This window comes from Stegodyphus dumicola, chromosome 7, assembly GCF_044657685.1.
Source record: "Stegodyphus dumicola isolate Sdum_Otavi_A_Nest chromosome 7, ASM4465768v1".
Taxonomy (NCBI): domain Eukaryota; kingdom Metazoa; phylum Arthropoda; class Arachnida; order Araneae; family Eresidae; genus Stegodyphus; species Stegodyphus dumicola.
The window spans coordinates 49,097,444-49,200,158 of record NC_140774.1 but is presented as its reverse complement, the minus strand read 5'-3'; the positions used below and the strand labels follow the sequence as shown (position 1 = coordinate 49,200,158).

Below are 102,715 nucleotides of genomic sequence, written 5' to 3'. Positions count from 1 at the left end.
TTTAAAGACTACTTTTTTCTCACTTAACACCACTTAGAATTTAGCAGTAAAATCGCAGAAATTTTAAAAGCAGCATACCTTCAGATCTCCCAATGGAACGTTAAATATTGCCATGCATTTTTCTATTTTTTTTCAGTCTTTCCTCAGTTCAACATATCAGCGCTGACTTAACAAGATGACATCTTAACAAGATGACTTAAACAACTTTTCTTTCCGTCTTTTTAATTTTATTACTAAACATCACTTTCTTCACACTTCTCACACATAAACACTTAAAAAATTCCACAGCAAAATCCCAAATATTTTCATAGCAGCGTTTATTTAGGATTCCTGATACAGTATTGTGTACATTAATTTTTTGGAGAGTCTTTTCTCAGTTCATCATATTAATGTTCAGTTTTCTTTGACTTATTATTTCTGCCTTTTTATTAATAACTTTTGCCTTTTTAACTTTATTTATTAAACATCTCTTTCTGCTCTCTTATGTCACATAAAATTTCAAAGCAGGATCACAAAATACTTAAAAGCAGAGTATCTTTAGAATTCCCGATAGTGTTAAGTGTGCCATATAGTTCCTTATATATTTTTTCTTTAAATATTGTTATGAGCGTAAGGGTTCTTAATGAATTGAATGCATACATAACTGACTACGATAAAAAAAAAATTTCCCGAGAGAAACAATTTACAGTTCTGGAACTTTGCACAAAAATACTGAAATACTGGTACAGCTCTTCTCAGTTTGAGAGCACAATCAGTAGTTACCATTTCAAACTACTAAGAACATTAAACACAAAAACAATATAAACCGCCTTTAGTGCGTAAGCTTGCACATTGATTTTTCAGTACTCTGAATACTCTGAGCTCAACTCTGAACTAAGAACTGATAATTTCTCCGGTTTTAAACAGTTTTTCTCGGTCCACCGTAAAAGTTCCAGTTCCTTCATTTTCTCTAAATTACTGGAAGGCATATACAGATATAGTTACATAGGGCCAGATATCATTAGAGTTTCATAGTGATAGGACCAATTACAGTTACAAAAGGGGCCGACCAAAATATCGCCAAATAGTCCCCAAGTGTGGCGACATCTGGTGTTTTCTCGCCAAACTTGGCTACAAATTTAGTCGCCTAGACTATCGCCAACTTGGCTCATTTCCCCAATTTGCCTCAATTCTAATTTTTCCCTGTAATCTTACTTTTTCAGAGAAGCTTCATTCTTTTGATTCGTTTCGTGTTACATTAAACAAGAGACAGTAGAATTTTAGATATGATTTTACCAAAATTATTTGCATATATAAAAAAATTCATAACAATATAATACATGGCGATAACATTTGGTTACATTTTTTTTACGTATTAACTGCGTTATTTCTTTTAAAAATAATACATGGCGATAATATTTGGTGACAGCATCCTTTTATCTGAAAAGTGACACGGACAAAAAGTGTGAATCAAGACTGACAGCACCTGTGGTGGTAATACATTACAGTTTATTGAGGTTTAAAAGAAAAAAAAAAAAAAAAGAGAGAGAGAGAGAGAGAAAGAAGGGGGCCAATTAATACAGATAAAATTTAAATTTAAATATGAAGAAAATAAAAATTACTGTAATAATTCATAATTACATGCTTAAATGTAAAGCTGCTTCTAAAATTTCGGTATATTTGAAATCGAAACATGATTTAATGCAACTGAAAGTAATAAACTAAAATTATGCAAAATTTAAATCGGGCTTTCATTCTGGAAATATTTTTGAAGTTACAAAGTGGGAAATTATCAAAGCAAATGTTCCAGTGTTAAATTTCATTTTCCAGGGGTAAGACGAAAAACTGACCGGGTACTGGGCTGTAAAACTATAAAAGTGGCAATAGCTTTTTATGTCTCAAAGGCTGGATGATCAGCGAAGGCCCCTCCGTTTATCAGTTAAAAACGGAAAAAGTTAAAAAAAGTTAAAAACATTTTCCTGGGAAATGTAGGAATTGTTATTTATTTACTTCATGTACTAATATTTCCATTTCGTATTCAGCTATTACCAAGGGGAAGGCCGTTAGGTTTTATGTTAATCACGCTCATATACCCGACATTGTCCGGGCTTTACGCAAAGTGAAAACACTTCATTTAGCGGGATGGAGGTACTTTTTTCGAAATCTCATTAATGAAGTATTCGCGAAAAACTGACAGAGAGAGCGTTTAAATTCTGCTCTAGAGAGATAATTAGTACGACGCTATCTAATGGTTTTTGTAAGAACTAATATTTCTTTTGGTTATGTCTTTTTTCGGAAAATCACCACCCACTTTATCCGATTTTCTTCACCGTTTTCGAAATATTCGTGAAACACTGATAGAAAGAGCATTTAATTTCTGCTTTAAATTTTTTTTCATTTATGGAAAGATCTACCCAAGAGTAACGACATGGCGCCGTCTGAAGATTTTAGTAGTAAGAAGTTATAGTGGGAACGCAACAACAGTGACGTGAACCTAAGATGCATAATATGTATGATGCGTGAAGATGGTCATCCTGAATGCACCGCACTAATATAAACTTCCTGCGCTTGAATACCGTGAGGTGGCTTTTCGAAATCGTATGTCAGTGACCTTCCCTCTTCTTTTGAAGGTCATGTGTGCTAGATTTCATCAAGAACTATAGATTTGTATGAAAGACAAACACACGGACACTACTCTTTATTTATACAGATGCTAGCTAATCAGTCGGATTTACAGTAAAAAGCGAAATCAGTGGACCAAAATTTAAGAAGTGTTTGGACTTAAACCTCTTACCGTTCAACGAGATAGTTGTTTGTAACTTTGACTGCGGTATCAAAAGTCCCAGGTTCGAATCCCGTAAAAGGCATGAATGTTGTAAATGTATAATGTATTTGCGGCACGGGGGCAAACTAAATAAACGTGATTCAGTTCATTTATAGGTGGCTCTTTCACTCATTAGCTTGGCGGATAAAGAATGGTATTGTGATCTAACTTCACGCATCCGAAAAGAGTTGTTAAGCTTTTTTAAGAAAGACTGTTGATTTTATTCAAGAAGGTATAAATCGTCACATTATTACTGAAGCAAAAATAATTTTGAAAACGGATCATTTAGTCATGTACGGAATTTTACTTGAAAAATCGAATTTAGAAATTTTAGCTTCATGTTTAAAGACAAGTTCTATAGCTCTCTCTTAGCTCTCTCTCCGCATGAAATCGAAGGATATTTTGCTGTTGAGAAATGTGAACTAAAATTTAAAAAAAAAAAAAAAAAAAAAAAAAAAAAAAAAAAATCTTGCTTATGTAAAGAAGGAGCTGCTGGTTATTGTAAGCAATGTGTCACTGTTTTATTGTATTGCAACGGATAGTTGATTTTAATGTTTACTTTTACTGATTGTAAACAAATGATTTCCTGTATGTTTTATGTGTTTAACCTCGGATTTCAAGCAAAGCCGTGTAGTCAGGTCTTTTTTGTAAAAATTATGTTGGATTGATGTATATTAAAAATCATTGAATTAATTTGTATTGCATAAATTACTGTATTAAATTCAGAAAAGCATTTTTCATTTTCAAGCAAAATATAAGCATTTAAAAACAAACCATCAACTTTAAGAATAACTGAAACTGTCTTTTAACCAGTTTTGCTTCTCTAATGCAGTTTTTATTAATAACTTTATATATGAGCCCAAAATTCAAGAATAAATTGTAATAACTAACATTAATTTTAATTATATGAATTAATTACATTATATGAATTTCAACATCCTTGAATAATTGAGGTTAAAATAACACGCCGAACATTTAAGTAAAACAGCAAAAATCAGCGTTATATTTGCAAATTTTCACAGGACTAGTTTCGATGGTTTTCCCGAACCATCATCCTCAACTGCCAAAGCGCAAATCAAAATCCTCAGCTTTGGCTTCTGAAAATGATGGTTCGGGAAAACCATCGAAACTAATCCTGTGAAAATTTGTAAATATAAAGCTGATTTTAGTTGTTTGATTATTTCTAAATTAATCTTTGAATAACTCAAAATGAAAACACTGTGCCCATTCTAACCCAACACAAGAATAAATTATACTAATTGAAATTCACAATGCAAGCATTTCCATATCGCAGTGTTTTGTGTAATCAAATACATATATTTGCATGTCTACATACATATGTCTGTGCACGCTGTTTCATTTCTTCCAAAGTTGCATACTCCTATGCAATCATATTTTGAATAATGACCGAGAAATAAAATGCAGTAAGTTACGTAAAATTTCCCCCCTTTAAATATTTATCATTGAACAGGTAATTTAGGTGTTTTACATTATAGGACAAAACGTGCCAAAAAAGGTTCTCGAAAAGATACATGGGCTAATATGGTACTTCCAGCGAGAAAAATTTATTTTCACCATCAGCTAATTTTCTCAGTGGAGAAATTTTTCGAAGTATAGAAAATGAATTTTTTAGGCTGATTTCAACAAATAATGAATACAATAGAATAAATTGTAAAAACAATTATTTTACTAATATTTACTTCAAAAAGATGAACAGTGCTATAAGAGATAAGAAAAAGTATTTAATTTAACTGTGCCCAACAGGTAACAGTGCTATTATATCTTTCCATAGGAAATCATTTGGTGCATACTGTTCTTTAATAGAAAAGAAAAGATACTTGTAATAATGTTTATGCTATTATTCATAACAGATAATCTTAGCTGTTTTCTGAACTTAAAATATGTTTATGCAAAATATCCTCAACCAATGTAAATTATTCTAAATAGTTAAAGAAGAACTGAGATACACAAATTACAAATCGAGATGACTTCAAAATCAAAAAAGAGTGATAAAAATACAGAAGTTTAAACGTAATAAGAATTAAACAAAATGTTTCTTACCAAGAAAAATACAGTTTTCCGAAATATTTACAGCACACTTTCATATAATGTCCAACTTCCTTTCCAATTCTCATTCCATTCCTTTCTTTGCTTTACAATACTTTCTTTGGTCTTGCCTTGTTTCATGACTTTTCAAACCAGCAATGCGATGGAAACGTAACCTAGGTTCCTTGCAAGGTCATGAATTACACCGTGGTGCACAATAAAATGTGTGGTCTGCACTTCTGTTTAAGTTATGCATAATGCCCCGAACAATCAACAGTAAATGTTTAATTTTCTTAAAAACAACACAGTATTGACAAACAGAATACTATTCTTTATGTTTCTACATTTCAGCCTCTAGATGGCGCTAACGGGACACGGATGGTGGACCCTCGGATCCGTCCCGCGGGATGCTCATGTCAAATGCCAAGCTCAAAATTTGCACTTAATATATTCATGGGTTTGTTCTAAATATGTCAGACAAATTAGATACAATAACAAAAATCTCTTTCATAGTTTTTATCCATAATAAATCTTCAAAATTCCTAAGCATTGTCCAAGAGGCCTATAAATTGTTTTATTTTGAACTTAATTTAGAGACTTGTGTGTGTTTGGCGGAGGGGGGGGGTGGCTCTCAGGTCTGCAGGGTACCTCCTTGGCTTTGCGCAGGACTTAAAAGAGATTACCCCTGAGATTATCCCTATTTATCCCTGGGCTTTGCGTCTGTTTGTACCATTAAATAGTGATTAGTAGTAGCTGAAGTCACAGAGAGTAAGTAGTACCGACATTTTTTTCTCAATTGGAGGCGCTCAAAATTAAAAATGTGAATTTCTAGACAAATTCTGAATATTTTTGGGCACAATATCGGAATGAAGTTTTACACGAGTTACTATGAACTTTTTTCGTTAATGTTAAAAAAAAATTGTTTAAGTTTAAAATTAAATTTAAAGTGATAGTGCATTCTACGTCGCGCTTTTAAACAATCGTGTGAAAACACACTTGCTTCACGTTTCCAATTTATAACCTTCGTGCTCAGCGCAGATTTGGACTTGAAAAATAAACGAACGCTTGACCTTGCCACTTTATATCGTTGTCATAGTTACTCAGCACCGCCTTCATTATGTTTGCTGCACGTGAAATTGCACACTTCCGGAATTCGATCATGCCGATCGAATTAAATTGCAATGTCGAAACCGACAGTTTTATTTTTTGACCATTCTCCACCGTCTTGAGTCGAAGTGACAGATATTAAGGAATGAATAAAAAACGAAATTGTGTCATAATCACTTTCTTTTTTAATGTCATTTTTATTTTCATTCTCGCAAATTTTGAATTTCGATAACAAAGACTAAATTGCCGGCTATGCATTTATCTTCCACGCAATTAGGCAGAATGCATTCATCGCGAAAAGACTGAAGGACTCGAATTCATTTTCCACGCTTCCTTGTAAATCAATCCCCAGAAAGTTTTCATTTGATACGACCAAAGATCTTTAATTTATATTTCAAACAGAAATGCATTTTTGAAACCTGAACGACTACTGTGTTGCCATTCGTTATGATATAAAATCTTAGTTTTTCTAATTATATCTGTATTGTTTAATTAACTGAGTAGTTTAAAGGCAATAAATGTACTTTTTATTAACTAAAACCATTATCTTATTTCTTAACTAGCCGCTTGTGCTCTTAAAATAGTTGTTAGAAAAAAGAAAAATTATGCAATTATTTTGATGAATACAGATAGTGTAATTTCACGAATCCATCTATTAGTTAATAGTGACAAAAATAACGATTTGCATTCATTGCTTTAAATCGCTCAATTTTTTAATCAATATTAGACAGATTAAACTTGGAAAAAATTAGATATCTTTATCAAAGGGCAACACATTTGATACACGTGGGAGATAAAAATATTTTATTTCGGGCAGGACAACACATTTCTTTTAAATCGTTGAGTTTGTTGTTTAAATTTGAAAGGCAATTGTATTACGTTTTGCTTAGTGGCAAGACATTTATATATGTATATGTAAGATAAAAAATATATTAATCAAAATATTAATGTAAACTAGCAATAGCCTCTCAATTCCCCCTTTCTATTTTAAAAATAGTAGCGCCTTTTTCTGGATTGTGTCATTTCTAGATCAATCTATATCATATGACTTGCGTAACACTTGTGACTTTTACATAAATAAATGCATTGAGAACCAAAACTAACTCAGTCTGAATTAAGATTTCATCCTGAACACATAGCACTTGCGGTCTACGCATCGTCCTAGCTGGAGTGTCGCTTGCTTTCTTCTAACTGCAAAGCTATGAAAAATGTAAACGTTTCGAAATAGGCACAAATAGTGTGCCAAGTTATTTGTGGTCGCAGCATGTTTACTGAAATAAAAATGAAGATTTAATCTGCATCAACTGCCAAGGTTGCTGTTCATTACGGATTCAACATTCTGTATTCTACGCCATCAATATTGCAAAGTCTATTTCATTACACATATCTATCTCTGAGTTTTCTGATTAGATGTGAAACATGAATATTTTACTCTTTGCAGAATGGCAACATTAAAATGGCTGAGTTTTTAATCAAAAGTTCATTAAATTGGCACAAAATATGAAATAAAAAAAGCAAATTCGAAATTCATAATTATCGCCTCGGGGTGTTTAGATGTTCGTGGTGTTTACATGTTCGTTTCGAGGTGTTACATGTTCTACGTGTGTTCAAAATTCGGTGGTACCGCCGTAATAGATCTGGTATAATTTAAGGTACACAAAAACTTTATGATCTGTTCAAATGATAATGCCCATAGTTTTAGGCAGCATTTTACACTTATAAATATTCCTAGCGCCATATATTACGGATTTGGATACATAATCGCTTGGTTTCCCTCTTAAAAAAAAAAAAAAAATTAAAGTGATTGATAAAGAAATATCATATACTACGTATTTCTTTAGAAATTTTTTGATTAATTTAAATTAATATTTAGAATACGTAAGTTGACTAATATTGCTCAAAGATTATATTAATTTATCATCCAGAGTCAATAAATTTCAACAAATATAACATTGTATAAATATCAATGGAGAAATTAAGAACTATCGTGTATAGCCATTGTTTGGTAATGATGTCGTACACGATTTAAATTAGTTATTTAATTTTTGGATGTAAGCAATAGAATTATTTGTTGCTTAAATGAATATATTTTATTGTGAGTTCGACAATGTAAGCTACTAAATTTTTTTCATGAAGCTATTATTGAATTATGAAACAATTTTAATTAAAATTATTTAACTAGTTCAACGGTTTATTAAATTAATGGAAACATTTTCATTTATGTACTCTTAATTCTTTACGTTTATTGTCATATTTAAAAATAGCTTCTTAATGTCGTCATCTAAAAAACAAATACTAACGAAAAGCGGTAGTTTACATACTACATGATTAACCATTGTTTATTTATCCTAAGCCGTTGCTGGACAGCAGCATGTTTTGAAATGTTCCTGTTAAGAAAATTGAATATACAAGCATGAAGGTCTTATAATCATCCCCTGTATTGATAAGTAATTTTTTCTTATTATTTACAGGTTTTACTGAAATAAAAATAGTTTCTTTATTTTATTTTATGAATGATAGTTTCTTGTTTGTCTAGATACGTTCTACTTCACAGAGAACTAAAAGTGATTGATCGCATACTACATCATTATCCATTGTTTATTTACTTTTAGTTGTTGCTGGACAGCGTCATACTTTGGAATGTTCCTGTTGAGAAAATTGGACAAACATGTGGGAAGATGCTATAACCATTCCCTGTACTGATAAGTAAATTTTTTCTTATAATTTACAGGTTTTATTCTAATAAAAAATATTTTTTAATTTTATTTTATGAATGACAGTTCCTTCTTTGTATAGACACGTTCTTTTTCACAGTGAGGAAAAAGAAATACGTCTATGAGATGTTAATAATAATAATAATAAAGAAGAAAATCTGAAAGCTTTCAGATTTTAAATAACGTCCAAAGGGGCGTTTTTTTAAAATTTTGTCTGTTACCTTTATTTATTAAATATCTCATTCTTCGCACTTAAACCACAAAATTCAGTTCAATAGCAATATCGCAAAATAGCATATCTTTAGAATTTCCGATATAGAGACTCACGCGCTGGAGATAAAAATGTTTTTCTGCACAACGTTGCCATCGCTCGCTTTGAATCTTGAATTTGTTAATAAAAAATTCGTTAAAGTTTTGCAAAATAGGAAATCGATAATAAAATAAATTCCAAATTTGGTCTTCTACATGCCCATATTCGTAGGAGGATTACGTCATTCAAAATTCGATGGCTCTATGTACCGTTGCTTTATCACAATGCGAAAAATATGCATACATTTATACAGATTTTTCATTATTTAATTTCTTCAAATATAATGCAGGACTCTCAACATTTGGTAGCAACAGTTTGAAAATTGAAACGGACATTTATAGTGAACCAATGCAAAATCGCAAAACAATACTCCTTCAGGGACAAAGCCCTTTTGGACTAATAATAATAATGAATGCTAATGATAATAGTCCCTTGCCGTTGATTTAAGTTATTAGGCGTCTGCTGTTGTATCATAAGATAACTCTAATTTTATGGGGAACACGTTTGGTAACGTTTCATAATATTTGAAGAAAATTTTAATCAGTAGTTTCCTGCGATTGTTTGGAGTGTAATTATTATATTAAGCGAAATTTCAAGGAGAAAGATATTGTTTGCGTCCCATGAAATTTTCCCTGCTTGTTGTAATAGTATTTGCTTGTTGTAATAGTATTTGCTTCTGGTATGCAAATGATCATATCATTTAAAAGATGCCTACGATTCATTAATCGTTTTTCGCATCTATCATACTGAAATTTCACTTTTTCCCGAAACATTCTGGACTTGACAATAGGAACTCATTGAAGAAAATGTATTGTATTGACAGAAGGAAATACAATTTCAACTTGAGTTCGTAATGTTCCATTCCGAAAAGAATCACATATCTCCAATGAAATGTGCTGTTTTCATTTAAAATATTAAATCACATTTTGGGAAAACAAAATCCATAAACATCATCAAACTTTGGAAATTGATGATTGAAGAACGGAAAGAACCGAGAAGCAGCATTAATTATCGATGCTGTTGGTAAGTGTTGCCACTCTATGCGAAATATAAAATCTTTCACCTATTTTCCATGCTCCCTGGCCCATAGCCTATTCTTATAGCGTTCTGCAAAGCATAAGGTCTATTACTGATTAACAAACTATGCGATTCAAGAGTAATAAACGTAGTCCATAATATTTAAAATTTTCATTTTCCTTTTTTTAACGGAGTATCACTTTGGTATAAATTAAAATGCATTTAATTTATTATGTATTGTAAATTTTACGCCATTTGTGGATTTGTTACAATTAAAGATTTATGTTTTAACTCTCATATATCACTGGTACAGAATTCCTTACGTTAATACAGTAGTTGGGTATGGAAGAATTTTTTAAAATTTCATAATACTTTACATTTTTTTATTTTTTAAAATACCTTGTTTGAAATTTTTTATGATGAACTTTTTCTTTGATTCTTTGACGTGTTAGACTACAATCTAAAGTCACTAGATCTATTTTTAAACACTTTTTTACATTTTTTTTACTTAATCGAGTAAGGAGTAAGATAAATGATTCTTGGCTACTTGGCTATAAAGCATTATCATACGCGCAGCAAAAATTTGCTTTTGCACGACATAAAATTTGTCTGTCCTCTGCAGTAACATAATTTCAGAGGACAAAAATCGAAATCATTGCCTTGCTTGACAATTGCCGAGAAGCTAGTAGGATTACGTTATTCAAAATTGGATGGCTCTAGATTGTTGTTTTATCACAATGCGAGAAATATACATACATTTATGCAGATTTACCATTACTTAATTTCTTCAAATATATAATGCATGACTCTAACATTTTGTGACAACAGTTTGAAAAGTGAACCGACATTTATAGGAGTCCGACGCAAAATGCTAAAACGAAAGTAACAGTCCTTCGGGACTCAAATCCCTTTAGAGTAAAAAAAAAAAAAAAAAAAAAAAAAAAAATCCAACTTATCATCGTGGAAACTAGTTCTTGGGCTTAGGTATTTGTAATCCAAAACTGAATCATGATCACAGTTTGCTAAGGGGCTAATTTCTCACTAAGAAGAACCAGCTCATTTTTCAAAGAAGTTGTGCGAATTTGTAGTTAATTTGAATTCAACAGAATTAACTTTAAATCATAACGTGCTTATGCATTAATTATATACCACAGCGCATTAAGGAAACATCTGAGAATAGTTCTGAAAAACTCGAATCTTCCCGCGATTAGCAACTGCGATAGCCCATGTCACGGAAGCATAAGGGTTGGAGTAGGGAGAGTCATTGTTTGATGAATTTGTCTATTAATTTCAATTGGCAATTTAGATTTCTTTTCAAAGAAGATATAAAAGCTGGTAATGCACCCATTGCCTTACGAGTGACCGATATCGCTTCTAAATGTTAATTCGTTCCCACAAATTACATCTAAATATTTAGCTTTTGTTGGGAATTTATCGTGAGTTCGATTATTAATTTTTGAATTGCACTTGTATCTTCTATAAATAACAATGCTACATTTAGATCTATTGATTTTTATTTTCCACACTCTACACTTTTTAAGTACAGTGTCAGTTATAAGTCGAAATTTATCTGTTACTTACTGTGCATTAAAGAGACTTAGTCACATCTATGTTGTATGTATATTTAAGTTTTATTAATGATCGGGCTCAATAGTTCGTTAACAAACATATCGAAGAGCAGTGGCTCTAAAACAGAGATGTGCAGAGTTCCTGCATTTGTTAATTTCGAATCAGAAAAAGTACATTCAATACGAATCTAGAATGGCCTGCTTGTGCAAATTTGAAGTATTTTAATGAAAATGCCTGGGGATTCTATCATATTCACTTTACTGAATATTGTTTTACGATACACTTTATCCAAAGCTTAAAATCTATATAGCATATACCAACAGTTTTTTTTTTTTTTTTTTTGTTAATTACTTCACTATATATTTTACAAGGTAAAGAATCTGGTACTCTTTTGAGTGACTCTTTCTAAAGTTGAGAAACTGAAACTCTGTTGTTATACTGAGAGTGGACACGGTAATGCGACACTTCTGTACATGATAGTTTCACACAAGTGAAGTTTCCGCACAACACAAGTGGGAATGCATAAATTTTTCTAAGAATCATAAACGAACCAGAGATAAAAAATGACATTTCCGCAAACTCAGACTAAATAATCAGCCTGTGGTCACTCGGATAAATTTTTCTAATAATGAAGATACTCTTACTTTGACAGCTGCTCTCCGCGGTGCTAAAAAATACGCAAAATGAATTTCACTCCTATTACAACATCTAAAAGCCAATGTGCAGTCCACAACCACACCATAACGTCAGTTTCGTGTTAATGATAATTCTAAAGTAGTACTAGAGATGTAATAAAAACGAAACTGTAAGATGCAAAGGATGGATAAGGCAAAACAAAACAGTTTTGACAATTAGAATACCTGTGTAAGTCTAATGACAGAAGTTAAAATCAGTTGGTGAATATATGGGAACGGATTACAGAAGACGATGACTCGATACAAAAATTTTTTAATGATGATATCAATGAATCGTTTTACAAGGATTATGACTCCTCATCAGCTCAAAATTGTAAGTCATCTCTTTCATAGAATACGATGCAAAACTCCAGATACCACGTCCAACGTCCACCAACTGGAGGCAAACGTCACTGATGACTTAATCATTCCTACGAATTTTATTAGCTTTCTATTATACGATAGCAAAAATATAAGCAGAGTTCTCATCTTCAATGCTGAAAAAGAAAGATGTGTTTGGGAATAAAACAGGGATTATTTCATGAATGGAACATGCAAATGTAACTGCAAGCAGCTTTCTCAGTTGTATTTACTGCATTCAGATTTGCCTAACTTAGTGAACGAACTTGAAATAGTGACTGCAGCTGATATCCACTAGGAAGACAAGGCTTTATGGCAAACTCTTTTCAAGCCTTAAGAGAAAAAGTTACTTAAAATCCGAGACACGTTATAATGAATTTTAAACAAGGAGTAATTAGTACCATTTCGAATGCTTATGTCGCAATATAAACATCGTAGCATATAATTACCATTTAAAAAATTTATTTTGATGATGCAATTAAGGCATGTGTATATCAAATCAGTTCTAAAAAATAATAAAAATCTGACAAGTGTCAGCATGTGCGTAACATTAGTTCATTTTCTTCTACAATTCGTCAGCGAAGATTGATTAATAATAGAAGGTCAGTGAGCAGAGTACACTAAGTTAAGAATATTTGTTGATGCTTTGTCAGAATACAGCTGGGTAAGGATAATATTATTGTAGAAATGTAAAATTGAATAACAGAAGCATAGAGGAAACAATGTGGTAGAGTCCTCGTCCGAAGTTTCTGAAGCTCATTAAACACTCAAAGAAGAATCAGAATACGACAGCTATGAAATCGATTATGTAAATACGAAATTTCTGGAAAGAAGTGGAAAAAAAATAACATTCAAGCTGTCAAGAAGATCGAAAGTATCTTATTGCGATAAAGCGATATAAAAAGTGTCAAAAAATTTTATTATTCTCCACTAAATTGGAATGTAACTAAGAATATACAATTAAAAATTGAAGATTACAATGAGTTATTTCTGCTGTGATTACAAGACACTAATCGTCTCATAAATTAAAAAAAACTGACGTGTTCACTAAATGACTTCCTTGTACGGAGTATTAAATATATGCATTTCATTTAAACTTATTACCTCGAATTTCATTAGAGATATATTTTTCATGCAATTAATTCAGTTCTCACTTCGCGGTAAGGCAAAAATATATAAAAACAAAAAATATCTTCATTAAATATTGAAAGATACAGAAAAACACAAAACACCAAACACAGTTAAAACAATTAAAATTACAGATTATACGCAAAAACAAGAAATTCGGCCAGCAGGCAAGAAGGCAGATTTTTTCGGCGCACAAAACTAAAAGTTTCCTTTTGGTTCCACTTTGCAAAAAGACACTAAAGGTGCAGAAACATTTAATTCACTATTCTGCTAAGTTTCAAATGTAAACAAATATGGCTCCTATGATAAAAATAATTAATTAAGTAAAAAGAATAGCCTCTCTTAAACAACTTTTAAATTGTTTATATTTTTACAACTATTGCGTGCAGATTAACTAAAGGCATAAAAACTTTAACCGGAAGATAGCAACAACATCATTCAATCATTTTTAAAACAAAAACAAAAAAAAAAAAAAAAAAAAGCACAATTTACCAACATATAAGAATAATAATTAAAAAAAAAAAAAAAAAAAAACTGAGCTCACTGAGCCGAGTAACAGAGTGGGTACATTATATATGTGTATATACTATATATATATTTATATACTTTTGGTGCGGCCGATTGCAACCAAAATAGGAGGTGCACAAATAAATGTTATTGCAATTTCTATGTACAAAATTTCAACGTTCTGAGGGTACTGGGTTTTCAGTTATGCAAGATACATACGTACGTACGTACACACGCAGTGAAAAAAAATCTCTTCTGAATCTATATTAAATCAGTTTTATAATTCGTTTGAGGATAAAGGAGTCCTTTATTCTGTTCTTACGTACTAATGTCACGCAAAAACATCGTTAAATTGCATTCGATCGCGGTCAAAACGGATATTTTCGTTGAAATATGATACCTGGAATTTTTCGTGATATCAGTACTTCCTTTATTTCGTACATGGAAGTAGTAAATTTATAAATATATTTTTGTTTTAACGGCGTGAAGAAAATCCATTGATAAATTTTATATGACCAGGATTTTGCTGCTAATCCGGGTCTGGAGAAAGGGTGAAGAGAATTTATAAATGCTTGCAAGATAGTTTTATGGTATTTATCATTCTTTTCAGAATTACCATTTAAAAAATTTATTATTTTAAAATAGCACATGTTATAAAACCTATGTTTATATATTCCAATAGCCTAAAATTTTGCTGGTAAAATAAAATTAAATAAACGTCTACAACTCAAAACTACTAAATATAGCGCTAGCGAAACTGTGAACGAAAGCGAAAGAGAAAAAGAGAACTGCTCTAGTAAAAAACCAAACAGCTAACTGATAAAATTACCGTTGACCTTCAGAAAATCACCCCAACAATTTGTTAGTTAATAACCAAAAGTCCCCTCCCCCCCCCCAAAAAAAAAAAAAAAAGAGAGAGAGAGAGGGAGAGAAAAACAGGAAATGAAATACAGATGTGGACCCACCTTTCTGCTGCCAATGAACTGACCGATGAGATGCGGAGAAACAAAGAATACAATCTCTCAGTGGTCCTAGAGTTTTGGTGTGCTCTATCTGGGCACACCTCGGGTTCGCCGTTCGATTTGAGGCAAGATTTCAAGGTAAAAAATTAAACTAATATAGAATAAGGAGATTAGCAGACAGCCAAAAAAGTAACATAGAAATTTCTTTTCAAACAATTCCTTTTATACCCTCAAAAAATCTGGAAGATTTCTTTGAAAAATGAGGATCTTAAAAAACTAAACATGGCTAAAATATATGGACTGATTTGTGTTGAGCTGCCATCTACTACAAATAAGGAAGGTTCAGAGTAACCTATAGTAACCTAAAAATCCTTTTTCATTCAATTTTTCTGTGCGTACAGAAGGAAATTTTTAGGTGTGCCCAGACCGGGCACACCGTGCCGCAAAGGGTTAAAAATACATGGCTGCTGTTTGAACAGCGAATTCTTCCGTGATTGTTTCACTTCTTGAAACAGCGAATTCTTCCATGATTATTTCGTTACTTGAAAGAAAGAAACATGAGAAGGTAGTGTTCTTGTTGCTTTTGGCGAAGACATTTACAGATTTCAGTTCTGCCTTCTACATAGGAAATTAGATATGGAGCATTCCTCATTTCGCGAGACTTAACCGCAATATGAGTCCCCTCACCTCTTAGAACCAGGCACAGAGCGTAGGCTTCTTAAGTAGAAGCGTACGATCCTACTTAAATTTTTTCTGTAAAGAGAAATGTTTTGTAATCAGAGAAATCTGCTGTGTATTTCTGTAAAGAGAAATGTTTTGCACGACACTTAATGTTTCTATCTTTTTTTATGTTAAAAAAATTTAAGCTGCGTTTTCCTAGACTTTACGTTGTATTTAGCAACCAGACAATTCTGCAAATACTACTGTGGAACTTAAAAATCTAATGATTTACTCATCGCATGGGCTGGAGCCCACGAGCGGCCGCGCGGTAAAGTCGCTGAACTCTGCTAGTTGGGTCCGGGGTTCGAATCCTGGCGAACTGGTTAGCTGCATAAGAGGTTTTGTAGTTCTCTGCTTGCGTAACGTAGATAGAGGCCAGTTCCTTTAAAAAGTCCTCCACGAAGGCATTGCTCCCCACATGCAGATAACCATTGCAGTGCTTTGCCTTAATCAGTTAATCTAACACAACCTAACCTAACCTCAAGCAGACTGGAGAATACCCTGTTACCAGTACATTTGCATACGGCATGTCATAAGAATTTATATTTACTTTTCAAACTATAACTCCTTAACATACAGGGGGATTTAAAACCAATTTCCACTATTTAACACTTTCAAGAGAGTACTTTAAAGCAGTTTATTCTTTCGGGTTTGCTACAAATTACGTTCGCTATTGGCAATGGATAATGCTTAAAAACTTTCGTACACTTCTATAGCAACTAATAATAAGAATGTTTTACTCGGCACACCAGCAATCATTTAAAAAGTTATTTTATTTGGATTTCTAAACAATATTTTACAACAAGCTCTATTTTATACTATGTATTCGGTAAATAAACTAGTTGCTAAAACTCTGTATTTGGTTCAATGTACAATTTCTACGCTGCTGTCTGAAAACAGAATAAAATTTAATGATCTGATTAAATTTTGTAGTATCTTATATGTATATTTCTGTTTTTAATTGTGTTGAAACGGTAATATATATTATACTATTTTGATAATTTTCTGCTTATGCCATTTTATATTCAAATTTTCAATTCAATAATTCAATAATTTACAGTGTACTGAAATGATAATTAGGAACATTGGTAGAATTGCTATTTTTAATGAAAGGCCACATATTATATACGTACCTCAATAAAGAATCGTTCTGAGTATTCAATCGTATGAAGCCTATACTTGAGTTACTCTTGGAATATCATGAACAAATTGGCTGTAGCAATAACTTCCTTGCTCCATTCTTTCGTTAAATTTTTCGCAGACCAGCAAACAATGGAGAGGTTGTGCGCGTGCTGATCGAGACAAGGTCACAGCGATTTACACTGCCTAACTTATCTTATTGTCATCAGACAGATGTGGCTATTTTAACTAAGGTCTCCAAACCGTTAACTGTTTTTAAAGAAATTGACATTGATGTTCTGTAAAATAAATGGAATAATATCGCGAAAATATGTTTCGGTTAAATACGGCTTTCTTTTTGAATTTTATTCGAATTATAGCCGTAAAATAGATATCTTTTGATCACAGAATTGCCTTCAGCGGAGTCTCTCCAAATGTTTAGGTCTATCAGGTTACGATGCATTTACCCATTTTCTGAAGTGCTGCTGTTAGACGTAAGAGGTAAATACAATATCTTGCAAAAGGAATCGCGCATTTTTAGTTTCCGAAAAAAACTTCAAGGGCATTAAAGTGAAATTATGAAACATGTCTTTCTTTGGAAATAAACATTTATCTAGGCTTTTTTTAACCCCAAATATATCTACTTCGTTTTCATCCCATTGAGAACACTGCAAAAATAGTTCATCATCAGCTTCAAATTCATAGATGAGCTCCGATCATGCAATGATAGTTGTGGAGCTACTGTATTCCGAGACTGATGGACCCTCAAGAAGAGAAGTTTCTTTTCTTTTCTGGAAACCTCATCCAAACCTTAGAAAAATGTATCTTTAATTAAGAATTAAATTAGATAAATATGTAATAGGTACTTTATATGAAGAGAATTATTTTATGAAGAGAATTATTATTTTTCATTAAAAAAATTAAATTGAAAATTAATGTGATTTGCTGATTAATAGTATTAATTTGTGCTCCAGGTGTCACCTACCCCTGCGTTACATTTAGTTACAGGAGTTATCTTGCATTTTTTACTCAAATTGTCAAACTTTTGTTCTATTGATATTGTTAGAAATTCTGTATGTATCTAATAACGTTTAATGAAATTATATGTAAATTTTAGTATACTTTGCACAATGTAACATGAAAGGGCTCAAGAGAATGAAGATTCGTGGCAAAAATAAGGTTACAGGGGCAAATCCATTTAACATTGAGGTAAAGGTTATCTCGACAACGCGCCGATATAGAGATGGTGTTGGCAACTAATTTTTGTCACCAAATTTGGCGAGAAATTGACAAATGTCCCTAACATAACGACCATTCGGACACATTTTGGTCCGACCCCTGTGTAACGATAACTGGTCATATCACTATGTAACTGTAACCATATCCGGCCCTATGTAACTGTAATATATGCCTTCCAGCAATTGCGAGAAATCGAAATCTCTCTGAATCTGGAAATTTCTCGGCGGCCGCAGGAAAACTATACAAGACCGGAGAGAGCATCGGCTCTCAGTTTTTATTCCAGAGGTTGAGTTCGTAGTATTCAGAGGTCTTCGTGAGAACATCGCTGTTTAGATGCGCTTTGTATTACGTTGCGTTTAACATTCTTACTGTAGTTAGAAGTGGTAACTATTGATTGTGCTCTGCGCTACTGAGAAGAGTACTTACTACGCTACGAGTACTTTTGTGAATAATTCCAGAACTATTAAGTGTTTCTTTTGGGAAAATAAACTTTATCAATATCTCACTGCATTCTGTACATTTAATATATTACGAACCCATACGCATGAAATAGTACTGTCTACAGTCGCATTTCATATTCTGTATTTAATTTTGTTTCTGTATTTTGTTCATGTTGCCATATACATAAAAAAAGATTTTTCACTTTTAAATACATCTGTTCAAATAGTATTAAAATGTTTGCATCCGTGTAAGAAACATTTTTTGCGTATACATCGACTGAACAATCGAAAAAGCGGAAGTACTCTCGCATATCCGTCCCTGTTGATGTCGTGTTACTGACCTCGGTAGCCTACAAGCTAAGCTTCTGATTAATTTTCAAAGATAATATATCTTTATAGTTAATAAACTCTGGTAAACTAGTGTGAGTGCTTTATAATTTTCTTCTGGAATTTTTATTTTGGCTGGCGGAACTCTGGGATTCCACGGAACACAGTTTGAAGGCCATTGTGTAAGGTTATGACGGCACCACCATCTTTTCGATGTGTTCCCGATATTCCTATGCATCCCAGAAGCGTCTAACACCTACGAATTTTCGACTTCTTGTCTAGCAGCTTATATAATTCAATTTCGTGTGCTTAAAAGTTTGGACAATTTCAGACAGTTTCATTCTTGGAATTAAAGGCATCTGATCACTTTTGTGAGACACTGTAAATATTTAAGTGATTATTGAATCATTAATTCGATTTTTCAACCGATATTATGAAACAGGAATTTCATTTAGAAAAAATTTGTTTTAGAGAAGATAATGCATGGTCATTTTTTGCGATCCTGTCAACATCATTAGTTCTGCGCCATCCCTCAAAAAAACAGAAATACTTTGCGACTTCGATTATTCTTACTTCAAAATTTTGGATAAGACTATATGAAAGTTTCTTCTTGACAAAATCGATCAAATTCATGATATCTCTCGATAAGCTGAGTTTCTTGAATTCGGTTAATTAAAATTTCGATCGGTCGCACTGAAGTGCACCCCATAAAATTGTTTAAAATTAATAAATTGTCATATAAGGAACTGTTTTAGTGGCAGATTTAAGAAGCAAGGAATTCATCTGTTCAGAATTTTGGAGGCTTCTTGGAACGTGGAGTCCTTAACGATTACTACATGCATCCCAAGTAGCACACGACGTTGCAAAGACGTTGCAAACTGGTCCGAGAGGTTGCAAAGTGGTCGGGGTAACTTTTACGACGTCTTTACAACGTTGCGACGACGCAAAATATTTGCCGTTGCATCTTGGCAATTTGACGACGTCGCTGAAATGTCATTGCTATGACCGCTTTTAGACGTGGTCGTTTATGCAATTTTCTCATAATTCATCTGCGACAGCATTCAAATTACATGGCCACAGTCGGACCTCAAATACAAGATTAAACAGCTGACACTAGAAAAATGGCAGGACCAATGGCGAGACGGTCCGCAAGGACGAAGAACGTATAGCTTCCTTCAAAAAGTAGACACCATCACTCCCTACTTTCTGACCCGTTACATCACAGGACACGGCTCCTTCCCCACATACTTCTACGAGAGAAATCTGTCAACAACGGACATGTGTGTCTGTGGTGAAAGGGGTGATGCAGATCATTACCTGTTTCATTGTCCGCTGACTTACAGCCATCATATCAAGCATCCTACCAACATCGAAATAGAATTTAAAAGATTCCTAATTAAGCACCACAACTTCCACAGCAATATTAAGGCAATTATCGATAAGCTCCATCAGTACGGACTTGACTTATGCCAGCCATAAAAGTGAAACTACTGTCTTCAAGACTACAGAGACATCGCCAGCTAAGTAAAAGGAATGAAGTCATTCATCCAAGGGAGTGCCTTCAGTTTCTGCAATACACATCTAAAATACGAATGAACCGAATGTGAATCCATAAATCAAACCACAAAACAAAAGTGTACATGTCCCAACGAACTAGACATGATCTTGACCTTTGAACTACTAGTGCACACAATTCAATGAACTGAACTTTGAACCCTAGACTACATATGCATAAACATGTACAATACCAAAGCACCAATCTCCATAAATATGTAATTCTCTCAATGCACACTGCTTTTTGTATTTTGTACTTTGTATTTTTGTATTCTGATATTGTATTTCGTACTCTGTTAGCATTTCAAATTATGGATTTAATTTAATAATATGCTTATTTACATAACCAATTCCCAGTACCCTGTCAAATTATATTTCTGTGCACAAGTATCATGAGCTCGCAAATGAAATGTAACCTTATCTAACTATTGTCTTATTATGAAAAATGCAGCCTTTTAATAGTATCCAACAAAGACCCAAAACTTGGCAGTGATGTGCCCATGGGGGTGCAGTCCTCTAGTTAGTTAGTATATACGGGCTGAACGAGGAAATACTAGACGATAGATACTGGACGAGGAAAATAATTCGGATCATAAGTTCATTCACTTTAAGATTGATCTCACATTTTCTAGTACCAGCACGAAGCGTTTTCACATAATTGAGTCTGGCATCAAGAAATTTAAAAACCTCCTTGCTAAAGAATAAACTTCCATTTTGAATGGCATAAACTACTGCAGGGATCACAACCAATTAAATGAAATCTCCAGTAACTTTTTATCAATCATACAAAGAATATCCCAACAGAGCTTTAAAATTAGAGCTCCAAGAAATAAATTCACTGCATATTGGTGGACAAAAGAGTTGAGGGCAGAGAGGAACAAAACTAAAGTCTTAAGGAGGAAAATAAAGTCTACACTGGACGACAATTCTAGGAAGGCTGCATGCGTGAGATACAACGAGCAAAGAAGGATTTACAAAAAGAAAATTATGGAAGCTAAATTAACCTCGTGGAAAAAATTTTGTTCTCAAAATAAAGATACGTATGGCATTCTCCATAAATTGGCAACTAAGAAATTCTTCGTTCCCACAAAAATTACGCTTCTTAACAAAGACCACGCAAGCAACAGCAATCGTATTCCTGATTCCCAGATTCTATCGCAAGAAGCAGCAACCAAAATCCTTGACTCTATCTTCATGGATGACAATTCAGAAAATGACACACCCGAGCAGAGAGAGATTAGACTTTCCAATTTCTCACAGAATGGCTCAGAAGAGTTCGCCTTCACTCTGCAAGAAATTAATAATATTATCAAGCACCTCAACAATAAGAAAGCTCCTGGCTCCGATTCTATAAACAACAAAATTCTAAACATTATGTACAATTATGACTCAAGAATCCTTCTTAATTTCTTCAATAAATGCTTAGAATTGTCGACCTTTCCCGATAACATGAAGAAAGGACAAATTATACTTTTCTAGAAGAAGGATAGGAGCCCCGAAGATCTTTCTGCATTTCGACCAATAAATTTGCTGCCCGCCATAGGAAAAGTTCTAGAAAGACTTATTGCCGAACGGTTGAGATATCACTTATAACCCCATAATTCCCATAATTCTTAATAATAATTAATAATTTGACACCTAAAGACTTAAACATGCAGGCTTAGTAACAATGTTTGGCTGAAACCTTTCCCTATAGATGATGTTGTTCAGTTAATATCGTGAAAATATGTGCAATTCTTTATTAGAGGTATAGGCAAACTGTGGCCTGCCGGCCAGCTGCGGTCTGACATATATTTTAAAAATGCATTATATAATTACGATATTGATATAAATACTTAATATAGTATAGAGCTCGTGTCAAAATAGAAAGGGAGGCCAAATCATCAGCCCTTGAAAACGCAGAGTTCTGTTATCTCTTTTTACATTTCGTTCGGCGTGTTATCTCTTTTTATTGACATATGTACACAGCACGTTTTAAGCACCTAAATTATCAAGCAATGAGGCTGTATTTGCAAGTTGAATTAACTGAGTTACAATCTAGCAGTCGTCTCAAGCAGTTGTTTCTCAGTGTTCCAAAATTAGAGTTTTACAAATCGTTATCGAATGTAAGTTTCCCAAACTTAATACCTCACGCCCAGAAATTAGTGCTATGTTTGGTTCATCGTATAAAGTAACAAGTGTTTTCTAGCATGAACTTTAGGAAGAATTCTGTTAGAAATAGACTACAAATGAGCATTTAGCATCACTTCTCAGAATTAATGTATTACAATTTCAATCTGAATTTAAGGAACCTTTAAAGCTACAGTTTCATTCATCACATTAATATCTGTATTGCAATATTTGAATATTCTTTTTAAAGTTTTAGAAACTATATTGGCTCTCTATTTATTTATTTATTTATTTATTTATTTTTTGGTGTTTGGACCGTTCCTTAAGAAGTTCGCCCATCACTGCTTTAAAAGAAGATATGTGAATAAAAGTTTATGATGGATTGGTTGTGTTTTTAGTAATATTGAAATATGAAAAGAATAAATGTTGCATAATTCAAATTTTCCTAACTTCGCTTTTATAAGGTGATACGAACAGTGCCATCTACTCATGAAAGTTTGAACTGATATTTATTCTTATATCGAAGAAAAAAGAATTCGCTTCTGTTGTAAATCTTTAAATGCAATTTTTGAGCCGTTCTTAGTCACTTTAATCTGTAGATTTTACTAAGATTTAAATAATAATAATAATAATAATAATAACAAATTAATGAGGTAATTTGTATCTTCAAAGAAAGCTGAAATTATTTTCTTTCTCGATAAGCTGAAATCTGATATGATACCCAAACTACTGATATCATGATCTAAATCATTATTCTAGATGTATTAAATACAAAGTTATTTGTACTGTTTCGATTTTACAGCTCATTTAGTTATCCTTACAAGTAACTGAACGCTTGCTATTGTCTTAAACACGTATTTAAGTAAAACTGTGATTTGTTTTACGTATGCATTCTGCAATTTTGCTTCTAATTGAAGCAAAACAGTTGTTTCATAATTTATAACTTTATTCTAGGTGCACCAGGGGATTTCCGCAACACCTTTCCTCAAAGTTCTAACTGACGATTAGTCTCTGAACAAAACAGGACGTTCTTCTCATTAAGGACCTGTATGTCAGAGGTGTGCATATGTTATAATACCTCCTCAGAGGACTTTCTACAGAAAATCGTCTCATACTCATCATACAAACGAATAACCACGAAAACGTACTGCAGCTACCCCTTCCTTCAGGACTTAAACCCAGCGCGAATTCTGTTGTTGAACAGTCTTATTCATAGAGCCATTGATTAAAAAAAAAAAAAAAAAAAAATCTGTAATCTTTCAGATTATATATGACATCCAAACGGGCGTTTTTTTAACCTTTTGTGTGTCACCTTTATTTATTAAATATCATTTTCCTCGTACTTAAACCATAAAATTCAATTCAACAGCAATATCACAAAATATTTAAAAGAGCATATTCTTTAGAACTTCCGATACGCAGTCTCGCGCGCTACAGATAATTTTTTTTTCCGTGTTCCAGATGCCCAGAATTTGGGTTTCCAGATGCCTATATTCGGGTGGAGACGTATGTTGTTTAATCACAATGCGAGAAACATGCATACATTTATGTAGATTCTTCATTATTTAATTTCTTTAAATATAATACAAGGCTCTAATATTAAGTGGCAACAATTTGAGAAGTGAAACAACGCAAAATGCCAAACCGAAATTAATAGTCCTTTTGGGAAAATTGCCCCTTTAGGTAAAAAAAAAAAAAAAAAAAAGAGAGAGAGAGAGAGATTAAAATTTGCTGTAATTAAAAATATATTTTTTAATTGCAGAATTATTATAATTAACAAAAGATGTTTTTGAACACCATATATTACGCACCTCTGTACAAAATCGTTTGGGTTATAAATACTGACAATTTCTTTTCTTTTCTTTTTTTTTTTTTTTTTTGTATGCTATTTATGTAGACGTATTCTAGAAGTTGAAAGCTACGCCTCGGTGTAAAATTTGAGGAAGGCTTATTGAAATGTAACTGGAACCTCCCACGTTCGAATCGCCCCCGAAACGATCGCTGGTAAACCTACGCTAAAAGTAGGTAGACGCGCAACAAATCCCACAACTGTTCCGCCGCAAATTACATTCCAGCAAGCTGTATGCGCATCTCCGTATTCATGGCCACGGGCCGTCGAATAGCATTCGCTCCGAGGTGCGAACGCATACATACACACATACGCACATCCATCGTAGTACAGCTCACACATCTATCCATCTATGCACAACGGAACAGGTTTTCTTCGGCCGAAAGCGCGGAACACCTGAACTTCTCTCAGTTGTCCCTTTAAACCGCGAACTGTTGTTTTGTTGTCATCGTTGGAAGAATTCTCGTACAGTGCTTTTTTTGAAACTTGATCGTCATGGCTCCGTCGGAAACGAGTGTCCAGACAACTAATACGCACAAAACAGAATCTTCGTACTCCGGTGGCGTAAAAGTGAGTACAAAAACCGAATCTACAGGAATCGCTGACAATTTGGAGTTAAATCCGTGGTATTTCAAAACTGTTCCTGGAATACTCAAGCTTGTGCAGCTGGTTAGTAAATTCGTATTTTTCTCTAATGATCTGCGAATTGTTTTAAAAGCTGTTTTCAGTTTAGATGGTACATGAACCCGTAAGCGATACACAAAAATGTGACTAGAAGGTACTTGAAAATTTCGCATGTGAATGGGGATATTAGAGCTGGGTATAAAGCGGACTAATTACGATTTTTGTGTGAGTTGTAATTAATTTCTGTAAAATGTATGCAAGTTTCCTAAGTTTAAAGCACCTAAGTTTAAAGTTAAATATACGTAACTGCAAAACGCACTTGCAAAATATATAGAATTAAAAATACCTTTCTCTAGTTATAATCATGCTTCCAGTGTTCCAAAAAATTACCAATCACATATGTTATAAATTAAATATATTTTAAATTAATTCAGTTATATATATTGTTAAAAATGATCTAGTAATGATTTAAATTATGAAGAAATGTATTTTCGCTAAAGAAACACAGCTAGCCACGAGTACTAGCGTAAAGCTAAACAACGTCTCTGAAAGTTTATTTTTGCCGATTGCGGTTGCTAACTGTTGGTTTCTTAAGCATTGAATCCATTTCGCGTATTCTTTTGTGAAAGTATATTTTCAGCTTTTAATTTGTTCAGTTTGTTACATGAAAACAAACTGACTGAATTTGAAAGCTAAAGACCATTATGCTTTAATTAAGACACAATAACACGCCGAACAAATACTAAATCGGGCCAGTAGAGCGGGAGATATAGAACTGTTCCTTTTATTTTTGTGCAGAGCATACATCAATACTGTGCATATTTCGATAGTAAATATAATGAAACCTCTCATGGCGGCTGCCTGTAAAAGTGAATAGCATTTCTGAGAAAATATATAAATACTGGTATTGAATATCATTAGTATCACGCTCATCTTCGCAGAAACCGAAATCGTTTGGAACCGTGGCCTTTGTTTGGGTCATTTTACTGTAACACGTAACATGTAGACAAGTGGGGGAGAAAAAGCAACTTAAAGTATTGATTTTTAAACATAACAACAAAAGTTATGCTTGAAACAAAGTATATTTTTAGTCATTGCCGAAACTGACATCTTTCCCTGACTAAAGTCTGGTCACTTTACGTTTGAAACTTGATTCTTAAAATCCAAGCATAATTTTTTCCCATGACGGGATACCGCGTTTCTTAATGTTTAGGCTTACCTTTTCCTCTAATATACTCTAAAAGAAGGAATTTTAAAACCTAGTAAAATCTAATACACTTACCAATCTAATATATTAATCCTAAAACTTGAACTATCATTATTCAAAGTGAGATCTTTTTTAACACTTTATTGAAAATATCGATTATGTATCATAAATGTCTATGCTTACATGTAATGTAGTTTCTTAAACTTTAACCGCTGATATACGTCCGACAAGCACTCCTGTTATCAATAAAACGTGCTTCAGATGCGCAATGAGTTTTATCATATTAAGAATACTTATAACCTTTCATAAAAATTAAAAGAAGAAAAATTACTGTCTGATACGGCGTACAACATAATAGCAGCGGTTAAACAATAAATGTAGTAATCCTTCATTTCTATTTTAACTGCAGCAATATTATTCCTGAATTAAAAATAGAAAAAGGAAAAAAGGTTAAGATCTTATTTTAAACTCATAAAATATTCAATGAACTAAAATGATAAAAATAATTTATCGTTTAGTTTAATGGAACAAAAGACTAAATAATTTTCTTTATAAAATTCATCTACAACTTTAATAATAAAACTGTCAGGCAAACTTAATAAATTTATAAAGGTAATGGGTTAACAATATAATTCAATTAATATAATCCTTTGTTTAGACCCCAGTTTTACCATGCACATGGTATTTACACATTTTTTAGAGCGATCTGAGGCCGTTTAATTAATGTTTAAAATATTAAGAGTATTTTTTTTTTTAATATTCGATCTGAGCCGTTTTCCTGGATTAAAAGAGGTTTCGCAAAATTTCTATTGATCAACCGAGGTGCGTTTGCGCTTAGAAAAAGCTCTTTTCAGTCCATAGGTGAAACGTCTGAGGATTTCGCAGGAATACGTTGAAAAGGTATACAAGCAGTACCTGTATCAGTCTTCATGTTTCCAAGGAATGCAGTGGGACTTTTCGAAGTATGATTTGTTGCTTTGCCATGATGAAGTTCACTCTTTGAAAATCATTGTAATAAAGAAATGGAATTTCTGTAAATATCAGCCTGAAAACTTTCTCTTGATAGTATTCTGACTTGGATTTGAACACCTTTGTTTTCCAGCTCTTCTTATTTTTAATTTCTCCTAGTAAGAGAATCCCTCGGCGATCATAAGCCCCTCACTGACACTTCCTTTGGATTGACGGAAACAGGCTTGTAGTACATTTTTTTTTTCTCTTCGTTTTCGATAGTAAATAGGCATTTCTTTGTTGCAGTCATTTAGGTAATTTTATGTCTCAAAATTCACAATGTATTTCCATTTATCTCCTGCTAAATAATTTCCTCTCAGTGTTCTATAAATTGTTAAGTAACATACCTCTACCAAAGTTGGTGAACATTATGTTTTTTAGCTTAATTAAGTTGCAAATTTTGGTTTATTACTTTATTTATTGTTGCTGTTAATGTATTTAAAGACTTTCCAATTGATTTCAGCGTCGGCGCGGATTTGCTTTTGTTATCAACGGTTTAATGTTAGAAACGGCAGGCCTTTTTTTCGGGTATTCGTTTGGAGATTTCTTCCCATGTACAAGTAATGAATGACTGTTTTTCCTTTAGGACTGATGATGGGGTTTATTTTGCTCTTAGAAATTTTAATATCATGCTTTTCACAACGTTTTTGAATTATGGACTAGGAGTATTTCTCTTCTTTTTTTAAAAAAAATTCTTTACCGAAATTGTTCTTAAAATGGGTAAACACTGTATCATCTATGGATTTGACAAGTGTTTCCATAGAGCGAAATATCTTTATTTTCCATGCGCCTCGAAGATAGACAATCTAAGTTCTAAGATTGTTGCAGTTTCCGAAAAAGAATCGAGGTCTTTATTTTATTCTTCAAATTTAATTAGTCTGTAACTGCTGAATAAAAAGAGAAGTTTCAAAGCAATAAATGCATTTCTTGACAATTTACTGTAGTGTCCTCAACTGTGACCGTCAAACTGTATATCCCAATGGTGGATTTATGGGGTTGCGCAAGTAGCGGTCGCGAGCGATAACACGTTCCCATAGGCCTTCAAATCATTTTTCGGATTTAAAGAAAATAATATGAAAAATAAAAAAGGTACACAGTGTCTTAAAGTGAAGGAGCCCCAGAAATTCAGGTGAGGTGAACCTATAACTTTATACATCCACCATTGAAATCACCGATGACTAACAGCCTTAATGATTTTTGTATCCTTCAGTTTAATTCGTATTTTAATTAACATCTGTCAATTTACATCACCTTTCCGCATCGATGATAACCGTCAACACGTGTGTCATAGGTGATCAACGCATGGGTATTGTAACAGCCATTTTTTTATAAAGCCATGGACCAACGACGGTGACGTCACTTTAATTGCATTTTAAAAAGCTATCGAACTGATATAATTTAAAACAGATTTTATTTCTAGAATATTCAGACGGTAATATTTAGGACCATTTACCGGCACAGAATAGTGTGATTTACTCGTCGTGTCTAGGAATGTCCTTACTTAGCCTTTATAATCTCAACCGTTGGTCTCAGACATATACTTCCGAATACAAAAATGTTTTATATGACACAAAGGTTTACATTCTGGCATTTTTAAATTTAAAGAAATCAATTTTCTGAAAAATACGAAGTTTAACTTTTCTCTGGTCCTTATATTTAAATTTAAAAAAATTATACATGTTATAAAAAATAAAACACAAAACGTTTGATTCCAGTATGAAAAATTGACAGAGATATTTCATATTAAAATCGGAGATCATATTAAGGGGTCATATACGGAAGAGCGATGTTCTTGAATTTATACATAACTAAAAATAAAATATCACTTTAGGAAAAGGTTTCTCAAGAACATTTTTTCTTAGAGATTAAGTTACCAGCATTTCGATGCAGATTATCGGAAAAATATTGATCAATATAAAATTATTCAAAATGGAGATCTTAAACACAGATTCTTAAATGAAGTTCATGTTATAGAAAACATGAAAAGTTTCAGTATTGGTACGTGGTTGACTCGTAATATCATTTGCACTAATTAAAAATGAAAAGTATTTGTACTTTAACGAGTTTTATGTGCAATTACGGGATTATAATTCTAAATTAATAAAACTCCATGAAAATATTAATAACATATTTAAGCTTTGAAAACTTATTAAATGACTGAGAAAATTATTTCGGCATACCAAATGTAACAAAATTATAAATTAAAGACAGTAGTAAATCACGAAAATGATCAGTGCATGGCATTTAAAAGGAAAACAAATAACTTAATCATATTTATTTATTAACTGACTCCTCAATGCAAATTGAAAACGTCAGAAATTAAATATTTCGGTTAATGTTTGTCGTATACGGGTCAAACTTCCTACATTTTATTTTTTATAATGAGTACAGAATTGTCCTGAATTTTAAATGAAGAATGAAGATGTATTAAAAGTTAGATAAGAATGTATTGACAGCAGATAAAAAGAAGAAAAGTTAGATAGTTAGTAATTTATTAAAAGTTAGATTTTTTAAGTTTTACAAAATTTATTTTCTCAAATTTGAAAATGCCAAGACGGGAATATTTGCTATCTTTAAAGGATTTTTTTAACTGGTCTGTAATAACTATAGCAATTTTATCTTGAGTATAAGTCTGTAATAACTATAGCAATTTTAACTGGAGTATAGGTCTGTAATCAATAATAGGCAAATTTCGAGGTAGTGTGTTCAACAAAGAAATAAAATGATCGAATTAAAATTGATATTTTCATTTACTATGCTAATTCACTGAAGTTCGATACGAAATCAGCCCGTACTCTTAAGGTGTGAAGAATCATCTATATTACTACGCAGTGGTTTGAACAATGGCGACTCATTTTCCTCTCTGCATTGCGAAACGGGAAAGAAGAAAAAAAGAATTCTGATTTATCGAGATGCATTTAAATTTATCTACCGAATTCTTTCCACGACAGTTCTTATAACGGCACAAAAAAAGGAACGCTGTTTACCTACCTACTTTTGGAGGCATGATTTAGCAGCAAAATCTGGAAACGGTGATAAAAAAAAAAAAAAAAAAAAAAAAAAAATAGGGAGAGCGAGACTCCAACAACCTTGCCAAAAGAAGGAAATAAACATCCTACTTTTCGATTTGTGTTTGGAAATATTTTGCAGTTGCGGTTAAATGCAAGCAAAACTTCCATGTTGATTTGTCGATGCATTGGAAATTTGCTGCAAACTGGATGTCATTCAAAAGCGAAATTAGAATTTTTCAGCTGTCTTTACAATAATGTTCACTGTATTAGATAAGATGTTAAAAATTACCTTTCACATAATAACTTCCAAAGTTAGACATCTAAGCGCAATAAACGAGCTTCTTAATTATTGAAATCTAGGTTTTATTGAAATTAAGCCCTTTATGGAAGTTTTTGCCATTTTGTTAATACTTTTTTCCTATCCCTTTCCATACATAGATTTTTGTGTTTACTATTCATTTCATTTTTTAATCTTAAAAACAATGGAAGTTAAGGATTGATTAGCATTTAAAATTATTTACCATGAAACTTACAGCGTTGGTTTTATCCCAAAAGGGGCTATTAGTCTGGAAATGAGATTTTGCGTTTGCTCATTAAAAACCGCGTATCACTTTTCAAATTGTTGCCACCAAATATTATCGCCATATATTAGTTTTAGAGAAATTAAATAATGAAGAATCTTCATTATGTTCTTCACACTGTGAAAAAACAACACTGCCTAGAGCCGTCCACTTTTGACTGACGTAGTTCTCCATTCGAGCATAAAATGTAAGATATTTATCCTTCAATTCTGATTAACAAACTCGCCTCCAAGCAAGTTAGAATAGATGAAGTAAGCATGATGTCACGAAAGTGAAGCCAAGAAACTGTCAACCAGGTGACGCTATGACTTACCATGGCCTCCATAGCGTATGGATAAGACTTCGAAACACATTGTTAAATGAAATTAAGCTGATTTTGAGAGCAAATATCAACTCAGGCTCAGGAAAGTGTCTTAGGCATAATTTGCATAAAATACTTTTGAAACTTCCACTGATTTTCCAGGTTTTACCAAGTATATATTTCTCTTATAGTTACCATTTACACATTTTCATGTACTTAGATTTTAATAAATTTGAAACTGTTATTTGTGTTCCTTATGATTTTTCTATGTTCTAAGTAGAAAATCTTTTATATTAAGTATTAAAAATAGAACGGGAGACTTATAAACGTTCAATGACGAATAGCTAACATGTAGAAAACACCGGCTAGAATGTAAACAAAACCAAACAGAAGTCAGCTAATGGCAGCGGACATGGTAAGTTGTGACGTCGTACTGTGACGTTTCATGGCTTCATTGTAAACTTGCAGGGACATACGAAGGAGGTTTACTCCATTTGTTCTAACCTCTTTGCTCGGCTCCATGAAAGCAATGTTTTGCCGCAGCCGGAAATAAAATTCTTTTATCGTCGGCGCACCAGAGTGTTGCCATTCAATAAAATAAAAGATACTTTGAAATTTAATCTGGAAAGTTTTTGAATAATAAACTAAGCGATTTAAAAGCAATAATAAAGTTCTTATTTTATGCAATTACACTAGCTGGACTCGTTAAAATCATAATGTACTTTTTCTTTTCTATGATAGCTATTTTAAGCTACTACAAGAAATAATATAGCGAATATAAAAATATGTATGGTAACCTCTAACACTCTATCGAGAACTCTAAAGATGTGATGCTTTTAAATATTTTGTGATTTTGCTTTTGAATTGTATTTTATATGGCGTAAGTGCGAAGAACATGATATTTAATAAATGAAGTTAACACGTAAAGAGTTAATAATAGAAAGACAAAAAAATTTCTTAGCCATTTTTGTAAGATTATTGAATATTGATATGCTGAACCGAGAAAAAACTGAAAAAGGTATAAATATATATACCAACTCTTAACATCGCATCGGAAATTTTAACCATTTGCAACTATGCAACTTCTAAAAATTAAAATTTTATGATTTTGTTGTTAGGGCGTTGAGTGAAAAGAAGACGATGCTTAATAATAAAGCTAAAAAAGACACACCCACCAAAATCAAAACAAAACAAAAACAAATAAAAAAAAGTTCAAGCTAGGAAGTAAAAAACCTCAACAAACACTTTTTAGCAGATCGTTAAAATCTGAAACCTTTTAGATTTTCTTTTCCTTTTTAAAAATTTCTTTTCATTCTATTTAAGTGTATATATCATCTCCTTAACATTTTATTCAGAAAACTGATTTCTTTAATTTTATTGTGATATGTAATTTTTGGACTTTATGAGCCTTTAAAATTCTGACACCCAAATAGTTTATCTGTTGTAATGTTTTAAAATTTTTCAAGATTATGAAACAAACTCCTAATCTTTTTTAAAAACAAAAATGATCAAGAAATGTAAACTAAACGTCCATCTAGATCTTTTTAAAAACTAGTTCCATTTCTTTATAACCAGTTTTCTTTTTGTTTAAAAAAAAACATTTATGGTGTTTGTCTCTATGATCAAAACTTTTACCATTGGTTTTTAAACGATTAAACTCTTTTCTGACAAGCTATCCAACTCATATATTAAGCATTCATATTCTCTGATATATTGGCTAATTTTCGAATGTCAGTTGATTTATTCTACCATTGGATGTAACACAATTGTTGCAAACAAAAGAATGATTATTTGTTGGCGAAAAACAACTTTTCAGTTGAATAATTTTATTGGCAACGTTTCAGTTGAATAATTTTATTGGCTAAAAAGATGAAAATAAAAAGGTTAAGAAACGTTTTTATAAAATTGTCTCTAATTTAAAAATATCATAAAATAACTAAAGAATTAAAAAATTATTTAATTTTTTGGGAGCAAAAGGTTACATAATTCTTATCAGAAAATTCGAACAATAAAAGCATGGGAGCCTAAAATAACGAAATCGAAAAATCAAATTGCATTGTCAAAAGTATAAATCATTATTTTTATCGTTTATCCAAGGGTTCCCCAACCTTTTTATTATTCATGATATGAAACTGTATAGATGAAATTTGTGAAGAGTGCTATTTAATCTCCTTATATATCCAACCAATAATTTGCATCTACACTTGCAGCCAGTCACGATTAGCGAAAGATATTTCTAACGCCATACGTTATGCATCTCAGTGTGGAATCGTTTAATTTTTTAGTATTTTACTTTAATATCTTTTGAAAATTACGTTAATAGTATATTGCGCAATTAGTTAAATAATATATTTCATATTTTTATGCGATTTTTAAGAATTTAACTGCAATTTTATACGAATTTACCTTGTGTGTCTATATATTTTCTGCATATACGAGAAGTTGAAACCTTTTAACTGACTGTAATTGTTAAACGGAATTTTTAGTTAATCTTCGACTCCGCCTCACAAAGAACTAATTTTCAGATTCTCGCGATTCTCGCTTTTCAGATCCTTACGTTATTGACATTCTGAAAAGCACAATTACAAAATAAATCACAGAAAAAAAAGGTACAGAAATACCTTTTTTCTGTGATTTATTTTTCTGTACCCTTTTAATAAACTGAGCGTTCTTCAAAACTATAAATTCACACTTTGTTAGATTAAATCTTTACTTATTTTAATAATATATATAACTGATGTAATTTTAAATACAATTCATATCTAATATACATAACTGATAATTAGGAATCTATGCAGCGTTACTGTAATTGATTAAAGAGGTTTCGTACACCTTATATACTTGTAAACAGAATTCTTCGGATTTTATAAACATTTCCACCATCACTGTAATTAATAAATAAGGTTTCTTATGCCATAAACTGTGTACCTTGTTACAAACTATAATCCTATATTTTTATGAACAACTGCAACTTAATTATAATTAATTAAATACCTTTCTATATATTATATACCTAGAACTGAATTATTCGAATTTTATGAATATTTGCACATTACTGTGGTTAATAGATGGTTGTGCTGCAAAACATTATTATGCTGTCGGTCTGATATAGTTTCTTCCTCGTGCTAGTATATATGAATATCCTGAGCGACGCTGACTGCCGTACCTAAGGGCCCGGGTTCGAATCTCCGAGAAGATATGGATATTTGTAAATGTATAGTGTCTGGGGGCACACAAAATATGCGGCGAGCCGAAAGCCTTCTCGAGACATTGAGAAGGCTTTCGTTCGCCGCATATTTTGAGGTAGGGGAAGAGGGATGTGAGATCCTCGGATCCTTCCTCTCAGGGTGCTCTCCTTCAAAATTAGGTGCGGCACTGAGCAAAGTCGTATTGTCATCTATATGGTGCACAAGGCTCTTGCCAACGAATGGCGCAATCTTATCTTCTTCTCATGATGAATTTCGTGGGCTTGCTGTGATATCAGACAAGAGGGATTATTTACAACAGCAACAACAATGAATATGCTAACATTGTTTCTGTAATTTGATGAGATTTTTTAAGTGTATTTGCGTCGTTGTTTACCATTTCTTGCATCATCGTGGAGCAACAACTTTATATTATCTGAGTTAGATAACTTCCGAGATAAAGGGCCTTCGTCATTTATTAATGACATTGATAGAATTAAAAAAAAAACAAATTAGAAATACGAATATACATATGTTGGTACAGAATCGCTTCATTTATCTAGGGAATAACTTTTAACATCTGTGGTTACAATTTCTCAGCATTTATGATGCAATGCGGATACTGTTTTTTGAATACAAACGGTCTTATGTTTATTTAAAATTCGCACAGGAAATTTCGAATCAGCAAATACATACCTGAAGAGAAGTCAACATATTCAATTGACTTGAGCTTTTCTACTTCGGGAACGTGTGACCTAGAACTGTCTCGATGTAGATCATCCTTATCCTCTGGTAGCTCTTTTCAAGGTTTGTGGGTAAAAACGATCGGCATACTTACACAGATAGTTACCTTCTTTCGCATCATTGACTGTTGAGATTTGTTATTCCAGCTATGAAGAGTGTTGAGAAAATGTGATGTTTATGATGTTTAGAATGTTGGAGTGTCATTAATATTAACGCTTCGAATTTAAGAGAGCAGAATCAAGGAGGAGGGAATAACTTGTAATCTGAATTTAGTCTAATCGTAGAAGATTTGACTACCAAAACTTTTTAAATTAAGCTATATGCAAAAATAATACACACATTTCGCTTTTGTTTCTTAAATGTATGATATTTATTTAAAAATATTAGTTAATGAAAAAATATCTGCTGCTGTTAGTTTATAAAACTGAATCTTATTTTCGAATAAAATTAAAACTCAACACAAAGTATGAATTTCAATTTTAAATGCTTCAGGGTTTATTTCTACATTTCTTTTTGAAACGAGAAAGGGTAGGCAGTATTACATTAAAGTGCGTAAGAGTCTGAATAAATTACAATCCGAAAACTTTAGATTTTAGTTTAACATCTCAAAAAAGAAATTGTTTATTTATCATAAAAATTGTTTAAATGGGAAGCATGTTAAAAATTAACAAAATAACTTACTTAATAATGATGCAGAATGATTTTATTAAAAAAAAAAAATTGAACAGATGATTCTATGTCAGTTATATAAACATACTGTATTTGAAACGTGTTTTGTTAATGACAGCAAAGTTACAAATGTTAATATAAATAATCAATTTTATATACCGTAAATTAAATGTATTTTAATTCATGTCCTTTGAATATACTATTAAATTAAGTAAAATATCTGCAAATATAAATTAAGAAGTTTTGTTCATTCCATTTTGAACTAGACATAGACACATTAAAACTGAAAAATGAGTGAAACTGAAAAATCTTACGCTTTAGCAAGACGCTTGAGAATGAGCTAGGTGTATCGAAGACAAATTAAACATCTTAATTTTTGCTCAACTGTAACATTTGCCAAGAATTTCCGTTCTTTTCATGCTGCAGTTCAGAGCGCATGATTTTATTTTACCAAGAAAATTTTTAACTGAAACGAGAAGCCACCTTCGAAGTTTAAAATACGCAAAATTATTCTAATATTTCAAGTTTCTTGTTAAATACAATACTACCTATTATCGACAACTCATCGAACTAAATTTTTACTCTTAAAAGAAAATATGAAAGGAAAACCATTCTAAAAATAATTTGTTTTAAAAGCAAAATTTTATTGATATGCCGAAATGATATGATTCGTTTCCACATACCGTTTTTAAATATAAAATGAAAAATATAAAAATATACAAAAAATATATTACCATTAAAAAAAATTGAAAAAGAAATATAGTATGTGCAAGTTATAATCTGCTGTAAGTTGCTACAAAATCTTAACCATCCCCATTCGATTTCACATTTTATAATATCGAAGAGAAGTAAACGATCTAATGCATCTCGATTGAAATGAGATCGAGATATTGATGTCTGTTTATCTATAACGAACAGGATTTGATCGCTAACTGAAAACAATAACACTTCTTCGAATTGTTAACGATTACTGTTAGTTTGTATGCCTCATATAAAAGCAGGGATGGAAAATCTTTTTGAAATCACTGGTGCAATTTCAGTTAAATTAAATTTGACAATTAAATTCAAAATTTTATGCTTTGCGGATTGGCAACGTTTGGAAAACTGTCTAGTTGCGACCCCGCGTGAAAAATGAAACATCTTATTTTACGCAGTGGCTGCACTTTTAAAGTGGGAGGAGATAAATGTTTGGTAATCTAGCGTAACACAACGTAACGTAACTGTGGAAAACTTTTGGATAGATTTCAGTAAGGGCATTTTTAACGTTAATAATAAGTGGAACGAATTTTAAAACTATCTCGAATTTTTTGAAACCTGAATCTCTGAAATTCTTCACATATGGGAAAAAAAAAAGTCCACCTTTACTTAAAAGTTTTACTATTAAAATAATTAAAAAATTTTAAATTTATCTTTAGTAAAAAATAAATTTAATAGTGTAGTTTAAAAAAAAAAAAAAAAAAACAGTTATAAGGAGATACAAATAAAATTTAGTAAAAAAGTGAATAAATTCTTCTAATTAAGAAACTAATTTACTCAATATAATTTCACAAAAGTATTTTAATAACAATTCGAGTGTTCGCGGAAATTCGAATGCCCTTTTCCTAATAATAACCCAATGGGTTATCAGTTTATTTATAATATCCGAATTGATTCTTTTCCGAGTTATTATGGACATTTGGAATTCTGTTGAACGCATGATCTATACAAGGAAAAAACCTCAAACAAAGCGCCGAGAGTAGAGGATTAATTTTACACCATTATTGACATCAATGACATGAAATAACTGTTCCTTAAATAACAGGTTTGTCGAGTTACAAAATATACCCTTTCGTGGTAGTCTCAAATCTTCTCAACGAAGCTGTCTTATCATTAACTATTAAGGAAACAAACAAGTCTGACTGAAGATACGCTCAGTTCGTTTTCGTCATTTTTACGATTTTCAGTTCACGCCCTCTCATTGAAGAGGTTCGACAAGCGTCTTCGTCAATGTTATTTATTTATTTATTTATTTTTTTTTTTACTGTAACCGCGTTGCTTCGAAAACTGAGTAACGTGTTTTCTTTTGCGGAGTTTTTCCTGTTTTCGCTTCGGTAATTTTTCAGTTTATTGGCATGGAGTAAAAAAAGAGACTGTCTCTTTTTACAAAAGCGAAATGTCGTGTCTATTGTACAACGGGATGTCGTATAACAATATTGTCTTATTAACAGTGAAAGGGGGAGGTACGTTTCGCTCTGTTGGTCATCGTAGGTTACTTCCCTTCCCCCTCTTCGCTATTTTCATAAATTTCTGAAGGCTAATATTCTTCATACGATCACTTTATTTTTTATTTTCGGGAAACATAAATCCATTAGAATTAAAGCAAACTGAGGTTTTTAATTTTGGAATTAAGCGTAATCAAAGTGTGTTCGACAGATGTGCGTTCGATTCAATCCCGTTGACTATGTAACATTGTGTCCATTCTTATGCTAATGATTTACCAGACTCACTTCGTGATGTAAACTTATTTCATTTAAAGTTATTTCCGTGTTCGAAATTATGATACTGTATGTGAAGTGTATTAATCAGCTAAGAAAGTGAATTATTTTTTAAAACTCATTTTACTTGTGCGCTTTAATAACACTACTTGCGCGCATTTTGCAATAAATATTATTTCGTAAAGGAAATTCAATTGTGCATTCACTGTCGTTTGATCATCTTATGCAAAGAAATAGAGGCCGATCACTTAAAACTTTTACACTTCACAAAATATTATAACTTGCCGTAAGTGCAGTGAATAATCACGAAGTCATGCGAAGTTTCATTGATCGAGTCTAGTAGTAAGTGGATTTTTCAGAGATTATTACGGCAATTTTAATTATTATTTTGTTTCCAATGCATTAAATCGCTCCAATTTCTTCGTGGTAGCTTATAATGTGGGTCAGACTTTAAGGCATTCTGACGAGACTTTTTTTTTCCAGTTCCATGCAATTTCTATTGTTTTAATACATCAAAGATAGTTGAACGCTATACATCAAAGATTTTTTTAATATTCTGAATGCTTTTATCAGAGTTAGAAATGTAAATAGTTATATTAATAACAGAAATTTCACTAAATTGTAGCGTCTAGTCATCTTCATTTCAGATATGAAAATATTAGCATATTTTGCTAAACGAGTTATAGTTTCCAAACGCAGAAAATAATTTTTATGATGATTCTTATGATCATTAAAAAAATCTGATGTGGACACCAAATGACTTCTTTATACAGTTTATTAAATTATGCACATTTTTTGCTGCACTTCATTTAAATTTATTTCCTCGAATTATTCTAACTTAACTGATGAGTGGAGGCAAGTTTAAATTTAATAATCTCGATCAATTTTTGTCGTAAGGAAGTCAAAATTCTTATAATTTTATTTTTTCATAACAAGTATTAAACTTTCCTAAATATAAATATATGAAACGGGAGACCGTATTAAAAGTCAGATTTCTTCATTTGTCAAAAATTAATTTAAAAAAGAATTGACATTGCCAAAACATAAATATTTTCGTTATTTAAAACACTTCTGTAAGTGGAAGTATATGATTACGATCAACAATTACGAAAATAGAACCGGCTAAGGGGATGGTATTTGTATACATAATTTAGTACTGTCGATGGCAATAAAAAAGGAAGATGCATAACCAGATGCTATATAGCAATACTATATACGAAATTTCAACGTTGAACGGCTACGTCGCGAAAAACTCCCTTTTGAATTCATTTTAAATCCTCTTTGGAGGAAAAAAAAGATCCTTTATTCTATCTGTACGTACAGGCAAAAAATCGTCTAAATGGATTCGTGAAAGATCAAAATCCGTTGAAATATGATACCCGACATTTTTCGCGATTACAATACTTCCTTCATTCTTTCAAGGAAGTAACAAAACATCATAACGAGACACACAGACGTGTGCCAAAACAACTGAACAAAACTATCCGATTATTATGTGAGTTAGTGATGAATTTTTTACATAAATTATTGTATTGTAAGAAATATTTGATGATATTTATTTTGTGACCTCCAAGGCCTGAAATCGAGAAAAATAATACATTTGGAAAATGTAGAGTCTGTGTTTGAACATTCAGTATGAGATATATGTAAATAAGCTTCAAAAATACAGGTGTCCGAAACAAATGTGAGACATTGTGTTAGCTACCTGATTACATATTTCTTTTTTAAATCCTCATATCAATAAAAATATCAATTTCTTGAATAATTCGAAAATAGGTTTGCTTTGCCTCGTAAAATGATTGACATTATAACAAAACACAAGCTTAACACAGCACTAGCGCTAAATACACTAACCCATTTTCATACTCATAAAAATACTCATTTGTAAAACTCATATAAGAAATTAAATGTGTAGCATTCGTGTTTAGAATTTCCTCAGTTCCTCATTTTAGTAGATTCTATGAAGCTCTTACTTTTCTGTACCGTAGTAAATCTGCCTCTACCTTTAAAGTGAAAGGGGGAAGCTGGAATAACCAATAGACGGCATCTTCCTGCCCACATTTCATCATAAACCTACGTGGTCGGAGAACTGATCGTTTTTACGTAGGTAGCAAAGAAAAGAATACTGTTAGTTATCTATTATTATTATTCTGTTCCATTAGTCAGAGAACTGAACAGACTTCGAAATTAATTAAATTCATTGCGAGAAGTCTGGTTTTTATTGTGGGGGTTATCTCCTTTTAACTTAATACAAACCAGAACTTCCTGATCGCTGTTAACCGGTATTATGTGGCAAGTAACTTATTGCGTCACTTTTCAAATTTCCTGGTTCTTATTTTGTAAGCGTAGGGGGGGGGAGAGAACGCACACCGTAGAAAAGATATCACATCAGGTTTATGGGCAATAAAATGCCTATTTTATAAAATCACTGTATTCAGAGGTTCAATTGCTCCAAAGACCACCTCTGGTACTTCTTAATTTTCGAGTTATACTCCGGGTGTTATTTAGGGTTCGCGATGACGCGCACCAGAGCCCTAAATAACAGCGCCGTGGCACTTGAACCACAATTTCAGTAGAAAATACTTTTGATCTCATAATTTTTATTTTAATAATAAAATTAAATTAAAAATTGATTTTTAACTTCTGGTTCTTTTTCCTTGGAAAGCAAACACCTGAACGGAGGTTGAGACTTTTAAAGAAAGAAAAGCGTCCACCCATTTATCTACGTCTTATTCTACAGGAAGTGCAATGAATTTATGACAGCAAGTAAACTTTTTGCTCCAACGTAAATATTTTCCCGCGGAAAAGAGTATCTGCTGACTTTTTTGAACGGTGCAACCAAATGTGGGGGACGAAAATTGTCACTTTGTTCTCAACTAACCATGGGATTTGGTGAAATTTTTTCCGCCTTTCACATTTCGTTTTGCAGATAGAATTATGATGGTGGTCAGTAAGTGCTGTATTCGTCTTTGTTTTTATATCTAGACACCCTGCGTTAGAATTTTCTCAATGATCTGTTACTCTTTATAGCACCTCTTTATTATCATCAGTAAAGGTTTAACTTTTTTCACTACTGTGCTGAAAAAAGGTCTTTGTTTTTCTCACCCCTGAAATTAGAATAGCATAGTATATATTCAGGGATTAAATTTAGCCGGAGTCCGGTTGACCGACTTAGTTTTTAAGTGAAACTAATTCCAGCTGAGGCCCTAAATAAGATGAGGTCTGGTATTTTATTTTGTTATTTAACCATTTACCATTACTTTAATAATTTATTAAACTTTTATTTATCTCTTAATATTTTACTAAATTATAATTTAATTAATGGTTTTATTATTTTATTTGTTTATTATTTTACTATTCTATTAATTATTTTATTTATTTATATTTTGTTCCTCTTTCCTCGCGGTCTTCCATAAGGCTCTGAGAAATTCAACCCTGACTTATTAGTATTTGATGTTTTGACACTATAAGCATCTTTAATGGATTTTTCGAGAAAAAAACTGGATGGTTAATGAAAACTGTGTGTATCAGAAACTGTTTTGCAATAAAAATTGGATCTGTTAGATATAGTTTAATAAAAGACATTTAATTTATAAAAATCATATAATTCTCTCTTGGGATGTGCTACTTAAGTTTAGAAATGTAGAGTCTGTGTTTAAGTTTAGAAGCATCTTTTATAAATTACAGGAATTATGTAATGTTCATAAAAATTATCACTTTTTTATATTATAAATGAAATGTATTTTAACTCATATCAGTTAAATGTATTATTAAAAAATGATAGAAAATGAAATTAGTATAAAACACCTTTGTTGCTTTTAAATCTCCATGTTTGTTAAGCAGTTGTAATTTGAAATGCAAACTAAAACATTTTTTGTCACTTCTAAAGGAAACTATTTATTTCCATTCCTGGTAATAACTAATTTTCGGGAGTAGAAATAACTAATTTCCTTTCGCTTTTCCAGGAAATTAGTTATTTCCCTGAAATTCTTATAGCTCGTGAAATGCTAAGTCGAGTGATTGATAAACGGTATGGTAGCGTAACTTAACGTAAAACATTGTAACTTTCCTAAAATTTAAGGCCACGCTGAAAATATTCAACGCCAAAAATCTCTCCTTTAATCCATGATTAATATTTTACCTGCCCATATAATTCAAAATCAAAGTTTACATATTTTTGCATAGTGTTGTAGCACACTTAACTTAGAGAGTCATTAAGGCTTCCTAGAAGCAGAAGAAGTGAGAAATGAGCAGCGTTCTCCTCGGGATTCGAAATTTGGACCTCTCCGAATACGCATTGAGTATGCTACCAACTACACCACAAAGGCATGTGGAAAGGAGAGAGAAGATACCTTTCCACATACCTTTGTGGTGTAGTAGTCATGTTATGTTAATTCTTTTTCCGTGCCGCATTCCTAGCTGTAAAAGAAAATTAATAAAATTGTTCCCATATCGAAAATGAGATTTTGACCTTATAACTATCGCCTTACTCAAAGGAAGTGTGTTGTTTGCTATTACTATGTAAAATAAAGTCTTGGCAAAGTAGTTTTTCTCGTATGTAGAGTAAATAAGAGAAAATTTCCCTTTTCAAATCCTTATGGAGATAACCTTCATGAACTTTGCTATAATCCAGGTTATCCAATTCAATCCATGTCCAGTGTCAAAATAAAATTTGAAAATTCGATCGTGCCACGGAAACTGTCGGGTGACAAAAAAAGAAAGCCTTTAGAAAATGCTACCACTAGGAGAAACATAAGAACATTTAAATTGTCTTTCAAGAACTTTTGCACATTTTCAGAAAGTTGTCACTAGGTAAAGGATAAGATCATTACGTTATCTTTTAAATTTAATTAATCTGTAACTAATTAAGGAATTGTACGATCTGAAAGCAATAAACGTATTTCTTAATAATTTAAATCTTTATTTTTTTTAAGAATGCGACTAACTGATGTAAACTAAAATACATTTGATTTGTAATACAGCAAATCGATCATTTTTATGAAAATTTGTAGCTTTGTTATTATTAATATAAGATATTCTAGCGTAATACATTCATACATGGTTCTAAGATACCGTATATTCCGGCGTATGACATGGACTTTTACACAAAAAATGAGATCAATATTTACGAGTGCACGTCATACTTCGGGTAGAGAAATGATAGATTTAAAAATAAGGAAAAGATGAGCATACAAAAATTTGATTTCTGCATGCACCTAAATATTGTTACTGACCGTTTTTTAGGACCCAATTCGCAAAATGTGCGTCTAGGATAGGCCATTTCGTTACTCCTTTCCACAAATCACATTCATTCTTTGGCATATTAATTATTGTGATATCATTTTTCTTCCACCCACTTACGGAACTTTTACCAATACCAAACATCTTTGCTGTAGCACGATTTCTGTTTTCTATCGCAAATTGAATGACCTGAAACCAGCACTGTGTTTGTTTCGTTTGACAAGAGCCATATTTACTACTATAAAGAGTCCTAGATCAACTGTGTTTCAGCTAAAACAAATGCGATTCACATAAGGCTTCGCTGTTCAGTTCAAAATCCCGGCTTCAAACGACTACAGAAAGAGAAAACATCTGACTTCTAATTCCGCGAATTCATTCAGGTCCGAAGTATATTCGTATCCCAAATTATTTTCCACCTTTTTCGAAACCCTAGAATAACATTCTTGGGTGCAAGTGCATTGAATGCAACCAACCCTCTTTTTAAATTTACTCCCTCAGGCATTTCCTCACATACATAATGTTCCCCTTATCGCATGTCAATTCAGTATACCATGGTTGGAAAGCCTGCACAAAATTTTCGAATGAACGACTTCGGAAGATAACCTCATCACACATGTATCTTTCAGATTTTCTCGTAAAGAAAAGGGTGCGCGTTATGCAGCGAATATACCTAAAAAATAAAAAATATAGTTTGAAGTTACAGGTGCGCGTTATACGCCGGAATAATACGGTAACTTGTTTCCAAGTTTTACAATGCTTTGCATTTATTAATATTTTAATAATATATTTAAAATTTGAATTTTTAACGATAATCTCTTCTTTAAGAGATTAGATTATAATCAGAAGTTTTCAGATTGCAGTTTTCGTGTTTTATGGGACTCACGCTCAATTACGGATTATTTCAGCGTATTTTTTTTTTTTTTTTTTTTTTTTTGGGAACGAAAAGTAAGGAAAGGCTGCTTTCCGTTCCCCTTGTACTAATCAGACGAATTTCATTCTAGAACTCCTCCTCTGTTTATATAATGAATAATAACAACTGCATGGTGACAAAGCGAATACCAGCACCACAGCCTTTCGTAAAATATAAGAAGGTAACTACAGTAAAAGCAGTTACTATATTGTATTGTACGAAAGGCTGACGTGTTTGCGGGGCGCGTTTGACCTTTCTGAGGATCAGGTCATTTCCGCCGGCTTGTGCTGGCAGCGCCCAGAACTTCATTTGAGACACGTCCCACTCTATTTGCGTCCTTGGGGAAACGAGGTCAGGCCCACTGAGGCGAACCATGGGTTCATGCAAAACTTCCGAAGAATGTTTTCTTAAGGCGCTAACACGTTTTCAGATGAATACTGTATGAATGCCGAGAGTACTCATAAAAAGAAATGAAGGCATTTAGCTTGTCCTTCATCTTATTGTTGTGAATATTCAAATACAAGTGGCATGCATTTGAGGAGGTTATTGTGAAGTTGAGCCATGCAAGAAGTTACAGGTTACTGCATTACGGTGTATATCATCGTAACGGTTCTAGTATCCTTATGCTTGTCAAGATCACCTTCACAATAGTTTGCACCTTTTTAAAGATCAATGCATTATTATGCGAGAAACGACTAGGCATGTTAATTAAGAGCAGCGTACTAAAACCATTTTTGCAGAACGATGCTCTAATAGTTTCATCTTAATATACGAACGCTGTAGGCACTACAGAGCGATCCTACAATTATAAGGGGCCCGTCTTCATTGATGGTTCATACTGCTTTAAGTTAGCGCAAATAAGGACCCCAGAACGCCACAAAAGTCTAAAGTTCCATGTTCGTAAAACGCCGACGAGACGGTATAGTGGTTAATGGAGCCGACTTCGATACCTAAGAGCCTGAGTTTAAATGCTGGAGTAAGCATCGATGTAAATTGTCTGTCCCCTCATAGGTAACGGTAGTAATAGGAGGTAACGGTAGTCACCTATTAGGTGTCTCCGCAATAAAAATGGCTAGCACTTCCGGCCTTAGGAGTGGCCGTTGCTGAAAAAGCTAGTGACCGCCGTTAAATAATAATAATAATAAAAAAAAGGTTCTTATTAAGACGGTCCGACTTTATCTCCGGCATAAACATGCCAGCATCTTTAAACGATTTTCTTCCTTTCTCTCTCTCTCTCTCTTTTTTTTTTAATTTTCTAAATAATTTTTTATGCATGTAGGAACTGAACTATACAAATGATCTTATGAGAATTACTTTTAGTTTTATTAACAATCAAACTTAATGTTAACACTGTCATTTTTTTTTTTTTTTTTTTTTTTGTTTTGTTTATATCACGTATGTTCTCTCAAAGCAGAAGAGTACAGTAAATTAAAGCACATGAAAGCGAGTTTGAAAGCTTACCAGGTAAACTGCAAATTCTGCTTAAACTAAATGTGCAAAAATCGAAAACGTATTTCGCAGTCAGGATGCCAGAAGTGCCACCTAAAGACTAGAAACATCAGCTCATATAACAATGATCGAGACTTTTGTGGACTAGACATTTATTTATTTTTTCAAGTATAAAATTATTTCGTTGGAGAACAATTTCAAGGATATCTAGAAAGTGAAAGGTAGTTTTGAAATTTCCTTTGAATACAATGCTTTTATGAAGAAGAAATAAATCTTTTAGCTTTTCTAATGGTGCTATAATGTCCAATTGATATAACGTAAGTTACAAAATAAATTTTCTGCTGCCCCATTTCTTGTGACTTCAAAATGCTGTTTAGGTTGTAAAAACCAATAAAATATTTTATATTCTTGAATGGCAGTGGCTCGCGCTAAATGTACTGAATATACAAGTGAATGCTAAGGAAAGGTTGATACATTGTCTGAGCCTCTTTCGCAGTTTTAAATAGTGTAATTTGAGATCATTAATCATGCTGCCGAATGGAGTTGTATAACCTCTTCCCCCATATGCACAATAAGGGTTTTCCTTTTCGGTTTTGTTTTGATCGGCGGTATTCTATCGAGAAATTCCGAAGTTAGAAAAAAACGTCTTTAGTCATGTCGCCCCGAAATTTTGTGGTGCTATGACGCATAATATAATCGTAAATTTACTACGACAAGATACACTGAATATTGCCATCGTGCAAAACTTAAAATATTTTATTAAATTTAACATCTACGTGATCAGATTATAAGGTGTTTCTCCCACTTTCCTAGCGTCCTTCGTGGTGTAGTGATTCTACACGCTGGGCCGGTATTCCAGAGGTCCGTGGTTCGATTCCCGGCGAAGGCGGTTGCTAATGTTTCATCTCTCTGGCATCCAAAAAATCTTAATGACTCTACAGTGGCACCCGAACTAACGTCGTAGTAAATTTACGATTATGATTCTCCACACCCAGGATTTGGCGACTAGGTCCCCTAAAACCCTAGTCGCCCTTTAAAAAAAGGGTAGTATATAAGGTGTTTCTCCCACTTTCCTAGCGTCCTTCGTGGTGTAGTGATTCTACACGCTGGGCCGGTATTCCAGAGGTCCGTGGTTCGATTCCCGGCGAAGGCGGTTGCTAATGTTTCATCTCTCTGGCATCCAAAAAATCTTAATGACTCTACAGTGGCACCCGAACTAACGTCGTAGTAAATTTACGATTATGATTCTCCACACCCAGGATTTGGCGACTAGGTCCCCTAAAACCCTAGTCGCCCTTTAAAAAAAGGGTAGTATATAAGGTGTTTCTCCCACTTTCCTAGCGTCCTTCGTGGTGTAGTGATTCTACACGCTGGGCCGGTATTCCAGAGGTCCGTGGTTCAATTCCCGGCGAAGGCGGTTGAGAATTTTTCATCTCTCTGGCTTCCAAAAATTAACCTAATGTCTCTACAAGATAATATAATAAGTTTTCGGAGTGTTTGGTTTTTATTCGGCAAAGAATAAAATCTTTAGTTTAATCTCCAAATTATACTTGTTCCATAAATTAATCGTTTTAATGGATTTTTAGAGGGGCTACTTCTCGAAACTTTGAAATGACATATGTTCTTGTTAACGCATTTCTTGATAATTACAGTTTTTAATTATAGATCCGATTGATAAAACTTGAAATAAAATTTAATTTGTAATATATCTAGTTGGTATCGTATGAACAATGACGGAGAATTTTAATTAATAATAGATGGTTCTAAAGTCGTACATTGTATAATTGTTTGGTTCCACTCCTCCGGGGAAATCAAACTTCCAATGAAGGAGCAGGTATATACAGGCAAGGGCAACTATTTAAACCACATGTATACATATGGTTTGAATAGTGATTATCACATGTAACGTAATCATGAACATCCTTTAGAAAGTCCTAGTTAGCCGGTGTCGGCAGGAGACGTAAATTTTAACCCTTTGCGGTCGTATGTCTGCTGTCAGCCACCACAGCAAAGAAGCACACTCATATTATTTTATATTAAGTGACGAGCTTCATAATCTTGCATATTATGTATCAGTGTTCGTAGGAAGTGATACATAAGCAAAGGAGAATAGTAGCTGTGAAGATTATTTGTCAGTGGTAATATAGGTTGAAAATTTCTCTGTGCAGTATTTTGTACGATGGCAATACTTGGGAAAAAGGTGATAAATATAGAGTAACATAACGTAATGTAATTGTCGATAAATCTTAAAAATGTGCTCAGGCTGTTTCTAATGTTTTGAAACATATAAACAGAAAAAACTTTCGAAAAGTAATCACTCTTTTCTATGAGAGAAATGAAGCTGTTTCTTTGCTGCTGGACATATAGTACTGAGTTTCACTGTTTAAAACATACCAACACTGCAAATTTATCCTATTTTTAAGGAGGCAAGGTTTTGATTTCTTAAATTGATTGACAATTTAATTGAAAATTAGATCAGATTAAATAAAAGAAACTTTTTTGGAAATTGGTTATCAACTCCAAGAGCCCTAGGGATTCGCAAATTGAGAACGGCTGCTTTAAGCATATACCATAAGGCTTTTATATTCTCTTATTATCGAGGATGCATAAGATCCTTCTTTTATCATTTATGGAACAACGTTATTACTTAAAGTTTGAAAATATGTCCTATAAAAAGTCATTTTATCTTCTTAACAGCATTTAGCTATGGACTTTTCTTTATACCATTAAGCGTGACAGTTGTACTAGTATGTTCCCAAATACCCTATAATTGGTAAATTGCAACATTTTAAATCCTGTTTCTTTAACACACTAAAGATTGCATCCAAAATAAAATCGAGTGTTTATGACAAAACTTTGTAGTATTCCTCTCTCTGTATTTTTTCTTTTATGAAAAAAATCACATATTTTCTGCAGTTTGATGTTTTCCTGCCCGTACGGTTTTACGTTTTAAAGGAGAAATGCAGAAACCAGTGACCTTTTGAAATGGAATTTTTATATCGATAGAGTTCTAGTTTTATTCAATAGTTCTGATCTATTTTGATACGTTGTCATCAATAAGAGGTATTATTTTTATATAAGAGTATGATTTTTGTATGTTTTTAAATTTTTGATACTTTGTTTATTTTTGGAACTTCTATTGATAAGCTCTTCTTCGAGGTTTTAGATTTGCAAGTAATTTTTTTTTTCTAAATTCATCATACTTTTAGCTCTCCCACGTCAATATTACATGTTACGAAAGAGTCTACCCACACTGTGCTTTCCTTACACTCCAGGTTCATTGAACCTTAACAATTCCAGGCGAAAAAAAAAAGATTTTAAACCGGATTAGTTTATTTTGTTCGCATTATCTTTTACAAGAGTTGTTTTATAAAGATTATCTAACATTTTTTAGATTATTTTTGTTTAGCAGTATTTAAGGATATATCACCTCTTTATGAATAAAATATGGATCTATCGGGAGAATTTAACGAAAACATAGCATGGGGAAGATGAGAGAGCTACAAAATTAACTTGCAGTCTAGAAAAGCAGATGAAAGTCTAAAAAACTCCAAAATAGTGCACTGCCACTATTTTTTAAATTAAAATATTATTAAGTATTAAAAATATACAAATATTTCGCTTTTCCTTTTCCTTCTTAGATTGATGAGTGGGACTTTAAAAGTTGCCACATTACTCTGCATACACCATGAAATGGAACAAGTAATTTTTGTTTATGCCACACGTTAGGAGCAGTACCTAACCTACCTTACAGTGAATAGATTATCTTTTTCAACGCAACGCACATAAGCGGTGACAAGAGGAATAGAGCTTTATATGAATTTGGAATATAATGTGGTATAGGCACGATGTTTTCGAAACAGAAACATCCGAGTTGGATAATGATTCAGTGTGGCTGCTGTGGTACAGCATGGAAGTGTCCATCAATATCTTCATAAAGTGTGCTAGGAACGTACTTTTCCTTTCATAATGGCAAAAGCTTTCAATATGAAACTCAGAAGTGTGGTTGAATTCCTTGGTTAGTTCGTCGTAATATCAATGAAGAGAAAAGACTGTTGGTGTATTCCTGGTAATGGGTGTTGTCAGATGATTCGTGAATTAACCAAAGATTAAAAAAAATATCGCATAAGACTATGTTTCGTGTTTTGAAAGGATGTCTGGTCATGCGAAAAGTTGCAGCGCAATTGGTTCCGTAATGTTTGATGGAAATGTAGAAACAGCTGTGATACGGCACTGCTTAAACCTACTTAAGTACGAAGGAGAGAGTTCTTTTCATTACGCTGTACCATGCCGAATGAGACGAGAGCTAGATCTTAGGCAAATCTGAAACCAAATACCAATAGAGAGAATAATGTTAGTACAGGCATCATGAAAATAGAAAGGTTCATAAGATTACCGGCTTTATGGAGTTAATGCAATTAACATGTACGATCCTGATTGCATATCTTTTTTCCAACCTCAGACGATCATTGCGCTCCATTATTAATTCTCTTTTGAGCATAACCTGCGATCATCATTGCGAAAGAAGTGAGGACTGCCCTGTAGAATCTTCCCATTAATTTACAGGGTGATGCTTGAATACGTGAACTGCAGTCTGTGGCTGATTTGTTTAGTAGGTTGAGCTGAGAAATGCTACAAATTAGAAAAATTAAAGTCTTATTCTTTGCCAAACAGCGGCAATGTGAGAGTGTTTACAAGGAACATAAATATTTTACTTTTAGCCCGGTGCCAGGTCTTGTGCGTAATAAAAGCACAGTAAAGAAATGTAACGTAGAAGTTCCAAAATTTGAGTCGGCTAAGGAAGCGTTTAACTCTTCGACTCTTTCTGAACATTCTTTTCTCTTGGCTTGTTTTCTCTTCAGAGGATGTTCTGGCGTAATAGTAGTTCCACGTTTCGCATTCGATTTAGATAACCGTAGTCTGAAGATTATGGTGTTGGGATGGTCACGATTCTTGTATCGGAGCTTACAGTAATTGGATAGTATTTTATGAGTTTGTTAATGTCCGTATGTCGTCTTGTAGCGGACTATCACTTAATTAAATATTGCACCATTGTTATGGTAGCCTGCGGCGGATTGCATAATATTGAAAATGCATTGAAGGGTTGCCTTTCTTGTAGGGGATCGGAAGTGAGTTGGTGTTTGCTTATAATATATGATGCCACTGTAGCCTTTCCGCAGCAGTTTATATAAAAAGCATTCAACGGATTTTAAACGTGTTGAATTTTGAACTTTGTCTTTTATTATTTATGCAATTGTTGAATTATTAAAAATTTTAAAAACAGGAAGTGTTGAATTTTTCCCTCTTTAAGCGCATTGGAATTATTTTAGATGTTTTGTTGTCCCTGATACTGAAAGTAAACTGAAGGATGCCAATAATCATCAAAACCTTTTCCACCGGTACATGGTAGTGATCAGCTTACCTAAATATGCAGGTGTAATATTATATGTATCTGTATATTTAATATATATGTTTAATATTACTTTAAAACAATTTTCGGAATTAAACTTACTAACTATGATAATTCTACTAAAATTAATCTTAGGAGATAATATAATCAATATTTCTTTAGTAAATAAATTAAATAGAGACACACACATATATATTAAAGTAACCCGAAGGATGCAGGTGGCTATCAAAGCTCTGTCATTGGTTAGTATTAACCGACGTGGAGGAGAGGAATGCAGCATTTGTCAAGATGTGTGGATATTAACCCTTTGCATATGAGAGGTAACTCTCGGCTTCGAACTGTAACGATGTTTATTCAGGTCTGTCGCTTCATGAGTTATTCAACAATACATGAGTATAAAAAAAACTGCCAATCTTTAATCTTAAATACGGTTTTTAGATTTATTGTTATACATGCGCCTTTGACGTTAGTCCGAAAACCACAGTTATGGCAATATAAATATTATTTTCAAATAAAATAAAAAATAAATTAAATACAACCGTAAAATATATAAATATTATTTCACGGAACCCAGTAAGCATGGAATAGGATGAAGGAATCAGTTCAAGTGAAGATGAATTCGATTTTTCGTTGACGAAGAACGAAATACGTCTATGCAATAGACAACTTGACGACAGAGAGAAGGAAAACAGTGATGAATATAACGATGAAGGAAGAGATGCAAGAAGGCAAAAAATCAGCGTAATAGATAAAAATGAATGTGAAAGCGATAGTGATTCCGTAGAACAGATAGAAAATTCAGAATGGATAACGTGCACAGAATATTAAGAAATACTGCGAAGAATACCTTTTTGTATCCCCGTAAGGAGATGTAGGATAGCAAGTATCTTTAAACATAAAAGAAGTATTAGATTTAATTCACCAAATATGCGGAAAGTTATCTCGAGCTGCTGGTTCGTCCAAGCGAAAAAGGCCTCGATTGCAAAGGGTTAAACGCATGCTAGTGAAACGTAATTTTTTTTCTTTCAATGGCGGGAGGTAGGTGTTTATAGGTGTTGGTCACTATTAAGGCCAGAAATGGTGGTCACTTTATTATGGAGTCATCTAGTAGGTGGGCCACTCCATTGAAAGAACAGACCGTTTACATCCATGCCTTCCATGGGATTCGAACCCTGGCCCTTCAGTACGACAATAAGAATAACTAACCTTTTTTCCGTCTAACCACTTTCCACTTGATGTTAACTTAGTCATGGTTTAACCTTTCCTTGCTACAGACGCAGTTTAACATTAGGCCCAGAATCTTAATAAATAGATCAGAATTTAAAACTAAACTGTATTTACATTACGACTTGCAGGTACAATTAACAATTTAATTCCTTACGCGGTCTTGGAATACAAACACTTACACAGATACAATACCTCTAAATTATACGCCACCTCTCAGCTAAAAACCAGTCGCCAAAAATCAACGTAAACTGAGATTTTTGATTCATGAGAGAAATAGCGTCGCCAAACTGTTTCTCTCAACTGACATCTTCGTTCGCTATTTAAATCTCACCTAATTTACAATCTAATCAGGCTAACTGAAGGAACAAAAATAGCAAGCCAGAATTAATATAAAAAAGCGTGTTAATTAAACGTTTAGTAGAAATAACCGTTATCAGAAAGGCAGAAAGTCAAAATACATTATCAACATGCTACTTTGTGAATTACATCATATCGTTTTGAATCTTACGAATCCTCACATTTTTCGAATATGTTATTTGCACTGAAGACAACAAAACTTACTTCAGAATCCACTTTCTGCGGAATGAATGAATTAAACTATTTAAGGCTGGGCTGTATATGTTAGTTTTCACTTTAGATGTGAATGAAAAAAACCAAACAGTTATTTCGCACGGAAGAAAACAAGTAGATTATTAAATTATTTCAATATAATTCTCCATCTTAAATTTCATCTTCTCTGTAAAGAGCGTTACATCGTCTCACTTATTTTATTTCGTACTGAAGAGTGCATATTAGAAAAATGGCTTGTTCTATGTCATTAGAAATGACGATGTTGTTCTTCATTCTGATAAAAACATTTTTGCAATAAAAATTAAAAAGAAAAAAAAACACAATTGAGAAACTGATTAATTCCCTTCGTAACTTCATTGAGATTTATAAAAAGATCCCTGTCTGATCTCGAATCTCCTTGCTTTTCTGAAGTCGACATCTGTCAATAACTGGAGAATTTTTTTTTACTTCAGTTAAGTGGAGGGAAGGAATGGTATTATCTTTTCTTTAAAGAAATTAGAGTTATAAACATCTAAACTCAGCTATTAACACGAGGAATTCTAAATTCGTGACTTTTACATTCTCAGTTCTAAAGTCAGAAGTATACAAGTTATTCGTTTGTTCAGATGTGCAGTATAAAGTACGTTATGTCTTGTTTGTTATCAATTTTTCCTATTAAAATTAGTTTACAATTATAATAAGATAAATGGATTTTAACAAACGGATAAAACAAAGTAAATATTTAGCTGCTGCTGCTTTTGAGCATTCCTAAATTTTAACATGAGACTCCTATAGACACGAAGTTTAGCCATTGTTCATTTAGACGTTTAGAGTCAAAAAAGCCTGATTTTTTGAGTAAGATTTTGAAAATGTCAATCTGGCAACGAAATTTTCTGACGTGGTGTTGAATTTAAAGGAGATAGTATACGAGTCACGTTGCTATTCTTTCTTTGTAATAAATATTCTATGCACTTTTTACATCTCTGTGCAAACGAATAATTTGTAAGCTATTGACTCTAGAACTAAAAGTGTAAAATCACGAATTTAGAATTCACGAATAAAAAAATTGAGTTTAGATGCTTATGATCCTTATTTATTTAAGGAAGTGATGTGACCATTCCTTTCCTTTCGCTTAGTTGAAAAGTAAAATATAAGAATTTCACGGTTATTGACAAAACATTGACATTCAGAAAAGCAAAGAAATTTGAGATCAAGAACATTTCTTTTTATATATCTCAATAAAGTAACATAGAGAATTATTAATTTTTTTCAAGTATTGTTTTTTTTTTTTTTTTAAGTTTTTGCAGCTTTCAAAGGCACTGAATCTCGAAGAATTTGTTTATTTGAAAGAACTTTGTTCATACTGCGTGTGGCTTTCTTACTAGTAAGCAGAAGCATTTATTTTCAGTTTAAATGAAATCGCATCCGACATGTAATGACTCATATTTGTTCACTGGCACTTGTGTTTTCCAGTTCTATTTGCAAATATCAGTTACAGAGTACTAGCTAAATAGAGTTAATTTTATATCAAATATACGATTAGTCCCCTTTTTGTAGCACTTGCTTATTTTGTAAAATGTTATTAAAAGCGTTTATGATTAAAAATGTTCAAAAACTTCTGAGATGAATTTGCATAAATATTTGGATACTTTCAACAATCAGTTTATATCTAGAAATCACGAAAATAACAGGATATTCAATGTTTTATTGGAAATTCTTTACTAAATTTAGACGTTGGATTCAATTTTTTTTTTTTGTGTTTGTGTGTGTAAGAATTTTCTATTTTGTACTATTCTTCCGTATGAATAGTACAAAACAGAACATTCTTGAAGAGTAGAATTTTCGAAGAAATGATCATGGATTCTTTATCCTTTCACGCCTGTTCGATAGGGTTAAAATTGGAGAACAATTTAATAATAAATAATAAAATTTGGAATTAAAACTCGGTGTTTCTGATAACTTCAGGACAGTTGTGTAATAATCACCAACGAACATTTGGGGGCTGCATTTTAGAATCGTTATCGTGGAAGAAATTGAATGCATTTTGCATTCTACTTTTTTTCTATTTTGCATTCCATGTTTTCTTGAATATGCTGTGAGGTATTCATAAAAATATCTTCATATTATTTCTTATCAAAAGCATATTTCGCATCTCAGAGGCAGCGAAACATCTCCAAAACATGTCTCCACCCTCATGCTTAACAGTAGACAGTTAAGTTTTTGCATTCAATTCTTCAATTGATTTTCGCCACACAGTAATTTATCTTTTGGAACTAAATATATTAAACTGTAACTCATTTGCAAATATGATGCTGTTTTAATATGTTAAATCTTTGTTTACTATAAATTTTACAAATGCCAGGCGTATTTCCCTTGCTTTCTTGTTGACGAAGAATTTTCCTTCTTGCTGATCTCCCGTTGTGTCCATCTGGTCTAATGATTCTGCTAATACTTTCAAGGTTAGTTTTTATTGCAAACTGTTCTAAATTCGCTGCAAATTTCACAGCATTAATATTTCTGTTTATCTGCCAAAATGCCTCAGTAGAAGATTCGAGTGTCTGAATTATTATTTGAGTAACCGACTAAATTATTTTATTACGAAGAATATTTAAATGATCTTTATTTTGTAATAATTAAGACTTCAATACAGAAAAAATAACAATGAGAAGTCTATATTTCAATATTTAGTATAACATCTATTCAAATAAATATAAAAAAATATGAGAGTCCAGAAATATGAGCCATTGTAATCCATATTGTTGCAGATGGACAGTGAAAATTATTTTTTATTATTAATAGTATTATGAAAGTAAGTTTCTTAATACGACATCAAATCAATAAATATAAAATAAGTTAATTTTTATCAGAATTTCTCAGAAATATTTTGTAAAAAGAGTTATTTTGTACCATGAGTATCACACATAAAATAGGTTTCAAATATTCAAGTACCAAGCCCTTGTAAAATTTCCAACCCAGCTTCTTAAGCCAATCACTATCAACTGTGCTTAAAATCTAATGTTTGTAGTGAAATTTTATAATAGCATCTGATTTGTAGATCGAATTGAAGAGAATATACGTAAAACATCTTTAACAATTTACATTTAAGTTACTTTAAAACAATTTTCGGGATTAAACTTCCTACCTCTGGGTTCACTCTTTTTATATATATACCTATCTCTACTTGTTTAATATAGATCAACAGATACGTGGGTAGGTGGATAGTGGCTTGCATTTGTTTTCGGATATTTGTATTTTTCAATTTGCTTTGAAGATATCAGTTACTTAACATTACTGAAATGACTTTTTTCAACATAAAATTTATTCAAAACGTTCTGAAAATGAACTCATTTAAGTATTCTGAAACTTTGAATAAACAATTCATATTTTATACAAACATGAAAATAATGGGACATTCAATATTTCATTTTATATCCTTTAGCTAAAATTACTCTTTTTATGGGTTTTGGCATGAATTTAACTAATCTTTTTATGTTAGAATGTTCCATTTTGTTTCAATTCCTCCGTAAGAATAGCTCTTAGTATGGATTTTGAAGAAATATCGTGTTTTTTTTTTTTTTTTTTTTTTTTCACCAATCCGCTTCTTACATGATGGATAAGATTTAAGTCTAGAAAACATGGAGACACTTTGATAATTTTACGACAATCGTATAATATCCTCAAGCAAATTTTTAGGCCTGTATGTTTAGAGTCTCTATCGTAATAGAACTTGAATCTACCGTATTTATGCGAATCTAATGCGCCATCGAATCTACTGCGCATCCCCATTTTAAAACTTTAAATAATAAAAAAATTGTTTGTCGGCGAATGTAATGCGCATCAATGATAAGAGGAATTTATTGAATCTTATATTATACAACAATGGATTTGTATATAAACTATCAATCAATGGTATGATAATTTTATTTAAATTTAGATACCATATTTTATACAACAATGGATTTATACATAAAGTAGCAGAACATAAAATTAACCTATTAGTGGGCAATTGTTATGTGAAACAATCATTGTTAATTACCACTACCGTATATACGGTACCTATCGTAAAATATGAACATGAAATAAATCGTAACATTTCTATCTAGCTAACAGTTTCTACAATTAGTGATTAATAGTAAACGTCTTTATTCACTGTTTTCATCACTGGAATCCTCGCAGCTCTTTTCGTCAGACGCAGATTTATTTCTTCTTTCCTCATCATCATCATCGTCATCCTCGGCGTTCTAGAGCACGTCATCTTCACTGCCATTCAATGAATTTGAAATGCAGCATTTCTTGAAAGATTTCACAATCTTTGGTGCTTCGATGCTTTTCCAGGCAGCAGAAACTCAGTGTAACAATGTGCGGTGCAGCACGCTTAATTTTTCCTGTCGGGGTCAATTCACGGTTTGGCTCACAAAACCATTTTTCGTACTCCGCCTGAACGTACCTCTTAAAAGGTTTATTTATACTAACGTCCAGCGGTTGTAACATAGACGTCATCCCTACAGGAATGATAACAAATTCACTGCCTAGGCTGTGCATCTTCTTTTTTACGTCGTCTGTGAGATGACCACGAAATGCGTCCAGACAAGGCATTGATGGTGGATTGGAGAGCCCTCCGGGACGGCGTTCCTATACATTTCGGAGCCAATCAAGCATTAATGATTCCGTCATCCAACCCTTCTCTTAGTTTCGAATCATCTGGGAACAGCTTTTGATTCTTAGGGGTTTTAGGACATGTTTTCCGTTTGAAGATTAAGAAAGGGCACCCGTCTGCTGTTATTGCCAGCATCACTGTTACGCGTTCTTTTTCACATCCCGAAGTTTTGATGATAACTTCCTCAGTCCCCTTCTCCGTAATGGTGTAGTTACGAGGCATATCAAACAAATTGGCGTCTTGTCAGAGTTGCCAATTTGCCCCATTGAAAAATTCTTTTCCTTCCGAAGTGTGATGACATACCGCTGAAATGTTAGTAGTTTTTCCTCAAAATCTGCAAGAAGCTTTTGGCATATTGTTGTACGGCATCTTAGACATAAGCCCATCCGCTTCATAAACCAATCCACCCATCCACGGCTAGCCTTAACCTCTTGTTTCGGTATTCCAAGAACTTCAGCCTCCTCTTTTGCTTTATTTCTTATGGTGTCACTAGGCACAGGGTGTCCATACTTCCTCCTTTCACGTACAAATTCCAAAACGTTTTCTTCAATTTTAGGGTGTCTTCCTTTGCGAGGGCCAGTGAATTTCTTTCTACTAGCTTTAGTTGCAAACAGTGCCAATTTCTGTTGCCGCCACAAGCGAACATTGCTAGCTACGTTGAACTCTCTCCCTGCCTTTCTATTCCCATTTTTTAAGCATAAAGAATTACTTTATGTTTGAAAGTAGCGCCATATGACATTCTTCTCTGTTTGCCCTCCATTTCGTGACTACGTACTCTGCAGTTTGTATCCTCTATGCAATAATGTGTCAACGATAAATGTAACGGTAAATGTAGTCAAGAAATACAGTAATCCGTTGTTACGATTTAAATTTGGTTGACGTCATCGGCGAACTGCTGACGCCATTGGCGAACTTTGCCATCGAATCTAATGCGCCATCAAATGTAATGCGCACCCCAATTTTGAATACTACATTTGGCCAAAAACGATGCGCATTAGATTCGCGTAAATACGGTATTTTGCATTTCAAGTTTTCTTGCAGATGCTGAGTTTTCATTAAGAATACTTATATATTTATATCGATCCATATTATTTTCTATAAAAGCTTAAACTTTCAATTCCAGAGGCAGCAAAACATATCCAAACCATTATACCTACACCCCTGTGTTTAACAACAGGCAATAATTATTTTTCGATTCAACTCTTCGCTCGACTTTAATCACACAGTAATTCATCTAGCGGTTTGAAATGTATTAAATTTCAACATGCCTGCAAATATAACGTTGCTGTATATCATAAATTATTGCTAATCATGAATTTTGCGAGAGTCAGGCATGTTTTCCTTATTTTCTTGTTTACGAAAAATTTCCTTCTAGCCTTTGATCGCCCATTGTATTCCTATGCCCTAACGACTGTTTTTATCGGGGTCAACCTTTTATTTCAAACTATTCTTCTAAATCCGCTGCAAGTTTTATAGCACTATTTTTTTTAAATCTTGTTTCAATTTTTATAGGAAAAATCTCAGATTCCTATTTGTTAGCTTGGAAAGGGATCCACATTTCTGTGCATTTTCAATAGTTCCACGCAATTACCATTGCTTTATAACATCAAAAATAGTTGATTTCATTATCAATTCGAATACTTTACTGTCTGTAAAATGATGAAAACTTAAATGTCTAACAGAACTTGTTAATTTGCAGTGTCTTACCATGTTCTCTTCACATATGAGAACGTTAATATACTTAGCTAAACAAGTAATAATTTCGAAATGTAGACGATAATTTTTGCGATGTATATTCATTTAAAACAAAAAATTTTGAGAAGATTCGGACATGATTTTTAGAAAGCAAGACCGACCTTTCTGTAAAAATGTTTATATGCAAGAGATGTTTTGAAACCCGAAAAAATATCTGAAATGTATAATAGCATAAAAACTTTTGGTGAAGAAAAGGTATATTACTTGTAATAGTAATATGAAAAAAAAAAAAAAACAGATAAGTAATCATTAATATATTAAAATATGAGATTAGTGTCATATTACAAATAATATTACAAAAAATCAAAATTTTTAACGAAGTCTTTCTTCAGCAGTATAGCAAATGCTTTTAATACATTCGAGCAAAATCTTAAATGAAGGAAATTCTAATTTATTCGAATTTTCTAAGAAATATTCTACATTTGCTACAATTACAGGCAAGACGTAGAAAACTCTTTGTACATTATGTAATGGGAAAAAAAAAAAAAAAAAAAAAAAAAAAAAAAAAAAAAATAGTACTAAAAGTGTTGCGATGATTAAAAGATTATATTTCACTGTTTAACTTATTGAATAAAAACCGTAAAATGGAAAAAAGATTCTTTTTTTCATATTTTATTCATGTTCGAAAGCAATAAAGCTTTGAAAATAAAATATTTTATTTCTCTTTTATTAAGCCTTACTAAATTAATAAAATTACATAAAAATATATCCTCTTGATATCATAGCATATACGTTTTAGACAGGAAACTGTAATTAGCAGGAACTTTATACTTTCGAGAAATATGTGCACACTTGTTGAGTTTTATTCTAGAATTTAAAGAATCAGACCGCGGTAACTTCTTATGCTGGAATTTTATGTCCAATTTTCCGATGCATGCGCGCAATGCAAATTTTCTGAAACGATATTTCTAAAAAAATACCATTTTCTTTGAATTTAAAACAAATTCCAACCAATGAAGGACATTGTTTGGAATTCTCATATCCCACTTAAGTCACACGTCTTCATAATGTAGGTTTACATAACTCCAGAGGATTTATGCAACAAAATAGGAATCCTGAGAAACAAAATATATTTGTTTCAATTGAAGTTCACATCGTTAGAGATTCGCTAAGCGTACTTCGCGAAAACAAAACAAAATGTAGATGACCCAGCTTTCGTCGCATATTAAAGTTTAAGGTCATGCATTTTTTAATATAGGATTACGTTCCTCAATGACGGTCTCAGGGAAAAAAAAATTAAGACTCGAAACATGTCTTAATAGAATGCGTATATCTTAATAACCTCAAAAGCTGCAGTTTTCTTTTGTGGTTTATTTGATAGTTGAAGGAGACCATTACAAAGCACAAATTTTCTTTTTGAAAACTGGAATAGAGGTTGAGCCCCAATAGAGTCTCAAAATCAGGCAAAAATACACAATATTTTGATGACGTCACAAGTACGCGTGCACGAGTTAGGTTATAACACCGTTCATTTCTCTATGTTCGATTCGACGGCGAGGGGTAATAGGAGCGACATGCTGATTTTGTTTGTACAAGAAATAAATATAAAATGCCGAAAAACAAAGAGGCGCCTTTGTATTAGGAATATTGTTATGAAATAAATAATTAATACATAACTGTTAGTTTCATTTTATTTTTCTCCAAATTTCCCTAAACGTTCATTCTTTAAAGTAACAAAATAATATGTAAAATAACAAAAAGAGGACTTAATCAATAAAATAAAAACTAAGAAATATTAAAAATTCTATCAAGTAATCCTACGCATCTAAATCCAGCGGCCGTTTGGAATAAATGTAATAAACAGTCTTCCGCCATTTCTACTTTCTTGTACAAAGTAAAGGAAGTATTGTAATTACAAAAAATTTCGGGTATCATATTTCAACGAAAATATCCAATTTTGAGCTCTCTCGAAACCATTTGAACGATTTTTTTGCGTGACATCTGTATGTATGGATAGAATAAAAGACTTTTTTTCCAAAACGGAATGCAAAATGGATTTAGAAGAGATTTTTTTTCCTGATGTCTGTGCGTACGTATGCATGTATCTCGAATAACTCAAAAACAATTAGCCGCAGAAAGTCAAAATATTGTATAAGGGACTGCTATAACATCTAGTTGTGCCCCTCCCTTTTTTGCTGTAATCGACTGCATCAAACATATATATATATACTATTATACCCACTCTCTTATCCGGTTCGATGAGTTCAGTTTTTTTTTTATTAAATTATTCTTATATGTTGGTAAATTGTGCATTTCTTGCTTTAAAAGGGATTAAAATATGTTGTTCTTATATTCCAATCAAGGGTTTTATGCCTTTAATTAATCTGCATGTAATAGTTGTGGAATTATCAATAATTTAAAAGTGTAAGTTGCGCTAGTCTTTAACATGGCGCCATGTCTGTTTGCATTTGAAATTAAAAATTCTTTGTAATATAGAGAATTAAGCCAGCTGGTACGCCAGCTTCAGTTCTTATTGCCCAGGGGACCAAAAGTTAACGTTAAATTTTTGTTCACCGAAATTTTTTTTTATTTCTTTCCGTTGACCGAATTGTTTGTTTTGGCGTAGGAACTCTTAGTTTTAATTGCAATACCATGCTTTTACTACCTTCACGAAATGGAAAGTGTTGCCATCGTGGAAAGGATAAAATCTTTAACTTATCTTCCATATGGCCTGACAAATAGCCAGGTCTCAGAGTGTAGTGCATTTAGTGTAGCATAATACATTTAATTTTTATTTAAAATTAAAACTGTAGCTTAGCAAATTCAAATATTCGAAAGCAACAAATACATCGTCATAATTTACATCTTTATTTTTCTTTAATTATTTAACTATTTGATGTAATTTAAAATATCTTAAATTATAATGTATTCACCGACGCTTTTTATGATTTTCAGTTGTATTGAAATTGATAAAAGATGCTTTTAAATGTATATTTTTCAAACATTAAAGAAGTCGCTGAAGTTATTAAAACTAAAGTCAAGTTTTATTGTTTTCATCGAATTTCATATCTGGAAGAAATAATAATAATAAAAAAAAAACTGTTGCCCTATCACTGACTGGAAATACCTGTCGTGAGCATAAGCGTTAGAGTTAAAAAAAAGTGCCCTGCTGCTATTTCAATTATCAAGTTCTTTCTTTTATTAAATAGGTGCGTAAGCCTGCGCATGACGTTAATTTAGGGATAAGTAAATATCACGGAAAGTTCCCCCCTCCATAACAAGTAAAATCCTATCTTGTCTTAATATGGTCCATAGACACGATCATTTCTCGAAAATTGATGGACGAAGAACGGGAAGGAAATGGAAACCGCAGTCTTATCAAGAGTTGCCAATACAAGAAAAAAACTGTATCGGACCGTTATTCATTAACAGCTTGGGAGATGGGAAAACTATAAACTTATTCCTTTAATAAATAAAAACTTCATCTTATTATTTATAATCATTTGCGTAATTTCTATAGATTAAGGCACTCTGAATGTACAATACATCCATCTGATAATTTTTATGTAGTAGTGGCAGCTTTGTTGTCATTAATGAAAAAAATATTTTAAGGTATATGTTACGTAACTGGTATAAAATAATACTTTAAAACGTTAAGATTATATTTTTGAATAGGATAAAGCGCACGAGGGCCACGTGCCTAATGGGAGAAGGCATCCGTGGAGGAGTTTCTATGACAAACTCTCTCGAAATCACGTCACACATGGAGAAAAACATGTAAAAAATTCCTTTAAACTAGCCTTTTGTCCTCGCATCGAACCCTGATCGTACTCCCAGCATTCAGCCGTCTTAACAGCTCGACCACTAGCGGGATTTTTAAATTTAATAAAGTTTAATGTGGACATCACATGACTTCCTTGCACGGCCTATTAAATTTATAGACAATTTTTGCTGCACTTTGATTAAACTTATTTCCTCGAATTATTTTAACTTAATTAACCGAGTCTTGAAGGTAAGTTGGAAACGACGGCAAATTCTCCAATTAAATATCCAGATCAATTTTTGTCGCGCAGGAGTTAAATTTCTTATAATTTTATTTCGTCATAACGAGTATAAAACTTTCTCAAATATAAGTATAGGAACCCGGAAACCGTATTAAAAATTAAATTTCATTATCTTTCGAAGATTGGCCTGAGAATGGATTTTTAAGCCGGGTAAGGGGTGAGAGGTACCAAATATATATATATACATATATATATATATATATATATATATAAGTAAGTATTATATATATATATAAGTAAGAGGAATGTTAAAAAGGTAATGCTAAAAAATAGATTTGACACGATAGTTTCTTAGCAAGAATGTAAAATCATGTAACAACTAGAAAAAATATTAAAGTAGTAAAAGTTAAAGTTATCTCGTAAAAATTACAAATCGAAATGACTTTAAAATCAAAAAAGGGTGAGGAAAAAATTAAGAAATTTTAACGCACGAACAATTTAAAAACGAACTCTTGTAAAAATTAAATACATTTCAAATACACAGTAAATATGTACAAAAAATTGCAATAAATGGTAAATAGCTCAACTCGAGGTTTGATCCGGATTTATCAATGGAAAAGATGCTCAAAATTCGAATAAAGTTAATACCTGTAGCGCGTTTCGTCAAACGATAATAATTGAGACTATGAACGTAATTTCACTAATAGAATAATCCAACTTAATAATCTAAAAACGTTTAGTAAGTCTCAATTATATTGCTTCTTTTCCCGACGCGCAGTAATTTAAAATGTAAATGTAAAACTTACTAAGAAAGAGCTTTACAAGAAAGCCTAGTTAGGCAAATGTACAATTAAAATAAAATAGCTAAAAAGCTATTGACGAGCTGTAATTTAAATTGTAAATGTAAAACTTACTATTAAAAAGAAAAAAACTATCCAAGAATGCCTAGTTAGGCAAATTACAATTAAAATAAATAGTTAAAAAGCTACTAGTCCAAAAATTACACAATTTTAAGGGATACCCCTCTAATCCATTTTACAATCCGTTTCGGGAAAAAAGAGTCCTCTGTTCTGTTTATACGTTGCCATTGCTGACTTTAAAATCGTTGAGTTTCTTAATCAAAAACTCGTAAATGCTTTACAAAATATGAAATCGATAATAAAACAAATTCCAAATTCTAAGTTTTGGCTTCTAGATGCTCATATTCAGGTGGAGACGCACGTTATTCAGAATTCGATAGCTCTAGGCTCCGTTGTTTTATCACAGTGCGAGCACAGGGCTCTAATGTTTGGTGGCAACAATTTAAAAATGTGATTCGCCATTTATAGTGAATCAGCTCAAAAAGCCAAAACGAAATTAATAGCCCTTCTGGGTTAAAACGTCGAAATGGATTCGAAACTTAACCGTTCCTGGATCCATTTCGACTTTTGTTTATTTAGGTATTTCTGCTATTAGGTACTTATTATTTAAGTATGATACCCGAAATTCCTTTACTTCCTAGAAATTCTGGAGCAAGGAACGTGCGAAAGTAACTTTGCTGTCATCGTATATTCGAATCTCGGATTTTCTAGTTACTAGCTAGATATGCTGAAACAATTACATTACGAAAGCATGCACGAGGGAATGCAGTAATTCCTTATTAACTGCTTTTAAAGTTCAGAATCTAATCTAAAATCTTCAGAAAGCAGTTTCTTTTAATTCGTTTCCTTCACTTTCATCTGATCGAAGTACTGAACTTTGCATATCCTGTGCCAAACAGTGTGATTTGATGGTTGTTAAGTCGCCACAGCTTAAATTTGCGCTGAACAGGTTTGCTCTACTTGTAAAGATTCTCATTCTTGATGTGTAACAGAGTATAACGCTTCTATTTATAAACTCCGGAATGAGAATGCACATACTGCTGATTAGAATGCAAAACACATGGGCCATTTTAGATTCCAATTCTTCGAACTCCGCGAATATCGTATTCCCAACGAAGCATAGCATCTTGTTTTCTTCATATTTACTCGTATTTTTGGTGTAAAGTTTAAAGACTTGTGTCATTTCAAACGATTCTTTAACTAGGAACCTTATAAATGTCATTAGACTCACCTTTTGCAATTACGTATGATGTTCGTCAGAATTATCGGTTGGGTAAGTTCTAAATGATATCAGTTAATTATATTATATCAGTTTACATGCATTAGGGGTACTATTAACTATACTTACGGAATGTGGCTTAAAAAGAAAACCAAAATATTCTGTCCTCAGTTAGGATGGAGGACACTTTTAATATGCCCATTTGTAGCAAGTATCATCCTCACATGCTGTATCTCTAGGACAAAATACTAATTGATGGATTAATATTTCTATTGTGATTCTTACTATGTTGTATTTTGTTCATGTATGATGCTCATTTGCCTCATGTCTAGTTTCCATTCATAAAAAATGTCTGGCTATTATTACACTTATTCATTTTATTAAATAAGCTAGTATTACGATACTTAGTTTATATTACTGCATTTTCCCTCTTTTCGATTCATTCTGTTTTGCAGCGGCTCACTAGTCGTCGAACCTAAAGTCGATGAACACTGGTAGTTTGACCTGAGCTCGATTCTCGGCAAAGGAATCTGTAAGAATTTGTTCTTGGTGAATGAATACATTCGAATGCTGACTGTTTTCGCAGTTTCTCCTATGTGTAACGTGGATATGAGCTATCTTCCCTTAGAGAGATCTCCACGGCGACATTCCTCCTTTAAGAAGATGGCCCTTGCGTGCTTTGCGATAATCGAATAAACCAAACCACACTACATTGTTTTCCTCTATTTTCACTTCTGAATTTTTTAAAGAATTAGTTAAAATGTGTACTTTTATAATATAAAATCTGTTGGTGTTTTCCACTTTTTTAAAAAGTGCATTCAGAGATCATGAATATATTCTGCTTTGCTATTTCGTTTAAAACTTTAGGGAATGCGTCTAGATTTAGAAGAATGAAGAGCTCAGTCTGTGATTGTAGTTGACCGAGTTCAGTACCATAGGACTGAAGAAGAGTCATTATTTTAATTATTTTCCGCTTCATCTGCTTAGCTTTTATTAAGTACCGCTTGAAAGATAATAAATCTGCCGCTGGGAGGTTAGGTTTAGGTTTAATTGATTACGGCAAATCACATTGGGGCTGTCAAGGGAAGGAATGTCTTCGTGGAGGACTTTCTATAGGACTCTGCCTCGTACCCACGTTACGCATGGTGAATACAACAAAAAGGTACATGCAGCCAGCCTGTTCGCCTGGAATCGAATCCAGGTCGGAACGACCAGTGTTCCACGATTTTGCCGTTCGGCCGCTAGTGGGCCTTCTGCCTCTGAGAAAATGTTGTGATGTGCAGTCTTTACAGGTCATTTGAAGATCTAACGATCTGGATATAAATTTGAAAGATAAAGTATATACGTCAACGAATGGCAACAATTTGAGAAACGGAATGTTTGAAGAAAAGAATTTGAAGACTTTATCTTCCAGTCAGTTTCAACAGTTCAAAGCCCACACGATTGTATGATATAACTTAACGTAAAAATCTGCAATTTTAAGATGCTTCTAAGTTTATTACTATTCAGTACAGATGGAACAAGTCGTGGTTTCGAGAGAACTAATTCTGCTTATCCCTCGTTGCTCGCAATGATCGAGTTTGACTCTACGTCTAAAAGGCGTATGTGAATTTCGCAAGATCATTTCTGTCATCGCTTTCCTCCTGTGGTACTTAGTTCGAGGAAAGCGGTAGACAATAAAATTCCTGCCAGTCTTGTTGCATCACTTTCGTTTCCGCCTTTGTAAATTATTCCTCAAGGTCTGCCTTTTAACAATATATTCGTAGCAACGGCAAAGAGATGGAAACTTTCTGAGAAAGCTTTTGTCAGATATTTTTAAGCATAACCTTTTAAAATATTACATAGCGTTGAAGTTCTTTGCAGACGCAAGACTGAGTAAAATGTGATCATCTTTTAAACGAAATTAGAGGTTGTTCTTGCTCAGTCACGCAGAGCAATGCCATAGTCTTTAAATCGGTGGTTATCAAAACATGTGTTGCGGCACATTAGTTTATCCTGACGATTTGTAGCTGTACAGCGAAAGAAATGAAAACACAATGAGGAAATAAGAGAAAATAAAATTCTACGCTAGATACACTCAATAAACAGATACACTAAGATAAGATGCACTAAAAATAAATTCTGCGCATTACAAACATCTTTTAATGATTAAAATAACGCTACATATATTTATAAAAGTTGTTAAAGTTCGAAGTTTCTTTAAAATACAATTACATGCTTTTTTCAGAACCAGTTTTTCCGCGGAACTTTTTCATTTGAACATAGTTAAGCTTTCTTATGAACGTAATACATATTCCCTTGAATATGTAATGTAAAACACAATGTCAATTATTTGCGGAAAAGCTTTCAAATCAGAATATGGATTCTTAATTAAAAAGTAACAAGTACAGTGTTGACATGAAATTCTGTGCGTAACAGCGGCCTAATAGATACTGACTGAAGAAAACAATACAATGGTGACTATACATTCCTTTGAAATTCTTCTTCCTGCAAATTGTTTGATTTTCTGTGAAATGTGTACAAAATTTATACATTAGATCAGAGACTCCCGATGGAGCCAATACGGGCTCTTTGGGGTCGATGAAATTTTAAATTGCGTCTGTGGTGATGAAAGGATCGACAGTTGAATCGACAGCATTGGCAATTGATCAGCATAAAACAAGATCCAATTGATTATAAAAATATGTATTAATAAAACTGATTAATTAATTATTTATTGATATAAAGCTTTCTTATATAAATAAGTCTTATTCGAACCACGTGGGTAACCTGCTATCCGAGAGAAATATCCCAAAATTAAAGTTATTGCGTGGCAAAATTATTGATTTTTTCTTCTCTTTAACCCCGTAGAAACAGGCTTTAGTTAAATCAATAACTTTCTACGGAAAACAAGAAATGGGTCAGATAATTCTAAACGAGATGATTTAAGGTAAGCAATTTTATTCCACATATTCAAAAACAAATCAGTACATCAAGCGCAGCCCCCACATTCATTAAAATCAAACTTTTGTTCATTTAGCATCTATGATTTTATGAACGTTCTTCGTCTGATTGTTACATTTAAATCCCGTATTTACAATTATTTGTCTTATGATTATGTTGTATGCTATGTATTCGTATTATAGAGAAAAATCTAAGGTGTCGATGAAGAAAATTATACTTGTAAAGAGGGTCGATGCAAGAAAACGGTTGGGAAACCCTGCATTAGATACACACTTAAGATTAGATAAGATAGTTCTGAATGAATTAAGATAGTTATTAGTTAAGAAAATTTACAGATTAGTTAAGACAGTTAACTCTTAAGATATTTATGGGAGATGAATTCAAATTTCGAAACTGGAATACTTTGCAGCAATTAAAAAATCACAACCGGACGAAATTTAGTAAATTTATGACTGTTAGTCGAAATTATACTATTTTCGTTGCAGCCTTCTAATAAAATGTTTTATTCTAAGCAAGTAATACAATATTTTGGAGTGGAACTACGACATAATTCTATTAGAATGAGTAGTTCTATTAGAATTCAAAGTGCAATTTTTCAGCATGCAGTGGGGGGAGTTATCAAAATTGCAAAAGGATGAAGCTTTAGTTTCTTTTTTATATCATAATTTATTAATCACCAGTTCATTGTGGTGATAGACTTTATAATCTGAAGTTTCCAGATTAGTCTCTTTTTATACCTTTCTGATGTTTTACGTTAAGAAAAATTTTCATTATTTTTTATTTATTTATTTGAAATTTTTAATGATAAACTCTTCTTCGAGTTGTTAAATCATAACCCAGAGTTTTCATATTTCAAATTTCTTGTAATATTTTTTGCACTTTTTAACTTATTTATTTATTTATTTTTTTAAATTCAAGTCTCGAAATTAATTTTCGACTGCTTTCTAGCGAGCGAACCACATACGTACTTGCAATGAAGATTCAATATTCCACTGCGGTTTATTTTCAAAATTCATGCCTTTTTTAAAATTTTATGTTTAGTTTTTATAACATAGCTTTCCTTAACTGTCAAATTAATCACTGCAGAGAATCGCTTGCTTTCACATATCATAGGATAACTAAAAATTATATTCCAAATTAAATCTTGTATTAATCTTTAGCATAATTCGCCAAATTTTGCTGGTTTTTCAAAAATCGATCATGTTCTTTTGTTGTGGTAAGGTGATGAGAAATATAATCTATCATAGTATCGTCACAATGATAAGAAATATAATCTATCATAATTACTAGCCTCACGATTTTAAATGATGAAGAAATCGGATTTTTAAATCAACAGAAATTCAAGCGAAATGAATGCTTTTTTTCCCACTATTAGATCATTTGGAGGTCTTGAAGGAAAGTTAATATCGCTAATTTTCCTACTTTCAAGCTAACTTTTTCATTATTTTCCTCCCTTGTTTGGATTAATTCTTTTTAGCTTCTCATCTTTCCTTTTGATTAAAATATAAAATAAATAAGTATATATATAAAATATTTCTTAAGTTGTTTGTGTTAAATGCAAAAAAATGTAAAAAGTAATTTTTTTTAATAGCTGTTACGATCTTTTTTGTCATCGTGAGTAGTTGATGTATTTAATTATGGCAAAGCACACGAGGGCTATCTGCCTAAGGGGAGGGATGCCTATCGTGGAGGACTTTCTAAGGGAAACTGGCTCGTATACACGTTACACATGAGGAAAACCACGAAAACGCCCATGCAGCCAGCCCGTTCGCGGGATTCGAACCTCGGACCGAACTACCAGTGTTCAGCGACTTTACCGCTCGGCCGCTGGTGGGCCCTGTCATCGTGAGTAAATATGGAATCATGCGAAATCATTTACGAATTTAGGTATTTAATAAAAGTGTATTGAATATATTCGAACATAATAAATGTATTCGAATATAAAGAAAAATGAAAGTGTATTAAACGTATTCGAATATAATAAATATATGTCTCATGTGTTCGAATATAATTCTTAAATGATTTTCCATAATTACATATTTAATTATGATGATCAAAAAGACATATAGATAAGATATATACTTAAAATATATTTTTCTCATACATGATAAAAATTATATACAACTTATTTAAATTTCACTTTGGAAAATTTGATTCGATATATGTCACTGTTCGCAACCTCACGCATTCATTTGTAATCATATATGACAAGGAATATTATTATAACTGAAGAATTCCTTTTCTTTTCATTTTTTAAAATTAATTTTTGGTGCATTTAACTCTAACTTAAAAACTAACATGTATTTAATTTAAATGTATAATCCTTAAAAATTAAGATTACAAAATGAATAAAAAAAATAGAATCTAAATTTTTTCACATGTATGTTTAAAATATGTCTTAGGCCAAGAAACCTCCTTCTCAGAAGCCTAATATTACATTGATTAAATAGCTATTTAAATCCATACTGGCTTTTATTTCTCCTTAAACACTATTATTAAAGCTTTATTAACGTATTAGCGTGTCTTAATACGTCAGTGCCCTTTTCAAATAGTAGTAAATGCTTAAAGTAATTCAGATCGCTGCATCTGAATTTTCCCTTCATTTCCCATACATTGTTCAAGACCTTTGACCTAAAGGCCATTCGAACTTTGCATAATGCAGGTCATATTAGTTGAGGAGTATTTTGAATGGTCTCTGATGGTCAAATGGCAGTAGAATAGACAAAAGGCCGTAAAAAGAATCAACACAGAGAGAGGGAGGGTAGGAGGAAAAATATGAGATTGTAAAGAGTGGTTTGAATCTAGATTTATAAGGTCGCATCACAAAACTAATTTCTTTCGTGGGACCATTAACCCGCTTTAATTTCATCTACATATAGAAGAGTCCCTTCCAATTATCTAAAAAATAACTGTTGTACCAGAATAATAGAATAAAATACATATAGACATAAATGTTTTCTGGTTACACTGTTTCGGTAAATTGCGCGGAAAGAATTAAAAACTATCTTTCAACTCTCGCAGCATTCTTTTTTTATGCAAACTAAAAATAAAATAGTGGGACTTTTAAAAGTAGCGGGTTTTAAATAAAAAATTTGAACAGAAGTTTAAGCGAACAGAATGTAATTGTTCTTAGATAGCGTATTTCTGTGATAGCTCAATTACTATTTTTAAAATTTTGTTAATAAAAGATTCATAAAATAAAACTCGTGAATGAGTGTCACGAAATTTTATTTTTAGGCATATGACTGATAATATTATGACCCTTAAAAATTATGTTTTAATTCATGTAAGGTAAGTCGTATAATTTATAATGTTATATATATATATAATTTATTTTCTAAACAATATTGATTAATTGATTATATTATCTCCTAAATTTAATTAAAGTAGAATTATTTTAAAAGAGTGAATCCATACTGCTAAGTTATATTTTGAAAGATGTTTTGAAGTAATTTGAAAGCAAAATGTTAATAATGTTTTAACGGGGACTGGAGTTAAATCATCATGAAGAATAAAATTTCAATTGTAAAAGGAAAAATTAAAAACATGTAATCATTGTTATTGATCGGAAATTAGTTGACTTTTCAAGGGGAACAAACCAACTCCCGTTCAACGAACAATAATTGATAAAAATACGTAAATACGAAGGTGTTTCATATAAATATATATATATATATATTTTATGCTTTTTAATCCACAGAAGAGACAAAAATTAAAAGTGAATGAAAATCATTATCTCTCAGTGCAGAAAATTTTTTCTTCTGCTCAGTGGAGCAACAAAATACGCAATGTCACATTTCTTTCGAGACGCTCCGATCTGCTCGACAGCGTAAGATTACATTCAATTTGTTTAGATTTATGTTTATTATAAAAATACGACTTCACGATCATTTAAAATCGCGGATCCACTAATACTGACGAACTGAATCATTTGCAACTGAAATTCAGTTACTGTTAGAGCCACAGGATCATAAAAAGAGTTCATCTATTTTTTCAAAATCTTCTAAGAGTCGACAAATTACGTTAGAGATTTGAAAGGAACTTCCCGTAAAAGAATAGTTTTCAATCTAGCCAAAGATGGAAATTGGCTAAAATATCAATTATAATTAAATATCAATAATAATATATCTATCAATAGTATCTAGTCTGGTATATAATATTTTACAATTTAGCCAAAGATTGAAATTGGCTTAAAAGTTTTCAAAAATGAAAGATATTTTATAGTGGTTACTCTGCAAACACGTATCCCAGAAAAAAACAATAATTTTAGGTTACAGTGTAATATATCTACCATAGTCTAGTATACAACATTTTAGATTACACTCATATGTAATTATAGTTTAATATATAATATTTTAGATTATATGTATGACTATAATATAGTCATATATATAATCTATCATATGACTGTAATATATTATAATAATCACATGACTATAATAATCATATGACTGTAATATAGTCATAATTACAGTGTAATACATAATATTTTAATTTGTTACAAGTTTTGTACAGAGATAGATGATTTTAGTGGAATCATTTGGGAAATTGTTGTATTTTGCTGCTAAATGTAACATGAAAAATCTTAAGAGACGTGATATGCCAGAAAACAAAGAATACAGGGACAAGTCCGTTTAGCATTGGGCAAATGGGCATCTCGGTAATATGACGAAGTATCGCCAAGCTGACAAAGGTTTTGGAGACTTATTTCATCTCCAAATTTGGCGGGAAATCGCCAAAAGTAGCCAACCATAATTCGATACTCATATTGCTTTCCATTCATTTCGAGAAGCAGAAAGTACTAGAAATATTTCGGCGGTCGGGTGAAAACTATATAAGGCCGGAGGTTTAGTTATTGTTATTATCGCGAGTTGTTAGTTCAGCGTGAGATCGTACTATCTTTCTCTTTAGATACGCTTTGCATTGCGTTACCTTTAACATTGTTAGTAGTTTGAAGTGTAACTACTGATTGTACTGTGTGATACTGTAAACCCTTGTACATTCTCTGTGAAAAGCTCTGAAATATTTCTTTTGATAAAAATAAATTTTATTAATCTATAATCGGACCTGTGTGCATTCAATCTATTACGAACCCTTACGCACCCAACAATATTGTAATCATATATCTTTATCATTAAAGCTTCAAACTGTCAAAGAAATTTAAAAGTATAAAATTTGCTAAATTAAAATGGAACTGCAATCTAAATTTGGTGTATATATTTCCGTGTTTAATATTTGAAATGCATAAAAGCATAGGAGTTACGATAAGCCTATGGTTGAAGAATTAGTTCCTGAGTTGTTCATAATTTACTTGAGGTCTCTTGATATTAGAAAATTTCTTTTGATACAGTGTTTACAAGCTTTTGAACCGTTGTATTAAGTTATGTTACCGTATATTTATCATCGAAGTGATTTCGAAAATGTTATCATTGAACGAAGGGTAAGTATTTATTTTACATTTCAAATTATAATTTTATTCCTTAAAAACGACAAATTTAACCAGTTCTGTATTTCTTAAAATACAGAGCAATATAAAAACGGCAATCGTAATTAATAATAATTTAAATCTTAAATTTTTAATAAAAGGTAAAATTGATATAATTGGAACTACATTGATCTTGTTATAAATTCGTTAAATAATGTTCATGAACACTTACGGCATTATAATAATTAATAAAAAATGTTTCTACGTTCCATATATTACATTCCTTTGGCCAGAATCGTTTGAATGCTTTTAACCTTGCGTTCATTTTACCCTTCAACATATTAAATACGTGCCAAGCTGAAATGTGAAAGATTATATATCCTACAAGATCATTTTGTATACAGTGGAAAGAAACTGAAACAGTTCCCGTTGTTTTCTGTTAGCTATCGTGCGTATTTTATTTAGCTGCTAAGAAGTGATGGTGTTTATTGTGGATAAAGTCTTTGTGCCGTATAAGCTGAAACTTTCGAGGGAAAGAGGATCTATTTGCGCACAAAAGTCACGTAATTCGTTGCTGACTATTGTGTTTTCATTGAATAGTGTCACGGAAATATATAAATTACCCAGCATCTACTTTCACATGGAAAAACTCTTCCTCGCAGCTTTTCGATTCATATTTAGGATGATGGTACATTACTAACTGAAAATCTTAGATTACTCTCAAGAATCTCAAAAAAGAGATAAATAATTCTTTTAAATAAAAAATATAAAACTTTAAAGTATATTTTGCTACAGCTCTTAGAGAAAAATAGTATATACTGTGGCCAAAACATGAAACTTATTATTTACTATTGAATAAATTTAAAATCAGGTCGAAAAGAGATTCATTTAAAACCTCCGACCTTTTTTGATACGTAAAATATTATTGTGTAAATAGGAAACTCTCAAAACATTACAACCATTTTAACAAAATAAAGAGGAAAGATACAGCATATTTTTTTAACTGTCACTATCAAGAGCCTTCTGTAGCCAGAATGAATTCTCCTTTGTTCCTTCCTGATCGCGATTAATGATTTCATTTCTTTCTCAATATCCATTATTAGTTTCGGTTAATTACTTACTTTCAGTAATTAGTATTAATTTATTTAAATCTAAAACCTATGCTGAATGTACCATCTCTGCAGAAGTTTAACGATTTGATATCTCATTTCAGCTGTTTGCCATCATCTGTATGGGCTGTGGCTCTCCCGTCGTCACAACATATACCAACTTCTTCATGTTTGTTGTTGCCATCTATTTCATCATCACACTCGTTTTCTGTATCATATATTTCTTCACAATTAGGAGACTCTTTCCCAAATTACCCTGGTTACTCATAGTAAGTATTTTATTTCTTTCTCTCACCTCTCCCTTTTACTACCAGTATGCATTGATTTATTTGTTAAAAACCCATTGCTATTCTGCGATAATTTAAAGAAAGAAAGAAAAAATTGGTTTAGCCCAAAGTTGTGCAATGAAATATTGTGAGTAGTTGCCGGGGCTAGAATCCATGCAACCAAGGCGGCCGCAGCGGGCGGAAGAATTTAGGAGTAGCAAAAGTTTTAAAATATTAGAAAGGCAGTGGGTGATGAATTTAGGACTCACAGAAATTGAACCGGGCAGCAAAAAGATTTATTCAGGCCCTAGTAATAATCGGATAACTAACTTAAAGAGATCCCTCTTTACTTCCTGGGGGATAATTTGCAATCTTTATTTTACAGTTCTAAGCTTGAAGCAAGTATATGATTTACTGCTTTCAGAATATTTATTTGATTCTTTTCTTTAAAACTGATAATACTAGGTCTATCCCAAATGTAATGAAAACTATATATCAACGATCTTTTAATACAGATACAATTGAACATACAGGTTGGTTATGAAAAAGCATTTCCAATATATGAACCTCTAGTGGCCTGCCAATCAGAATGAAATTTAGTTCAAGTACACTCAACCAATCGAACCAATCGAAATGAAATTTCAAATATATTTATTTGAAGGTATGGGATAGAGATTGTGATGATTCAAACGAATAGATCTCTCACGGTTCCGGTTCCAACGAAAACATTGAAGTTTTTGCCGGAGGCGCTGCTTTCTGAAACTCAAATTCACTAAATGTTCTTAGTATTGAAGTTCTTGCCATTTCGAAGTTTTCGAATGGCAACATCCATTTTTTCCTGTGCAAATTGATCAGCGCACTGAAAAAAATAAATGCATTGGAATGATACCCATATGACAAACATTTCAGGCGTAAAAAGTTTGCAAAGAAGAAGCATTGTAAAGGAGCAATAACAGCACAGAGAAGAGACGAGTACTGCGAGTGTATTGGCAAAATCCGAAGTTAAGACAAGGCTCATTTTCCGAAAAAACTGTACATTATTTAGTAAAAAAAATTGAAGAAACTTGATGACGTGTAATAGATCGCTATATGAACGACCATGTATTTCTGTTGAAATTGTTGCGGAAGTTCATAAAATTACAGCAAGCCCATTGTATACTGTAAAAAGTCTTGCTCGCAGTTTGGATATACAGAAAACCATAGTTCTCAAGCTTCTGCGCTTTGTTCTGCGTTTACAACCTGGGACGAGCAATAGCATGTCGAATTTTTTTTCTCATCAGATATGATGAAGATAGCAGGTAGCCGTTACGGGTATTATGGACAATGAGGTGCATTTCTTCTTAACTGAGAACGTAAACTCCAAGAACTGCGTTCACTGGGAACATGAAAATCCTCACGATGCGGCACCAGCGACTTTACACGAACTTAAAATGACTGTTCGTTGAGGCTTCATAAAAGCACATAAAGTGTGCCTCCCCAAAAAACAAAGACAGTTCTATATTTTTCGTTCTACTGGGCAGATTGACGAAATTCAACTTGCGTTTTTCATGTCTCGAAAGCGCGGCTTAGGATATGTATTAATTTATATATACCATTGTTCTAATATAGGTATTTTTATACAAAATCGGTCTTTTTCTGAAATAAGATGGCTATTGTGTTTCGTATTTCGATTCTGCGACTCAATTTACGCCAAACTGCCAAGTTTTGTAAAAATCGCACGAGTAGTTTTTAAAAAATTACTTCTCAAAATTTTAGCTCCTCAATGTTTATGGAGTTTGACATATACTTATTAATATCTCTTTTTTTATTAAACATATTTGATTCTTCCTCTCACATTTCGAAATTTAGGTTCATTCCAAATAAAATTCGTCAATTTTTCATGATTTTTTAAAATTTGTATTTTTAAATAATTTTTATAAATTTTTCGAAAAACATTTTGTATTATAATCTATAAAACTTTTGCCACCATCTTAAAGTAGATATATTTCTAAGTATACCTGCAAAACATTACAGTTTCTTATTCAAAATTTCCGAAGATATACGTGAATTTATATACTGGCGAGTTTTGAAGTTTGGCATATTTGTTAAAAGCGATAATAACAATAAATGCAGTTTAGGCAAATTATTTGGAATTCGTTCCTTTTTTTTCCGTTCCTGCACAATGGAAGGGAAAGAAAAATAGGTTGCCATATATTAAGAAGTTCGCCAAGTTAATTATTCTTGGCGCAAACTGAAAAAATTCGGCAGGTTACATTTTTGAATTTCTCTGTAAATTTCGCATCAAATTTTACAAAGTTTAATATTTAGGCATAATTTGAGCCATAGAATCGGAATATGAAAAAAATTAGTATGTTATTTCAGAAAAAGTCTGAGTTTGTGTCAAAATACCTATGTTAGAACAATGCTATATATAAATCTAATATATATCACAAGTCGCGCTCTCGAGACATGAAAAACGCAATTTGAATTTCGTTAATCGGCCCAGTAGAACGGAAGATATAGAACGGTCCTCCTTTATTATTATTATTATTATTATTATTATTATTATTATTATTATTATTATTATTTTTTTTTTTTTTTTTTTTTTTTTTGCGCAGTGTACTTCTTAGAAGAGGTCACTTCCACAAGCATGAACTCGTGCTTCATCACAACTGCTCAGTATAAAATAATTTTGTAGAATTATGTATTTCCTGGACTGCAGCAGCGAAATGTCGTTAATAATGGTACTTTATATGGATGCAAGATGGCACTCCTCCACACGTCGCTACATGTGTTCGAGAAGTGCTGCAACAGTATTTTAGGAAATAGGAGGCATCTCTCGCAACTTGGCAGTTTCATGGTCATTGCGATTACTCCACCTCACTGAGATGGTTTTTTGGTTCTGGCTTTATCTGAAATTTGAGGTGTACACATCAGATCCATGAGATTTGTCAGAATTGAAAGATGGCATAAAACGTAAAGTTATACATTACATGTACTTTATACATGTTCCAGTACTAATAATGTTACATTGGTCATTGTTGTCAGCAATCTCCCGCATGCAATTTGTTTGTCGTTTTGGAAGGTGGGCACTTTGAAAATTTGTAATTTTAACAATACTTTTTCTCTCTCCTCTCTTGTGTTGTCATTGATCCTTTACAATGCTCTTCTTTGCAAATGTTTTGCGCCGGCAATTTTTGTCATACGTGAATCGTTCCAACGCCATTTCTGATTTTTCAGTGCGCTGATCAGTTTGCACAGGAAAAAAGTGGGTATTGCAAACGAAATTCTTAATTTATGGTAACCTATTATTCTTCTCCTTTCATTGTACACAGGCGGGATAAAAAGATGCATGGTTCATACTTTCAAATAATGTTAACAGATTGTGTAAACCTTATTTCGCGTTATTATTGCTTATGACAAATATGCCAAATTTCAAAATGCGCCAATATATAAATGCATGTATATCTTGGGAAATTTGCAATGAATAATTCTAATTTTTTGAAGATATGCTTAGAAATGCATCTATTTTCAGGTGATGGCAACAATTTTATACCGTATAATTCAAAACGTTTTTCGAAAAATATATTAAAAATTATTAAAAAATACAAATAAAAAAAAAATAAACCAGAAAATATCTGCGGATTTTTTTTTCGGGGGGGGGGGGTGGATTGAACCTAAATTTTGAATTGTTAAAGAAGGAATCAGGTAAAGAGATATTACTAAATATATACTAAATTGAATTAACACTGAGGAGCTGAAATTTTTTGAGTTTAATTTTTAAAAATACTCGTGCGAGTTTTATGAAACTTGACACTTTGGCATAATTTGAATCGTAGAATCAAAATATGAATAAAATAGGTATGCCATCTTAGAAAAAGTCTGATTTGGTGTCAAAATACCTACGTTCGAAGAACAGCAATGCTATGTATAAATCTAATATGTATCCTAAATCGCAGTTTCGTACCATGAAAAACGCAAGTTAAACTTCGTCAGTCGGCCTAGTGGAATGGGAAATATAGAACTTCCCTCCTTTTTTTGTGTAGAGTGCACCTGCAACCATTAATACATCATGTATTATGTACCTAACTGATAGAGGAATGGTTTTGAATGGCTTCCGACAATAATTGTTTGAAGTTCAGTATTTTCATATAGTAAAGCAGCGATATTCTTTATGAAATTAGTTATTTCTACTTTTGTCAGCCCACATATTAAAGGTGTTCTCGTTTTGCTTTCAGGAATTAACAACTACAGCTGTTGGCGTTGTACTCTACTTCATCGTCTCTGTAGTTCAACTGGCAGCCACTAACAGGAGAGATTATCATTACGCCTTGTCTCACCATGGATATTATTCATCTTATATAGCTGCTGGAGTAAGTAGTTTAAACTACGGGTACTGACGTATTAGCGCAACCACCTTGGCGCAGTTTGGCGATTTTTTACTGAAAAACAGGTAATTCGGTGAATTTCGGATTGCAATTTGCAATGGATAAGGTTACCTAAAGAACTGTTATGCGCATGGTTGGTAGAATTTGGCGACTTTTACTAAGGTAGTTGCGATAATACGTATGTACCAAAATATGTTACATAATATAGCTCTAAATATTTACATGCTTGTACAGATGCTGGAAGTATCATAATAACCAGGTTGTCTTATTTTCTTGTATGAACTGCAACACATTAACATAACAGAATTACTTAAAAGTTCCAGACATGTATTTCCAAAATGTCTTCCATCTTTTCTCCGTGTTCCTGCGTTAATTGGGTACAGACCACATAAAAATGAACTTTAATAGAACTTTCATAGCTACAACTGTGTTTTTAAAAATTTTCCTTCCAAGAATTACTTAAAGTACATATGCAGAATAAATACTTGAGAAAATAAAATTTGCGTCTTTTTCAGAGAATTGTATAGTTAGAGAAACGTATGTAAGAAAAATATAAAACAAATAAATAAATAAAGAGCATATTCACCTTTTTAATTTGATTTATTATTATTATTATTTGGGCCCACCAGCGGCCGAGCGGTAAAGTCGCTGAACACTGGTAGTTCGGTCCGAGGTTCGAATCCGGCGAACGGGCCGGCTGCATGGGTGCTTTTGTGGTTTTCACCATGTGTTACGTGTATACGAGTTAGTTCACCTTAGAAAGTTCTCCACGAAAGTACCCATCCCTTTAAGCAGATAGCCCTCGAGGCTTTCCCGTAATTAAATAACCTAACCTATTATTATTATTTTTATTTTTTTTTTGAGTGAGGAAACTTAATTTTGACTCAGATAAGGGACTCTGTTTTACTTTTATTGTATTTCATTTCAGCGAAGATTAGACATTAAAGAAATAAATTTTTCTTTTCGCTAACAAAAGGCAATTGCCATTTTTATTTTTCAAAATTAACAATGAAGCAACGCTTGTGTTTGCCATAGATTTAGCCAAGAACTCAGTCGATTTCGAGGCCAAACAGATACAAGTGCTTCTTCAGGAGTAAAGAAAACTGCAAGACTGGAAAGCAATGGTCGTATTTAGATCCTATAGCTGTAAAGCGAACGAGAGGGTAGCGCCATTTTTCTGCAGAAATAGTAAAGAAAATTAAAAAATTAAGTCAATAGAATTTTTAGAAGCATTAAGAAGAACTGGATTGCGCTTGAAGTCATTAACTAAATAAGGTAAATCTTTGTGAATGTAAAAAACTTCAAGAAAATTCAGTTCATCAACCGAAGAAACTGTCTGAATAATTTTTGGAGACCGACATTAAATTTTCAGCTATGATTAGCTTGTTAATTTGGGTCCACCAGCGTCCGAGTGGTAAAGTGACTGAACAGTGGTATAGTTGGTTCCGGAGTTTGTATTCCGGTGAATGGGTTGGCTGCATGGGCGTTTTCATGGTTTTTCCCTGTGCTTGACAGGGCCCACCAGCGGCCGAGCGGTAAAGTCGCTGAACACTGGTAGTTCGGTCCGAGGTTCGAATCCCGCGAACGGGCTGGCTGCATGGGCGTTTTCGTGGTTTTCCCCATGTGTAACGTGTATACGAGCCAGTTTCCCTTAGAAAGCCCTCCACGAAGGCATTCCTCCTTTTAGGCAGATAGCCCTCGAGGCTTTGCCATAATCTCACACACACACACACACACACACACCCTGTGCTTGACCTAGAAGTACGCGAAGATTAGCAGTACTAGAATGCAGCGCAGCTGGAAATCTCGCATAAATTTCGCTTGTCAGTGAACTCAGTTATTAATAGCTTGTTGTTCGCCAGAAGACTCAAGGTAGCATATACAATAACTTAACATGTATATAACGTACTCTTATAAGACAAGATAAGTTTTTATTTACGCATAGACGTAAAAATTTATATGTTGATAACAAAGCAGAAATAACTATATAGTTCATAGTCGCTAAATAAACGCAATCGATACACTTGTTTGGCGATAACCAAGTTTATACGTTAATGAATCACCGTTAAAAAAAACCATAATTCATCATAATATTTTTTTTTTAATTCAATGATATCGTCTTGGAAACAAAGCATCAAAAATGAATCCCCATTCAATTAATTCAATTAACTCTTCGTGATTTTTTTTTTCTTAGAAGCAGCACTTCCAGATTATATTTTACTTCAATGGTCAGTTTGATGAACCGTTTAAGAAACTATGCATATTAATATATACTTACAAAACCTGAATTAACCGCAGTACTTGTCAGTAAGGTGTGGCTGCAAAATTATTGCACATCTGTAATTGTCGGTAGCGCCATGTGAAATCTGCAAATTTTAGTTTTACATAAAACATTTATGTTACTTTGTGATGACAAATGTTAAAACCAATACGTATTATGCAATCATAACGTATGTAATTTTTTATGATATTTAGCATTCATTAATTATGCATAACTAATCCCTGTTATGTTTCTGAAGTGGGATAAAAGATAGTAACCTTTTATACTTAATTACTCATTTATTTGCAGCGTAGTTACTAGTTTTTTAAACTGATCTCAGTTTTCAATTGTTTTCAAATTAATTTACAGAAATGAATCCGTATATTACCGAAATCGTGCAGTTCAGATCCCCTTAGTTTGAAGGTCAACTATATTTTATTCCATTTTTATTTTGTATTATTTAAATCAAAGAAAATATTATAAGAATATAAATTAGCTGACAACTTAACAAAAAAAAAAAAAAAAAAAAAAAAAAAAAAAAAACTATTATTTTGCGCTAAAAGAGCTACAAGGAATTTAGGAATTTAGAAACCTGTAATTAGGTACACAGAATATAAGTTAACCAGGTATCAGCAATTTAAATACCTGATTAATTGATATTCTGGGTAATTGGAATTCGGGCAACTGAAATTCCCAATATCTTTCATATAGCTAGTAAAAAAAAAAAAAATGTAGACTTTGGGTTGCTTGGAGTCCGGATATTCTGGATAACCAAGTCCAAAAACTGGAGTTTCAGATATTTGAAGCCTGGATAACTAGGATTCTGAATATCTGGCATAACGCGAATTCTATGTATTTCAAGTCCGGATAACTGAAGTTCCAGGTATAAGTCCCTCTAATTGGAATTCCAGATATGTAACGTCTAGGTAACTGCAGTTCCGGATATTTGAAATCTGAAGAGCTAGATATTCGAGGTCCTGATAACTGAAATTCAGGATACCCGATATCTGGATATTTTAAGTCTAGATAATAGGAATATCGGATATCCGAAGTCCGAGTAGTCGGTGTTTTAGGAATTTGGAGTCAGGATAAGTGCATTTTTAGATATCAAGATTCGATGTCTGGATTTCTAGTGTACTTATTGTTTTGTATTAAGAAGCATATTGTCAAAATCGTGTTAATATGGGGGGCGGGCTTAAAATATTTAACTTCATGTTCTAAGTATTTCGCTCTCACACTATTACAACTTAACTGTTAATTGAACGTATAGAAAAAGAACTCTAGTTGAAACAAATAATATGCACGAATTTCTGTAAGATGATAAGATGCCATTAATGCTATGTATATCTTGTGAATATTTTATCTCTTATTAAATATGTGTTTTAAATAATATTGTTAGTAGTTATTTGATCATGGTAGAGTCCTCTACTAACATTTTATTTTCATTTTTTTTTCATTGCAGTGCTTTGGACTATTTAACTTTTTAGCGTACGCTGCCGGTACCTTCTTCTTATTTATGGAGTGGAAGCAATCCAAACCCGCAGCAAGCGTCGCAACCCCTGCAACGACGACCACTCCCGCTGCCAATGGACAATGAGGCCTCCCTTTAGAATGGACTCATCCATATAATAAGACAGTTTTCTCGACATCTAGTGCTTTAGATGTTGAACAGTCCACGAACTATTGGAAGTTTAATATCTTTTTATGGAAGTTTTAAACTTCCCAACTATAAAGAAGTTTATATATATATATACACACATACACACATATATAAATGCATATAATATTATGGCCTTTGAAAAGTATGATGGCCAGTAAAAACATTGTGTAAAATTAATTATATAAAAACATGACTGTGTTTAAAGCAGAACGCAAAAGATATTGTGAAAGTTATATTCTTCGTTTTAGATTGCCATTTTTTAGTAGCTAGAGCATTCAACTATGACCCCAGCAACTGGAATGTTTATAAATAAAGTGAGGCAATTTAATACCCAGAATGAAGTAGTAACACTCAAGAGTAAATCTTTCAAAATTACATGAACATTCGTGTGTAAACCTGAATGAACTAATTCATAATTAAATTTCGAACTGACAGAGGCAAGTCTTAGTTATTGGAAAGTCTATTGCAGATATCTATGGGTACATTTCGGTATAACGATGGTAGTCACAATTTAGAACAGCGCATTAACATAAAGTATTATGTGAAAATCAGAAAGTGCACTTCTGAAGTATTAGAATTGTAGAAAGTGGCACATAGGGTCTGCAGAATGAAAAATGAAGATGCATTGAAAAGCAGAGTGTGTTTGAATGATATAAGAGATTCAAAGATGACCGAGAAGATGTGATGGATGATCTCCAAAGTGAAAGCAACACGAATAAGCATGACGGATGCTGATATTAAGACAGTGTAAGATACGATACGTTACAATAACTAATTAAGAGAGAGACTAATAATTGAAGTATTGCAAATTAATCGAGAAACAGTTAAACTAATTTCAGCTGAATGATTAGGCATAAGCAAGATTTCTGTGAAATTTGTGCTTCTCAGTGCAATTAAAACAGCTGACTGGAAAATAAATTTCTCATTTGCTTTAGAATTGGGAACGCTTTCTAAAATTTTAACATAACTATAACTTCGGAGAGCATTTTGAAGGCAACGGTAGCCATTAACGTGTAGTTCTACACCTAAAATATTTTTTAAATTACATCCTGGGAATTGAATTATTGCATCTTGTACTGGAAGGGCATGCCATCGTTCGAAATATTTCCCTGTTCTTTTTAATGCATCAGCCCATGTGTTATTGTTTTATCCCCTTTCAAAAGAAAGTGTTGGATTTAGTGCATATCTACTTTCTTATCTTTGTGATGACAGTGGGAAACCCGGGGCTGAATCTGGACTATAACGCGGATCACATCCTTCTCGCTTACATGTGGAACACATTGATCTTTATGAGGATTACAAAGCCTAGTCAAAATTTTGGAGCTTAAAATTCCTTCTCCTATTAAAAGCTTAACGGTAATCTTTTGTTCCAGGGACTGAGCACCTTCCTACTCATTACTCTCACATGTACCACATGCGACAGACAAGTTCGAGCTTCCACTGCATCCCATGAACAATCCAAAGTCTGGGTCGTATTTGAATGTCCTACTATATCTAGAGGAAGAAACTTTAAACGTCATCTAAGAAGCTCTAATGAAGGAAAATGTGCGATTCCTTTTTTTTATTTCTTTAAGTGAAATTTTTATTGCAAAGGTTTGACTAATAAATACTTTTTTTCTTTCATTTTTCGTTTGCTTTTATTTTCAGCTCATGTTACTTAGATTTTTTACAGCAGCTTCATCAATAATCGGAAATAATAAACCAACAGACATTTACAGAATCTTATCAGACGAATACGAAGAATATTTAAAAAATAATACACTTAATTTTTTTTTCTCTCGGATTTATTTTATTTAAGGAATTTCTTCTCGTAATATCGATTCTGCTTTTGTGATAGTCCCGATTCAGTATCTCAGTTTATAAGGTATTTCTCCCGCCTTCTTAGCATGCCTTCGTAGCTCGTATTCGGAGAGGCCCGGCGAAGGCATTTTTCAGCTTTTCTGCTTTGAAATGTCTCTACAAGTTGATTTTTTATTCTTCGTAGAATGCTGCTTTTGATTTTTTATTCTTCGTAGAATGCTGCTTTTGATTTTTTATTCTTCGTAGAATGCTGCTTTTGATTTTTTATTCTTCGTAGAATGCTGCTTTTGATTTTTTATTCTTCGTAGAATGCTGCTTTTGATTTTTTATTCTTCGTAGAATGCTGCTTTTGATTTTTTATTCTTCGTAGAATGCTGCTTTTGATTTTTTATTCTTCGTAGAATGCTGCTTTTGATTTTTTATTCTTCGTAGAATGCTGCTTTTGATTTTTTATTCTTCGTAGAATGCTGCTTTTGATTTTTTATTCTTCGTAGAATGCTGCTTTTGATTTTTTATTCTTCGTAGAATGCTGCTTTTGATTTTTTATTCTTCGTAGAATGCTGCTTTTGATTTTTTATTCTTCGTAGAATGCTGCTTTTGATTTTTTATTCTTCGTAGAATGCTGCTTTTGATTTTTTATTCTTCGTAGAATGCTGCTTTTACATTTCGATCCTCAAATTGGGTTGGGTAAACAAACTCTTTTGTGGGGGAGGAGGGGGTGGAAAGGAACGATGCATTCCATGCTGGGAAGTATTAAAATCGAGCATAACTTGAGGTTTGTGGACTACTATATATAAACTTTACATCGGATAATTATCCCATATCTGCTGATTCAGTATCCACGGTTTTTAACTTATAGAAAGGGGGAATACCCTCGAGTCTTAAATGCAGCGACGGTGACAATAGTCCGCAATAAAGGCCAAATTACGCATCCATACACTGTTAATACTGCCTTCGAAAGCATTTGCTCGATTGCTCGCAGCCGTTGTAACAAAATGGAAATGCAAATGTTCATTCTGTAAGTATTCTCAAGTTACAAGAACTCCTCGAACTCTGACCTCATTCCTTAACTTTAGGGTCATAAATATATTGCTAGACTATCCCGGTTGTCGGTGCACAGACAATATTTAATTTGATCTGGTTTCCTTACTCATATTTCTTATTTAAAAACTTTCTTCTAACATTCATTCTTTTCTCATTAGTTTATCACAATAAGTGAAGCACTAGGGATGGCACTAGCACTACCACTTCTATAATTACGTATTCTTATTGGAAGAAAATACAAGCCTATTATGTGTGTTAGAAAACTGAATTCTGAATAGTTCTTATGCCATTCTCTGGAACAGTATGTATTATGCTTTCTCGGGGTGAAACCTGCATTTTCTCATTTCTCACTCATTTTTTGCGATTAAATTCAACCGTCAGAATCCCTTGCTGTCATAAGTAAAGACAGCCAATCTTAATGTACAATGCAATTTGCATTACACTTTTTTAGTAATATGTCTTACTTGCATAATTCATCAATAAAATGTAATCAGAATTAAGCATGTTATTATTCTGTTGAATCCACTGGGTATTATGCCATAAATATCCTATTTTGCAATCTTCTAGTATCTACGGTAAATCTTGGAGCTTATTACTCACAGATACGGGGATACTACTGTACTTGAATTTTTAGCAGATTTCGCCGAATGATATACTGAAAAGTAATATAGGCGAAAGGTAACCAAAGATGATATTAGTATTCCAGTTATCACTAAAAATTGCAATAATCGTATTCTATTAATGAAATTTTCTACTGGGCGTCGATGAACTCATTTTTCCCAAAACTATAACTTTCAGTAATTTTTTAGGTTAGGATTAGAATGATTCGAAAGATTACAAAAGCATTAATATTCGAGTTCTACGAATTCAAATCTTTTTTTCAAGATTCATAGGATTTGAGCATTCGGATGTCCCATAAATGAAACAAAATGTTCAGTTAGCATCTAAATAATTAATTCAATTATTTAGCTATAAGTTTTATCTCAGTAAGTTAGCCCTCATTTTAACTGTATGGGAAAATCTAAATTATTAATTTTATGCAAAATTTTGAAACTCCTGTCAGCATATTTTAATTTTTTCGAACAGCGATTTCTGCGCTGCGCTCGCTATTACGTTTACGTTTCACTTAGTGTATTTCTTTTCAGAGGTGTATGCATGAATTAGAAATAAAGAAAATCCACAAATCTATATTTTTTATTTACTGTCTTATTCTTGAATCGCATAAAAAACATTTTAACATTACATTTACACTTACAAAGAGCAGTATGATGCTTTTCTTCAATTTTAGTTTCTTTTTACTAAAACCATTCAACAATTATAAACGAAGAGAATAAGACCAGTAGAAAATGCTTAGTTTTCTGTCCGACAAAACAAGGTTCAATTTCAATACCTTTAAATATGTATATTGCGAAAGAGAACGAAATTTCCTAAATATAGAAAGAATGTGCTAGAAAAAATAAAAGTTACTAATTTATATTTTTATGTAAAGATATAAATTACTCCCCCCCCCCACAAAAAAAAAAAAAAAAAAAAAAAAAAACACTACGGAATTTTTTAAAATTTACTGCCAAAGTGTTCTGCCACCCCTGGTCCAAGACTGAATATTGATATGATGAACTGACAAAGGACTGAAAAAAAATCTGAAAGTGTTCAGATTTTAGTTATCTCTCAAAAGGATTTGTTAAGGTTTTTATTTGTTAAGGTTTTCGTACTCTACAGTCCCGCTATTGAATTCACTCCTACTAGCTTTATTATTAAGCATAATTTTCTTCGCAATTGCGCCATATACGATTCAACAGCAAAATTACAAAATTTTTGAAAGCAGTATAATAGAATATGTTTAGAATTCCCAATGCAGTGTTAAGTGTTGGCATAACGTTTTTTTATTTATATTTTTCTGGGTTCATCATATCAATGTTCAGCTTTCATAGCAAGATGGCTTGCACAACTTTTTTTTTTATCTTTTTAATATTAACGTTTTCTGTATTGACTTTATTTTTTAAATATCACGTTTTCGGCACTTACTGCAAAATTCAATTAAACTGTAAAATTGCAAAATATTTAAACAGCAAATCTCTAGAATTTCCGACAGACAATCTCGTGCTCTGGAGATAAAAATATTTTATTCCGTACAGTGTTGCCATGTTGTTTACGACATTATTATAATTAATAAAAATGTTTTATTAAAATCGTTTGGGTTTAAACGCTTTCATTAAATATTAGAACAAGTTATTTTATTATCTGTTAACATTTACTTTATTTAACGTACAGAGAGTATTTACACGTTTTTAGAAAGGTTTATTTAAATTTAAAATGTAAGGAGTATTTTTTTAAATATTCGAGTTGATAACTTTTTTTCTGGCCTATAAGCTTCGCGATTTCCACATCACGGAAATCGTGATACTTATAGTCCAGAAAAATTCGTGTTATCTATCTGTATTGTGATTTTCGTGTTAGAAGGGCTTTCCGTAAAATTTTCAGAAGTAATGGTTTCAGTTCCTCTACCACTACTTTCCAGAGTCCATCAAGGTTGGTTGGTTTCCGCTTAGAAAAAGCTCTTTTTAAAAGACCAGAGGCGCGATAATCCAATGTCATCTATAATGAGACATCGAGGTACTTTGCAGGAATACGCTGAAAAGGTATAAATGCAATAACTGTATCAGTCTTCATATTTTTCAAGGAATGAAGTGGTACTTTTGGAAGTATGACTTGTTCCTTTATCTTGATAAAATTCCCCGGTTTCTAAATCATTGGGATAAAGGAATGGAATTTCTTCTACAAATATGGTATGTATAAAACTTTCTCTTGATAGTACATTGAGCTGCTTTTAACACTTCTTTCCTCTCTCCTTATATTCAATTTTCCAGTATGAGAAAGTCCTGCAACAATCATAAACCCCTAACCGAAACATTGCACTAACAGCAAAAGTTTTATACAATTTTTCTTTTGTCATTTTCGATAATAAGTGGAAGGTTTTTTATTGTAGTCATTTAGGTAACCCATGTTTCTTCTTCTGCTAAAGAGGTTTCAATCGGCCTTATCGGCCTTATCGGCTTAAAAGAAGGTTCTACAAAATGTTCTGTGTTGAACCACGGGCATTGGTAAAAGCTGGTGAACATTATATTTTTTATCATTTTAAATTGCAAATCTTGATTTATTATTTTACTTTCTTGTTGTAACAATTGTACACTGCGCAAAAAAAGGGGAGGGCAGTTCTATATCTCCCTTTCTACTGGGCCGATTGACAAAATTCAAATTGCGTTTTTCCTGTCTCGAAAGCGCGACTTAGGATATGTATTAGATTTATATATATAGCATTGTTCTAATATAGGTATTTTTATACAAAACCGGACCTTTTTCTGAAATGAGATGCCAATTTTGTTTCGTATTTCGATTCTACGACTCAAATTATGCCAAACTGCCAAGTTTTGTAAAACTCGCGCGAGTAGTTTTTAAAAAATTAGCTCTTAAAATTTTAACTCCTCAATGTTAATTGGATCTGATATATATTTATTAATAGCTCTTTCTTTTTTTAAACTTACTTGATTTATTCTTCCAGATTTCAAAATTTAGTCTTAATCTAAATATAATTCATCCATTTTTAATTATTTATTATTAAAATAAAGTAAAATCGGACCGTTAAGGTCATTGGACACCCGTGACCTACGCACTGACTGTCGCCGATATGGTGAAGTGCTGTGTTTCGTGCAATGCAGTGGTAATGTTTGCCAAGGCGTCAGGGTGATAAATGCGTGGAGGTATGTAATGTAACGCTCCAAAAACTTCGAAACACTCCATTAAAAGCATTTCTAAAGATAAAATAAATTTTTTTAACCTAAGGAAAGCCAACAGTAATTAAAAGAAGAAAGCATTATTTTTTTATTTCGGTAAAATAGAACACAAAACATCGTCGTTTGAGGATAGAATTAAATAATATAATTACTACTTGTGTAAACTCTTTATTTCAAGAAAAATAAAACATGAAATGAATATTTTGTTCCCTTAAGTTTAAAATTAAAAGAATGCGTTTATCGTTATTGACATAAGAAAATTGTTTAGCGGAGTTTTATCCAAAGTTTTAGTTTCTTGTATTACATCAATATATGATGAATTAAACAGTCAAACAACCTGAGAAATTTTACCATTCGTGAAATACCAGACCTTTGCCTTCCATGCGGCTTGCCATACACTTATTGATCATTGGAATTTCTATTTTATTTTTTACTTATTCCTACAAAGTAAAAGAAATATTGTAATCGCGAAAATTTTCGGTCATCAGATTTCAACGGAAATATCCATTTTGACCGATTTTTTCAATCCATTTTGACTCTTTTCTTGAGCGTCTTCTGTGCGGGCGGACAGAATACAGAACTCCTTATTCCAGAATATATTGTTAAATGGTTTCAAAAGGGATATTTTCGTTACACACGCAGACGTATGTACGCATGTAACCTCGCATAACTCAAAAATGATTAGCCGTAGAGCATTGAAATACTGTATATGGGACTGTTATAATATCTAGTAGTGCATTTCTATTTTTTATTACAATCTGCAGGACAAAAGTATATATATTCACCCACCCTTATCGGCTTAAAGTCGATACCCGGCTTTTATTTTCGCAATAATTGGTCGTAGTCTTACAATGAATTTCAGAAATGAGGAAAATATTCATGTTTTGGCAATATCAAATTAAAAAAATTAATTTTGGACAAATAACGAAATCTAACTTTTAATGAGATCTTCTAGTTCCTATACTTATATTTGGGAAAGTTTTAACATACGTTATGAAAAAATAAAAATATAAGAAGTTTGATTTCCGGTGACCGGGATATTTAACTTCAAAAGTTGCAGTTTTTGATGTTATTTTCAACTTGCCTTGAAGAATCGATTAATCAAATTAGAATAATTTGAGGAAACAAGATTAAATGAAATGCAAGAAAGAACTGTATATAATTTAATAAGTCATGTGATGTTCCCATCTGACTTGTTTTCTAATAATTTAACTAACTAACACAATTTAACAAGCATTTAATTTACAATATATCCGAGTGATAATTATGAATGTTTCCAGCATCATGTTAACTAACACAAGAAACTTCTAACACTATTTTTGGAATATCTGGGCAAAAAGTTTTTCTTTTCTTTCAAACTATATTAAAAAAAATTTCTATTTGCATGAAGTAATATAAAAATATAATTTAAATCTTAAACTATTCAACTAAATTTTTGCTAAGACATTAATCTCTTCATCGGCATAAAATAATAATCAGCTGGTAAATGAATGGAAAACACGAACTTTTTCGTGTGAAAAGCCTCTTTAAATAACGAAATTCCTAGCTACGAGTTTCCGCATGTGCCCCCAAATAGTAAAATCATTAGAAATAGACCATAAAGTCTGACATTATGTATTTTGTATCAGTTTATTACTTTATTATCCATAAAAATATAATTAAAGAGAATTAAAAAAAAATCGGCTCCAAAATTAGATAATACTAATTTACGCGTTCTTTGCTAATGTAATGTAAAATTATTTTTAGCCATCATTTATTTTCCTTTCTTTGGCACAGCGCTGGCTTGTGAGAAATGGCATTGCTTTCGATTATACAGATAAATAATATCTGCCCAATGAGCAGCGTGAATAATTTCTTTAAAGTGCTTGTTCGTTAGAAGCCTAAATTTAAAATTATATGGTTTTCGTCTTGCAATTAATTGTTTGCAACCATATGCCTCAACTAGTAAAACGGATCGAAGGGCTTATTTTCAAAATTTGGAACCATAGTTAAAGGAATGAATTTTCAATAAGAAGTAGCAAAAAAATTAAATTTCACGTAAGATGTTTTTATAATTTAGGTCATTTTGGGCCTCATGTAATTGCATCTGCAAAGCAAGACCATCAATAACGTCATTTTTAAATAGATCTAAAAAGACGTTAATTTTACCTTCTTGCGTTCTGAAACCCATTTTGCTTTCCAAATTAACTACTGAATTTTTCATTCTGTCCTTGGTCCTTTTAATAGTTCATTGTCCCATTGGATCGTGATGATAGGATGCGAAACTGTTAATTTTATTTTGAGTTGCTTTGAGAAAAATCTTAATTTCTGTATATACGAGTATGATTATAACAAATTTAATTTTAAAGCTTACTTATAACTTGATCTTTTAGTTGTAACCCACATTCAGTTCTGCAGTTTTAGTGATTAAAAACACTAAATCATTCAATCGCTCCTCATTTCTCATAAAACTTGCATCTTTTTGTCTTGATTCTCAAAGAAGATTTTAATTTCTTCGATCTATATTCATAATGCAGCTGCTGTTGCAGCCTTGCTCAGCCGGCTAAAAGAACGAAGTAAATATAGAATGATGCAAGTTCTGCAAGAAAAGCTCAGAATTATCTATAAACTATAGTCCACTGGATATTGTAAAACTGACTTTTGGATCAACATTTTCCATACGTAAAGTCTTTGTCCGCAGTTGCTTTCGGTGGATAAGCAGTAGTACATTCAGCATTGAATTTGGTATTAGATTTCCAAATCCTTTATAATTACGCTGCATTTATAAAGCTTTATCAATTGTAATCCCATAAAATTTCTTCTCCGGAAAACAAAAATTTTCAAGATGCATTTTAGCTCATCAAAATTATATTTTCTAGATGTTTCCCCTTTCAGTGCAACGTCAATATAGTCAAGCAGTCGTTTTTATAAATTGCTTTACATTTTTTGTTTATTATTTCGTTCAATTGATTTTCACAACCTCCTCAAAACTTTGATTTTTATCTTTATAAAGAAAGATTTTTACCTCTAATGCCCTGTAATGTTATTACGATTATTACTCTCCATCCTCGCTTTAGTATCAGTTTGTATTAATATTGTGTATCAGTGTTTGTATTTGAATGGTTTATTAGTTTTCAGATCAAAAGTCGGTGATATAGATCCGACGTCGGCAAACTATGGCACGCGGCACAATTTTCAGTAGCACTTTACAACACACTACAAAGTTATCAGGCAAAGATAAATCTCCCTGCTTCTCTTCTCTGCGCCGTTAGGGAAGTTTAGTTGCCAAACTTTTGTCACAACCTTTAATTTCTACAATAAACACTGTTGCTAAAATAGTTAATTTCGTAGTGTCTGGTTTTTCACAGAAGAAATGAAATATGTGATCTCCTCTAATACAGCCATGTCCTTTGGCTTAGTTGAGGTTATGTCTTAAATAAGTTTGTGTCATGCATGTGTATTTATTTAGTTATGGCAAAGCATACTAGGGCTATCTGCCTAAGGGAAGGCATGCCTTCGTGGAGGACTTTCTAAGGGAAACTGGCTCGTATACACGTTACACATGGGGAAAACCACGAAAACACCCATGCAGCCAGCCCGTTCGCGGGATTCGAACCTCGGACCGAACTACCAGTGTTCAGCGACTTTACCGCTCGGCCGCTGGTGGGCTCAAACGTATGCAATTAATGTTTTTAACTGATATAATTAAACATAACAATGGACTAAGGGAAGCAAAAAAAGGGCCAAATAGTGCTTGAAAATTTTGATTATTGGAAAGGCTTCGCTATAAAATTAAATGTATTTTCCCCTTAATATCAATACTAGTATCTACGAATTCTACCCAAGCGGTTTGCTATATCGACCTTAGATAAAGGTGAACTTCAAACTTACGTTGAAGCACTTAAGAAGGAATTTTCCAAGAGATGCAAACACTTGCATGCCTATATTTTCCTTTTTAATCAAATGAGATTTAGTAGACCCATTAATAATCCAATCCGAATTATGAATTTTTGAGTGGATAGAAGTTGATAATTTTAAAATGGAGCTTCAGAATTATGGAACATCTTCAGAATTATGGAAAGCAAAATTATGTATTGGAATCTGGAATAATAAATAAATCTGGAACGTAACTCTAACGCTAAATCAACAGCTATTTTAAATTCCTGGATGTCAGTGTCGGAGAGATTTAACTATTTGAAGAAAATTGCATGTGTTCTGCTTTCCGCGTTTGGATCCAGATATCGTTGTGAATAACATCGATATGATAACTTTTATCATATGAAAATATTTTGAGTCTACAAAAAAGTTGTTTAACAACTGAATATTCAGAATCATGTGACGAACTGAAAGTCACAAATTATACCCCTGGTATTGCAATATCAAGTAGGTAGGTATAGGGAATATCAAGTAGAATTAGGTACAGGGAATACTAGTAGGTACATACAGGGAATAGTAGGTACAAGGAATATCAAGTACAGGGATATCAAGTAGAGGGTACAAGGGGAACGTTACAAGATTTCCATTCAAATTTTAATTTTTTATTTAATTATATTGAAGGAATACTTGTATTTTACGTCGTTTATTTTTTATTTTAATAAATATATTTAAAAAATGCATAATACATAATATATGTACATTTTAATTTTTTATTTATATTGAAGGAATAGTTATATTTTATGTTAAATATAAAACATCAAATATTATCGCCATGTGTTATATTTAAAGAAACTAAATAACGAAGACTCTGCATGAATGCATGAACATTTCTCGCATTGTGAGGAAACAACGGCCCTTAGAGCCATTACATTTTAATAACTTAGTTCTCCATTCGAAAAGGGAACTTAGAAGCCCGAATTTTGAATTTCGAATTTGTTTTATTATCCGTTTAAAATTTTGAAAAACTTTAACGAATTTGTGATTAACAAACAAAACGATTTCAAAGCGAGCAATGGCAACACTGTACGAGAAAAAAAAAAAAAAAATATCTCCAGTGCGCGAGACTGTGTATCGGAAATTTTAAAGATATGCTGCTTTTAAATATTTTGCGACATTGCTGTTGGATTGAACTTTATGTGTTTTAAGTGCGAAGAACATGATATTTAATAAATAAAAATAACACACAAAACGTTAAGAAACGCCTTTTTGGGCCTAATATGAAATCTGAAAGCTTTCAGATTTAAAAAAAAAATCAAGTTTGTTCGATAAATTGTTTTAGGTCTAATATAATAATCCCATTCTCCTGTTCTACTCAGTAACAAAAAATTCATTGGGCCCAAGTAACTTTAAAGCTCTGCACTTAAAACCAGTTTTTCTGTGCATTCATTTAGAAAGCTGCAATGCAAAATTAAAAGAACTTCTCTGGCTATTTCGAACACAGAATTAAAATGTTTTATACCAATGTATATAATGGATTTGATGCAATAACTGTAAAGAAAGGTTTCTCTGAATACTTAGATGTGAAAGTAACTGACACTTAATTTAACGCAAACTTCCTAATAAGAAAAAATTCTTTTGAAATTATTAAACCAAAAATCTAATTAAAATGCAAGGGCAGCATGACATTCTGCGTAGAACAAATAACAGGTGTCAGTTTGTTACTTGAGGAAATCAAAGCTATTGAGACTGTGAAGTCCTTTGCGCCCTCAGTTACCTCGTCTCTTCTCGATTTTGCGTTTATTGTAAATTAAATTATAAAGTAAATTGACTTGAACTTTATAAATTGAAATGCGGAAATGGCTGAAGCTCTAACTTTCTCATTTAGGGACTTTTATTATTATTATTACTGTTTGAGAGCTTAAATAAATAAAGCGCAATTTCCGCAATGTAAGAATTACTATTATTATTGTTTTTATTACAACTGGTTAAGGAATCAACAAGCGAAGATAATTTATAACTTATTACGAAAGTAACACATTTTCTTTTGGTTCTTTCCATAGAAAAATGTCCCCGAACTTTTTCACGAATTTACCTTATTTCTGAAGATTTTATATTTTTCTATAAACTTTATTTAAATTTTTGAGCCTTGGAGGTTTTAAAATTTTTAAATAATATCAGACTGAAATGTCTGTCGAGGTTGATTACGGCTATCTGACCGTTATCAGGTAACACTGCTATAAAGTTGTAATAAAATATCTTTTTGAAATGGCCAACAGAAAATATAAAGAAATAATAACATGTATATTTTGACTAAAAAAAGTGCGGGGACTAATTTGGATAGTTAGCGTTTCATTGTACTGCATTAAATCACATACCTAAGTAACATAATCTGTGATGCATTTAATTAACATAATATGTAATATATTTAACAAATAATTTTACAGACCATACTATGTGCAGTATTATTATGATAGGTTAAATTGCTAATTCTAAAAATTTAACTAATAACTTTTATTACTAATTCTAAAAATCGTTTTAGAATTAGTAATAAAAGTTTCGATTTTAGTTTCGTTTTTAGTTTCGATTCTAATGCCTGTGTACCCGTAGCTAATAACCATTTCTGTACATTTTAAAAAACGTTTTCATGTTTTATAACAGTTGGTTATTTTAAAATTATTTTTTTTTTTCAATTAACTCGCAGATTTACGTATTTTAACAAAAAAAGATTTTAAAATTGTAATTAACAAAATTAATTAACAAAAATGTAATTAACAAAACTATTTTTTATTCAGGAATTTTTACGCATGCAGACAATTTTCAAAACACGCCTTTTAAATGAATACAATGAAAGGGAGGAGGGGGTGAAGCATTTACCCAATATCTTAGACTTTTTTTAAGCTGAGGATGCATTTCATTTGCGTACTAATCGATAGATGGCAGCACCAAGTAAAATATGAACAGAACATGAAGCTTAAAATTCCCCAGTTCAGTTTTTTTTTTTTTTTTAATCTACCGTTGTTGCCGACGGCGCCGCTTAGGAGAGTTTTTATGCAGGCTGATCTAGGCTTTAATTTCTAAATTTAGTGAAAAGCCGGCTAGGAATGAGAAGGAAAATTAGTGCCGGCGCTAGGTTTTTTTTGCCATCCGATGCAAACTGTGCAACTTCTAAGTTGTATCGCCCGGTTTCTTCCTAAATTCTGTCCCTCGGCGCAACTGCATTGGTTGTACCGACTGTGGTACCGGACTAAGGAAATAAGTAAATTATTATTAATAAAGAATGAAATAAATAAAGAGTATTTAAAATTAAATAAACTATATTATAAACCAAGAAATAATAACAAAAAATATGTTGCAGTCTGAAGAATTAAAATTATAATCAAAAACTTCAAAGACGAACTTACCATTAAAAAGTTTAAAAATAACAGTAAAATAACAAAAAAAAAAAAAAAAAAAAAAAAAAAAAAAAACTTCATTAAAGTAAAAAAAATTAACAATAACTTATTCTGCATCAGTTATGTAACGTTTATGGTGTGAAAAACATCTTTTGTATTTATAACAAAGCTGAAACTATACATAAAAATTTTATATCGGATGTATTATCGTATTATATAAATTAAAGTATAATTTTCAACCATTAGATATGCTATTATAAGAAATAAAATAAAGCTTTTTATCATTGAGAAATGTGTTCATTGCTTTTAAATCTCTCGGTCTGTTAATATTAAATTTGAAATATGCATTAAAAATCATATGCTTTGCCGAGTGGCATTACTCCAAGTATAAGCTATGAGCGAACATGTGGAAAGGTATGTTAATGGTCATAAGTCTGCGCCTAAACTAATTAGGAGCGGAAACTAACTAAATGACGGAAATATTGATGTACTGGCAATGCCAAATTTTTTTAAAAAGTTAATTTTGTACTAATAATGAAATCTAACTTTTAATGCTGTTCCCCAGTTCCTATAATTATATTTGTTGAAATTTTAATACTCGTCGTAAAAAAATAAAGTTGGAAGAAGTTTGACTCCGTACGACGAGATGAGCGGGCTATTTAATTTCCAAATTTACAGTTTTTGATGTCATTTTCAACTTGTCTCAAGGAACCAGCCAAGAAAAGATTAGAATAATTTGAGGAAATAAGTATAAATAAAGTGCAGCCAAAAATATGTATAATTTAATAGGCTGTATAAGGAAGTCATTTCGTGTCCACATCAGATTTTTTTTATTTCAGAAAAACAACATTTTACAGTACTTTAAAATTACCATTACATTGATTGTCACATGAATGCTACGAACTTCTTTGAGTGAGGGCATGTAACTTCGAATGTTTCCTTGCTTATAAGATTATCTCTGGAGTTTAAAAAATTTGCTGTGTATAAAGTGAAGCTTCGTAATATATGTAATGTACTGGCATATAGGAACGTTTCTCCGCAAATCTCATGAATGTTTGCAATCCTTCTTCAGCTCCCTCTCACTTAAATTTCTTAGTCTTAATGTCGTCTTCTTCTACATCTCTTTCTCCCCATCCTCATCATCTTTCTCTTCCCTGTGTCCCATTATATAGTCGTCATTTTGAATGTAACGGAAACAGAATTTTCTACTTCACCTAAATGACCCTCACTTCTTCTTTACTATTCTTAAGTTTTTCAAAACTAAAGTCAAAATTATGGTTAAGTATCAAGTGATTGCGTTTGACGATTTGTGTATTTCTTTTTTTCAAACAAGGATTTAAGACTTCCATCTCGAAGTTCTTTCACTTTGGTATATATGCCAAACCACTTTAGCAAAGTAGGCTGTAAATTACTCTAGAATTAAAATCAGACATGGGATTTTTAAGAATTTAGCAACAGATTTTATTGAGGACGGAGAAAATGACTACTAAAAAATTGGACTTGTAGAGAATCAGAGAAATTTTCTATGTGCTAGAAAGAAGAATTAACATGATGACAATGGCCAGCAAAATGTCTGATAATGAAAATAATTTTTTTTAAAGGTTTCATCAATAACCGTGTAAGAAAGTCTCTCTCAATAGCTAACAATTTAAATAAATAAGTTTCTGAGAAAGTAAATTTCCTGAAAAGCAAACTGGAGATTACATTATGCGAAAGAAGAAATAACAAGGTATTTAAACAGAAGAAGGTAATATATGAAATATATTGAAAAACGCTGTGTAATATATATATAAACGGAAGGAGGTAAGATACAGGAAATTAGAAAGAAGGAGGTAGTATGTAACTCAGAAAATGAATCTATGCTGCAGTATTCTCACCCCTATTTGCACCACTCCTGAATCATATGACAGTTTTTCGTTTCTTTAAAAAAAATTCTGTTTATCCATTTCTTGCATAAATAAAAAAAAACTTTTATGGCTTTCAAACTGAATGAAAAAGCATTTTTTTATTTGTATGTAATCATATGAACATTCTTTAACATGCAGTAAAATATGCTAAGATTTGAAGCAATGCTTTGAGAGAGATTATCATTTTTGACTAGTCATGGAATTTTTCTGTTGGGAGATTATACCTTAAGTCTTTTTCTTACCGGTTTTCAACCAGAAATTATCCGAAAGACTTCGGATAATTTCTGGTTGAAAACCATGAAACCTAAATGTCAAAGACATCATTACATAAATCTAGCTAATAAATTCTGTGTAAATAGGGTTATTCGTAAGCGAATTTTAAAAGAACTGTGTTGCTAAAATGTATGCAAAAGTTTTCTCCTAATTTCCGTGTAAAGACGAGAAAAAAATTACGATGAGAATTATTGTTAGCTGCACAGATTGTATATTATGCTTACATGTAGGTATGAATAACTCATAGACATATAAGCACATTATTGTAGATGACAATACAGTGCTTTTATGTCTATTAGTTATCCATAGGCTGTCTTGGAATCAGACATCCTTTCCGGGAGTTTACTACAGATACCCGTGTTCCTTATTCAAGATTTCATTTAGAAATTTAATGGTTTAAAGAATAAACTGCTATATGATGCTAATACAGAATAAAAAATATTTTTCTTGTTTTTATTTAAAAGGTAGCTTAAAGTTTCTAGTACTAGTTTAAAGTACTAAATGTACATGCTTTATATACGTTTACTTTATATACGCTTACTTCTAGCTACATCTGATATTATTTGCAAACCACGCTTGAGACTTGTTATGTTGTGTGACTATGTTTTGAACTTTACTGATAAACCATACTAAAATTTAAAAGAGGGACTAATTATCTAATTTTTTAGGGACAGCTAAAAACTGAACTCATTTCAGATTTTGTTTCGTTACATTGTGATGCCTTTTTTCAATATAAACACTCACTGAAACTTGTTTTATAAAATATAATTGTTCATGTTAGATACTAAAAATTCAAAAATATATATTCAAAATAACAATGAAAGTAAATATAATGCTATTAAAATTGAGCGTTTGCAACAGATAAATCTAAAATTCCTTAAAAGCTTTATTTCTCTATTTGAACTTAGTATTAAGATAAATATTTAATCAAGTTTGATAAATTTGTGGCAATAAGAACAAATCTATTACACTTACATAACCTGTATCTTTTATTATAAATATTTTTTCACTATACCTTTCTTTCTGTTATATGGCTGATAATTGCAAAATAAAATCATTATTTAAAAAAAAAAAAAATCTTTCAATGTACAGCTGCAAAACGTTATACAACAAAATAAAAAGAAAATTACTTTTCTGTAAAACTCGCACGAATAGTATTTAAAATTCTTTAATATTATACATCCTTTATGGAAATTTTACTGTATTTCTCATAAATTGTTATATACGGTGTGTTACATTTGTCACTGGTTTTAAAAATTGCCAACTCGAATTTATATGTTGATCATAAATCTTGACCTACAATTGAAAATTTTACCCTAAATCTTGTACGAACTTTTATGTTAATTAGTCAGTTATTATCATTTAAGTATTTACTATAATTTCTTCTTTACGTATTCCTCACCAGAATGCAAATGAAATGTGTGTATTTAAGTCGGGGGTTTTGAATGTTTAGATCCGAGCTTTCTGGTAGCAGCGTCTTTCCGTTATTTACTGTAGACACTTCTGCTTAAAATTATATTCCAGCGTTAGTGTCTTGCTAGCCAATGCTTTGAAATACGCTCCGATTCTTGAGCTAGTTGAAATAATCTATTTTATGCGTATTCTTAGATTACGTCATCTACGTTTGAAATTAACCGTCTTTTATATTAATTTAAATACGTGTAAGTAGTGGAAGTTTCGTCTGTAGTACAAGCTGTGTCTATTTGTTCAACTTAAGACTAAATAAAAAGGTTATTTTAAACTTCTTCAGTAACTTGTGACTTGTCAAGACTAAGCGATAACTCGCTGTCAGGTAAATAAAGTCTGAAAGAGGCTTCCGGTTATAAAAGAATCCTACAACATTTTTCTGTCCCTCCAGACAAAATGATGCCCCCCACTCTAAGAAAATATTTCTTTTTTACTCTTACGTGTATCATCCTGTTTAAATTTGTTCTTCAGAATACCTTTTTTCTCAGAATCTCAGTTGTTGAAAAAAAAAAAAAAAAAAAAAAAAAACTTCTGCTATTAGAAATAATACGAACTATCTCTCCATCTTAATATTCTCTTTTGTTTTAAGTTGCGAAATTGTTTGGGTTCTCCACAAGTCCATTATTAAGATCAATTACTTCTCTGTCGATAAATTCGTATTTCAGTTTTTAAAGGTCCTATTTCTTATTTTAATTCCTATGGAATTTGTAACATTTCCTGTAAAAGCTGTTTTATATATAATGGTGTAGTTAAAAGTGCACTGAAATTTAGCTTCAAAGAACGCAAACTTTTGTTTAGAAAGGAAAATAGTCGATTGCTAATAACGTTTGAGCACTGAATTATAATTTTAATTTTAGTTCCGGGAAAATTATTTTTAAAGCTTCTTCAGTTGGTGACTTGGATTTCCCTGAATGCTTTTACATTCACAAAACTTTTTTCTTCTTTATTTGTAAAGTTAATGTTATTAATTCGTATTCATTTCTTTCTCACTTCAAAATTCTAGAATTTCAACTTCTTCCGATTTTATTATTAATTTCCCCTATAGATCACTCTAGTTCGTTTTGTCATTGCTCCATTCATTGCTCTCCATTATAGACCCTTTCAAGCCTTCCATTCCAGCCAAAAGTCTTTTACTCCGGAAATAGATGGATCTATGTCTGATCTTTCTCCAAATCGACTTTAAAATGTACGTTAACATAAGACTGCTTTTCTGCCATATTTTAAAATGTATACTGTGTCTAGCGCCGAGTAAAGAAAAATAAATGTAATACTTGTTCATAAGCCTTTCCCTTAACGACATTTATCGACAAATTATGTAAAACTTTTACTAATAAATTGCTGCATATATTCTTTCAAATATACATGTTATTAAATATACATGTTATTTTCAAATATACATGTTATCTGCTAAAGAAGTTGTCGGCTAAAGGTAAATGTTTTGTCTACTAAGTATCACGGATCTCTTGTTATTTCTTTCTCAAAGCCGATCAGTTAATAAGTGCTTCATAAACTGAGTGGCTTTAAAACCAGGAACGAATTTCTTAATAATTCAAATCCTTCTATATGCTTTTTTATAA

General features: G+C 32.2%; 1 protein-coding gene across 1 annotated transcript; it reads left to right on the top strand.

The window, feature by feature from the left end:
- The first annotated feature begins 24,897 nt into the window (after positions 1 to 24,897).
- On the top strand, positions 24,898 to 85,232 carry LOC118201704 (uncharacterized). Its single transcript, XM_035373849.2, has 4 exons — positions 24,898 to 25,223; positions 75,161 to 75,325; positions 79,540 to 79,674; positions 83,412 to 85,232. The coding sequence occupies exons 1-4, from the start codon at positions 25,050 to 25,052 to the stop codon at positions 83,544 to 83,546; spliced, it is 609 nt and encodes a 202-aa protein (XP_035229740.1). The 5' UTR covers positions 24,898 to 25,049; the 3' UTR covers positions 83,547 to 85,232.
- The last annotated feature ends 17,483 nt before the right edge of the window (positions 85,233 to 102,715 follow it).

Coding starts and splice junctions, on each gene's coding strand:
- LOC118201704 (XM_035373849.2), top strand. CDS start 25,050: ATGGCTCCGTCGGAAACGAGTGTCCAGACAACTAATACGCACAAAACA. Junction 25,224..75,160: donor TACTCAAGCTTGTGCAGCTG/GTTAGTAAATTC, acceptor ATCTCATTTCAG/CTGTTTGCCATCATCTGTAT. Junction 79,675..83,411: donor CATCTTATATAGCTGCTGGA/GTAAGTAGTTTA, acceptor TTTTCATTGCAG/TGCTTTGGACTATTTAACTT.